This window comes from Bufo bufo, chromosome 1, assembly GCF_905171765.1.
Source record: "Bufo bufo chromosome 1, aBufBuf1.1, whole genome shotgun sequence".
NCBI classification, from domain to species: Eukaryota; Metazoa; Chordata; class Amphibia; order Anura; family Bufonidae; genus Bufo; species Bufo bufo.
This window is the reverse complement of record NC_053389.1, coordinates 233,490,043-233,634,221: the sequence shown is the minus strand read 5'-3', so window position 1 is coordinate 233,634,221 and position 144,179 is coordinate 233,490,043. Positions and strand designations below refer to the sequence as shown.

Below are 144,179 nucleotides of genomic sequence, written 5' to 3'. Positions count from 1 at the left end.
AAAACCTCATGATATCAGGATGGGTATGTCTAATCCTAGACATCAATATAGAATGCCAAATACATTCCACCCCCCTCTAACCAACTACACATCACATGACTTCAGGCATGGGCAAATCCATCCAAGGATATAACTTAGAAGAGAACTGTATCCTTCCATCCCATCCTGGACTATTTTCACATATATAACTTTGGTAAGAATATTAAGACAAATAACAGGGATTTAGGATCTTAAATGGGAAGGACTTGAAACAAGTCTTTCCTGTGGGAATCCATCACTTAGCTTGGCGAAGAATGTTCTATCAATATATATACAGTACAGACCAAAAGTTTGGACACACCTTTTCATTCAAAGAGTTTTCTTTATTTTCATGACTATGAAAATTGTAGATTCACACTGAAGGCATCAAAACTATGAATTAACACATGTGGAATTATATACATAACAAACAAGTGTGAAACAACTGAAAATATGTCATATTCTAGGTTCTTCAAAGTAGCCACCTTTTGCTTTGATTACTGCTTTGCACACTCTTGGCATTCTCTTGATGAGCTTCAAGAGGTAGTCCCCTGAAATGGTTTTCACTTCAGAGGTGTGCCCTGTCAGGTTTAATGAGTGGGATTTCTTGCCTTATAAATGGGGTTGGGACCATCAGTTGCGTTGAGGAGAAGTCAGGTGTATACACAGCTGATAGTCCTACTGAATAGACTGTTAGAATTTGTATTATGGCAAGAAAAAAGTAGCTAAGTAAAGAAAAACGAGTGGCCATCATTACTTTAAGAAACAAAGGTCAGTCAGTCAGCCGAAAAATTGGGAAAACTTTGAAAGTAAGGGCTATTTGACCATGAAGGAGAGTGATGGGGTGCTGCGTCAGATGACCAGGCCTCCACAGTCACAGGACCTAAACCCAATCGAGATGGTTTGGGGTGAGCTGGACCGCAGAGTGAAGGCAAAAGGGCCAACAAGTGCTAAGCATCTCTGGGAACTCCTTCAAGACTGTTGGAAGACCATTTCAGGGGACTACCTCTTGAAGCTCATCAAGAGAATGCCAAGAGTGTGCAAAGCAGTAATCAAAGCAAAAGGTGGCTACTTTGAAGAACCTAGAATATGACATATTTTCAGTTGTTTCACACTTGTTTGTTATGTATATAATTCCACATGTGTTCATTCATAGTTTTGATGCCTTCATAGTCATGAAAATAAAGAAAACTCTTTGAATGAGAAGGTGTGTCCAAACTTTTGGTCTGTACTGTATATATATATAAAAGCAATCATTTAATGCTTTGCTAGATTATGAGTCTAGATTCTTCTGCAGGTAGAATGAAGCCTCACAATATCCTAAGACTACATCTCAATGTGGAGATGATCAATTAATTTAATCATTTATTTATTCGCCAATCTAGATGGTATAATTTCACCCACACTATCAAATTAGTCTTAATAAAATGAAATATCATTTCCTGTGTCTCTTACCAAGTCCTAGTAGGAATCTCACTTCTGCTCCTAGGAAAGTTGGGTGGTCCATCATAGCGCATCTCACCATGGCTTTCATCTTGATAGACCCCTCTAGAGAGCTCAACTTCTCTTCCTCCTCTCTCCTTTTTCTCCTCCTTCTACCTTCTGTGTATGGCTTATGATCACAAACTTATCAGTTAGACACACCTAGTTTGGAACTTTCCAATAATTGTCGGATGGGCGTGACCATTGATAAAAAATGTGACATCATAACCCTACCCAGAATGCACTTTTGCTACTGTTGTAATGTCACCTACTCATACCTAGGTGGCACTGCTGTATAAGCTATTTGCATCATAGTATAAAGGGTTAACTTATGTAAGTCTGCATATACATTTGACCTTAAAAGCTTTAATTCAAAGCCATAGGGATTAATTCTGACACTTGTAGCAATTAGAGACAGACCTCTAGGCGTCTCTCTGAATGTTTCTCACACTGTTGATTTATGGATCATAAATAACTTGAATGGCCTTGTTTTCTCACAGAGATATCAGTACCTCTTGTCATACCAAAGATGTGAATAATTGTTACAAAACACACATCTTCACAGACACTCTTTTAGAGACAAAGATTCTCCTAATGAGAAATATATATATATATACTGGATACATGTTTTCATAACATATAACAATATAATATAAAGTTTATATATATATATATATATATATATATATATATATATGTATATATATATATGTAAGAAATAGAAGTGGGGCACTCTCTTAAGCAAAAGGGATCTTTAATACATATTAAATACAATAAATTAACAATAAAACAGATATACGGTTTTTATATAATAGCAGCTGATTATAGTAAAGACGGAAATCCTAAAAGGTTGTTAAAAATACAAAAAATCTTTTAAAATTCATTAAATTACGGTCAGCATAAATATAGATCCCAAAAAGTACTCCAATTTTCAAATGTTCAATGTTATTCAAAACATATATTCACTCATATTCGTTTATACTTTTTCACATTTGAAATATTGAGGAGATAAGTGCTCAAAATAATTTCAGAATAAAACCAGTCTCTTAATATATATCAATAAATGAGTGATTCCAAAGTTCTCATATAGTGGATAATCGCAGGCTATGGGTTAATAGGCTTGCAATTTGTATCAAAAGCAGAAGTGTATGATAGCCAAAGTTCCAAAGAGATGTAACTTTCAATGATTCATATACACAGTAATGTAACTGCCTTATACTTTGTATCAAATGCGTCTCGTGGCAACAGTTCCAAGCCGATATAGCCTTCAATAGTCCATACAGACAGTATAGTAACTGCCGATGCGTGCAGCGGCGTCCCGCTGTAGTTAAGATAGAGCGATCGCTTGTATAGGATATATGCATTCTTACCCGGAGGTCTTTGAGCTGGACGGAGAGCCCTCGACTCGGCGAGTTGGGTTGATAGACTCCCGGTCTCAAGGGCTATGCTTCAGGTTTGAATTCTGGCGCCAAATGATTTGTTTGTTCCACGTGGTTTCAATATTACCAATAGCGTGGTCAGTCGGCTTAACGATTCCTTTATTCTTATAGCAATGTCCAAGCCTCACCGGAGTAACGGTATCCTTTCTTTCCTTAAGGGGGGAATTCGCACCAGACGCGTTTCGGGGATTTTAAAACATTGACCCCTTCCTCAGTGGTTAACATCCCCCCGATGTTGTTCCGCTTTTATAGTTGCTCGAGACTATATAAAAAACTGGTCTGGAATGGCAAATACTCAAGGATTGGGATCCACATATTACTTTCACTTATACTACTTTCAACTTGGAATTAAACCTGTTAAAAACATCATAATTACAATGTATAATATAGGCGAGCTTGCAGATAGTTAATCACCCACTCCTCTGGGATCAATTATCATAAAAAACGCACCGATATCGCATGCGGTCTTAATGCGGCCTCGGTGCGTTTTCTCCGAATAGTAAATATTTTCAGAGGATTCTTCCAAGGGATCAATTTGCTGGCTTCCTATAATAAATCTAAAGCATAAAAACCATAATAACATTAAGGATTTATAAAAACTTTAAATACGCTACATTCCTAACATCAATTTATTTGTATGAAGGAACCTTCACATATTTGATTAAAATATCTTTCAACATCATTATATTGTCAAAAACGCACCGGCATCGCAAGCGATTTTGGTGCGCTTCCAGTGCGTTTCATCTAGCAAATAGGTCTTTTCGGCATATTTCTCAAGGAGATCTATATTTCACCTAGTCAGAACAATTCCAAGGCATGAGAGTATTCGTGACTAGCCAAAACGTTGAGTGGAGGTTTCTTCTCTACTGTTATGTGGTAATGGGGTGGGGGCCAAATGTAGAGGAAAAACTGGACCAATTTTAAATATAGTCCAGTTAATCATCGACAGTTGGCGCCCATCCTATAAAAAGCCAAATAATTCAAAATCTGCGTTCAATACTGACGGTTGTAAAGTATTTAGTTCATAAATTCGTTTTGTTTCCAACCGTGACATCTTTTCCACATGGTTTCCACCTCTCCAATCTTTCTGTACCCTGTCGATCGCTGTAAATTTCAAACCTGAGGGGTCCTTATTATGTGTCGTTTTAAAGTGATATGATAGGGAGTGGGTTTCAAATCCCTTTTTAATATTGCTAATATGTTCTGCAATGCGTTTTTTCAACGTCCTCTTAGTCCTCCCTACATATTGGAGCCCACATGGGCATTCGATCACATAAATCACGTTTTCTGTTATATTATATTATGTTATATAAATCTGTTTTCTGGAATATTGATCAGCCAATTAGGAAGATGACAGCTACTAAATAGAATATAACTGTTGCACGCTGTTGGTTTAGCAAAAGTTGTACATTGTAATTTACCCTCCTGATTTGAAATTTTTAAATCCAAAAATTCCAATGAAGTTTTGCTAGTATTTCCAGTAAAAGTCAAATTCCACTCATTTTGATTAATATCACTTAAAAATTGTTTTCAAATATCCTCTTCTCCCTGCCATATAAAAAATACATCATCGATGTATCGTTGCCAGAGCACCAGGTTCGTCCCTAGTTTGGGCTGAATGTTTTCATATTCCCATTGTGCCATAATCAGCTGCTATTATATAAAAACCGTATATCTGTTTTATTGTTAATTTATTGTATTTAATATGTATTAAAGATCCCTTTTGCTTAAGAGAGTGCCCCACTTCTATTTCTTACATTTATTTTACTTTTCAGACTGGGTGTTGTCTGTTAGTGGGAGCACCTCTATTTTGGATCACCACCTCATCCGAGTGCGACATTATTTTATACTAAATTTTATCCCTCTTTTCACCCATTATGTCTGCACAGAATGAGGAAGTGACTAAAAGCATTTGGGATCATGTTGAAACAAAAAAACAAAAGGTAGACAACTTTTCCTTTATAAACTTTGAGTCTAAACATAGTAATGACACTATATCCATGAGAGATACCTTTAGGGAACTAGAAACACTCTTGGTTAGACAGCTTAAACAAAGATGGGAAGTCAAAACCCTAACCAGACATATAGAGTGTAATAGTATCCCTAAAGGTTTAACATTATCCAAAAATCCAGCACAAGATTTATGCAACCAATCTTTTACTAAAGAATGGGATGAGATGTTACACCAACATTCCCTCTCTCTTGTTAAATTAATTATCAAGAGAAGATTGGAAATCCTGACAGATACAACCAATAAAATAAATGAATTACGCCCAGTGGTAGATAAATTACCACAAAATTCAGAATTTCTGACTCTCCAATCCAGGTTGTGCATCAACCTGGACAGAATAGAACAAGAAATTATAGATAAAAAAAACAAAGAAGATGAGTTATGAGAGTAGAACTAGTAAAAGAAGGGCTGATATGTGGGAAACACAACGGGATATAGCAATTAGACCCAACTGTCATGGTCTTACCTTCTTGCTGTTCTCCTTCGTTTGACATGTGCTGGCGGCCATCTTGGTTTCTGGGTTTCTTGTAGCCTTCCACCCTGCGGCTCCTCCTTCCCACTGGGAGGAGCTGGATGCCTAGCTCATATATATAGGAGGTCTGTGGCTTCAGTTCCTTGCTTGGTCCTCTTGTTGTACGTCTGGTTCATGGTTCCGTGACATTAGGACCAAGCCATGAATTCTGACGGTACAGGGCCATCCTCGCTACCCACGCTGGTTGCCAGACTTGATCAGCAGGATCACCTGTTGGGTCGGTTCGCTGTGGCGTTGCAAACCCTGCTTGAACGCACGGCTCATTTCGCTCCCGTTGCCGATGGGTCGGTTGTCGCTCCTGGGCTCGCTCCTACTGCCGCTCCGGTTGTTGCGCCAGAGTCTACCCCGACACCTGTTGTTGCGCCTGCGGTGTTTCGGGGTATGACCGGTTCTGCCCCTCTTCCACAGCGCTTTGGGGGAGAGCCAACTCAGTGCCGAGGTTTCCTTAACCAGGTGGGCATTTATTTCGAGTTGCTGCCACATGCCTTTCCTACTGAGAGATCAAAGGTGGGCTTCTTGATCTCGCTGCTCTCGGACAAGGCCTTGGCCTGGGCCAGCCCTTTATGGGAGAACAACAATCCGGTGGTTGCCGAGTTTTCCGGTTTTGTTGCTTCTCTTCGGAAGGTATTCGATGTGCCGGCTCGTGCTGCCTCTGCTGCGAAGCTCCTTATGTCCATCAGACAGGGTTCACGATCCGTAGCTGAATACGCCATTGAGTTTCGTACCCTGGCAGCAGAGGTGGGCTGGAATAATGAGGCTCTGGTCGCTGCTTTCTCTCATGGTCTCTCGGATGCCTTGAAGGATGAGGTTGCAGCTAAGGACCTACCAGTTGAGCTCGAGTCTCTTATTTCATTCCTGATTTTGATTGACACCAGACTCAGGGAGAGACCTTCCTTTAAGGAGAACCTGCGGAGGTCTTCTAACAGATTGGTGCCTACGTTTGCTGTCCCACCCGTGCCTCCCTCTCCTCCCACGCCTCCTGGGGATGACTTGTCTGGGGGTGAACCCATGCAGCTGGGGTTTGCTCGCCTGTCCGAGGGGGAGAGGGCACTCCGGAGACGCGAGGGCCGATGCATGTACTGTGGTCTCGGTGGGCATTTTCGGTTGGCATGTCCGAACCGTCCGGGAAAACGCTCGTACCTGAGATCCTGTCGGGGGCAGATCTTGGGTGGAGTCTCCTCGTCCCCGGTTTCCCGTGTTGACAAACCACTGATCACTGTTGTCCTCTCCTGGGTCGGGGGCTCGGTGACGACCCAGGCGTTGGTGGACTCTGGTGCTGGTGGTTTGTTCATTGATAGTGTGTTCGCTGCCGCCAATTCCATTCCTCTGCAGGCTCGAGGTTCCCCACTGGCTCTTGAGGCGATAGACGGCAGACCCCTTCTGCCGCCACACGTGACTCATGAGACCCTTCCAGTGGGGATAGCCATTGGTGCCGTTCACAGAGAGTCGGTCTGTCTCCAGGTTATTTCGTCTCCACACTACTCGGTGGTCTTGGGGTACCCCTGGCTCCAGAAGCATAATCCGACTTTCGATTGGAGATCGGTCGAGATCCTCTCGTGGTCACCGCAGTGTGGGGCTAGTTGCATCCATGGGCCTGTCAAGTTGCTGTGTACTTCCTCGGACTCTCTGTTGCCTCCTGAATACGAGGAGTACCGGGATGTATTCGATAAGGTGCGCGCGGTTGCCCTACCTCCGCACCGCCCATACGATTGTGCCATAGAGTTACAATCTGGTGCCGTTCCTCCTCGTGGCAAAGTCTATCCACTGTCGGTAGCGGAGAATGAGGCCATGGAGGAGTACGTGAGGGAGGCGCTTTCACGCGGACACATTCGCAAATCTTCGTCCCCGGCAGGGGCTGGATTTTTCTTTGTGAAAAAGAAGGGCGGTGAGTTGAGGCCTTGCATCGATTACAGGGGTCTCAATCGCATCACGATCAAGAACGCTTACCCGATACCCTTGATTTCCGAGCTGTTCGATCGCCTTAAAGGGGCCACAGTCTTTACCAAACTCGACCTGAGGGCGGCATATAACCTGGTAAGGATCAAGGCGGGCGATGAGTGGAAGACCGCGTTTAACACCAGGACCGGTCATTATGAATCCTTGGTTATGCCCTTTGGGTTGTGCAATGCGCCCGCAGTCTTTCAGGAATTCATCAACGATGTTTTCCGTGACCTGTTGCAGCAGTGTGTGGTGGTCTATTTGGATGACATCTTGGTATATTCTGAATCCATGGAGGTCCACATTCTGGATGTCAGACGAGTGTTGCAACGGTTACGAGAGAACAAGCTGTTCGGTAAGCTTGAGAAATGCGAATTTCACCGATCCCAGGTAACCTTCTTAGGTTACATCATTTCCGCTGAGGGGTTCTCCATGGATCCTGAGAAGGTTTCGGCTGTCTTACAGTGGCCCCAGCCCAGTGGTCTTCGTTCCCTGCAGCGCTTTTTGGGCTTCGCCAATTATTATCGGAAGTTCATCAGGGACTTTTCCATGCTGGCCAAGCCTCTCACGGATCTGACCAGGAAGGGCAGTAATTCCCAGGTCTGGCCGCTCGAGGCCATCCGAGCTTTTGAGGCCCTAAAGTCCGCCTTTGTGTCGGCTCCGATTCTGTCGCATCCCAACCCTGGGTTGCCCTTTGTCCTCGAGGTGGACGCGTCTGAGACGGGAGTAGGCGCCCTTCTGTCTCAGCGTAGAACACCAGAGGGTCCTCTGCTTCCTTGTGGGTTTTACTCCCGGAAACTGTCTTCCGCGGAGTGCAACTATCAGATTGGTGACAGGGAGTTATTGGCCATCGTGCAGGCCCTTAAAGAATGGAGGCACTTGCTCGAGGGTTCGGTGGTTCCGGTTCTCATCCTGACGGACCACAAGAATCTGACCTACCTTTCTGAGGCCAAGAGATTGACACCACGTCAGGCCAGATGGGCTCTGTTCTTGTCACGTTTTAATTACGTGGTCTCCTACCTACCCGGTTCCAAGAACATCAGGGCGGATGCCTTATCACGGCAGTACTCCGAGCTGTCCAGGGAGGAGTCGATTCCGACCTCGGTCATACCTCCGAATCAGATCCTGGCCGCCATTCGCACCAGCCTGACCTCTCCCCTGGGTGAGCAGATTTTGGCGGCTCAATCTGGTGCTCCCTCTGGGAGACCCAACGGCAGATGTTTTGTGCCTGAGGAGTTGCGCACTCGGTTGTTGCGTACCTACCATAACTCCAAGACCGCGGGGCATCCTGGAAAGAATCAGCTGTCCTGGGCTGTTTCACGTCTGTTCTGGTGGCCTTCCCTACGTTCCGACATCGCCGCATATGTAGCGGCATGCTCCGTTTGTGCCCAGAGTAAGTCCCCTCGGCACCTTCCGTTGGGCCTTCTGCAACCCATAGCCACCGGGGAGCGCCCATGGTCACACCTGGGGATGGATTTCATTGTGGACCTCCCTGCATCCCGAGGCCATACGGTCATTCTCATGATTGTGGATCGGTTTTCCAAAATGTGCCACTGTGTTCCTCTCAAGAAGTTACCCTCTGCACAAGAATTGGCCACGATTTTTGCCAGGGAGGTCTTCCGGTTGCACGGTTTGCCCAAGGAGATTGTGTCGGATCGGGGGAGTCAGTTTGTGTCCAGGTTCTGGCGCGCCTTTTGCTCCCAGTTGGGGATTCATCTCTCCTTCTCCTCGGCCTACCACCCTCAGTCCAATGGGGCCGCAGAACGATCCAATCAGGCCTTGGAGCAATTCCTTCGTTGCTATGTCTCCGACCACCAAGACAATTGGGTTGACCTCCTGCCTTGGGCTGAGTTTGCCAGGAACACGGCGGTGAACTCTTCCTCTGGGACGTCTCCCTTCATGGCCAATTATGGGTTCCAACCTGCCGTGTTACCGGAGGTATTCTCTCCCCAGGATATTCCGGCTGTGGAGGATCACCTTTCCGTCCTACGTGCTTCTTGGGTACAGATCCAGAAGTCCCTTGAGGTCTCTGCGCAGCGCCAGAGACTCCAGGCTGATCGCAGACGAGCGCCTGCTCCTTCCTACCAGGTCGGAGACCGTGTATGGTTGTCCACCCGCAACCTCAACCTTCGAGTGCCCACTCCCAAGCTGGCGCCTCGCTTTGTTGGTCCCTTCCGAGTGCTTCGCAGGGTAAACCCGGTAGCCTATGCCCTTGCGCTTCCTCCTGGCATGCGGATCTCCAACGTGTTTCATGTCTCCCTGTTGAAGACACTGGTGTGTAATCGTTTCACTTCCTCGGTTCCTCGGCCTCGTCCGGTCCAAGTGGGCAATCGTGAGGAATATGAGGTGAGCAATATCCTGGACTCACGCCTGGTCCGCGGTCGGTTGCAGTTTTTGGTCCATTGGCGTGGTTATGGTCCAGAGGAGCGTTCCTGGGTTCCCTCCGCAGATGTCCATGCTCCTGCCTTGCTCCGAGCCTTCCACGCACGCTTCCCTCAGAAACCGTTTTGTGCTCCGCGGAGGAGGGGCCCTTGAGGGGGAGGTACTGTCATGGTCTTACCTTCTTGCTGTTCTCCTTCGTTTGACATGTGCTGGCGGCCATCTTGGTTTCTGGGTTTCTTGTAGCCTTCCACCCTGCGGCTCCTCCTTCCCACTGGGAGGAGCTGGATGCCTAGCTCATATATATAGGAGGTCTGTGGCTTCAGTTCCTTGCTTGGTCCTCTTGTTGTACGTCTGGTTCATGGTTCCGTGACACCAACACATCTAATTTAACACAAAATGAGGGCACACAAAATAGGGAAAGATTTGGGAATGATTTCTCTATACCTGTTCAAAACAGATTTGAGATCTTAGAGGAACGAGAACATTTTTTAGACAGGACCCCACCACATCACAGAACACGGACGAGACACGAATCACCACAAGAAACACGGGCACAGAACAAAGAATCGTTAATAGATCACCAGTACAACTTAAGACACAGACCACAAACCCCACACGAAATACACAAATTCCATCACTACAGGCCAGAAAGAATACAGTCACAGGAATATCACAGCAATCAGGAGCACCGAATGAGAACAAGGAATCACGGGGAAAGGGAAAGATACGTAGAGGAGGGAGAAAGAAGAGGGAGAAGACACAGATAACCAATATCACGATCACTAATGATTCTATTATTAATTTGAGCACAAAAATTTTAACCAATGCACAAGTCACTTTACTTAACAAAGGTCTTAAGTTTGCTCCTACTAATAAACTAAATAAGTTCGACACATTCATAGGTGTCGAAAAATTTATGAGACGTCTCTGTCTAAAAAAATATTTTATCAAGAACCCCATCAATCGGGAAATGATAAATAGCGAATTTATTCATACTGACCTCAAAAGACCATCAAAAAAATACCCTAGAAACGAAACAAGCCAAGAGATGGCCAGCTTCAAAGAATGTGTTGAACATGATATACGAAAATTAAAAGAAAAAATTAGATACAAACGTAATAACCTAACAAATACGGAAGTGAAAGCATTAAAAGAATTACAAAAAGAAGCAAACATTGTTATTCGCCCAGCAGACAAAGGGGGCGCAATAGTAGTACAGGATTTAGATAAATACAATTCTGAATGTCTACGTCAACTTTCAGACAGTAGTACATATAGGAAACTTCCAAATGACCCTACGGAAATATTTTTAACAGAATTAAATGAATTTTGCAGCAAAGGTAAAAATATCGGTATTTTAAATGAAGATGAATATAACTTTTTAATTAATAAATCTCAACGTACCCCTTTCTTTTATTGCCTGCCTAAGGTCCATAAAGATAAAATTAATCCACCCGGTCGCCCAATTATATCGGGAATCGGGTCTTTGACCTTGAATTTATCCAAATATGTGGATGTAACATTGCAATCCAGAGTAAAAAAGGTTCCCTCTTACGTGAAGGACACTACCCAAATCATAAAAATGATAGAATCGTTGGACTTTAGAGAAAATTGGATCATGGGTACTCTTGACGTACAATCGCTTTATACTGTAATTAAACATGAACAGGGTAAAAAATCAGTTAGATCTCAATTGGCACTTGAGGGCACTTTGAACCAAATACAAATTGAATATGTAGTGGATGCAATAGATTTTATCTTGACACACAATTATTTTAGTTATTTGGAGGATTTTTACATACAGATGCAGGGCACCGCCATGGGCACCAGGTTTGCCCCTAGTTATGCAAATTTATTTATGGCACAATGGGAATATGAAAACATTCAGCCCAAACTAGGGACGAACCTGGTGCTCTGGCAACGATACATCGATGATGTATTTTTTATATGGCAGGGAGAAGAGGATATTTGAAAACAATTTTTAAGTGATATTAATCAAAATGAGTGGAATTTGACTTTTACTGGAAATACTAGCAAAACTTCATTGGAATTTTTGGATTTAAAAATTTCAAATCAGGAGGGTAAATTACAATGTACAACTTTTGCTAAACCAACAGTGTGCAACAGTTATATTCTATTTAGTAGCTGTCATCTTCCTAATTGGCTGATCAATATTCCACAAGGACAAATGCGGAGAGCTAAACGCAATTGCACGCAGGAAGTGGAAGTTGAAAAAGAAGCCAAAATTATGACTGATCAATTTTTAGACAAAAAATACCCTATAGAAATTCTGGATGTAGCACTTAACAAAGTAAAAGACATGGATAGGAAAGAATTTTTTATTGAAAAAGTTAAGCAGGTTAAAACCACAGTGTCGGATTTACGTCTAATCTTACCCTTTAATGGAGACTTTGGAAAGGTCCGGGCCATTATCTATAAACATTGGCATCTGTTGAAAAAAGACAAAATATTAAATTCTATAATACCACCTAAACCAAAAATTGTATTTACCAAGGCTCCTAATCTAAATATCAAAATAGCCCCTACTGTTCGGAGGAAGAATGCATGTATCCCAACGGTTCACTCCTGGGCAAACATTATGGGTTTTTTCCGCTGCGGTGGATGTAATAACTGCAAGTTAACTTCGTTCCCTAAAAAAACAACTGAAGTTAGATCAATTACTAATAAACATTGTCATAAAATTAATGAATTTCTTACTTGTAGAACAGAAAACGTGATTTATGTGATCGAATGCCCATGTGGGCTCCAATATGTAGGGAGGACTAAGAGGACGTTGAAAAAACGCATTGCAGAACATATTAGCAATATTAAAAAGGGATTTGAAACCCACTCCCTATCATATCACTTTAAAACGACACATAATAAGGACCCCTCAGGTTTGAAATTTACAGCGATCGACAGGGTACAGAAAGATTGGAGAGGTGGAAACCATGTGGAAAAGATGTCACGGTTGGAAACAAAACGAATTTATGAACTAAATACTTTACAACCGTCAGTATTGAACGCAGATTTTGAATTATTTGGCTTTTTATAGGATGGGCGCCAACTGTCGATGATTAACTGGACTATATTTAAAATTGGTCCAGTTTTTCCTCTACATTTGGCCCCCACCCCATTACCACATAACAGTAGAGAAGAAACCTTCACTCAACGTTTTGGCTAGTCACGAATACTCTCATGCCTTGGAATTGTTCTGACTAGGTGAAATATAGATCTCCTTGAGAAATATGCCGAAAAGACCTATTTGCTAGATGAAACGCACTGGAAGCGCACCAAAATCGCTTGCGATGCCGGTGCGTTTTTGACAATATAATGATGTTGAAAGATATTTTAATCAAATATGTGAAGGTTCCTTCATACAAATAAATTGATGTTAGGAATGTAGCGTATTTAAAGTTTTTATAAATCCTTAATGTTATTATGGTTTTTATGCTTTAGATTTATTATAGGAAGCCAGCAAATTGATCCCTTGGAAGAATCCTCTGAAAATATTTACTATTCGGAGAAAACGCACCGAGGCCGCATTAAGACCGCATGCGATATCGGTGCGTTTTTTATGATAATTGATCCCAGAGGAGTGGGTGATTAACTATCTGCAAGCTCGCCTATATTATACATTGTAATTATGATGTTTTTAACAGGTTTAATTCCAAGTTGAAAGTAGTATATGTGAAAGTAATATGTGGATCCCAATCCTTGAGTATTTGCCATTCCAGACCAGTTTTTTATATAGTCTCGAGCAACTATAAAAGCGGAACAACATCGGGGGGATGTTAACCACTGAGGAAGGGGTCAATGTTTTAAAATCCCCGAAACGCGTCTGGTGCGAATTCCCCCCTTAAGGAAAGAAAGGATACCGTTACTCCGGTGAGGCTTGGACATTGCTATAAGAATAAAGGAATCGTTAAGCCGACTGACCACGCTATTGGTAATATTGAAACCACGTGGAACAAACAAATCATTTGGCGCCAGAATTCAAACCTGAAGCATAGCCCTTGAGACCGGGAGTCTATCAACCCAACTCGCCGAGTCGAGGGCTCTCCGTCCAGCTCAAAAACCTCCGGGTAAGAGTGCATATATCCTATACAAGCGATCGCTCTATCTTAACTACAGCGGGACGCCGCTGCACGCATCGGCAGTTACTATACTGTCTGTATGGACTATTGAAAGCTATATCGGCTTGGAACTGTTGCCACGAGACGCATTTGATACAAAGTATAAGGCAGTTACATTACTGTGTATATGAATCATTGAAAGTTACATCTCTTTGGAACTTTGGCTATCATACGCTTCTGCTTTTGATACAAATTGCAAGCCTATTAACCCATAGCCTGCGATTATCCACTATATGAGAACTTTGGAATCACTCATTTATTGATATATATTAAGAGACTGGTTTTATTCTGAAATTATTTTGAGCACTTATCTCCTCAATATTTCAAATGTGAAAAAGTATAAACGAATATGAGTGAATATATGTTTTGAATAACATTGAACATTTGAAAATTGGAGTACTTTTTGGGATCTATATTTATGCTGACCGTAATTTAATGAATTTTAAAAGATTTTTTGTATTTTTAACAACCTTTTAGGATTTCCGTCTTTACTATAATCAGCTGCTATTATATAAAAACCGTATATCTGTTTTATTGTTAATTTATTGTATTTAATATGTATTAAAGATCCCTTTTGCTTAAAGGGTTTCTGTCACCCTGCAAAACTCATTATTTTTTTTTTGGATAGTTAGATTCCTCATAGGGCGATATAGCAGAATATAATGCTCTTACTTACTTTCATGCGGCCGATTCTTTATAAAACGAACTTTTATAATATGTAAATGAGGGCTCTACCAGCAAGTAGGGCGTCTACTTGCTGGTAGCTGCTGCAGAAATCCGCCCCCTCGCCGTCTTGATTGACAGGGCCAGCCGTGATCTCCTCCTGCGGCCGGCCCTGTCAGTAATTCAAAAATCGCGCGCCTCGCGTCATTCGGCGCAGGCGCTCTGAGATGAGGAGGCTCGTATCCTCAGCACTCCCTCAGTGCGCCTGTGCCGATGACGTCTTCTTTTTCGGTGATGTCATCGGCGCAGGCGCACTGAGGGAGTGCTGAGGATACGAGCCTCCTCATCTCAGAGCGCCTGCGCCGAATGACGCGAGGCGCGCGATTTTTGAATTACTGACAGGGCCGGCCGGAGGAGGAGATCACGGCTGGCCCTGTCAATCAAGACGGCGAGGGGGCGGATTTCTGCAGCAGCTACCAGCAAGTAGACGCCCTACTTGCTGGTAGAGCCCTCATTTACATATTATAAAAGTTCGTTTTATAAAGAATCGGCCGCATGAAAGTAAGTAAGAGCATTATATTCTGCTATATCGCCCTATGAGGAATCTAACTATCCAAAAAAAAAAAAAATGAGTTTTGCAGGGTGACAGAAACCCTTTAAGAGAGTGCCCCACTTCTATTTCTTACATTTATTTCACTTTTCAGACTGGGTGTTGTCTGTTAGTGGGAGCACCTCTATTTTGGATCACCACCTCATCCGAGTGCGACATTATTTTATACTCATATATATATATATATATACACATACACACACATACATACATACATACATACATATACATACACTGCTCAAAAAAATAAAGGGAACACAAAAATAACAGATCCTAGATCTGAATTAATTAAATATTCTTCTGAAATACTTTGTTCTTTACATAGTTGAATGTGCTGGCAACAAAATCACACAAAAATAAAAAAATGGAAATCAAATTTTTCAACCCATGGAGGTCTGGATTTGGAGTCACACTCAAAATTAAAGTGGAAAAACACACTACAGGCTGATCCAACTTTGATGTAATGTCCTTAAAACAAGTCAAAATGAGGCTCAGTAGTGTGTGTGGCCTCCACGTGCCTGTATGACCTCCCTACAACGCCTGTGCATGCTCCTGATGAGGTGGCGGACGGTCTCCAGAGGGATCTCCTCCCAGATCTGGACTAAAGCATCTGCCAACTCCTGGACAGTCTGTGGTGCAACGTGACATTGGTGGATAGAGCGAGACATGATGTTCCAGATGTGCTCAATTGGATTCAGGTCTGGGGAACGGGCGGGCCAGTCCATAGCATTAATGCCTTCGTCTTGCAGGAACTGCTGACACATTCCAGCCACATGAGGTCTAGCATTGTCTTGCATTAGGAGGAACCCAGGGCCAACCGCACCAGCATATGGTCTCACAAGAGGTCTGAGGATCTCATCTCGGTACCTAATGGCAGTCAGGCTACCTCTGGCGAGCACATGGAGGGCTGTGCGGCCCTCCAAAGAAATGCCACCCCACGCCATTACTGACCCAATGCCAAACCGGTCATGCTGGAGGATGTTGCAGGCAGCAGAATGTTCTCCACGGCGTCTCCAGACTCTGTCACGTCTGTTACATCTGTCACATGTGCTCAGTGTGAACCTGCTTTCATCTGTGAAGAGCACAGGGCGCCAGTGGCGAATTTGCCAATCTTGGTGTTCTCTGGCAAATGCCAAACGTCCTGCACGGTGTTGGGCTGTAAGCCCAACCCCCACCTGTGGACGTCGGGCCCTCATATCACCCTCATGGAGTCTGTTTCTGACCGTTTGAGCAGACACATGCACATTTGTGGCCTGCTGGAGGTCATTTTGCAGGGCTCTGGCAGTGCTCCTCCTGTTCCTCCTTGCACAAAGGCGGAGGTAGCGGTCCTGCTGCTGGGTTGTTGCCCTCCTACGGCCTCCTCCACGTCTCCTGATGTACTGGCCTGTCTCCTGGTAGCGCCTCCATGCTCTGGACACTACGCTGACAGACACAGCAAACCTTCTTGCCACAGCTCGCATTGATGTGCCATCCTGGATAAGCTGCACTACCTGAGCCACTTGTGTGGGTTGTAGACTCCGTCTCATGCTACCACTAGAGTGAAAGCACCGCCAGCATTCAAAAGTGACCAAAAGATCAGCCAGGAAGCATAGGAACTGAGAAGTGGTCTGTGGTAACCACCTGCAGAACCACTCCTTTATTGGGGGTGTCTTGCTAATTGCCTATCAATTCCACCTGTTGTCTATCCCATTTGCACAACAGCATGTGAAATTAATTGTCACTCAGTGTTGCTTCCTAAGTGGACAGTTTGATTTCACAGAAGTGTGATTGACTTGGAGTTACATTGTGTTGTTTAAGTGTTCCCTTTATTTTTTTGAGCAGTGTATATATCCTACTGATTGTCTTATGCTAAGGACTAACTAAGGCTCATTAAATGAATACATGAATTATATATTTTGCTTCATTAATAAATATCTAATTGTATAGGTAATTATCACCAGCTGCATAGAGCTTATCTTTATCTCCCGTCATAAATTTAATAGTAGACAAGGAGGATTCTTCTCAGACTGGTACATTCATGAGAAGAATAACACTAAAAAGCAGAAACCTTTGTGTGACCTTACTTCGGCCTACTCAAGACATACAAAATTGCAACTATAGTCGAGCATGGCTCATAAAGGCAATGAACATCCATCTTGACTAGAATAAATTGGATATCAATGCATTCACCTATGAAAAGGCACAACAATTCGTAGTGCATCCAACATCACGGGAGTAGTAGTGGGCGGAGTGGAGCATAAAATTGGCTTATATGCCGATGACGTGCTTATTGCACTATCCAATCCTATGAGCTCCCTCCCGGCTGTTATGCTTAAGCTAAAATAATTTTGTGATATCTCTTACTACAAACTCAATGTCACCAAGTCAGTCATCCTTAATATGGGTTTATCACAGAATGAAACCTCAATGATAGCCTCTCAATTTTCATTTAAATGGGCGTCTGGTGGAATCTGTTATTTAGGGATCACTTTAACGTACCCCTCTAAGCATTTATATAGGCTGAATTATTTACCTATGCTCGATACGGTGGCGGAAGATATTAAACTGTATTCGCTACAAGAGACTTCATGGGTGGGGAAAATAGCTGTAGCAAAGATGATGATATTGCCGAAAGTCCTTTATGTATTTAGAAATGTACCAATTCCCGTATCTAAAAGGTTTCTCACTAAACTACAGATGCTTCTTACGAAATTTATGTGTAAAAATGCTAGACACAGGGTAGCTGTATCTACTTTATTCAAACCTATTCCACAGGGTGGCTTTAGCTTTCCTAATTTACTGTTATATTACTATGCCTCTTTATTGAACCAAATGAGGCATTGGTTCTCCAACCAAGACCCACCTCTTTGGGTCTCTATGGAGACTAGCACAATGGGAATGGGGGAGGTCAGGGAGACTCTTCAATGCCCTTTTTATAACCCGCTAAGTTGCAAGCCCAAGTTTGCACCGGTAGCAGCTAGCCTTAAGGTGTGGAAATCAGTAATTTTAGCTAAAAACCTAATAAAAATGAAGTGTTCCCAAGTTCCGCTGTCCGCGGTGGAACTACTGATTCCAGACATCTCTTTCAATACATGGATTCAGAAAAGAATAACTTCTGTGAATGTAATATGGGGGAAAGGGGTTTACTACCATTTTCTGATATTGCACAGAAGTTCAAGCTCTCTAATAGGGAATTTTTTAAATATCTGAGACTGAGATCCTTGATATCTGCGCTGCCTGACAATATAGAGGGAACTAAGTCTCCATATTTTTTTTGGGGTGGGGTCAATCTAAGGGCATTTCTACATTATATAAATTGTTGTTGGAAATTTGTATCATAGATGTACCTTCTGGATTGGATAAATGGTCAAAGGACCTGAAGTTGTCGGCAGATCAGATATCCTGGCAGGAAATTTTCTCTGCCCCTCAGAAATATTCTAAATGTTCTTCTCATTTAGAAGCCTCAAGGAAGATGATATACAGATGGTATATGACTCCGGAAAGGCTGTCAAAGATATACCCAGAGGTCCCTAATGTTTGCTGGAGATGTGAGAAATCCACTGGTGATATGTTGCATATATTTTGGGATTTCCCAAATATTCGGGGTCTATGGAGGGAGGTGTATGACCTCTTATTGGATATTTCTCCTATTGGAGTGTCATATTCTCCTATGTTTCTTTTGTTCAATGGCCTAGACACAATTCCGGTAGGATATCGTACAGTTACCTTCCACATCTTAACAGCTGCTAAAATTCTTATTGCAAAGCACTGGAGATCTACTGTGGTCCCATCCTTGTCCGATATTATAAGAGTGGGTTACCATTGTGAAATGGAGGGCACCATGGCATCTTGTGCATGTACTTTTACTAGCTACCTCAAGAAATGGGGAATTTGGCAATCTAAGTTCCCAGTATAGCTTACGATATCAAGACAGAGTAGTTTTACATGTCTTGATATACATCACTTCATTGGGGTTTGGTGTAAAACTTTCTGGTAAAGGACATAATTGCTCACTATGAAATTACATTTACATTCTCTCAGAGTTACAGTAGATGTCGTTATTACTATCAGCTATCATTGCTATTGTAGCATTAGACTTCTCGCTGCACTAATCTGGGATCATTTACGCATCACGGCTTTGTTATTGTTGCTGTTTCTATTGTTGTTTTACTTTGCTCCCTATGTCCCTCCCGTCTCACTTCCCTACATCCTACAACCCTCTCCTATTCTATTTTGTGCATGAGTACAATGCAAAGAACTATGCACCGTATGCGGATCAATGGATGGACATTTTATAGCTCCGCGAATGTCAACATCTCTGTTTATTAATGTATATTGTACTCCATGTGCTATATGCCTTTGAAACTTCTTTCAATAAAAATATTGTGAAATAAAGTCAATTTGACAAAATGTGAGATATTAGATCTGTCACCTTTACAATCCTTACACAAACGCCAGCTTCAAAACACGCAAGTCACCATAGCTCCAAAGTATATCAAATATTTAGGGATATAAATAGGGAAAACACCAGAATCGCTATATACCTTAAATTATCCCCCATTATTTGCGAAAATAATAACTGAACCCAAATCTTGGTCAGACTTACCTATTTCATTCATGGGCAGATGTCACCTAGTGAAAATGATGAGCTTTGGCAGAATACTATATCCCATGCAAACCCTCCCTATATTACTGAAGCATTACGCTCTTTTATATGGAGATCCAAGAGAAGCAGAATTGCACTACATACATTAACCAGACATAAAAATGAAGGTGGTGTCGGGTTCCCAGATATCAGAAAATATAATGTGGCAAGTCTGGTAAGACATTGCCTAGACTGGATAAATAGGTCTTCATACTATTCAGTGACACCAATTGAAGAAGAATTAGCTAGACCATGGAGCTTAAATGCTGTACTGCACACTACTCACACCTACCTCATACAATTAAACATAGTGTACTACTTCGGCCCTCAAAGGGCCCTTTCGACAATTTTGTGAAACCCACATGTGTTAAGCACAACTTAGCGTCCATATATATGGTCATGAGGGATGTAGATGCTAAAAAAGGAGATCGATCTCTATTCAAAGCATGGCTTAGGGATTTCCCTGATTTAGATCTTCCAGAAAAACTATTAAAGGGGTGGAATATCGTGCGGAAAGGTGTGAGTAGTGAAATATGGAGAGAGCCACAATTTAAGATAATCCACAGGGCCATATATGGTTTCCGACATCCCCCAAATCAGGCAGACATTAAGGGAGATAGAATCATGCAGTGTCCCAAATGGAAAACGCCAAACACCGATATCACACACGGCTTTTAGTCTTGTCAGAGGGTACAAATATTCTGGCACTCTCTCATTACCGAGATAGATAAACGCAGCAAATTCAAAGTTCCAATGGATCTGGAGATCTTACTCTTTCACATGAATAGATCCACGGATGCCGGCAAGATCCCGGAAGCATTTCATGTCATGATCTTGGCAGCAAAAAGATGCCTCCTAACTTATTGGCTTCAGACAGATCTGCCTACAATCATGAATGTTGTACCGCAAACATCCAAGTGTATGAAAATGGAATGTCTAGAAACAGAAAAACACCGTTCTAAATTAATAGCAAAGTTTTTTGGGAAATGGAAAACTTACATGTTGGCCTTTTTTTAATGAGGTGGAAATATCGGAAACCATTAGACCCTTCATACTGTATATACTGAATGGTACAATAAACTAGATATGTCAGACCCATGGTATAAACTACATACAAAATATTAACATGTAATAAGAATGCAAACAAAACAAATAGATACAAGCTTGATGATGAAATTGCTTTATTTCAACTGTATAGTTTAACAAAATCAAGAAATGTTATTTCTGAGATTAAGTTTTGGGATGGGGGGGAAGTTCAAACAATTTGCAAATCCAATATAATGATCATATTGCTTGGTTATTTGGAAAATGTTGTTATACATTTCTCTTTGTAACTAGTACATTTTCGTATTATTTCTATCATGGAAATGACAAAAAAAAAAATCAATGGTTTAAAAAAAAAATTAAAAAATCAATAACGGAATGCCTCTAAAGGCATTCCATTATGCATTCAGTCTTAGAATTGCATTATGGTCCGTAACGCAATTCTGCTTTTACCAGCAAACGAAGCGTGAACGAATTTCATAACATGAAATTTACTCATCTCTAATTGTAATCATATGAGATGGAAAAATCTCTTTAAAAAGGGAATATAATCACACATCTTATTTTTTATTCTTTATTTAAGAATACACATTTTCCATAGCAAATAAAGATAAAGATGTCATGTTCATTGTCATTACAATTAAACATCATGCGTAGACATCTAGTACATAATCCATACATGAAATACCCTCCTTTCCCCCCCTCCCCCCTCCCTATCCCCAACTTTACCCAGTGTGACTCCAAAGATTCTCATAAATTCCCTTTTCTTTTTTTTTTTGTAGGGACCCACCCTCAGCTAGAGTAACTTCTATGACACTTACTTTATTAGTATAGATTCAAATAACCCCTGTAAAGAGAGAAGACCATGGATCTGTTTCCCTCAACTTCAGAAACCATTCAGTATGTTGAAAGGGTTTCACAACTCTCTTAGTTTCCTCCCTTGTCAAGAAAGCTTCCATATATGGCATCCATTTTTTGAAAAAAGAGCTCGTCAACTTGGATTTATTTAATTCCGTTTCCATCCGTTCCAATTGTAGGCATCCCAGTGTTAACTGAAAAGGGACCTGTATTGGAGGGACTTCTGAACACAGCCAGTGGCTGAGCAGACTTCTTTTAGCCGCAAGTATTAACAAATGTATTGCTTTTGGTATTTTGGGCCTCCTTTGGCGAATGGAACAAGAGAGATCCTTAGGTAATTAAAATTTTCTTTTAGATTGTACTTCATCTAGAAATTTTCCCGAGAAGGTCTGTACATCAGGACAGAGCCACAGACCATGGGTTATATCCGTATTGTGTGCCAGGCATTTAGGACAATGTGGTATTTTCCCTTTCACATTGTGTGAGTGATCTCTCGAAGAATGGAAGCCATATATCGCCCTATGCATGATCTTAAACTGCGACTCTCTCCAGAGTTCACTACTGGCTACCCTCCTAACTAAATTCCAGCCGTCTAGAAGACATTCCGGATCTGTCAAGGAGGGAAAAACCTTACGCCACGATTTAAATAAGTTGAGATCCCCTTTCCTGGAAACTACGTCCCTAAGGGGATCGTATATAGTAGATAATGAGTTGCCTCCCCTCAAGAGAGGATCAAACTAATTTGCCTGGAAATCAGCCGAAATGTCTCTAACCCGAGATTTTAAGAATGCCAGGATTTGCTGGAATGCCAAGAAATGACCAGATGGTATTTGATAGGTTTGCTGAAGTTCCTGGAAAGAGTAGAATCTTCTTTCCAAAGCATTCCACATGTGGGAGACCCTAACTATACCCTTCTGAGCCCATAATAGGAACTGTTTGTTAATTGAAGTGGAGTGGAACTCTGGATGATCCCACAAAAGGCATTTTTTATAGAGATGGACATCGGAAGATTATATAACTTCCTGAATGCCTTCCAGGTAGCTATCGTGTCTCGCATTAGCAGACGGTTTTTTATGGACCTAGGAAGTCCTGAGTATTTTGTGTGGAGTAGAGCCCCAAGGCCTGACGGCTTGGCCAGTTCCCTTTCAATATACAGTCCTGAGTGGTACGAGGTATCCTGCAGCCAGTCCAAGCAATGCCACATCAGGCATGATAAATTGTAGTGTCTGATATTTGGAAAGCTCAAACCCCCCTCTAGATTTGTGATGGGTTAAAATATTCAGAGATATCCTAGGGCGTTTGGATTGCCAGATAAAAGACCGGAAAGCTTTTGTCAAGTCTTGGACACCAGCATGTCTCAATAACAGTGGCAGGGTTTGCGTAGGGCATAATTAACTGAAACTCATCATCTTGATCAGATGACATCTGCCCAGGAAAGATAGTGACAGCTTGCACCAAGAATCCAGCTCCGATAAAAAAAAAAAAAAATAATGAATAAAACCCCCCTGGTGTGTAGATATAAGTTTTGGAAAGAATTGGGACAGTCTATCTACCAATATTTTGAACAGAAATTTAAGGTCATTGTCTATTAGTGAAATCGGCCGATATGAAGATGGGTCTGTGGGATCTTTGGTAAAACTTTAATATAGGCCGTGTTCATATCTTGGGGTATCACTTGTCCCTGCATAATTTGGTTATACAATTTAGTGAGAGTTGGAAAGATTTTTGGCCCAAGTACCTTATAAAACTCATTAGTAAAACCGTCCGGACCTGGGGCTTTCCCATTCCTAGACTGACTGATGACCCTCTGAGTTTCTTCTAATGAAATGGGTTGGTTCAAGGCTGTCATATCTTCGGGCGATATCTGCGGTAAAGGCAAAGAATCAATCCAAGATTTGTTACCCGACGATTCCCGCTTCTCCTCAGTATATAGGGAGCTGTAAAAATGTCTTATTATGTCTTTTGGGTGGGAACATACAACCCCCTGGGTGTTCCTCAGCTTGGGAATCATTGTGAGATTCCTCTGGCCCCGTGCCAGAGATGCCAGCATCTTTCCAGACTTATTCCCAAACTTGAAGAATTTGGCTTCCCTTTTCGCCCCATAATATTCTTCTTTTTGTTTGCACCATTTATCATAATCCGATTTAGCATCTAACCAAGTTTGCCTATTAGAGTCCGTTGGAGCTGATTTATAACTCAAGTAAGAATTTCTAAGGACAGTAGTGAGCTTCTGGATTTGGGATGATATCTTTTGTTTCAGGGACCTGGTATAAGCCAAAATTTTACCCCTCAAGACTGCCTTCTGCCTTGCCAGCTCTCCATATTAACTGAATATCGCTACCACCGGAGTTAGTATCCCAGTATTCCACCCACCAATGGTTCAAAAGTTCCGTAAAGGATTAGTTTTGTGATAAGTCAGAGGGGAATCTCCACAGAAAGTCAGTCCCCTTTGGGATAGCATTGACAATTTCCAACGATACCGGGGAGTGGTCCGAAATGACTAAATCTTCAATAACTACCGGGTAGTTTTTTTGAAGTATCCGATCTGACACCAAAAAATAATCAAGCCGGGACCAGGAGTCGTGTAACATAGTACATAAACATAGTAACATAGTACATAAGGTACTAGTACATAAGGTGCTGAAAAATAAACATAGTACATAAGGTGCTGAAAAATGTGTGAACTCCCTCCCCAAAGGATGGAAGTGACGCCATGCGTCATGTAAGCCCAGTCCTTGCATAGCTCTCCCTAACGTTTTATCTCTAAATGTCAAGGTATAGCTTTTATATAAAATATTAATATTTTATATAAGAAAATAAAATGTCAAAATATGGCAGTCAGGAAATCCACTAGGCGGACATAAAACGCCTTTTCTTTTATCTTGAGACTCTAAATTTAATTTATGCAATTAATGAAAACAAAGGGGCAATCAATTATGCAAATTTATTTATAAATGAGTAAAAATCCAATATAAAACAGACATAAGATCAATGGATAGACAAATCGACGCAGTACCAACAAACCACCACTAGATGGTGGTGTAACCCACTATTGCTTTCTCACCAGCATCAAATTATCCGAAGCTTTATGAAATATATATCATACACAATTGAATATAAAAAGGATAAACACTGATTAATACTGGAAGCATAACTGATCCACTGTCTCCTTATGACCAATCAAAAATATATATATGATATTAATATGATATTATATCCCACTCGGCAATCATACTATGGAAATATAATTTCCCAAAGGTTTTTCCTCTTCTCAGATAATGTCCAATCTCCCATTAGCAATATGCATCTTTGCTAAGAGGACAACTAGCATTAGGGAGGTGTTTAACACTATATGTTCCCTCAGTATGGGAACTCTTGACTATATGCTGAGAGGAATATCTTAATACCACAAGCAATAAAAAATATACATTACCAAGTCAAGGATGAACAGGGTTTCGATGGTACCAGTTCTCAAAAACTCTTCCAGTAGACAAAAATTAATCCAAGTTTCTTTTTGTTGTTGAAGTAAATTGTTAGTTGCAGTTGTTTCAGTTGAAGAGTGTAGATCCCGTCTAACCTTTTACATGCATACTTTATACCCCCATGTTATCTAAGAATTCCTCCCCTTCTAGATTAGGGATTTACAATCAGACAAGATGGGTGTATTCGTATGCAGATACCAATGATGTCATTTTAACCCTTGGAATACTGGTGAAAATGACATACTATTATCCATCTACCTCTAGATGGCACTGTTGTACCACATGACAATTTCAACATTAATTCTAAATACCTAATAATATATTAACATGACCTTTTTAACCTATTCAGTATATATCAGTATTAAGGGTTTCTTCCTGACATTTTAATTACCCCTAATCTAGACATGTTGGAGTCACCATGTCCTACTGTCTTTTTAGGGACAATGGTTCCTTTTACTTGACATCCGGGTTCATTAACTTGCCCACATGGCTGGCTAATAATATTCTGCTCTCCTCATGAAACCCAATTAGTAGGAAGACAACTTCAATACTTTCTAGACATTTAACCCCTTAGGGACACATGACGTACAGGTACGGCATGTTTCCCGAGTCCTTAAGGACACATGACGTACCGGTACATCATGTGTTGTTCCGATCACCGGCGCCCGGTGATCGGAACCAGGTGCCTGCTCAAATCATTGAGCAGGCACCTAGGCTAAATGCACAGGGGGGGGGGTTCTTTGACCCCCCCCGTGTCGGCAATCGCCGCAAACCACAGGTCAATTCAGACCTACGGTTTGCGGCTTTCTATAATGCGGCGGCGGTGCCATCGGGTCCCCATGGGGCTGTGTGGGGGACCCGATGGCATGGAAGGCAGCACGATGCCTTCCTGAGGCATCTGCGCTGCCTTCCGGTGAAGAGCCTATGAGATCCAGCCCCCTGGATCTCAGAGGCCCCGGTAGCTGTATGAGTAATACACACAGTATTACTCATACAGCCAAGGCATTCCAATACAGAAGTATTGGAATGCATTGTAAAGGAATATACCCCCAAAAGTTCAAAGTCCCAAAGTGGGACAAAAAAAAAAAGTGAAAAAAAAAGTTGAAAAAATAAAGCGCCGCCCAGCTCATCAATATTCACTACACTGGGCATCAGACTCACTTTCAGCTTCTGCGCATGCGCCCGGCACCCTCACTCGCCGGGATCACATCGCGCCTGCGTCCCCTCTGCTTCTTTGAGGCCGCTTCAGCCTCTCCGTTCTGCGCCTGCGCCGGGCACAATTGGCCAGCACACAGAAGCCGCCCAGCGAAGTGAATATTGATGAGCTGGGCGGCGCTTCAAAACGGCGGTTGGGGCGCGGCTGGCTGGGCAGAAGTGAAGCTGAAACGCCACCCCTTGGGCAGAAAGAAGAGTGATTACTTCAGGTTATAAAACATCAGTTTGCTGTATTTATAAGGTGGACAGGGGTTATACTTATATGTTTTTAATACACATTAGAAGACCTGTGCATATATATATATAATATATATATAAATATATATATAGATAATTATGCTTATTGGGCCTGTCACTGTCCCTTTAAGGTGAAATAGGGCTGAGTCCTTAAGGGTTTAAAAAGGCTATATTCAATCAGTGAAATATACATGGCATAAAATATATATTCTAAATGATGATTATATATATCTCTCTATCTCGACACACTGTTATACATAGATGACATATTATATAAGTCATTGGTTAAGATATGTTGCAAATTTAAATATACCACACAGGAATATATAGAATATAATTATGAAGACATGATTCACACACCCAATGTTTCTATAAGTCCAACTTCCCTAATGACTTTGTAATGAAGTAAAGTAATACATTGCTATTCAAATGGTTCTCTCTCACAGACACATGTCTGTAGGACCCATTATAGCATTAACAGATATACCGCATCTGCTCATAAAAATTTTAAGAGACAATACACTCTATGTCCCTACAAACATTTTACCCAAACTGAACTCAGCATAATCTCATCTTGGCCTATTTCAATCCTACAGAGATTTTAGACTTTGGTTCAGTCTGTCTCTATACTTAAAAGGCAATGAGCATTGACATTTAAACTATAATTTTTTCAGATAAGACTGTACACTTATGAAAATGCACAACATACTTCTGCCTGGGATACCCACAGGGTTAATTTAATTGTGGTCCTGTGTATGGGATATCACCGTATTGAAATCCCCTGCTATTATCTGAGAGGGATGCGAGTTCTGGAGCAGCGTGGATCTCAGCTCCCCGAAGAATTCAATGTTAGGGCCATTCGGACCATATACAGTTGCAAGAAAAAGTATGTGAACCCTTTGGAATGATATGGATTTCTGCACAAATTGGTCATAAAATGTGATCTGATCTTCATCTAAGTCACATCAATAGATAATCACAGTCTGCTTAAACTAATAACACACAAATAATTAAATGTTACCATGTTTTTATTGAACACACCATGTAAACATTCACAGTGCAGGTGGAAAAAGTATGTGAACCCCTAGACTAATGACATCTCCAAGAGCTAATTGGAGTGAGGTGTCAGCCAACTGGAGTCCAATCAATGAAATGAGATTGGAGGTGTTGGTTACAGCTACCCTGCCCTATAAAAAACACACACCAGTTCTGGGTTTGCTTTACACAAGAAGCATTGTCTGATGTTAATGATGCCTCGCACAAAATAGCTCTCAGAAGACCAACGATTAAGAATTGTTGACTTGCATAAAGCTGGAAAGGGTTATAAAAGTATCTCCAAAAGCCTTGCTGTTCATCAGTCAACGGTAAGACAAATTGTCTATAAATGGAGAAAGTTCAGCACTGCTGCTACTCTCCCTAGGAGTGGCCGTCCTGTAAAGATGACTGCAAGAGCACAGCGCAGACTACTCAATGAGGTGCCGAAGAATCCTAGAGTGTCAGCTAAAGACTTACAAAAGTCTCTGGCATGTGCTAACATCCCTGTTAGCGAATCTACGATACGTAAAACACTAAACAAGAATGGATTTCATGGGAGAATACCACAGAGGAAGCCACTGCTGTCCAAAAAAAACATTGCTGCACGTTTACAGTTTGCACAAGAGCACCTGGATGTTCCACAGCAGTAGTGGCAAAATATTCTGTGGACAGATGAAACCAAAGTTGAGTTGTTTGGAAGAAACACACAACACTATGTGTGGAGAAAAAGAGGCACAGCACACCAACATCAAAACCTCATCCCAACTGTAAAGTATGGTGGAGGGGGCATCATGGTTTGGGGCTGCTTTGCTGCGTCAGGGCCTGGACAAAGTGCTATCATCGAAGGAAAAATGAATTCCCAAGTTTATCAAGACATTTTGCAGGAGAACTTAAGGCCATCTGTCCACCAGCTGAAGCTCAACAGAAGATGGGTGTTGCAACAGGACAACGATCCAAAGCATGGAAGTAAATCAACAACAGAATGGCTTAAACAGAATAAAATACGCCTTCTGGAGTGGCCCAGTCAGAGTCCTGACCTCAACCCGATTGAGATGCTGTGGCATGACCTCAAGAAAGTGATTCACACCAGACATCCCAAGAATATTGCTGAACAGAAACAGTTCTGTAAAGAGGAATGGTCAAGAATTACTCCTGACCGTTGTGCACGTCTGATCTGCAACTACAGGAAACGTTTGGTTGAAGTTATTGCTGCCAAAGGAGGTTCAACCAGTTATTAAATCCAAGGGTTCACATACTTTTTCCACCTGCACTGTGAATGTTTACATGGTGTGTGCAATAAAAACATGGTAACATTTAATTCTTTGTGTGTTATTAGTTTAAGCAGACTGTGATTGTCTATTGTTGTGACTTAGATGAAGATCAGATCACATTTTATGACCAATTTGTGCAGAAATCCATATCATTCCAAAGGGTTCACATACTTTTTCTTGCAACTGTATATTGGTTATACTAAAGGAATCCGATGGAGAGCTAAGAACCACCCGCACCCATCTCCCCTCCTGATCCTCCAAACACGAAATCGACCGAATGTACTAAATTCTTATGAAGCAATATCAAGACCACACCTTTATTCCCGTTAGAAGGGGAGCCGTAGACCGTACCCACCCACAGCCTCCTCATACGTTCAAAATCTCTTAGCAAGATGCGACTCCTGGAGGAGAGCAATATCGGCTTTTAGTCGTTTCAAGTGTCTCAGAACCAGGAGCGTAGCTATAGGGGGTGCAGAGGTAGCAGTCGCTACCGGGCCCAGGAGCCTGAGGGGCCCAAAGACCCTTGTGCCACATAAGACACTGGCATTATAGAAAGTGCATGCTGGTCAATTTACACCTCTGCCTGTAGGGAAGGGGTTAGGTCAAGAATTTGGCATCAGGGGGTGCCCTTTCAATGTTTGCCTCAGGCAGCAGGAAGGCTACATGCTCCCCTCCCCTGCCCCTTTTCAACAAGCACTGAGGGAAGGGGGGCCCAAGCTGAACTCTTGCACTAGGGCCCGTGAGCTTTTAGCTACGCCCCTGCTCAGAACCATCAATCTTTTGTGGGGCGATTTTAAACCCTTTACATTCCACGTAATGATTGTCATATTTTAAGATATGTGCGTGATACATATAGCTGAGTACATGAAAAGTGGGGCCCATAAGTTACCCTGGAGACAGACTAACTTTTCCCCATAACATAACGTATTAAACACGTAACTAGAGAAAGCACAAATAACATTCCGTACTTCTCTTCTTCCCAACATGTTTTCCCGCCTTCCCGACCACTCCCATAGCAAGTGACCCTTCATAACAACTCCTTAATAGAATCAGGTAAATGCAGAGAGTGACGTTGCAGAAAGTTTCTTGATTAAATGAAGTAAACCCCAAGGCGAATATCACCCCTAGAGAGAAACATATGTGGTAGTAATCCCCTACCCTGGTAGCAATACTGATGTGCCTAACAAATTTGGACAGTATAACATTAAATGAGAAAGTCAAATAGCTACACAAAGGGCAAAACCATTATACTCCACCCAAGACGATCGACCCGAGTTCATGTTTTGAGAAGATCTCTGGTCCTCTTGCGCTGTTCTTTTGGTGCTAGATCAGGATCTTGCTGTTTTCTGGAGACAGCTTGGGGGTTCACCTCCGCGGCATCACTTTTCCTTTTTTCCCACTGTGGTTTGCCTGGGCAGTTGACGATTCCTTCTTGTAATGTCTATTTGGCTTCTTGTGAGGATTGAAAGGTAGCACATGAGCCACCCGCTTTAAAGATTTTCAGAGTAGCTGGATACAATAGGGCGAATTTAACATGTGCGCGATAGAGTTCTGAGCACACGCTGGCAAACTCTTTTCTTTTCCTACCAACCTCTGCCGAGAAGTCTTCAAATATAAGGACTTTATAGTCCTTCACTTCCAAAGGTGCTCTCCCCCTTTTGTAGGCTCTCAGAATTGCATTATTTTCTGAAAAGTCCAGATATCTCGCTATCACCTGTCTGGACCTGTGTGAAGTTGGCACCCCATGTTCTTGAATTTCAAAAAGAAATACACCATTCGTTTGTGCTGAGTTTTTGCTGGTTTGTGCCGCAAAAATGAACGTTTGTGCCGGTTCGGTTCCTGAGATATTGCGCGTTAGATTTTTATGAAGCCCCGCCCACTTTCCACCCCATGTTTTTAAATGTCAAAAATAAATACACCATTCGTTTGGGCTGCGTTTGTGCTGTAAAAATGAACGTTTGCGCCGCTTTGGTTTCGGAGATATTGCGCACTTGATTTGCTGAAACCCTGCCCACTTTCCACCCCATGTTCTTAAATTTAAAAAAGAAATACACCATTCGTTTGGGCTGCGTTTGTGCTGTAAAAATGAACGTTTGCGCCGCTTTGGTTTCGGAGATATTGCGCACTTGATTTGCTGAAACCCTGCCCACTTTCCACCCCATGTTCTTAAATTTAAAAAAGAAATACACCATTCGTTTGTGCTGCGTTTGTGCTGCAAAAATTAACGTTTGGGCCGCTTTGGTTTCCGAGATATTGCACAATTGATTTGCTGAAACCCCGCCCACTTTCCACCCCATGTTTTTAACCCTGACCCTAGACCCCCCAGGTGTGCTGCAGCTTGCCCCCCTCCCGCCCCCCCTCCCAACTTTTCTTGGGGCACAAGCATATTATTATTGTTTTTTCTGCGTACGCGGAATGTGGCCGGGACTCTTAGCGTCCGGCCACTGTTAGCGCATCGCACACTCCACTGCTGATCAACTTCGGACGGTTAATCAGCGAGTTTGAATAAAAAATAAATAAAAAAAATTCAAATTTTTTGGCCTTTTTTTTTGTCTGTTAGGTTTAGGATAAGTTCGCGAACACCCGTCCCCCCACACACACCAAATAAAGTTTATCATGCGCACACACACACACACACACACACACACACACACTCCCCTATGGCCCGCCGGATGTTCTCGGCTGAGGAGGCATACGCCCAGCTTGCCTCCGACTCCGAGAGCCCCAGTGAGGACAAGGATGACCCCACTTTCCTTTAGTCATCCGCGTCCTCCTCATCATCTAGTGATGATGATGAGACCCCAAGGTGGCGGAGACACCGCCAGGCGGGAGCAAGGGGACCGTCATGCTAGGGACCCTGTGGCCCACACTAGTACGAGAAGCTCTTGGGCTCGTACTAGTTTTCCGGCCCACCAGTTAAGTCCACCGGAGCCCCCTACCGGTGAACTTGTCTGGTATACCCCAGAGCGTTTTGAGCCCGTAATTCCTGATTTTGTAGGCCAACCAGGAATCCAGATTTCCACAGTGGGCTTTACTGAATACGACTACTTTAGTCTTTTTTTTCAGTGACCACTTTGTTAACCACCTCAGCCCCCCTAGCTTAAACACCCTTAATGACCAGGCCACTTTTTACACTTCTGAACTACCCTACTTTCACCGTTTATTGCTCAGTCATGCAACTTACCACCCAAATGAATTTTACCTCCTTTTCTTCTCACTAATAGAGCTTTCATTTGGTGGTATTTCATTGCTGCTGACATTTTTACTTTTTTTGTTATTAATCGAAATTTAACGATTTTTTTGCAAAAAAATGACATTTTTCACTTTCAGTTGTAAAATTTTGCAAAAAAAACGACATCCATATATAAATTTTTCTCTAAATTTATTGTTCTACATGTCTTTGATAAAAAAAAAAATGTTCGGGTAAAAAAAAAAATGGTTTGGGTAAAAGTTATAGCGTTTACAAACTATGGTACAAAAATGTGAATTTCCGCTTTTTGAAGCAGCTCTGACTTTCTGAGCACCTGTCATGTTTCCTGAGGTTCTACAATGGCCAGACAGTAGAAAAACCCCACAAATGACCCCATTTCGGAAAGTAGACACCCTAAGGTATTCGCTGATGGGCATAGTGAGTTCATAGAACTTTTTATTTTTTGTCACAAGTTAGCGGAAAATGATGATTTTTTTTTTTTTCTTACAAAGTCTCATATTCCACTAACTTGTGACAAAAAATAAAAACTTCTATGAACTCACTATGCCCATCAGCGAATACCTTGGGGTGTCTTCTTTTCAAAATGGGGTCACTTGTGGGGTAGTTATACTGGCCTGGCATTTTAGGGGCCCATATGCGTGAGAAGTAGTTTGCAATCAAAATCTGTAAAAAATGACCGGTGAAATCCGAAAGGTGCTCTTTGGAATGTGGGCCCCTTTGCCCACCTAGGCTGCAAAAAAGTGTCACACATCTGGTATCGCCGTACTCAGGAGAAGTTGGGCAATGTGTTTTGGGGTGTCATTTTACATATACCCATGCTGGGTGAGATAAATATCTTGGTCAAATGCCAACTTTGTATAAAAAAAAAAATGGGAAAAGTTGTCTTTTGCCAAGATATTTCTCTCACCCAGCATGGGTATATGTAAAATGACACCCCAAAACACATTGCCCAACTTCTCCTGAGTACGGGGATACCAGATGTGTGACACTTTTTTTGCAGCCTAGGTGGGCAAAGGGGCCCACATTCCAAAGAGCACCTTTCGGATTTCACCGGCCATTTTTTGCAGATTTTGATTTCAAACCACTTCTCACGCATTCGGCCCCTAAAATGCCAGGGCAGTATAACTACCCCACAAGTGACCCCATTTTGGAAAGAAGACACCCCAAGGTATTTCGTGATGGGCATAGTGAGTTCATGGAAGTTTTTTATTTTTTGTCACAAGTTAGTGGAATATGAGACTTTGTAGTAAAAAGTAAAAGTAAAAACAGGCACTCACCAGCTGGCAGGTCTATAAGTAGTATCTTTATATGATAATAAAAATATATAAAATTGTACATAAAAATTACACATAAAATATTTATAAAATATAGAATGCACTGGGGACAATATATTAGTACATGCAAATCTGTTCCAATATATTCACTGTGATGACTATCTAAATGGATATACTGCTCTTTATCAATTCATAAGTTAGATGGATAACTGTGCAAATAAAACACTTGTGAATGAAGTCCCATAACCTGTGAATAAAAAACAAAACAAAATCCAATAACGCAGTTAGGGTCCTATATGAAGGAAATATCACAGTAGGTATCCTGTGAGAAATATATGATGTGCTGTGAAAAAGGAAAGTATATATAAATCCTGTGTGGTTGTGTTCTGTGAAAGAAGTCTTATGAAGACTTAATAACAATTCCTTGAATAAAAGTTGTAACTGTTTCCATCCGATAAAGCGCTTTTGTATCGATTCCTCTGTGCACACAATATGCAGTTAGGGTTAGGTAGAATATTGTCGGGTTTTAGAACTGGGGCGTCTCCCTTGTTTTTCAAACCCTCTTACCTTGCCCTTATGAGTGACTGTCCTTTGTGGGGGTGCCGCTCTGATGGTCGCTGGATCCTTTGTATCTCCCGGATTAACACGGGATCCGATACTTCAAAATTGCCGCTCACTGGTCTCGGTGTTCCACGTGGTTACTTCCTTGCGTGTCACCGACCAGGAAGTAATCTGCAGGGTTCGCGTAATCACGCGATAGCTTGAGCCAGCTTTACTTTCACTGGAATATTCCGAGCTGTATGAGGGCGGACCCTCGAAACGCGTCTGGCTGGTCCTGCGAGTGTTTAACTACCTACCCGAACATAGACCTACTAATCACAGTATTGGTCATCGGAAGATCTTCATACAGCTCGGAATATTCCAGTGAAAGTAAAGCTGGCTCAAGCTATCGCGTGATTACGCGAACCCTGCAGATTACTTCCTGGTCGGTGACACGCAAGGAAGTAACCACGTGGAACGCCGAGACCAGTGAGCGGCAATTTTGAAGTATCGGATCCCGTGTTAATCCGGGAGATACAAAGGATCCAGCGACCATCAAAGCGGCACCCCCACAAAGGACAGTCACTCATAAGGGCAAGGTAAGAGGGCTTGAAAAACAAGGGAGACGCCCCAGTTCTAAAACCCGACAATATTCTACCTAACCCTAACTGCATATTGTGTGCACAGAGGAATCGATACAAAAGCGCTTTATCGGATGGAAACAGTTACAACTTTTATTCAAGGAATTGTTATTAAGTCTTCATAAGACTTCTTTCACAGAACACAACCACACAGGATTTATATATACTTTCCTTTTTCACAGCACATCATATATTTCTCACAGGATACCTACTGTGATATTTCCTTCATATAGGACCCTAACTGCGTTATTGGATTTTGTTTTGTTTTTTATTCACAGGTTATGGGACTTTATTCACAAGTGTTTTATTTGCACAGTTATCCATCTAACTTATGAATTGATAAAGAGCAGTATATCCATTTAGATAGCTATTACAGTGAATATATTGGAACAGATTTGCATGTACTAATATTGTCCCCAGTGCATTCTATATTTTATAAATATTTTATGTGTAATTTTTATGTACAATTTGATATATTTTTATTATCATATAAAGATACTACTTATAGACCTGCCAGCTGGTGAGTGCCTGTTTTTACTTTTACTTTTTACTACATTTTGCCACACGGGATGTGTGCTGTCTTCACTATTGCATACTGTTTATTTGTGTGCCTTCAGCACCATCTAGTGACCTTTATCTGTAAGTGCATCTTTTGCCTTGTTAAGTTATGCATATTCATTAGGTCACCTGACTTCCTGCTCACAGTGCTTTCTGGGAAAGAGACAGGCTCCTGCTTCCTTTTCTCCTCACCTCATGGAAGGAGCAGCTGCACATTGTGTGTGTCCTACTAAGCATCGTCGGTAAGGGATTGATTCATGTTTTTGTATTAGTTTTGTGTACACTGAACTGTATACTCAGTTCTTGTATGTTCATTTTCCTATAGTTTACCTTATCTACTGCCGGTTAATAAAAACCACAGACTACAGAAACAAGTCTCATCTTATTAACTAGTAGAATGGTGATATCTGCCTGTTGAACTGCATACAGACCCCGGGGGTACATGTTGTGAGAACAGGACAGTAAACGACGACTTCTAGCGAGAGAGACACACCTGACTACACAGAAGTCTGTTACGGTCCACGCAATATCTGCAAACGGACACCACAGCGACTTCTATACAGTCCAGTGCTGCAAGGGGATAGCCGCTTCAAGCAATGTAGACACATTTGATTGCATACTGTGACCGCTCTCTAAGCACAGCGACCGGCATTCCACAGCACAGTAGTCGCCACGCAGTTAAGTGTCTTCACCAACACCATGTCGCGTAGCACAGTATCAAGCTACAAGACAAGATCAAGGAAGGATGGTTCCACTAAGTCGTCTTCCGTTAGCAATGCGGCTGCCATTGCCCGCGCAAAAGCAGAAGCCGCGAAGGTCAAAGCAGCCTTTGCCGAACAAGAAATGAAGATGAAAGAAGAAAAGGCACAGCTGGAAATGAAGATGAAAGAAGAAAAGGCAGAGCTAGAGGCTGAGAAAGCAAAGTTAGAGGCTGAGAAAGCAAAGCAACAGGCTTCAATAGACATGCAAAAGGTCCTCTTAGATGCAAAGCTAGAGAAACTCGCCGTAGAGAAAGAAACGGCAGCCGCCATAGCTGAAGCAGAGTTCTTGGAAGCAATGGAATACCCGAAAACCGGAAGTCACCGCAGTGTGCTTAGCCCAGAACTCGGCCAGCAAGATCCTGTACAACGCACTTCAGAGTACGTCCGTCAACACTCTAGACCAAACAGCAATGCTGATCCATTCCCAGGAACCGAAGACGTCACCTATGCCACAGAAGAATCATACCGTCCAAAAGAAAGAGTCACGCTCGGAACCCAGTCCTACAAACAAGAGAGCCCAGAGACACGTGACAAAACTCCAGCTAACTTCCCTGCACACCAAGGAAGCCAGCTTCCAGTCCAGCCTGCAGAGCCACCTTATCCCACAAGACGGTATGATATGGGCTGGCCTAAGTCAGAGACTCCATACAGGTATGATCGCCCACCACATTCGCACTGTGACTTTCCACCTCCAACCAACCTTAGTAGTAACCAGAGCACAATAGACTTTGCCAGGTTCTTTACTAAACGTGAGCTAGTTACAAAGGGACTGGTGAAGTTCAGTGATCGCCCTGAAAACTATAGAGCATGGCGGGCCTCCTTTTATAACATTACAAAAGACTTGGGTCTGTCACACAGTGAGGAGATAGACTTCCTTGTAGATCGGCTTGGAAAAGACTCTGTAGAACATGCCAAGAGAATCAGGGATATTAATATAAACTACCCAGAGATTGGCCTAAAAATGATCTGGGATAGACTTGAGGAATGTTATGGTTCTGCAGAGGTCATAGAGGATGCGTTGTTTAAAAGAATTGACGAATTCCCTAGAATATCTAGCAAAGGGTTCCAGAAACTTAGGGATTTAAGTGACCTACTGATGGAATTACAGGTTGCCAAAGCTGAAGGGGATTTACCAGGGCTTGCTTTCCTCGACACTGCCAGAGGTGTCAAGCCTATTGTATTAAAGCTTCCCCACAACCTGCAGGAGAAATGGGTCTCCCACGGGTCAAGGTACAAACATATCCACAATGTGCCATTCCCTCCCTTCAGTGTGTTTGTTGACTTTGTAAGGCTAGAGGCCAATATTCGTAATGACCCTAGCTTTGATCTATCACAGTCTTGTGCCACTCCCTATGACCACAGACCACACAAAGGATCAGTGGCAGTGCACAAAACTAACATTTTACCTGCAGATTCTTACAGGCATTACAGCTCCGCCAGCCACAAAACAGTCAAAGATCCTGGTAAGCAGTGCCCTCTACACAAGAAGCCACACCCTCTTCTGAAGTGCAGAGCCTTTAGAGAAATGTCCATAGGAGATCGCAAAGCCTTCCTCAAGGAGAACCGCATCTGCTACAAGTGCTGCTCATCAACATCACATATTGCCAAAGACTGTCAGGTTAGTGTAAAATGCACTGAATGCAACAACTCAGATCACAACACGGCCTTACATCCTGGGCCTTTCCCATGGACCTCATCACAGAGTAACGGTGCCAGAGAGCATGGCGGGGAGGAAAGTAACTCTGAAGCTAACCCACCAGCAGTTACTTCACAATGCACTGAAGTCTGTAAAGGACTCATAGGCGGCAGGTCCTGCTCAAAAATCGCCTAACAAAAGTATACCCAAAGGGCTGCAGAGACAAAGCCATCAATGTTTACGCTATCCTAGATGACCAAAGTAATGCGTCCCTAGCCAAATCTACTTTCTTTGATATTTTCAACATCAAAGGGCCTAACACTCCTTATTCTCTAAAGACTTGTGCGGGTACTGTAGAAACAGCGGGGAGGAGAGCTAGTGGCTACCTAATTGAATCCATAGATGGTAAAACGTGTCTTTCCTTACCAACTACAGGTCCTTTTCAAAAAATTAGCATATTGTGATAAAGTTCATTATTTTCTGTAATGTACTGATAAACATTAGACTTTCATATATTTTAGATTCATTACACACAACTGAAGTAGTTCAAGCCTTTTCTTGTTTTAATATTGATGATTTTGGCATACAGCTCATGAAAACCCAAAATTCCTATCTCAAAAAATTAGCATATTTCATCCGACCAATAAAAGAAAAGTGTTTTTAATACAAAAAAAGTCAACCTTCAAATAATTAAGTTCAGTTATGCACTCAATACTTGGTCGGGAATCCTTTTGCAGAAATGACTGCTTCAATGCGGCGTGGCATGGAGGCAATCAGCCTGTGGCACTGCTGAGGTGTTATGGAGGCCCAGGATGCTTCGATAGCGGCCTTAAGCTCATCCAGAGTGTTGGATCTTGCGTCTCTCAACTTTCTCTTCCCAATATCCCAGCACAGTAATACCATGGTCAGTAAACCATTTACCAGTGGTTTTGGCACTGTGAGCAGGTGCCAGGTCGTGCTGAAAAATAAAATCTTCATCTCCATAAAGCTTTCAGCAGATGGAAGCATGAAGTGCTCCAAATCTCCTGATAGCTAGCTGCATTGTCCCTGCCCTTGATAAACACAGTGGACCAACACCAGCAGCTGACATGGCACCTCAGACCATCACTGACTGTGGGTACTTGACAGTGGACTTCAGGCATTTTGGCATTTCCCTCTCCCCAGTCTTCCTCCAGACTCTGGCACCTTGATTTCCGAATGACGAGCAACAGTCCAGTGCTGCTTCTCTGTAGCCCAGGTCAGGCGCTTCTGCCGCTGTTTCTGGTTCAAAAGTGGCTTGACCTGGGGAATGCGGCACCTGTAGCCCATTTCCTGCACACGCCTGTACACGGTGGCTCTGAATGTTTCTACTCCAGACTCAGTCCACTGCTTCCGCAGGTCCCCCAAGGTCTGGAATCGGTCCTTCTCCACAATCTTCCTCAGGGTCCGGTCACCTCTTCTCGTTGTGCAGCGTTTTCTGCCACACTTTTTCCTTCCCACAGACTTCCCACTGAGGTGCCTTGATACAGCACTCTGGGAACAGCCTATCGTTCAGAAATTTCTTTCTGTGTCTTACCCTCTTGCTTGAGTGTCAATGATGGCCTTCTGGACAGCAGTCAGGTCGGCAGTCGTACCCATGGTTGCGGTTTTTTGAGTAATGAACCAGGCTGGGGAGTTTTTAAAAGCCTCAGGAATCTTTTGCAGGTGTTTAGAGTTAATTAGTTGAGTCAGATGATTAGGTTAATAGCTCGTTTAGAGAACCTTTTCATGATATGCTAATTTTTTGAGATAGGAATTTTGGGTTTTCATGAGCTGTATGCCAAAATCATCAATATTAAAAACAAGAAAAGGCTTGAACTACTTCAGTTGTGTGTAATGAATCTAAAATATATGAAAGTCTAATGTTTATCAGTACATTACAGAAAATAATGAACTTTATCACAATATGCTAATTTTTTGAAAAGGACCTGTATTACTGAATGTAACCCAAATCCCTGATAATAGACACGAGATCCCTACACCAGAGGTAGCCATACATCACCCCCATTTACAGCGTATAGCCCATCTCTTACCAAACTCGATCCTAACGCTCAGATAATCCTACTCCTAGGGAGAGATATCTTACAAGTTCATAAAACTAGAGAACAGATTAATGGCCCACATCATGCTCCTTATGCCCAAAGGCATGACCTAGGATGGGTCATAGTAGGAGATGTCTTGCTTAGGAAGCATACACAAACTAACCTCCATTAATAGCATGCTCACAAGCACATTAGATAATGGACGTCCCTCTATTTTCCAACCATGAAAAACAACTTCCCTCATAAAGGAACTGCCACATAGTACTCAACTACCTTGTTCTTTCATAGACTCTGTATACCACGACATAGCTTGTGACAGTGACAAGACCACTTAGGTTGCTCAGTGTTCCAAAGGACAAGGAGGACAAATCAGGTAGCAATGTCCCACGAAGACAGATTGTTTTTAGAACCATGCAAAAGGAAATCACTAAGGATGAAACAAATAGTTGGGTCGCACCCCTTCCCTTCAGGCCTCAAAGACAACGTTTGCCTAACAACAGAGAGCAAGTCTACAGACGTTTTGTCTCTCTAAGACGTAGCTTCCACAAGAAGCCAGAAATGAAAGATCACTTCTTTACTTTCTTGAGGAAAATATTTGAGAATGGTCATGCTGAGGTAGCTCCCACCCCTTAAAAAACTCAGAAGAATGTTGGATATTTACACATATTCGGGGTTTACCACCCAAAGAAACCAGGTCAAATTAGAGTAGTGTTTGACTCTAGTGCTAAAATATGAAGGCGTCTCCCTAAACGACGTCTGCTCTCAGGTCCAGATCTTAACAACAAGCTCCTAGGAGTACTGCTTCATTTTCGTAAAGGACTCTGTTGCCTTCATGGCGGACATTCAGCAGATGTTTCATTGCTTTCTCGTTAAAGAGGAACATAGAACTTCTTAAGATTTCTTTGGTTTATGATAATGACCCCACAAAAGATATCGCGGAGTACCGCATGCGGGTACATAACTTTGGTAACAGCCCTTCCTGCAGTTGCAACTTATGGTCTCAGACACTCTGCTCAGGAAGGCGAATAGAATATGGGTCAGACAATTCGTAGAAAGAGACTTTTATGTAGATGACTGTCTAAAATCACTACCCACTGTTGAGGGCGCAGTAAGTCTCCTTAAGAGAGCTCAAGAAATGCTTGCATGCTCAAACCTGAGACTCCACAAAATAGCCTCCAATAGTAAGCAGCTGATAGAAGCATTTCCCTCTCAAGACCACTCAAACGACCTACAGAGCTTAGACTTAGGGACTGACTCCCTTCCTATATAACGTAGCCTTGGTCTCCTCTGGTATCTAAAATCAGACACGTTTACCTTCCAAGTCAGCCAGGAAGAGAAGCCCTTTACCCGTAGAGGTGTCCTGTCTGCCATAAACAGTCTTTATGATCCCTTGGGATTCACGGCCCCCGTTACAATCCAGGGCAAATCACTACTTAGAGACTTAACTCAGGAGACATTGGATTGGGATCACCCACTTTCCCCTGAAAAAAGAAATATATGGATAGAGTGGAGAAACTCCCTAAAGACTTTATCTAACCTTCATGTTCCACGTTCTAACGCTCCTGTGCCATCCACAGAAGTAAAAACACAAAGACTTTATGTATTCTCTGACGCGTCCGTCAAAGCAATTGCCGCTGTAGCTTATCTTAAAACTATAGACAACAAAGGTCAGTGCCACACAGGGTTTGTCATGGGCAAAGCAAAACTCACACCACTTCTCGAACATACATACCCAGGCCTAGAAACTCTGTGCCGCTGTACTAGCTGTTGAACTAGCTGAATTAATTACGTCAGAGATAAACCTAGAGATTCGAGACGCCGAGTTTTATACAGACAGTAAAGTGGTCCTGGGCTACATTTACAACCAAACTAGACGTTTCTATGTTTACGTTAACAACCGAGTGTTAAGAATCAGGAGGTCTACTTTCCCAAAGCAATGGCACTTTGTACCTACTGACCATAACCCAGCAGACTTAGCAACCAGGTCAGTTGCTGCCAGTCACCTTAAGGACACAGTTTGGTTCAGGGGTCCTGCTTTTCTATACAACTCAGAACTTTCTTCTGCCTGTGACTCATATGAGTTGTTAGATGCAGATTCTGACAAAGAAATCCGCCCCCAGGTATCTGTGCTACTTACTGTAAATTCGTACAATCAGCTCGGTAGCCACCGTTTCATCAGGTTTTCCACCTGGAAGTCACTCGTGCGAGCTATCACCTGTTTAGCACACATAGCCGTTCCTTCAAGCATGCCCCATTTGTATGGAATGTAACTGCAAAGGTTGGCATCATTGTAAGAATGGATACTCAGTAAGTGAGCTAGAACAATCGAAAAATCTAATTATTTGTTCCATGCAACAAGAGACATTCGCCAAAGAACTCTACTGCATCAACAACAAAAAACCTGTGTCAAAAGACAGTGTGTTAGTGAAGCTCGATCCAGTCCTTGATGAGAATGGTCTGCTAAGAGTGGGAGGGCGGCTTAAAGAGGCCAAATTAGGGTTTAATGAGAAACATCCTATCATAATACCTGATGACATTGTTCTTGTTAAAGACTCTCAGGCCCAAAGAAATCATTGGCCTTTGGGCCTCATTACTAAAGTGTTTCCAAGTGAAGACGGACATGTCCGTAAAGTTTGAGGTCAAGATCTTCAAACAAATGAGACCAAACCGTTTATCCGACCTACTTCCGAACTAATCCTACTGTTATCTGTTGAGGACTCTAGTAGTGACATCGGCTGATGTCAAGCGGGGAGTGTGCTGTCTTCACTATTGCATACTGTTATTTGTGTGCCTTCAGCACCATCTAGTGACCCTTTATCTGTAAGTGCATCTTTTGCCTTGTAAGTATGCATATTCATTAGGTCACCTGACTTCCTGCTCACAGTGCTTTCTGGGAAAGAGAAAGGCTCCTGCTTCCTTTTCTCCTCACCTCATGGAAGGAGCAGCTGCACATGTGTGTCTTTACTAAGCATCGTCGGTAAGGATTAATTCATGTTTTTGTATTAGTTTTGTGTACACTGTACTGTATACTCAGTTCTTGTATGTTCATTTTCCTATAGTTTACCTTATCTACTGCCGGTTAATAAAAACCACAGACTACAGAAACAAGTCTCATCTTATTAACTAGTAGAATGGTGATATCTGCCTGTTGAACTGCATACAGACCCCGGGTACATGTTGTGTGAGAACAGGACAGGATGAATAGGTGAATCATCCAAAAAACAGAGCACCTTAACCATAGTAACAGATACGGGTGAGCCACGATAGAGATATATATATATATATCATTATGAATATGAGACTTTGTAAGAAAAATAAAAATAAAAATCATAATTTTTCCGCTAACTTGTGACAAAAAATAAAAAATTCTAGGAACTCGCCATGCCCTCACGGAATACCTTGGGGTGTCTTCTTTCCAAAATGGGGTCACTTGTGGGGTATTATACTGCCCTGGCATTCTAGGGGCCCTAATGTGTGGTAAGTAGGTAAATGACCTGTGAAATCCGAAAGGTGCTCTTTGGAATGTGGGCACCTTTGCCCACCTAGGCTGCAGAAAAGTGTCACACATCTGGTATCCCGTACTCAGGAGAAGTTGGGCAATGTGTTTTGGGGTGTCTTTTTACATATACCCATGCTGGGTGAGAGAAATATCTTGGCAAAAGACAACTTTTCCCATTTTTTATACAAAGTTGGCATTTGACCAAGATATTTATCTCACCCAGCATGGGTATATGTAAAATGACACCCCAAAACACATTGCCCAACTTCTCCTGAGTACGGCGATACCAGATGTGTGACACTTTTTTGCAGCCTAGATGCGCAAAGGGGCCCACATTCCTTTTATGAGGGCATTTTTAGACATTTGGATCCCAGACTTCTTCTCACGCTTTAGGGCCCCTAAAATGCCAGGGCAGTATAAATACCCCACATGTGACCCCATTTTGGAAAGAAGACACCCCAAGGTATTCAATGAGGGCATTGGCGAGTTCATAGAAATCTTTTTTTTTTGGCACAAGTTAGCAGAAATTGATTTTTTTTTTTTTTCTCACAAAGTCTCCCTTTCCGCTAACTTGGGACAAAAATTTCAATCTTTCATGGACTCAATATGCTCCTCAGCGAATACCTTGGGGTGTCTTCTTTCCAAAATTGGGTCACATGTGGGGTATTTATACTGCCCTGGCATTCTAGGGCCCTAAAGCGTGAGAAGATCTGGAATATGAATGTCTAAAAATTTTTACGCATTTGGATTCCGTGAGGGGTATGGTGAGTTCATGTGAGATTTTATTTTTTGACACAAGTTAGTGGAATATGAGACTTGTGAGAAAAAAATAAATAAATTTCCGCTAACTTGGGCCAAAAAAATGTCTGAATGGAGCCTTACAGGGGGGTGATCAATGACAGGGGGGTGATCAGGGAGTCTATATGGGGTGATCACCCCCCTGTTATTGATCACCCCCCTATAAGGCTCCATTCAGATGTCCGTATGTGTTTTGCGGATCCGATCCATGTATCCGTGGATCCGTAAAATTCATACGGACGTCTGAATGGAGCCTTACAGGGGGTGATCAATGACAGGGGGGTGATCAGGGAGTGTATATGAGGTGATCACCCCACTGTAAGGCTCCATTCAGATGTCCGTATGTGTTTTGCGGATCCGATCCATGTATCAGTGGATCCGTAAAAAATCATACGGACGTCCGAATGGAGCCTTACAGGGGGGTGATCAATGACAGGGGGGTGATCAATGACAGGGGGGTGATCAGGGAGTCTATATGGGGTGATCAGTGGTTCATAAGGGGTTAATAAGTGACAGGAGGGGGTGTAGTGTAGTGGTGTTTGGTGCTACTTACTGAGCTACCTGTGTCCTCTGGTGGTCGATCCAAACAAAAAGGACCACCAGAGGACCAGGTAGCAGGTATATTAGACGCTGTTATCAAAACAGTGTCTAATATACCTGTTAGGGGTTAAAAAAAATCGCATCTCCAGCCTGCCAGCGAACGATCGCCGCTGGCAGGCTGGAGATCCACTCTCTTACCTTCCGATCCTGTGAACGCGCGCCTGTGTGCGCGCGTTCACAGGAAATCTCTGCTCACGCGAGATGACGCGTATAGAGTCGCTGAGCGCAGGGCTGCCGCCTCCGGACCGCAATCCTGCGTTAGGCGGTTTAATCTGATGTTGGAGCAGACGAATCTGTTCGCCCAAGAGTTCATTGCTCAACACCCGGGCTCCTTTTTGGCTAGGCCCGTTGGCTGGACTCCGGTCTGTGCAGCCAAGATGAGGACGTTTTGGGACCTCGTGCTGCATATGGGCCTAGTCAAGAAACCCAGTGTCAGGAATTACTGGAGTGGGGACGTCCTCTACCAGACCCCACTTTACAGTACGCCATGACACGCTCCCGGTTTGAGGCCATCCGGAAATGCCTGCATTATGCAGATAATGCAGCATGTCCCCCCCAAGGTGATCCTGCCTATGACCGCCTGTACAAAATCAGGCCGGTCATCGATCACTTTGGGGCCAAATTTGTGCAGGCCTATGTACCTGAAAGGAAGGTCGCGGTTGATGAGTCTCTCATTGCTTTCAAGGGGAGACTCATTTTCCGCCAGTATGTTCCCTCTAAGCGGGCGAGGTATGGCGTGAAGCTGTACAAACTTTGCAAGAGTACCTCACGGTACACTTACAAGTTTTGTGTGTACGGGGGTGAGATTCCCGATTCAACCCCCAGAATGTCCCCCCACTCTGGGTGTTAGCGGAAACTTGTGTGGGACCTTATGCACCCACTGCTAGATAAGGTTACCACTTGTACGTGGATAACTTTTATATACCACATTCCCTTGTTCAGTCCCTTGCCGCCAGATCCACGTCCGCTTGTGGACCGTGTGGAAAAATCAACGCGGCCTCCCTGCCCACCCCCTCCAGGTACCTATCCCCAGGGGTGAGACCCGTGCCCTTACCACTGGAAACCTGTTGCTGGTCAGGTATAAGGACAAGAGGGATGTCCTTGTACTGTCCACAATCCACAGTAACGGCATCACCCCTGTCCCAGGTACTGCAGCAACGGTCCCTCAAGCCCGATTGTATCGTCGACTGCAATCGGTATATGGGAGGAGTTGATCTCTCTGATCAAGTCTCAAGCCATATAACGCCATGCGCAAAACGCGGGCATGGTACAAAAAAGTTGCGGTCTGCTTGGTACAGGTTGCCCTGTACAACTCTTTTGTGCTGTCTCGGAGCGCTGGCAACACCAGGGACATTCCTTCAGTTCTATGAGGCAGTCCTCAAAGCCCTGATCTTTTTCGGACCGAGAAAGAGCAGGCCGGAGTACCTCGGGAATTGGAGGCGCCCGGATCGTCCCTGGCCAACACTTTCCAGGTGTGGTCCCCCCATACTGGAAAGAAGGGACGGACCCCAAAAAAGGTGCAGAGTGTGTCACAGGAAGGGGATACGGAAGGACACCACCACTCAATGTCACACGTGCCCCTATCATCCGGGCCTCTGCATTATTGGTTGCTTCAGGGAGTAACACACTTCCATGGGGTACTAAATTTATGTTCCCCTTCCCCAATTTAGCCACTGACAATTGGATAAAAAAACTTTGGTTTTTAGACTTGAGACACTAAAACTAAAAAAAAAAAATTTTCAAAAATATTTCGTAAAACTAAAATAACTAAAAAAAAAGTAGGTCATGGGGTATTTTTTATTGCAGATTCTTACAGACACGGCGATACCCTATATGTCAACTTTTTTTTATTTATTTTAGTTTTACTAAATATTTTTGAATTTTTTTTTTTTTCGTTTTAAGTGTCTCAAGTCTGAGAACCATAGGTTTTTTTTATCCGATTGTCAGTGGCTAAATTGGGGAAGGGGAATATAAATTAGTACTCCATGGAAGTGTGGTACTCCCTGAAGCAACCAAAATGCAGAGGCCCAGATGATCAGGGCACGTGCACACTGAGTAGTCGTGTCCTTCAGTATCCCCCTCCTGCGACACACTCTGCACTTTTTTTGGGTTCGTCCATTCTTTCCAGTATGGGGGACGATCCGGGCGCCTCAAGTTCCCGAGGTACTCCAGCCTGCTCTTTCCCGGTCAGAAAAGATCAGGGCTTTGAGGAGCCTCATAGAACTGAAGTAATGTCCCTGTGTTGCCAGCGCTCGGGGACAGCACAAAAGAGTTGTACAAGGCAACCTGCACCAAGCAGACCGCAACTTTTTTGTACCATGCCCGGGTTTTGCGCATGGCGTTATATGGCTTGAGGACTTGATTAGAGAGATAAACTCCTCCCATATACTCAGGGCTGGCCTTAGGTGTTCATGCGCCCTGTGCGAGCTAATCTTTTGGCGCCCCCCCCCCCGCCACAAGATAATTTAAGTGCAAGTGCAAAACAAGTACAATCATACCCAGTGTCACACATAGCCAGTCTCCTGCCCCCCTTAATCATACCCTGTCACCTTTACCCAGGCCCCTGCCCCTTAATCATACCCAGTGTCACCCTTATCCAGTCCCCTGCCCCCTTAATCATACCCAGTGTCTGTCACCCTTATCCTTATCCAGTCCCCTGCCCCCTTAATCATACCCAGTGTCTGTCACACTTATCCTTATCCAGTCCCTGCCCCCACTTAATGAAAGATATTTGGTTAAAAAAAAAAAACAATGAACAGTTCAACAGGTACTCACTGTCTGTCTTCTGCTCCCTCCCCCTGTCTGCAGAGGTGCACCGCCGATCGGCCCCGCCCTCACACATTGAGCGGCGGATCCTTCCGCGGCTCTCTGGACTGTGAAGGCCGGCCGCAGCACTTGGACGCTGCGCCTGAGCCCCTAAGCTCCTCCTCCACGCTCCGGAACCAGCGGCTCAGTGCTTGCCACTCACCAGCCCAGCTCTACGCGGCCTCGCCGCCTCACCAGTGGTGTAGCGTGGGTTGCCAGCACCCGGGGCAATCCAAGTATTGGGCCCCCCCCAACCTGTGATCACGCCCCTTTTTTACAAATAATGCAGTAGATGTCATCTGCAGTCCTATGTAACACCACAGATAACACAGTGGATAATTCTCTGAGTTACAGATAATGTAGTAGATGGGTGTGAGAATTCAGAACACACACAGTGTGACCTGAAGTCTTGGGGCCCCGGGCTGAGGCAGGGTGGGGCCAATACTATATCCACCCCCCCAAACAGATATTTGGATGGATATAACATACATTTGCTATGAAATATACAGGAGAATACCGCACCATACCTGTTACAGGAGGTCCAGTGACCCTCTCCTGTGATGTTAGACTTTCCCTCAGCATCTTCATTCGGAGATAGGACCGCCATGATAACTTCTTCAGCCAGCGTCTCTTCTCTGTAGAGTTTCAGCAAATTTTTGGGGATTTCTCATCCTCAGATAACAGACCTCCCCTCCCCCATAGTGCCCATATAGTATAATGCCCTCTGTATAATTATAATATATACAGGCCCCTATATAATTTCCTCCTCTGTATATTATTATTAATATATAATGGCCCCCTCTGTAGTATTATAGTAATAATTATGCCCCCCCCTTCAGCATACAGTCCCATGTATGATACAACCTTCCCCTGCCTTCAGCCCCTCCAGCATACAGTCCCATGTAGACACATCACTCCCTGCCTTCAGCCCTCCAGCATACAGTCCAATGCAAAATACATCACTCCCTCTGCCTTCAGCTCCTCCAGCCAGTGGTGTATCTTGGTTTTGTGCTGCCCTAGGCGAGACTAACTCGGGCACCCCCCCTAATATAAATTTGACCCACCCCTTCCTGTCAAGGGCCAAACCCTTTCTCTCTACAACCCCACCCCTTCCTATGTGCCATCCCACAGATCCCCCTCCACTAAACAGGGCCATCCACAGATCCCCCTCCCCTAAACAGTGCATCCACAGATCCCCCTCCCGACGCTCACAGGAGTACATTATAAACTAATCAGTAACTAACTTTAATCATTGCTGATCTCTTTACTTGGATACCTTACCTCTGTCTTAGCTCTGGTAACAGCAGGCAGTGCGGGCGGCGCCTCACTCACTGACGTCACGCGCCTGCGCCGCTAGTGGGAGGAGCAGCGCGTGACGTCAGTGAGTGAGCGCCGCCCGCACTGCCTGCTGTTAGCGGAGCTAAGACAGAGTAAGATATCCAAGTAAAGAGATCAGCAATGATTAAAGTTAAAGTTACTGATTCGTTTATAAATGTACTCCTGTGAGCGGCGTGGCCCTGTATATTCTGAACCCCCCAGGCAAGCTTCCTCCCTGTCACCATGGGAACGCCTGGGGGGTTAGAATATACCATCGGATCTTCTGAGTATACCGGCAATATAAGACGGATGGGACAAGGGGCAAACAAGGCATTTGCCGCCCCATTGGCAAGTGCCGCCCTAGGCAAATGCCTTGTTTGCCTCGTATAGATACGCCACTGCCTCCAGCATACAGTCCCATGTAAGATACAACCCCCCCCCCTTCAGCACCTCCAGCATACAGTCCCATGTAAGACACATCACTTCCCTGCCTTAGCCCCTCCAACATACAGTCCTATGTAAATAATATCACACTCCCTCTCTTTGCCGTCTGCCTTCAGCCCCTCCAGCATACAGTCCCATGTAAGATACATCACACCCCTGCCTTCTAGCCCTTCTTGCACAGTCCCATGTAAAATGCACTCGTCCTGCCTTCAGCCCCTCCAGCATACAGTCCTATGTAAAATACATCACTCCCCCTGCCTTCAGCCCCTCCAGCATACAGTCCAATGCAAAATACATCACTCCCTCTGCCTTCAGTCCCTCCAGCATACAGTCCCATGTAAGATACAACCCCCCTCCCCGCCTTCAGCCCCTCCAGCATACAGTCCCATGTAAAATAATATCACCCCCCTGCCTTCAGCCTCTCCAGCATACAGTCCCATGTAAATAATATCACCCCCACTACCCTCTCTTCAGACCCCTCTAACATACAGTCTCCAGTACAAAGATGATTCCTTCTCCCTTCAGCCCCTGCAAAAAAAACACCCAAGTAAAAATAAGTCACTATTCTCTTCCACATACTTACCTGCAGACTCTGCTCCTGCTCTGTAGAATCTCCTGCACATCTTTAGGGCCCCGCCCCCTGGATGACGAGACTCCGCCTCTTCCCCGACATCATACTTCCCAGGATCAACTACATTCTAGACACTGCGCTCAGCGTCTACTGCCTCATATGCTTCAGGCCACTGAAGCCTATGAGGAAGAACGGAGGGGACGGAGCCATAGGCTCCCATGACCCTCATTGAAGTGTTTGCTGCCTGGCGCCACCTACTATTTTGCGCCCGAGGCACGCCCCCCCCTCCTATGGCCCCTGCCGCTCACACAATTCGGCTCGGGCTCGGCCGGCTGCTGTAGCCTGTATAGACCGACCTGTGAGCTGTTGTCGGCCACCGGGCGCCCCTGTTGCATCGCGCCCTGTGCGGCCGCACAGGCTCGCACACCCCAAAGGCCGGCCCTGCATATACTGATTGTAGTCGACATCAATCGGGCTTGAGACCGTTGCCGCAGTACCTCGCACAGGGACAGGGGTGATGCCGTTACCGTGAATTGTGGACAGCATAAGGACATCCCTCTTGTCCTTATACCTGACCAGCAACAGGTTTCCAGTGGTAAGGGCACGGGTCCCACCCCTGGGGGATAGGTACCAGGAGGGGGTGGGTAGGGAGGCTGCGTTGATTTTTCCGCACGGTCCCACAAGCGAATGTGGATCTGGCGGCAAGGGACCTGAACAAGGGAATGCTGGTATAAAAGTTATCCACGTACAAGTGGTAACCCTTATCCAGCAGTGCATGCATAAGGTCCCACACAAGTTTCCCGCTAACACCCAGAGTGGGGGGGACATTCTGGGGGTTGAATACGGGAATCTCGCCCCTCGTACACACAAAACTTGTAAGTGTACCGTGAGGTACTCTTGCAAAGTTTGTACAGCTTCACACCATACCTCGCCCGCTCGGAGGGAACATACTGGCGGAAAATGAGTCTCCCCTTGAAAGCAATGAGAGACTCATCAACCGCGACCTCCCTTCCAGGTACATAGGCCTGTACAAATTTGGGCCCCAAAGTGATCGATGACCGGCCTGATTTTGTACAGGCGGTCATAGGCAGGATCACCTTGGGGGGGACATGCTGCATTATCTGCATAATGCAGGCATTTCCGGATGGCCTCAAACCGGGAGCGTGTCATGGCCGTACTGTAAAGTGGGGTCTGGTAGAGGACGTCCCCACTCCAGTAATTCCTGACACTAGGTTTCTTGACTAGGCCCATATGCACGAGGCCCCAAAACGTCCTCATCTTGGCTGCACAGACCAGAGTCCAGCCACCGGGCCTAGCCAAAAAGGAGCCCGGGTGTTGAGCAATGAACTGTTGGGCGTACAGGTTAGTCTGCTCCAACATCAGATTCACAAAGTGGTCACTGAAAAAAAGACTAAAAGTGGTCATATTCAGTGAAGCCCATTGTGGAAATCTAGATTCCTGGTTGGCCTACAAAATCAGGAATCACGGGCTCAAAATACTCTGGGGTACACCAGACAAGTTCACCGGTAGGGGGCTCCGGTGGACTTAACTGGTGGGCCGGAAAACCAGTACGAGCCCAAGAGCTTCTCGTACTAGTGTGGGCCACAGGGTCCCTAGCATGGCGGTTCACTTGCTCCGCCTGGCGGTGTCTCCGCCGCCTTGGGGGCTCATCATCATCGCTAGATGATGAGGAGGACGCGGATGACAAAAGGAAAGAGGGGTCATCGTCGTCCTCACTGGGGCTCTCGGACTCTGAGAACGTCCGGCGGGCCATAGGGGAGTGTGTGTCTGCGTGTATGTAAATCTTTATTTGGTGTGCATGTGTGTGGGGGCACGGGTGTTCGCGAACTTATCCTAAACCTAACAGACAAAAAAATAAAAATAAAATAAATGCCAAAAAATGTGAATTTAAAAAAAAAATAAATTCTAACTCGCTGATCAACCGTCTGCAATTGATCAGCGGTAGGGTGTGAGATGCGCTAACAGTGGCCGGACACTAAGAGTCCTGGCCACAGTCAGCTTACGCAGAAAAAAAAATATATATATGCTTGTGCCCCCAAAAAAGTTGTGGGGTGGCGGGAGGGGGGCAAGCTGCAGCACACCTGGGGGGGTCTAGGGTCAGGGTTAAAAACATGGGGTGGAAAGTGGGCGGGGTTTCAGCAAATCAAACGTGCAATATCTCAGAAACCAAAGCGGAGCAAACGTTCATTTTTGCGGCACAAACGAATGGTGTATTTATTTTTGAAATTTAAGAACATGGGGTGGAAAGTGAGAGGGGTTTCAGCAAATCAAGCGCGCAATATCTCGAAACCAAAGCGGCGCAAACGTTCATTTTTGCGGCACAAACGCAGCACAAACGAATGGTGTATTTATTTTTGACATTTAAAAACATGGGGTGGAAAGTGGGCGGGGCTTCATAAAAATCTAACGCGCAATATCTCAGGAACCGAATCGGCACAAACGTTCATTTTTGCGGCACAAACCAGCACAAACGAATAGTGTATTTATTTTTGAAATTTAAGAACATGGGGTGCCAACTTCACACAGGTCCTGTCTGGGGCGCTGGCTCAAGGCTGGATGCTTCTGCTCATCTTGTGAGGCCCGGTGTAGGCCTGCTGCAGGGGTGCCAATCCTGTGCGCCCTTTCCACTTTGCAGAAACCAGGGAGATTTAACGCTTTTGGGATATCTTGCTCGCATATAGCTAGGAGATCCTGTGGTGACAGAGACTTGGGTAAGCCGACGAACCTTTAAATTGTTCCGTCGGGAACGGTTCTCGAGGTCATCCAATATATCGCTGATGCGCCGATTTTCACAAATGAGCGCCTTGATAGTGCTGCGTAGCTCTGTGCCTTCTTCCTCTAGGGTGCTCACTTTTTCTTCCATCTTGCTTATGTGGCGATGATCAGCCAACTCTTGGTGTAGGTTGGAGAGGGATGCCGCCACAGTAGACGAGAGTGAGTCCTGCAAGTCGGGTAGAATTCTAGCAGCTACTTCTAATGCTAGCTGTTTATAGTCCACTTTTATCTCCTCCACGCCATCTCGTTCGATAGTTCCTCTGGAGGGAGTGATGGGGAGCTTTCAGGTATAGCTGATTGCGCGGGATCCACCATCTTGGAGGTAGGGTGCTGGCTGCTTCGCCGTCTTCTGCTGAGATTTTTGTCTCATTCTGCTCCCCGATCGTATAATAAAACAGTCCATAAATGGTAGGACCGGTCCAATGGATATGTAGACCCTGCACTAGCCAGAAGACACTGCTGGTCAGGCAGGGAGCAGATGATTAGCGGAGCCTATGGAGCGGAGCTCTAGCAGGAGCAGCCGACCATGCTGGTGCCGGAACCGGAAGTCCATCACACATTCTTTTTTAAACCAGAGAGTGAAAGAAATATTTCTAATTTGTAGATATTTTTTATTCCGTTTCCCGAATAGGGCTTTGGGGGCAGCCATTTTGCCTGAGCTTGAAAGGGGTTATCTGATCTTATCGTTACTAAGGCAAGATGAGACAAAGTCCCGACCACTAGCTGGCTGGGAAATAACATAGCTTGCTGTGCTACACTGTATCTGAAGCTCATGTGCACTGTAGTCGGAGATATGGAAACAGCGAGCTCAAGAGCATTCTGCTTTTTCCCCGGTCGGCTGGTGGTTGGGACTGTGTCTCATCTTGCCTTACGGTGAGATGAGACAATCCCTTTAACAGTATCTAAAGATATTGTTTTCAGCAGCCACTTGGGGCCCCAGAGACAGTAGTCTGGAGGAGATCTCTGACTTCTGTGGGAGAGTTTTCTAGTTATGCTGTCACCTGTGCAGAGGCCATTACACGGTGGTTCAGTGGTTAGCACTGGTGCCTTGCAACGCTGGGGCCATAAGTTTGAATCTGACCAAGGACAACATCTGCATGGAGTTTGTATGTTCTCCCCGTGTTTGCACGAGTTTCCTCCAGGTTCTCCGGTTTCCTCCCACACCTCATAGACATACTGATAGGGAATTGGACTGTGAACCCCATTGGGGACAGCATGATGCTAATGTCTGTAAAACACTGCGGAATATAGTAGCGCTATATAAGTGCATAAAATAAATACAAGGAAGAAATAAATAAGCTGTGATATCACCTAATGTGAATGGTGGATCCTGTGTTATCGATATATAGATGGGATGTTATTGTAATCCTGCCTGTAATGATAATGGGATGACTGCTGAAAAGTAATCTGTACTGAGCTATTTTTAGGCTTAGACTTGTAACCAGCCAAGGGATTTTCATCAATTCTTCTTTGTAAAAGTCTTCCAGTTCTGAAATTCCTGGGCTGTCTTGCATGCACTGCTGTTTTGAGGTCTATCCAATATTTTCAATGATATTCAGATCAGGGGACTGTGAGGGTCATGGTAAAACTTTCAGCTTGCACCTTTTGAGGTGGTCTATTGTGGATTTGTGTGTTTAGGATCATTATCCATTTGTAGAAGTGTCAAGGATAAAAAAGGTAATGCTTTATATAAAAGAAAGTATCAACGGAAAAATTTCCAAGGGAATTGATCCTAGAGGTGGACATATAAAAACACCTCAAAAAGAGTTAGTCGTTAATTTAATTATATTGTGCAATCAGTAAAACAAAGTACAAGCGTCTATGCAAAAATAGAAATGATTTATTATACAATAACTTAAAATACAAAGCTTAATCAATATAAAACTCAATGGTATGCAATACTACACAGCGATATGCAGTGCCCTAAATTTGCCACTAGATGGCTCTAACAAATACCAGCGTTCCATATTACCTCTGAAACATAAAATGTAATACACCATCTCGACCACAATTATAAGATATAGGCCTCATGCACACGACCGTTTTATTCAGTGTCCGTTTTTCGTGATTTTCTGCGGACCCATTGACTTTCAATGGGTCAGTTGAAAACTCGGCTAATGCACCTGTTTGTCATCCGTGTCCGTGATCCGTGGTTCCAGTCAGTCCAAAAATTGTCATCCGCGTCCGTTTTTTTCCTATCATTTGCATGGCAAACTTGACTTAGACTTTTTTTTACTTTCCTTCATGTCTGGTGATCGTCCAAAAATAAAGAAAGACACACGGAAACAAAAACGGAAACTGATCACGGAACAACGGAACGGAACACAACGGTCGTGTGCATGAAGCCATACTATCAGTTGACACAGTAAACTCAATAGTGATTAGGGTAGATACGAACGCTTGCTCTGGCCAAACTATGACCACTCTCGGATATCGGGTAGTATTGCTACACAACTTATAAATTGAAAAGACGAAAACATGCAATGCGACAATTCACTGCAATATAAAGTACAAAATTGCATAAAAATTACAAGCGCTACACTATAAGTGAGAGATACTTGGCAAATCGTTTTGTACAAAATAATCTGAGCCCGTCTGCCGAACGTCAAGGCAATCTCTATTAGACGGGTTCCTACGCTAAATTCTACCTGTTAGGCGCCATGATGGCTACCATACACTTCAGGGAGTGTAGGTTACACAGCAGGCACACTCCACAACATCACCGCCGCCAATGGATACCAAGGGTTGCAGTGAGAGTCCACAAACTATCTCACTCCTGGTGCAATGGCTTCAGTGAGTGAAGGGGAGCAGGCCTGACTATGTACTGACACTAATTAAAATCAGCCTGTAAGGCAGACAGGGTGGTCAGGAGTGCATGACTGGGGAGGCAGCCACACCTCCAGTACAAATTGCAAAGAAAAACCAAAAAAGGGGGTCATTCAGCACACCAAACCGCAGGAGCACATTGCTATGGCAAGGAACAACATGAAAAGACGAAAACATGCAATGCGACAATTCGCTGCAATATAAAGTACAAAATTGCATAAAAATTACAAGTGCTACACTATAAGTGAGAGATACTTGGCAAATCGTTTTGTACAAAATAATCTGAGCCCGTCTGCCGAACGTCAAGGCAATCTCTATTAGACGGGTTCCTACGCTAAATACTATTAATTATCAGGCCTGAGATTGACTATGGAATGTGAATATTCCAATCAGAGAGCTTCTCCGATATCAATATTAGATATTTTATTCAGTAATATGCACCTTTACTGAATAGTGATAATATTGATTTAGCACTTTTAACATTATACATCCTACTAAAGCGGAGAGTTACTAAATATCAGGCAAATTAATTCAATCAATACTACACATAATAAAGTTATACGTTACCCGAGAATGCAGATAATATGTAGAGTCTAAGGGAAGTCAGCTCTAAAGTCTGTTCTGATCATTGGGATTTTTCTCCTGGGGTGGCCCTCCTTTCTTTCCTCTTTCTACCCTTTGCTCTCCTTTATGTGGTTTATTATCCAAAAACTTATCAGTTAGACACACCTTCCCAACTTGGGAGTTTTCCCAATCATTGTTGGTTAGGCGTGTACATATGATAATGACTGTAATGTCGCTGCATCACCCAGAATGCATTTCTGCTGTTGGTGTAATGTTTCTTATTTATACCTAGGTGGCACTATTGCATAAGCTATTAGCATCATTACTAGTAAGGGTTAAATGTCCAGGTCTGACTTCATCTTACATTCCATACACATAACATATGGAATCCTAAATCAGAGCTACAGGGATTAACTGACACATGTACCAATTAAAGTATAGACATTAGGTACCAGTTTAGACATCTCCCAACTATCAAATTTATGGTATTGATAAGAATATAATAGACCTTGTACTCTCAGACATGTGTGCCTCCTCTATCGCTTCAACGGGTGATTGATTGTTAGTTAAAAAAACACTGCCTTCCCTGAAGGGAGACTCATTAACAAAGTCTATACTTAAAATTCTTCTCATCATATTTTAGGAGTACATGCGTTCCTAGTGAGAAATATATAAGATAATAGATGCATTGACGTCCTTCATAATATTTATCAGTACAAAACAATACATATGTCCTATTGATTATCTTATACAAAAAAAAAAAAAAAAACTAAGGTTCATTATATATGTATACAGACACCACAGATTTTCTGCTTCAACAATAGACATCAACTGTAGGGGAAATTAGTACCAGATACGTCTAGAGAATATCCTTATCTCAGTAATAAATCTATAAGGAGACAAGAATGACTCTTCTCAGACTGGTACATCTATTGAGAAGAAACCTTATGAACAGTGTCCTTTCCATGACACTCTCTTTGCCGACTTTAAAATACATACAAAAATGGTGAATATATCACAATATGGCCTCATATATAATCAAGTCCACTATAAGTAGGATATTTAGATATAAATGTTATACACCTATGAACAAGCACAACAGAAGCCTTCCTCTTTTCAACTTCAGCTATTTTATAGTTGGTGTTATGCTTGCTTCCAGAATTGGCTGGAATTTAATTGAACCCATTCTTCTCTCTACACGTGAAATGTTCACCATGCCTGTGGCTGCACCACAACCCCAAAGCATGATTGATCCACCACCATGCTTAATGATTGGAGAGGTGTTCTTTTCATTACATTTTGTGCCCTTTTTTTTCTCCAAACATATCTTTGCTCATTGTGGCCAAAGAATTCGGTTTTAACCTCATGGGTCCATAGGCCTTGTTTCCAAAATGCAACAGGGTTGTTTAGATGTTCTTTTGCAAACTTCTGACGCTGGATTTTGTGGTTTGGACGCAGGAGAGGTCTTCTGATGACTCTTCCATGAAAGCCATATAGTTCCTTGAAAAGTATTCGTACCCATTGAGCTTTTCCACATTACACCCATAAACTTAAATGTATATGTTTGGGATTTTATGTGATAGGCCAACTCAAAGTAGCAAGTATATGTGAAGTGAAAAGAAAATGATTCATGGTTTTCAAAATTTTTAACAAAAATCTGAAAATTGCTGCGTGCATTTGTATTCAGCTCCCTATACTCAGATACACCTAAATAGAATCCAGTGTGACCAATTGCCTTCAGAAGTCACCTAATTAGTAAATAGAGTCCACCTGTAATTTATTCTCATTATAACTGCAGCTGTTCTGTGAAGGCCTCAGGAGGTTTGTTAGAGAGCATTAGTGATCAAACTGCATTATGAAAAGCTAGGAACACACCAGACAGGTCAGGGATAAAGTTGAGGAGAAGTGTAAAGCAGAGTTAGGGTATAAAAAACATCCCAAACTCTGAGCATCTCACGGAGCACTGTTCAATCCATCATTTGAAAATGGGAGTATGGCACAACTGCAAACCTACCATGACATGGCCGTCCACTTGTTGTGTACTCCACAAATCCATTTTTGAAAGCAAGCCATAAGAAGTCCCATTTGTAGTTTGCCACAAGCCATGTTGGGGGACACAGAAATATGCAGAAGGAGGTGCTCAGATGACACCAAAGTTAAACTTTCTATATTAAATGCAAAATGCTATATGTCAGCTGACCCCACCGAAATGTGCTTTTCTTCAGCAGGGACAGGGAAGCTGAGCAGAGTTTATAAGAAGATGGATGGAGCTAAATACAGAGCAATCCTGGAGGAAAACCTGGTAGAGCCCGCAAAAGATGAGCCCAGGGTGGAGTTTCCCCTTCAAGCAGGACAACCACCCTAAACATACAGCAGGAGCTACAATGGAATGGTTTAGATCAAAGTAGGGCTGCACGATATATCGCAAAAATAATCGAATCGTGATAATCGGCAAATGCGATATGGCGATTTGGCCGACCCGAAAATGCCGCGATTATATATGAAGGGGCCCCGCGCACATAACTGGCTTTGTGTGTAAAGTATTTGACTACTCTGTGTGAAACAAGCTCTCTCCTATTGATAACATGGCAGCCTCTGTACTCACTTTCACGATGAATACACTGCAGCGAGCGGCCCGGCCGGCGCGTGACTGACTTCCTGAGGTGGGAGGAGCGTTACTAAGTGACGTCAGTCACGCGCCGGCCGGCCAGCTCGCTGCAGTGCGTTCATAGTGACAGTGAGTACAGAGGCTGGCCAGGTTATCAATATGAGAGAGATTGTTTTACACAGTAGTAAAATACTTTACACACAAAGCCAGTTATGTGCGCAGTTTAGGACACATAGGGCCATGAGGGGGACCAGCATAAGATGCTATATGTCTTATGCTGGCCCCCCTCATGGCCCTATGTGTCATAGCACACATCCCCCATAACAGCGCATCATCCACAGATCCCCCATAACAGCGCATCATCCACAGATCCCCCATAACAGCGCATCATCCACAGATCCCCCATAACAGCGCATCATCCACAGATCCCCCATAACAGCGCATCATCCACAGATCCCCCATAACAGCGCATCATCCACAGATCCCCCATAACAGCGCATCATCCACAGATCCTCCATAACAGCGCATCATCCACAGATCCCCCATAACTATGTCATACCCAGCAGCGTCAGCGGTTCATATGGGAAAATCCAAGCAAATAGACCTCTAGCACAATTCCCTTAAAATATTGCTTCGCATATCGTTATTGCAATTTTTAGGGCCCTAATCGCAATCGCACAAAATTCCCATATCGTGCAGCCCTAGATCAAAGCATATTCATGTTTTAGAATGGCCCAGTCAAAGTCCAGACCTAAATCCCATTAAGAATCTGTGGCAAGACTTGAAAATTGATTGCAAAAGGTGAACAGATGGCTCACTCTGGATAACCACAACTGGTGCTCAGGTTCAAAGAAACACCCCTAGTTCTTGAATGTGAAATAGTTAAGAAGTTGAACCGGCACTCAGAACAATTGGAGATCACGTGGAATAGTATAAAATGAATTTATTATTGTCATAAAATATATCTCTACGTCAAACATGTATACATTAAATAAAATAAAATAAAATTCACCAGAGATTATAAAAATATATAAAAAAGGGAGTATGGATATATTCTGTAATCAAAATGATGCATCTTGATTACAGAATATACATAGACATTGTCTGTGACCTCATGTTGTGTGATGCCCGGTCACAGCACAGTGCAGCAGGAATATATCTCTTACTGCCCGTCTTAGACGGTTAAAAACAAAAATAATAAAGTTTTATTCAAAAACAAAATATAGGTAGAAATAATCATTTCACCCCTGGCTCAATGTGTCAACATGTAGATGGGACCTATGGCCATAGAGATATCTGAAGAAGAGCGTTCTGTGTCTGTTTCTAATGCACTTGCTTTATTGACTCCAAATTCTAGAATTTCAGGTGAGTTTTATAGGGCGAAAAATACTGTATATCTTAGACCCGTTTCACGCTTGCATTGTGGCATTCCGGTTTTGAGATGCCACAAATTATCTCAAAACTGGGCCAAAACTGATCCATTTTGTCCCCATTCATTGTCAATGGGGACAAAACTGATCAGGATGCAAATCGTAATGCATTCTGTTCCATTTTGTAGCGTTTTTTGACCGTACACAAAACTGCTGCAAGCTGCGTTTTTTTGTGTCCGGTCTGTGAAATGGAACAAACCGGATACAGTATGAAGATCAATGTAAAGCCTCATGCACACGTCCGTGGAACATGGACCGTGAGATACCGGCCTGGATTCCTGCTGAGTGCAGGAGCGCACAGCGTCGTTGGTTGCTATGACGCCGTGCGCTTCGTGCCGCCGCTGCTGTACAGTAATACACTCGTATAGATAATACAAGTGTATTACTGTACAGTAGCGGGTGCACGGCGTCATAGCAACCAATGACACCGTGCGCTCCTGCACTCAGCAGGAATCCAGGCCGGTATCTCACGGTCAATGTTCCACGGACGTGTGCATGATGCTTAAGTCAGCGGTGCCAGATGTTTTCTTTCTTGGCGAAAAAAACTGATCCGGTACCCATTGACTAAAAAGGATTTTCATACCAGTTTGTTCAGTTTTGATTTAATACAATCGGTTCCTGACAAAAATGATGCATCCGGATGTATTAAATGGCACGGATACGTTTGATTCACTTTCTGCTGGATCCCCTTCTGGCTTTGGCATCTAAAACAGCAGTGGCCTTGGAAGATCTGTCCACTCTCTTGACATTTCTGATACACACATATTTTATATATATATATATATATATATATATATATTTTATATATATATATATATATATATATATATATATATATATATATATATATATATATATATATATATATATATATATATATATATATATATACATATATACATATATACATACACACACACACACAGTGGAGGAAATAATTATTTGACCCCTCACTGATTTTGTAAGTTTGTCCAATGACAAAGAAATGAAAAGTCTCAGAACAGTATCATTTCAATGGTAGGTTTATTGTAACAGTGGCAGATAGCACATCAAAAGGAAAATCGAAAAAATAACTTTAAATAAAAGATAGCAACTGATTTGCATTTCATTGAGTGAAATAAGTATTTGAACCCTCTAACAAAAAAAGACTTAATACTTGGTGGAAAAACCCTTGTTTGCAAGCACAGAGGTCAAACGTTTCTTGTAATTGATGACCAAGTTTGCGCACATTTTAGGAGGAATGTTGGTCCACTCCTCTTTGCAGATCATCTCTAAATCCCTAAGGTTTCGAGGCTGTCTCTGTGCAACTCTGAGCTTGAGCTCCCTCCATAGGTTTTCGATTGGATTAAGGTCCGGAGACTGACTAGGCCACTCCATGACCTTAATGTGCTTCTTCTTGAGCCACTCCTTTGTTGCCTTTGCTGTATGTTTTGGGTCATTGTCGTGCTGGAACACCCATCCACGACCCATTTTCAGTTTCCTGGCAGAGGGAAGGAGGTTGTCGCTCAGGATTTCACGATACATGGCTCCGTCCATTTTCCCGTTTATGCGAATAAGTTGTCCTGTGCCCTTAGCAGAAAAACACCCCCAAAGCAAAATGTTTCCACCCCCATGCTTGACGGTGGGGACGGTGTTTTGGGGGTCATAGGCAGCATTTTTCTTCCTCCAAACACAGCGAGTTGAGTTAATGCCAAAGAGCTCTATTTTGGTCTCATCAGACCACAGCACCTTCTCCCAGTCACTCTCTGAATCATTCAGGTGTTCATTGGCAAACTTCAGACGGGCCTGCACATGTGCCTTCCTGAGCAGGGGGACCTTGCGAGCCCTGCAGGATTTTAATCCATTGCGGTGTAATGTGTTTCCAATGGTTTTCTTGGTGACTGTGGTCCCTGATAATTTGAGGTCATTAACTAACTCCTCCCGTGTAGTTCTAGGATGCTTTTTCACCTTTCTCAGAACCATTGACACCCCACGAGGTGAGCTCTTGCGTGGAGCCCCAGAGCGAGGTCGATTGATGGTCATTTTGTGCTCCTTCCATTTTCGAACAATCGCACCAACAGTTGTCACCTTCTCTCCCAGCTTCTTGCTAATGGTTTTGTAGCCCATTCCAGCCTTGTGCAGGTCTACAATTTTGTCTCTGACATCCTTGGACAGCTCTTTGGTCTTTCCCATGTTGGAGAGTTTGGAGTCTGCTTGATTGATTGATTCTGTGGACAGGTGTCTTTTATACAGGTGACTAGTTAAGACAGGTGTCCTTAATGAGGGTGACTAATTGAGTAGAAGTGTCTAACCACTCTGTGGGAGCCAGAACTCTTAATGGTTGGTAGGGGTTCAAATACTTATTTCACTCAATGAAATGCAAATCAGTTGCTATCTTTTATTTAAAGTTATTTTTTCGATTTTCCTTTTGATGTGCTATCTGCCACTGTTACAATAAACCTACCATTGAAATGATACTGTTCTGAGACTTTTCATTTCTTTGTCATTGGACAAACTTACAAAATCAGTGAGGGGTCAAATAATTATTTCCTCCACTGTGTGTGTGTGTGTATATATATATATATATATATATATATATATATATATATATATAGTGTGTATGTAATAAATATATATATATATATTTCCTGGAAATGTATGACTAGAGTGGCATTATAGGGATATAACGTACCTGTTTCAATAGGCAGTGTCTCTATTCACTCTGACAACAATTAGTAGATACATGCCCAGTTGGCAGAATGGCTGTAATTCTATCCATACATTTCCAGGAGGAATGAGAGGAAAAGCAAGGTGCCATTTTTGAACATATGATGCCTAAAAAGGCTGTCCAGGATTAGCAAAAACATGCTTGCTTCCTTCCAAAAGCAGCACCACATCTGCCCATGGGTAAATGCATGGTATAGCAGCTCTGATTAAAAATTGATATGGTGGTGGCCAAAATCAGTGTAATTTGAGGGAAAACCTAGGTATTAAAATTTCCCTGCAGTGCCCCCACAGAGAAGATGAAGAATTACACCCATTGCCCATTCAAACTTATGTGCTGTTTGTGCAGACAGGGCAGGTCGTCCAGAGAAAAAGATGCTCTTTCCAAGTTTCCTACACTGGCCAAGAGAGGAAGAACCCAAACAGTGGAGCCCCCTGTAGATTTTCTTAAGAAGAAATTAGTTTTCTGTGCAGGACATTATATGGAAAAACCACACCATAAATCATAGTAATCAAATAAACCTAAAGTGTTTATTCTAATAATGCATTTTGTACAAAATTAACTCATATGTGAACTCATCTTCTCCGTCCTTCTCTCTTCATGGCATTAAGAAAAAAAGAAAAGAAAAAAATGATCAATTGTCTCTAACAATACCACTTCTCTCATTTGGAGCTGCTGCTGAGGTAACTGGAGGTTGTGTGGCTGAAATCGATACAACAAAAGATCCATATATACACCAATGTAATACAAAATATTACAAAAAAATAAATACAATTCACATTCTGTGGGACAGTCTGGAGAATACTGTCAGACAAAGGGGGCAGAGTATAACTAAAAAAAAAAACAAAAAAAACAAAAACAAACATACATCGGGCAGCCATTATGGTATGGAAGAAACTTGAAGACAGATCAGATACCAGGAGGACAATTATTCATAATTATAAAGTTGTAACAAACTTTGGTCACAGAGCTAACAGATTTGTGCTAGGAGCAACTTCACAATAGCTGGGCTTTAAGGGCACGCCAGAAGTTGTAGTTATGCAACAGTTAGGGTCAGAGCATGCTTACGGTTGTAGTTTTGGAACAGTTGGGGAGCCAAAGGTTGGACAAACTGAGCAATGCAAATCTGGAAAAGGCATATATTTATTTTTTTTCTTTTAACTGATGACAAAGATCACATCTAAAAACCATCCTGCATCATTCGGGTCAAAGTTATAATTTAAAAAGATAGTAAATCCAGTAAACATGCAAAGCTAAAGTCCAACCCTCTTGATCAGGTCCATTTTACTATATTGATAATCCATTTTAATTCATGTATAAATCCATAAATACATCTGTCGTAGATCACCACCTGGTGGTTAGCAACAGTTTCTGCAAGTGACCTTTGCATCACGTTCTAAAGGCCCAAATCACTGTATATATAAAAAAAAAAGTGTCTAAAAATGGATGTTGGGAGCGATGCTTTTCATCTGCCTCACGTAGTGTTTCTCCGCTTCTAACTATACTTTATTATACTTGTTTGTTAGATCCCCCAATGTAGAACCCAAAAAATGTATTAAAAAATTCAGTTGGAAAAAAAAAAAAAGTTATTGGGAGAGTTAAAGGCAACAATCAGCAGTGTGTAAACAGAGAATCAGGTGCCCACAGGCACCGCGTGCATTCCTGAGAAAATAGTGACCATAAACCTCATTTGGAGGCATTACGGTATAATCTGACCAGTTTCTGGTGGACATTGAGGATAAAGGAGGCTGCAGGAGCTTCCACAGGACATAGGAAACACAGATGTGTGACCCCAGAAGGCATGGATCCATGGAGGGCAGCGTTCATGGTGCTGAAATGGAGGAGGCGTCCTGAATGTCGCTCACATTAGGTCTGTGGAAAGAGTAAGATGAATTACTGTATCCCAGACAGCACCGAACAGATACATGATCTTCTCCTAAAATGATCCTTACTAACAAATTTAACTCCATCCCAGTCACTGAAAAGCCCTTGTAAATGCCTACCACCCCAATTACAGTTAGCTCCAATAATCTGGCAACACCAGTATCTCAAATGTGACAAATACACAGTAAGAAGGAAATCACCTGATACTCTGACACTTCAAGAGAACCTGTTGCCACAAAATGCAGTGTAATCTGCAGGCAGCATGTTATAGAGCAGGAAGAGCTGAGCAGATTGATATATAGTTATGTGGGGAAAGATTCAGCAAAACTTTTGCGGATTGAATGTTGTCCCGTTCATTTCAACAGGGCCGCAAAAAAATGCTATGCATCATGTGTATGCATCTCTATGTCCATTCCATTTCTGACTCAGTCGTACACAGATGTTATCAGTGATTGATAGCATTCACTCTGTAAGTGTGTATACAAAGATAGGTGTCAGTCACAGAGTTGGTAGGGCTATATTAAGTATAGAAAGATCAAATTAAAAAAACACTACTCACGAAAAGTTAGGGATATTTGGCTTTCGGGTGAAATTTATAGAAAACGTAAAAAGTTCACGCTACAGTGATATATCATGAAAGTAGGCCATTTAAGTAGAAGCATGCAATGGTGATTTCCTCATCTCAAACAATGTATTGAAACAAAAGCCAACACCAGTGGTGGGTATACCCCCACAAAAAGCTCAATGTCTCAATAACTAGTCATGTGGCCTTGAGCACCAATTACAGCTTAACAACGACGTCTCATGCTGTTCACAAGTGGCCTTATTGTCTGCTGAGGCATTGCATCCCACTCTTCTAGAAGGGCGGCCTTCAGGACATTGAGGTTCTGGAGTACACAGTTATGAGCCTCTACATAGCAACTCAACTGATCCCATAGGTTTTCAATGGGATTCAGGTCCTGAGAAAGTGCAGCCACTCCATTTGAGGTACCCCAGTCTCCAGCAGCCGTTCCCTAATGATGTGACCTCTATGAGGTGGAGCACTGTTATCCATGAAGATGAAAACCGTAATTAGACTTACCGGTAATTTTGTTTCCTTGAATCCATGACGGCTATCATGGAGAGATGACCCTTGACCTCTATAGGGGCAGAAACACAGAGTTTAAAAGGCCACCACCCACTCTCACCCTCAGTGTTTACAGATTACCAAAGTGGGTGCAGCCTAATGAATATTATAATAGCATATTCAACCACCAGTGACACCATTTTTTTTTTTTTTTTTTTAAAAAAGAGTTTTACTTCATACTCTCTGATAAAGTTTACTTAGGGTGGGAATATCTGAGCCGTCATGGTGGATTCAAGGAAACAAAATTACCGCTAAGTCTAATTACGGTTTTCCTTATCATCCACCAGGACTGCTACCATGGAGAACTACCAGATTACTAGGTAGGGGATGGGGGGGAATGCTTCCTGCAGAATCTTGCGACCGAAGGTCAGGTCTGCACTGGCTGAAACATCCAGACGATAGAGTTTTATAAAAGGTATTTATATTAGACCAAGTGGCCGCTTTGCATATAGTATCTCCAGTGAAATACCGGCCTTCTCTGCCCAGGAAGATGCCATAGCCCTAGTGGGATGGGCTCTAATGTTAGCTGGGCTATTCAGGCCCTCCATGGAGTAGCAGCATGCGATGGTAGATTTAATCCATCTACCAATGGAGGCCTTTGACACTTTTTTCCCTTTGTTCTGACCGGCAAACTGGACTAAGAGGTTATTGTCTTTCCTAAATTCTTTAGTAGTGGCCAAGTATAACACGATGGTGTCTCGTACATCAAGGAGATGGAATTGAGATTCTTCCGGCTGAAGGAAATCTACAGGAAAGGATTGTAAAATAATTTCTTGATCCCTGTGGAAGTTTCATACGACCTTGGGGAGAAACCCGGGATCTAATTTTAGAACTATCCTATCTGGAAAAACTGAGAGGTAAGGTTCTTTACATGAGAGGGCCTGGATTTCCCCTAGGCGTCTGGCTGATGTTATGGCGATCAGAAAAGCCACTTTGTATGATAGATGTTTTAATGAGATGTCTGAAGAAGGAGTGAACGGGGGTTTTGTTAGTCCTCTTAATACCAGATTTAAGTCCCATTGGGGTACTTTATTCGTAAGGGATGGTCTTATTCTGGAACCCGCTCTCATGAATCGTTTAATCCACCTGTGGTTTGATATGTCGGAATCATAGAATGCTGCTAGGGCCAATATTTGCACCTTTAATGTGTTCGGTTTAAGCCCCATGTCTAGGCCCTTTTGGAGAAAATCTAGAATTTTCTGGATGCAGGGTGGTGATTTGTTAGGGCAGTTATCCCCTAGCCAGGAACAGTACCTTTTCCATATTTTCGTATATATGGCCGTGGTTACTTTTTTACGGCTCAATTTTAGGGTATTGATGACTTTCCCTGAGAGACCTTTACTTTTCAGCATTTCGCCCTCAGGATCCAGGCTGATAGACGGAACAGGTTGGGGTTTCGATGATTGATTGGGCCCTGTGACAGCAGGTTCGGATGGTATGGGATTTCCCAAGGTTCCTCTAAGGCTAGGTCTTTCAGGATGGAGAACCAGCTTCTTTTTGGCCAGAATGGGACCACCAGTATTACTGTTGTTGGATCCCTCTCGATTTTTTTAAGTACCCTGGGGATTATGGACCAGGGAGGAAAAGCGTATGCCAGGTTCCATGTCCACCTGGTTGAGAACACATCTATTGCCCACAGTCGGTCTCTGGGATTCAAGGAGCAGAAGCGTTTGACCTTTGCGTTTTCTTTTGACGCGAACAAATCTATCTGCGGAGTTCCCCACTTTTTGCAACTTTTTAGGAAAGCATCCTGGCACAGGGACCACTCTCCCTGATCTATAGTTTTCCTGCTCAGGTAGTCTGCTTCTAGGTTTTCTGAGCCCTTTAAGTGGACTGCCGTTATTGATAGGACATGTTCTTCTGCCCACTGGAAAATTAGTTCTGCCAATCGGATTAAACCTTGGGATTTTGTGCCGCCCTGGTGTTTTACGTAGGCTACTGTTGTCGTATTGTCCGAAAATACTTTTAGGTGTTTCTTTAGAAGTTGGCTCTGGGCTACTTTTAAGGTTTCCCACACTGCACGCAGTTCTCTGTAATTTGAAGTTTTCATACTTACTGCGTCTGACCATTTGCCTTGCCAGTTTGAGGAGTCTACTTTGGCACCCCACCCCTGACTGCTTGCGTCCGTTATGATTTGGACCTCTGGGGTTGTTTCCCAGGCTACGTGATTTAACAAGTTTTTACTTACATTCCACCAGTTTAGATCTAATTTTACGTGGTGTGGAATTAATATTCTCCTGTCCAGTCCCAATTTCTTAAGATCCAAGCTTGCATTGTTCTGGAGTGGGCTTGGGCCCAAGCCACCGTAGTGATACAGGATGTCATGGATCCTAGAATGCTCATGGCTTCTCTTATCGAGCACTTTTTCTGAGCCTGAAATTTCTGTACTCTCTCCCTGAAATCCACCAGCTTTTCTATGGGGAGGGATGATGACTGGGTCACAGTACTCCAAAAAGTACTCCTAGAAATTTTATTTGGGTATTTGGAGTTAAACATGATTTTTTCATGTTTATTATCCAGCCCAGTTTTGACATTTCTTGTAAGACATAGTCGGTTATATTGTGTGTTTTTGTTGAGGAGTCTCCTATTATGAGAAAGTCGTCTAGGTAGGGAACATTTTTTACTTTTAGTCTGAGAAAAGAGGTCATTTCTACTACAATTTTCGTAAATACCCTGGGGGCGGAGGAGATGCCGAAGGGTAAAGCTGTAAACTGAAAGTGATTTATTACGCCTTTTTCGTCTTGCAGGGCGAATCTTAAGTAGGCCTGAGACTGTTGATGTATGGGGACGTGATAATACGAGTCTTTTAGGTCTATGGACGTCAATGTATGAACCTTTTTTGATTAGTGGAATGATTGAGGAAATGGACTCCATTTTGAATTTCCGGTACAATATGTGTTGATTTAATCCTTTTAGATTTATTATAGTATGGGAGGATCCGTCTGGTTTTTGGACCAGAAATAAACTGGAGTAAAAACCCCTCCCTCTTTCTGGGGCGGGGACCTCCGTTATTACGCCTGCTGATTTCAAATCTAGGACTCCTTGCCATTTTTTTTTGCAATGTTTTGGGGTTGTGTGAAGTTAGTTGAAACCTTCTTGGGGGGGGGGGGGATTGAGGAAAGTTCTATACGATATCCGTTCTGGATTAAGTTTATGATCCAAGGATTCTGGGTTACTTCCTGCCAGGGTAACAGAAAATTCCTCAATCTGCCCCCTACTTTGGCGTCATTGTTTGTCGGTTTGTTTATTCTGTGGATTGAGGAGAAAACCTCTGACCCTGCCCCCTTGGGATAACTCCACCGACCCGTTTTACCTTTGCCTCTATATGATTTAGACTGCGAGGAAAAGGGACGAAAGGGTTTTTTCTTTTTCTCTTCAGGAAAACCCTTTTTTGTGTCTGCTGCCTTTTCCAGTATTGTGTCCAACACAAGACCAAACACATACTCGCCGGAGAAGGCAATAGAGCAAAGTTTTGCTTTAGATGTTCTGTCTCCTCCCCAGGATTTAACCCATAAGGCGCGACGTGCGGCGTTAGATAGAGCTGCATCCTTGGCAGTAAAACGTATGGATTCTGCGGAGGCGTCCGCTAAAAAGGCAGTGGCAGACCTCAGTAAGGGAATTGAACCTAAAATTTCCTCCCTAGGGGTTTCATTTTTTATGTGGTTCTCGAGCTCATTTAGCCAGATATACATGGTTCTGGCCACAGATGTGGCGGTGATGTTGGTCTTGATACCATACATAGAAGCCTCCCAACATTTGCGTAGCAGGGCATCGGCTTTCCTTTCCATAGAATCGGGCAATTGAGAAGAGTCCTCGAATGGCAAGGAAGTCTTTTACCACCTTAGCGACTTGTAAGTCAATCTTAGGTGTGTCGTTAAATATTTTTGTTTCTGTTGGGTCAAACAGTAATCTTTGCTTAAATTCCCTGGAGACTCCTAGTCTCTTCTCAGGATCACTCCATTCGTCTAAGATCATATCTCTAATGTTCTCATTCACATGGAAAAATTTTGATCTTTTTGTTCTGAGCCCACCGAACATTTCATCCTGAACCGATTTAGGTTTCTGGACGTACTCTATGCCCATAGTAGACCGTACAGCTGTCAATAGGTCTTCAATTTCCGCGGATGAGAAGAAATATTTTCTATCATCCTCAATAATTTCACCTTCTGACAGACTTTCCCCTCAATTGGTCTAGGTTCGGAAGGGCCCAAATCCATGTCCTCTGGATCAGAGGAGGATGGAATTGAAATTTTTGGCGGATGTACGGAAACAGGTTTAAGAGAGGCTAGCGAGGATTTGATTATGTATCATCGATTTAACCTCCATTAGGATGGACGGCTGTTCCTCTTTCATTAGGGCATAAATACATGGCTGGCAGAGTTTTTTAGTGTAACCTTCTTGCAGCCTTTTAGCACAAGTAGCACATCTTGTGTTTCCGGCTTTGATCTTTGCCTCTGCTCCCTATAAAAGAGGAGCAGCTAGACATTAGCCCACATATAAAGGAAGGATACATTTTGTTTCATGTCCCCCACAGGGTAGCTCACAGTTGGAGTGGCCGAGGGGGGTTCCGCCTGATCCATGGTGCTTGCTGGGGTGTCCGGAGTAGACATGTTTGTCCAACAAGGAGGACTCACAGTGGAGGCTGTGTGATTTGAAAGTGCCGCTTTTTAAGCCAAGTGGCGTCTGACGTCATCACAGCGCGCCCGGCGTCATGCGCTCCACCGACGTCTAACTCCGCCCCCACCCGGAAGTATCCAAGCGCGTGGTCAGCGGCAATGGTAAAGCCGGCGTGCAGCGCTGGATTTGCGGTCAGCTTCCCCGTATGGAAGGGAAGGAAGACCCCGGGTTCTTTGTGGAGGGAAAGCAGGCCCCCAAGCTGAGGACGAGTTCCCTCCCGTTGCTCCACCTCTGCCCAGCATTGGAATGAACCGCAGGAGGGCAGAGGGAGTTCAGGATAAAATCTTCAGGTGTACCCAGGTACCCCTAACAATACCTCCTTCCGGAGGTGCTCTGTGTAGGTGCTCCATAGGGGCAGGAAAAACTCTGAGGGCGAGAGTGGGTGGTGGCCTTTTAAACTCTGTGTTCCTGCCCCTATAGAGGTCAAGGGTCATCTCTCCATGGTAGCCGTCATGGTGGATGATAAGGAAATTAGGCCTGTGTTGTTCATGCAGAGGCACAATGACTGGCTTACTGATGTTATTCAAGTAGTATGGGCCTGTACCATTCACAAAGTGTAGGGCAGTTCTGTATTGACTAGACACACATACCCACATGAACACCAAAGGCTGGCCTGGTGACAACAGTGGCTGATGCATAGCGATCTCCTTGATGTCTCCAACATCGTTGGTGGCCATAATTTCTGCTCAATATGAATCCACTTTCACCAGTGAACAGCAATGAGATCCACTGGTCCCTCATCCAGCGTAGATGTTCCCTGGCCCATGCAATATGACGTCTGTGCCTGGTGGTGTGGTCAGGTATCCTTGCAGGTCGTCTAGCACGCAAACCACGCTGATGTAAACGGTTTCTAATAATCTGACATGACACTTGGGTGGTGCCTCTCACCTCTCTTAAATGTGCCTGGAGTTGTGTGGGATGTGGCTAAAGGACGTCCACTTCTATGCCTTTCTGTGACTCTTCCAGTCTCACTGTATCTCTGTTGCAACCTGCTGATGACCCTCTGTGAAACTCTAAGCTCAGTGGCAACTTCGGTCTGAGAACATCCTGCTTGAAGACTCGCAATGGCGAGGTAATGTTGATCAATTGTTAGGTGTCGTCTTGGTCTCATGATTTCAGAATGTGAACAGCATGATGAGGAGGACTGTTTAAATACCAATTCTAATTGAACCACAAAATTTATTGGGCAATTCATGGATCAAACACCTGTTGTGAATTTTGCCGTTAAGCTCCTTGTTAGAGGATAAAGGGTGGGATGGGTGGGAGGTATAGACACGCCCACAGGAAGAAGCTTGAGGGAAACGTGCGTTGTGGTTGGTGTGTCCCGTGGTACTCCTGCTATGTATGACATTACAGCTATTGCTTTTATGATGGATATATATGGTTGTTCTATTGGGTGGGTTATATTGGATCATTGATTGTTCAGGATGTTAGTTCCTTGTTATACTTTATCCATGACAGCATCCTCCCTAGTATTGTGTAATAGCTGTATTAGGACATTGGTTTGTTCAAAAGATAGTGGTTTTGGCACCAGTCTTTTACCATATTTAGTGTCCTTTTCTTTTGTGTCATTTTTCTGACCAAGTGGGTCCGAGGTGCACATCCTGTGCATCAGCACCTCCAACATTGCTGCTAGTTTAATGTAATATTTAATTTATTTGTAATAAAATTTGCTAATACATTATGTGTGTGTCTTGGTTTTGGTATTTATTTATGTTGTGCTGCACACATTCAATCTTGATAGGTTGTTCAATTGTATCGGTTTTGCTCCTTGTTAGAGAACAGCAAGTTGTGCAAAAACTACTGAAACATTGAAAAGCTGGACATTAAGAAAATAACATTAAGTTCACATGTAAAGGTTAGAGTGCATTTTAGGTTTATCCTGCAATTTCACCCAGAAGCCAAATACCCCTAACTTTTTGTGAGTAGCATAAATGTATGTTACAAGTTTTACTGAATCTTTTCCCACTAAAGTATATATCAGTCTGCTCAGCTCCTCCTGCTCTAACATGCAGCCTGCAGACAGGTTCCCTTCAACTTTTGGATGACTTTAGAATGTGTAATTACCACACGTCATGAATATACTGTAAATTGCATCATGGACTCAAACGTACCTGATCTATTGGTAAGATGGGAGGTTGTTCCATCATCTCCCCTTGCATTGGAGCTCTGCCTTTGGGGAAAGGTGATAGCTGCACTTGAAGATGCATCCTAAAAGGCAAAGTGTTAATATTAGTATCATGCATTATAAGATGATCACATATCTTGACTTCTAGACATGACTACTAGAAAAGATTGAAAAATCAGAGGCCTCTGACAAAGATGGGTGGTCACATGGAAGGACCCCTGTGAGCTAAATAAGACTCTTATTGGTAAGGCCCTACACGAAAAGGTAGAGTGCAGATGGTGGGATGTTCTTGTGAACCACCATACATTTACACAATTATTTGCGGGTGCCAACTGTATAATAAATAAGGCAGATCTACCGACCAAAATCGGAGTTTACTCAGAACCTGGCCATTTAAGGACTGTCATACACATAACCTGTGAGAATCGCAGGTTCAGTCGACAGTCTAATGTCCCGTGACAGATGATGTCTGGGTAGAGAAGAATTAAGAGAAGTGAATATTTGAATGATCCTTTTGTTCTCCCGGGAAATAAGCCGCCTTCGCCTCTCTGTTCAAATACACATACACGTTCACCCGAAACAAACATAGATGTGTATGGGAGAGTCGGGAGGCAGTTGAGAGAGAAAGCTATCAGATATTGAATGTGAATGGCAGCCTTAGATTTGCAGGGGTACCGGACGAGTACATGTCCCCATTTTTTTTTTCACCCCTGCAGATATAACATAGTAACATATCCTTGTCCGAAAAACAGACACGAATAGGACAAGTTCTATTTTTTTTGCGGGGCTGCGGAACAGACTTATGGATGCGGACATCACACAGGTGTGCCGCATCTTTTGTGGCCCCAATGAAATGAATAGGTCCATGTGCATGAGTGCTAATTCTGTAATTCTGTACATAGTGCTCACTGAGCGCTAACCAGTGAAAAGAGGAAGCAGCTATGTTTTGGGCAGGGAAGAACTGCAGGGTGTTAGCAGACCCTGATCAGCTCAGCCTGTGTACAATGCCCCCACACAGGACTCTTTTAGATGCCCCAGTTACAGTAGAAATTTGCAAAAAAAAATTAAGTCTTAATGACCGCAACAGTTACTATAGTCAGCCATACAAAACTATACATATATCAAAATGACATATCACAAAATAGGGAACCCATTCTAATTTATTTTGGTGTCAGTTTGCAGGTTTCAATATTATAAACCTATACTTTGAAATCAAAATTACTCTAATTTCAATTTTCCCCCAAATAAAACAAACCTTATTAACCGTTTGCCGCACATGTAACGCCGTAAGGCGTCATCGCGGCGGCTCTCCCAGGCTACGCTAACGCCGATTGGCGTCATCTCGCGTGAGCCGAGATTTCCTGTGAACGCGTGCACACAGGCGCGCGCGTTCACAGGATCGGAAGGTAAGCGAGTGGATCTCCAGCCTGCCAGCGGCGATCGTTCGCTGGCAGGCTGGAGATGTGATTTTTTTTAACCCCTAACAGGTATATTAGACGCTGTTTTGATAAGTGTCTAATATACCTGCTACCTGGTCCTCTGGTGGTCCCTTTTGTTTGGATCGACCACCAGAGGACACAGGTAGCTCAGCAATATGTAGCACCAAGCACCACACTACACTACACCCCCCCCCTGTCACTTATTAACCCCTTATTAGCCCCTGATCACCCCATATAGACTCCCTGATCACCCCCCTGTCATTGATCCCCCCCCTGTAAAGCTCCATTCAGACGTCCGCATGATTTTTACGGATCCACTGATAGATGGATCGGATCCGCAAAACGTATACGGACGTCTGAATGGAGCCTTACAGGGGCGTGATCAATGACGGGGGTGATCACCCCATATAGACTCCCTGATCACCCCCCTGTCATTGATCACCCCCCTGTAAGGCTGCATTCAGATGTCCGTATGTTTTTTACGGATCCATGGATCGGATCCGCAAAACACATACAGACGTCTGAATGGAGCCTTACAGGGGGGTGATCACCCCATATAGACTCCCTGATCACCCCCCTGTCATTGATCACCCCCTTGTAAGGCTCCATTCAGACATCCGTATGATTTTTACGGATCCAATGATACATGGATCGGATCCGCAAAACACATACGGACGTCTGAATGGAGCCTTACAGGGGGGTGATCAATGACAGGGGGTGATCACCCCATATAGACTCCCTGATCACCCCCCTTTCATTGATCACTCCCATGTCATTGATCACCCCCCTGTAAGGCTGCATTCAGATGTCCGTATGTTTTTTACGGATCCACGGATACATGGATCGGATCCGCAAAACACATACGGACATCTGAATGGAGCCTGACAGGGGGGTGATCACCCCATATAGACTCCCTGATCACCCCCCTGTCATTGATCACCCCCCTGTAAGGCTGCATTCAGATGTCCGTATGTTTTTTACGGATCCACGGATACATGGTCTCATATTCCACTAACTTGTGTCAAAAAATAAAATCTCACATGAACTCACCATACCCCTCACGGAATCCAAATGCGTAAAATATTTTAGACATTTATATTAGACTTCTTCTCACGCTTTAGGGCCCCTAGAATGCCAGGGCAGTATAAATACCCCACATGTGACCCCATTTCGGAAAGAAGACACCCCAAGGTATTCGCTGAGGGGCATATCGAGTCCATGAAATATTGAAATTTTTGTCCCAAGTTAGCGGAAAGGGAGACTTTGTGAGGGAAATTTTTTTTTTTAAAAAAATCAATTTCCGCTAACTTGTGCCAAAAAAAAAATATTTCTATGAACTCGCCATGCCCCTCATTGAATACCTTGGGGTGTCTTCTTTCCAAAATGGGGTCACATGTGGGGTATTTATTATACTGCCCTGGCATTTTAGGGGCCCTAAAGCGTGAGAAGAAGTCTGGGATCCAAATGTCTAAAAATGCCCTCATAAAAGGAATGTGGGCCCCTTTGCGCATCTAGGCTGCAAAAAAGTGTCACACATCTGGTATCGCCGTACTCAGGAGAAGTTGGGCAATGTGTTTTGGGGTGTCATTTTACATATACCCATGCTGGGTGAGATAAATATCTTGGTCAAATGCCAACTTTGTATAAAAAAAAAAAAAATGGGAAAAGTTGTCTTTTGCCAAGATATTTATCTCACCCAGAATGGGTATATGTAAAAAGACACCCCAAAACACATTGCCCAACTTCTCCTGAATACGGAGATACCAGATGTGTGACACTTTTTTGCAGCCTAGGTGGGCAAAGGGGCCCACATTCCAAAGAACACCTTTCGGATTTCACAGGTCATTTACCTACTTACCACACATTAGGGCCCCTAGAATGCCAGGGCAGTATAACTACCCCACAAGTGACCCCATTTTGGAAAGAAGACACCCCAAGGTATTCCGTGAGGGGCATGGCAAGTTCCTAGAATTTTTTATTTTTTGGTCACAAGTTAGCGGAAAATGATGATATTTATTTTATTTTTATTTTTTTTCTTACAAAGTCTCATATTCCACTAACTTGTGACAAAAAATAAAAAACTTCCATGAACTCACTATGCCCATCACGAAATACCTGGGGGTGTCTTCTTTCCAAAATGGGGTCACTTGTGGGGTAGTTATACTGCCCTGGCATTTTAGGGGCCGAATGCGTGAGAAGTGGTTTGAAATCAAAATCTGTAAAAAATGGCCGGTGAAATCTGAAAGGTGCTCTTTGGAATGTGGGCCCCTTTGCCCACCTAGGCTGCAAAAAAGTGTCACACATGTGGTATCTCCGTACTCAGGAGAAGTTGGGCAATGTGTTTTGGGGTGTCATTTTACATATACCCATGCTGGGTGAGAGAAATATCTTGGCAAAAGACAACTTTTCCTATTTTTTTTTTATACAAAGTTGGCATTTGACCAAGATATTTCTCTCACCCAGCATGGGTATATGTAAAATAACACCCCAAAACACATTGCCCAACTTCTCCTGAGTACGGAGATACCAGATGTGTGACACTTTTTTGCAGCCTAGGTGGGCAAAGGGGCCCACATTCCAAAGAGCACCTTTCGGATTTCACCGGCCATTTTTTACAGATTTTGATTTCAAACTACTTACCACACATTCGGGCCCCTAGAATGCCAGGGCAGTATAACTACCCCACAAGTGACCCCATTTTGGAAAGAAGACACCCCAAGGTATTCGCTGATGGGCATAGTGAGTTCATGGAAGTTTTTATTTTTTGTCACAAGTTAGTGGAATATGAGACTTTGTAAGAAAAAAAGAAAAGAAAAAAAAATCATCATTTTCCGCTAACTTGTGACAAAAAATAAAAAGTTCTATGAACTCACTATGCCCATCAGCGAATACCTTAGGGTGTCTACTTTCCAAAATGGGGTCATTTGTGGGGTGTTTGTACTGTCTGGCCATTGTAGAACCTCAGGAAACATGACAGGTGCTCAGAAAGTCAGAGCTGCTTCAAAAAGCGGAAATTCACATTTTTGTACCATAGTTTGTAAACGCTATAACTTTTACCCAAACCATTTTTTTTTTTATCAAAGACATGTAGAACAATAAATTTAGAGAAAAATGTATATATGGATGTCGTTTTTTTTGCTAAATTTTACAACTGAAAGTGAAAAATGTCATTTTTTTTGCAAAAAAATCGTTAAATTTCGATTAATAACAAAAAAAGTAAAAATGTCAGCAATGAAATACCACCAAATGAAAGCTCTATTAGTGAGAAGAAAAGGAGGTAAAATTCATTTGGGTGGTAAGTTGCATGACCGAGCAATAAACCGCTAAAGTTGTGGAGTGCCGATTTGTAAAAAAGGACCTGGTCACTAGGGGGGTATAAACTTGTGGTCCTTAAGTGGTTAATAAAAATAAATAAATAAAATAAAAACAACACCCTAGCTGTCATGTAAAAAAATGTTAGAAAAAATAAAAATAAAATTGGTAGTCCAACAAATAAAGTTAGGACCATTAGACCACCATGCACGCTAGAAAAGTATCTGGTCATTAAGACCTTTTCAGGCCTGGGCATTAAAAGGTTAGAAGGTACAGAAAGGCATTTCTACATGGGGTGATACTAAGAAGGAAGCTGGAGAATCAGGGCTACACAGAGTAGCTTAGGCCTGCCTTTGGTGCACTTAAAGTGGCTCTCTGGGAATGATTTAAAATGGCCAACAGTATTCTGTCCTAGAATGTGGGGAGGACTGGGTGCCATCATGTGAATAGGGGAGCGAGGGGGCAGAGCCTCACTACACTCTACAACAGATGGAAATGCCCACCATATGCCACCATGGCTGAGCAGCCTGAAAGAAAGACTCACCAATAGCCCCAGCTACATTACTCTGCAAGTGGAGGCTCACATTCTGGGACAAGCTGCTGGCGGCCATTTTAAATAATTCCCGGAGAAACCCTTTAAATCCTTATGCAAATGAGCAGTTAAAGTACTTTTTCTCCAGAATGAAGCAATGGATTGATTAGTGAGAGGTGTCATACTTTATGCTGAGCTATCTATACAAGGCATAGTGCACGGTTTAAATGGTGAATTTCCTAGTGACAGGCTCCCTTTAAGGGCTCATTCACACACAAAAAATTGCCATTTTCTGAACCAATGAAAGTCTATTAAACCATCAGATATTGGCTTTTTTTGCTTTGGAAATAATTACCTGCGAATTGTGGGGCTTAGCTTCGAGGGAATAGAGGTTGGGGTGTTCCTTACCACACCTTGCCGTGTATGTTTATGTTAATTGTTTGACTGTTTTGTTACTGTATGGCAACTGTAAATGGAAAATGGATACTAGTGGGTTAGTAAAAATAAAATAAAAATGGGGCTTTTTTTTTTTTTAAATGGCCAGTGATTAGCAGATTAACAAAACAATTGATTAACAAAAAATAGAATGTCCTTTCAAGGCTAGACTGACCGCCTTGAGATCAATTTTAAGGGCCGTTTAAGGTAGTTTCACACTAATGTTAGCAGTCTTGGGCAGCAGCTCTCTGGATAATGAAATGCCCGCCGGCCTGATGGACTATAATGGGATTTGGCGGAAATCTGCACGCATCGGTTTTTATCTGGCTGAAGCCCGGCATATTTGCTTGATAGCAGCCGGATCTTCTCCGGATCCCATTTATACTGAATGGGGCCAGCAGGCATTGAGGTAACATCTGGCTACACAGGAACCAGACAGCGCCGGCAGGCTATCTGCTGGAACAGCCTGTCAGAGAACAATAACGTAGATGTGAAAGAGGCATTTGACAGGATTATGTACATTATGGAAAACCTGACATGATGTGGTGTCTGGGAGCATCAGGTCCTGGTGGTCCAATGTGGGGCACTGAGGAGGCCATACTTTATATTGTGGTGGTGGGCACTATGGGGCCCTCTGGGTGTTCAGAGGCATCATGTATACTAAGGGCACTTCAGAGGTCGGGACTAAAAATAAATAAATTCATCTGATTTTAATGGTCCTTTTTATTTCTGCTAAAAAAAAAAGGATGCAAAAATGGCCATTAAAGCAGATCAACAGCCAAAAATGGATGCACACACTGGTACAAAATGGCCATGAAAAACTGACAGTTTCAGTTTCTAATGGCTTTTTTTCCCTCTACCCTAAATCTCACAGGCAAACAACCGTAGTTTCACACAATATGAGTTCTGTTCCTTGGCCACACAAAAAAGTAAAAAAACAAAAAACAAAAATAATAATGTCCTATTCTTGTCAGTTTTACGGACAAGAACAGGCATTTGGTACGTTCTGCGCGACCTGCGGAAGAGAAAATGCGGGATGCACACGGCCGGTATCTGTGTTTTGCGGATCCACGATTTGCGGACTGTGAAAACTGAAACAGCCGTGTGCATGAGGACTAAGGCTACATCCACATGACAGTGAAAAACAGATGTGTGATGGCCATTTTTAATGGCCATCAAACTACAGTTTTAATAATACTTCAAACAAAAGATAGTCAACATCAGGGAAAGCTTCACTACACAGTCCCCACAGACACTCTACACAACTGCTCGGTCCTCTTCTCCCAAAACCTGCTTCTCCACCATTACAGAAGAAAAACTCTCCACTCTACTCTCCAAATCTCATCTGACCACCTGTGCACTTGACCCAATCCCATCCCACCTCATCCCTAACCTCACCACAGTGTTTATCCCAACCCTAACTCATCTCTTCAACCTATCACTCAACACTGGTGTCTTCCCCTCTGCTTTTAAACATGCTACCATTACACCCATCCTCAAAAAGCCTTCACTTGACCCATCTTCCTTGTCCAGTTATCGCCCCATATCACTTCTTCCGTATGCCTCAAAGCTACTTGAGCAACATGTCCATTCAGAACTGTCCTCCCACCTCTCCTCCTGCTCCCTCTTTGACTGCCTACAATCTGGCTTCCGACCCCACCACTCGACCGAGACTGCCCTTACCAAAGTCACCAATGACCTGCTGACAGCCAAAACCAAGAAACAATACTCTGTCTTCCTTCTCCTTGACCTGTCCTCTGCCTTTGACACTGTTGACCACTCCATTCTGTTGCAAACTCTCTCATCTCTTGGCATCACCGACCTGGCCCTCTTCTGGATCACATCATACCTCACAGACCGGACGTTTAGCGTCTCCCACTCTCGCACCACCTCCTCGTCTCATTCCCTCTCTGTTGGTGTCCCGCAAGGCTCTGTCCTAGGACCCCTGCTCTTCTCTATCTACACTTTTGGCCTGGGACAGCTTATAGAGTCCCATGGCTTTCAGTATCACTCCTACGCTGACGACACACAAATCTACCTCTCTGGTCCAGACATCACCACCTTACTATCACGAATCCCGGAATGTCTATCTTCTATATCATCCTTCTTCGCCTCTCGCTTTCTAAAACTTAACATGGATAAGACAGAATTTATAATCTTTCCCCCATCTTGTTCAACACCCTCAGCAGACCTATCTATCATGATCAATGGCTGCACACTCTCCCCGGTCAACAAAGTCCGCTGCCTTGGAGTGACCTTTGATTCTGCACTTTCCTTCCGACCACAAATCCAAGCTCTTTCCACCACCTGCCGCCTCCAACTCAAAAACATCTCCCGCATCCGTGCTTTCCTTAACTTTGACTCTGCGAAAATTCTTGTACATGCCCTCATTATCTCCCGCCTAGACTACTGCAACATTCTCCTCTGTGGCCTTCCATCTAGCACTCTCGCAGCCCTCCAATCTATCCTCAACTCTGCTGCCCGACTAATCCACCTCTCACCCTATTACTCCTCTGCCTCTCCCCTCTGCCAATCCCTTCACTGGCTCCCCATTGCCCAGCGAATTCACTTCAAAGTACTAACAAATACATACAAGGCCGTCCATAACCTGTCCCCTCCCTACATCTCGGAGCTACTTTCCCGATACATCCCCACACGCACTCTCCGATCCTCACAAGACCTCCTTCTCTCCTCTCCTCTTATCGCCTCTTCCCACAATCGACTCCAAGATTTCTCCCGTGCATCCCCCATACTCTGGAACTCGCTACCCCAACATATCAGACTCTCACCTACATTGGAATCCTTCAAAAGAAACCTGAAAACCCACCTCTTCAAACAAGCCTACAACCAGTGACCCTGCTGCCTCTATACCGCCATGACCAACTTAACTCGCACCTACTGTGTCCTTCTCCCATACCATGTAGATTGTGGGCCCTCTCTCCTTTTGTACCAGTTTGTAACTTGTCTTGTTTATGATTAGTGCAATTGTCTGTATTATGTATGTGCACCGCTTATCACATGTACAGCGCTATGGAATGAATGGCGCTTTAATAATAAATAATAATAATAATAACAATAATAATAATAACAATAATAACAACAATGGTAGTCTATGGGGTTATTCATACGGCTATTTTTTTTGACAGCCAGTGACTAACGGGGACCGTTTTTTAATGTCAGTTTCTCAAAAAAGCACCAGTGAATAAAACGCTCGTTATTCTATTTTTACAGACTTTTTTCCACCGTTTGTGAATGTAGCCCAAGGGCTTCTTAGGAACCTAATATAAATAGGTAGCTGAACTGGCTGACATCTAGTGGTGCTTCTTTGTCACTGCATCTATACCAGACATTACATTGAAATGTTTCCTACTATTCTCAAACTGTACGCTGAAGATCACACAAACGTTTTTTTTTTTATCTAAAAGAAAAATAAAAAGAAACTGAAAATCTTTGTGCAATATTGTACATACCCTTGCGGTCGGTACATGTCAGTAAACTGATGCACGCTGCCTTCCAACGTTGCAGCATGGAGGTGTCCCCTACTGTCAATATGTGGATAACCAGGGCCCACCTGGGGATGGCCATTGGTCTGTCTGGGGACAGGGTGACGATGCTGTTGTAAAGGCTGGTGCGGGTATCCTCGAGGGTCGTACTGGTGTTGGGGAGGGTAGGGTGACTGAGGCATCATATTGGATGGGAGTTGGAAATTTGGATTTGCCCAGCCGTGTTGCCGTCCAAAAGCATATGAGCCACTCTGTCTCTTATGACTGTCTAAATCCAAGAACTGTTTGGGGCTCTCCGGACGGTTGGAGGGATCATCACTCTTTTCTGCCTTTTCCTCCGGACACTCAATGCTTTCTCCTGGCACAGCTCGTGGCTCTCCTTCTAGCAGAGGAGACATGAGAAGACTTCGTAACTCTCCCATATTGTGTGTGTTGAGAGCCCTATCTGGTTGGTGGTAACCCCCTAAGTTCTGCGGGGCTTGAGGTCTATTGTGGTGCCAACGTTGGTACTCCTGAGGATAATAAGGAGGCCTCTGATAAGGCTGGTATGGAGGTTGCGTTTGTTGTGGCTGTGGATATGAGTAAGCTTCACCCTGATGAAGGTACCTGGGATAATGGCCCAGGTGAGGGCGTAGGTGTCCATTTCCAAAATGTTGGATAGGGTGATGAGGTTTTGGAGGCTGACTAATGACTGGTGTGTGGCCAGCAGTTGGCATTACAGAGGCAAATTCATGTCTATGCCCTGGGTCAGCCATGTCTACTTGGGGTAATGGTTGAGGAACCACCTGGTGAATGACTGGCTGAGGTTCTGGCAGCTTGGAGACCTCTAGTGCATTTTCTGGTGTGCCCAATCCATTCTGAGGGCTCACACAATGATTTTGGCTGTTTCCAAGGCAAATGCCAGTAACTAAAGTCTGTGACTTATCCTCATTTGGAGCATCATTGGGTACGAGATTGCTCGGACTCTCAGGGTTGACTTCAGTGGGAGGAGCTGGACTAGGACCTGAATTTGTTGGTGGCACAGGTAAATCCAGGGGAGTTTGCTCCTGTGATGACACTGGTGGTACAGGAGATGCAGAAATTTCTAAAATGATAGAACAGATGTTAGATGGATGAGACATGTCTATCCCCACAAAAATATAGTACACTCACACTACAGGGGAAATAACGTGTTAAAGGGAACCTGTCACCAGGATTTTGGGTATAGAGCTGAGGACATGGGTTGCTGGATGGCCGCTAGCACATCCGCAATACCCAGTCCCCATAGCTCTGTGTGCTTTTATTGTGTAAAAAAACGATTTGATACAGATGCAAATTAACTTGAGATGAGTCAGAGCTTGAAAATATGACTCTTCTCTGGTCACACCAGTAAGATATGACTTACGTTAATTTGCATACGTATTAAATCGTTTTTTTTTACACAATAAAAGCACACAGAGCTATGGGGACTGGGTATTGCGGATGTGCTAGTGTCCATCTAGCAACCCATGTCCTCAGCTCTATACCCAAAATCCCGGTGACAGGTTCCCTTTAATGTATAATTCCATCCTACTGTATTCATATATAGTAGAACCTAAAAAATTTAAAGCTGTATGACCTACTTTCTACTGATCCAGAGTGTCACAACTGCATTTAATATTCTGCTGGTACAGTCACTGTGTACATACAGTGCCTTGCAAAAATATTCACCCCCTTGACTATTTTCATGTTTCGTTACATTACAGCCTTAAGTTCAATGTTTCGTTAATCTGAATTTTATGTGATGGATCAGAACACAATAGTCTAAGTCGGTGAAGTGAAATGAGAAAAATATATAAAACTATTGTTTAGAAATAGAAAACTGAAAATTGGCATGTGCGTATATATTCACCCCCTTTGTTAGGAAGCCCATAAAAAGCTCTGGTGCAACCAATTACCTTCAGAAGTCACATAATTTGTGAAATGATGTCCACCTATGTGCAATCTAAGTGTCACATGATCTGTCATTACATATACACACCTTTTTTGAAAGGCCCCAGAGGCTGCAACACCTAAGCAAGAGGCATCACTAACCAAACACTGCCATGAAGACCAAGGAACTCTCCAAACAAGTAAGGGACAATGTTGTTGAGAAGTACAAGTCAGGGTTAGGTTATTAAAAAAATATCTAAATCTTTGATGATCCCCAGGAGCACCATCAAATCTATCATAACCAAAATGGAAAGAACATGGCTCAACAGCAAACCTGCCAAGAGACAGACGCCCACAAAACTCACGGACCGGGCAAGGAGGACATTAAATCACAGAGGCAGCACAGAGACCTAAGGTAACCCTGGAGGAGCTGCAGAGTTCCACAGCCGAGACTGGAGTATCTGTACATAGGACGACAATAAGCCGTACACTCCATAGAGTTGGGCTTTATGGCAGAGTGGCCAGAAGAAAGACATTACTTTCAGCAAAAAACAAAAAGGCATGTTGCGAGTTTGTGAAAAGGCATGTGGGAGATTCCCAAAATTTATGGAGGAAGGTGCTCTGGTCTGATGAGACTAAAATTTTACTTTTCAGCCAAAGAAAACGCTATGTCTGGCGCAAACCCAACACATCACCCAAAGAACACCATCCCCGCAGTGAATCATGGTGGCAGCATCATGCTGTGGGGATGGGACGGGGAAACTGGTCAGAGTTGAGGGAAAGATGGATGGTGCTAATTACAATATTCTTGAGCAAAACCTGTCCCACTCTTTCCGTGATCTGAGGCTAGGACGGAGGTTCACCTTCCAGCAGGACAATGACCCCAAACACATTGCTAAAGCAACACCTGAGTGGTTTGAGGGGAAACATGTAAATGTGTGGGAATGGCCTAGTCAAAGCCCAGATCTCAATCCAATAGAAAATCTGTGGTCAGACTTAAAGATTGCTGTTCACAAGCGCAAACCATCCAACTTGAAGGAGCTGGAGCAGTTTTGCTAGGAGGAATGGGCAAAAATCCCAGTGGTAAGATGTGGCAAGCTCATAGAGACTTATCCAAAGCGACTTGGAGCGGTGATTGCCGCAAAAGGTGGCTCTACAAAGTACTGACTTTAGGGGGGTGAATAGTTATGCACATTGACTTTTTCTGTTATTTTCTCTTATTTGTTATTTGCTTCACAATAAAAACAAAAACATCTTCAGAGTTGTCGGCATGTTCTGTAAATTAAATGATGGGGGGGGGGGGGGGGGAAAGAGATACTTTTGCAAGGCATTATATATTACTTATCCTGTATGGATCCTGAGTTACATCCTTTATTATACTCCAGAGCTGTACTCACTATTCTGCTGGTGGGATCACTTTGTACATACAGACAGGTGAAGTCCTAAGTTTTCATACACCCAAGCCACATTCATTAAAACTCAATTTTCACAATTCCTGAATGTAATCCTAGTGCACATTTCCTCCCTTAGGTCATCACTATTTCATGAATGTTCAGAAGAATACTGGAGACAATGAATTATTTCAGCTTTTATTTCTTTCATCACGTTCCCAGTGACTCAGAAGTTTACATACACATGGTTAGTACTGTATTTGGTAGCATCTATAAACGGTCTAACTTGGGTCAAACATTTTGGTCGATCTTCACAATATGTTGCTGGAACTTTGGCCCATTCCTCCTGACAGAACTGGTGAACTGAGTCATGTATGTAGGACTCCTTGCTCACACATGCTTTTCCAGTTCTGTCTATACATATTCTATGGGACTGAGGTCAGGGCTTTGTGAGGGCCATTCCATTATCTTCACTTTGTTGGCCTTAAAGGGCATCTGTCAGCAGATCTGTACCTATGACACTGGCTGACCCGTTTCATGTGCGCTTGGCAGCTGAAGGCATCTGTGCTGGTCCCATGTTCATATGTGCCTTCCTTGCTGAGAAAAATAAAATTTGTATATATGCAAATTAACCTCTAGGATCAATGGGGGCGTTACTGTTACACCTAGAGACTCTGCTCTCACTGCAACTGCAGTGCCCTGCACTTTGACCGGACAGGCGGTGAAAACATCATGATGCTTGGTCCTGTCAATTGAAGTGTAGAGGGCACGACAGTTGCACAGAAGACTGAGCCTCTAAGTGTAAGAGCAATGCTCATTTTCACATATTAAAACAATTATTCTCATCAACGCAGGCACATATGAATATGGGACCAACACAGATGCCTTCAGCTGCCAAGTGCACATGTAACAGGTAAGCCAGTGTCATATGTACAAATCTGTTGACAGATGCCCTGTAAGCCATTGTGCCACACTTCTAAAAGTACGGTTGGGGTCGTTGTCCATTTGGAAGATCCATTTGCACCCAAGGTTTAAAGTGTACCCGATTTCATTCCAAATGGCATTTGCTAAACATTGGCCAAGCCATTCTAACTTGAAGTTTCCATTTCCCATGTTCTAATCCAGGTTGGGCGCCATTTCTGTCAGCATGAACAGTAGCTATCCTGTTGCCCTCAATTCAACTGTATCCTCATTTCCTGCCTCGGGAGTGCCCGTGTTCTTCTACTACATGATGATGTGCCCACATTTATGATTGAGTGTGCCACAAGAGTAATGATGCTGTGGGCAGAGTGACTTTGGGACTGTACGGGAAATGCAAAAGCAGGTGGACTGAATTTTGGCAGAATCAAGGAGCACACATGCAACAGGCAGAAGCGATATGCGGATTTCTCCTGACAACACATACAGGTAGTATTCTGTATGGCTGCCGCACAGGAAAGGTCAGTTTACTACTTTATAGGAAAAGTTAAATGTATTAGGAAAAAGATGATTTACAGGGAAAAGTGGTTATAAGGCCTGATTAAGAAAGGATAGTTACCCTTTCATTTCCTGGCTTATGCTTTGAGATGTTGCTTCAATATCTCCAAGCAATTTTCCTTTCTCATAATGTCATCTACTTTGTGAAGTGCACCAGTCCCTCCTGCAGCAAAGCACCCCCACAACATGATGCTTATGCTTCACAGTTGGGATGGTGCTCTTTGGGTTGCAAACCTCCCACACAAGGTTGGTCATTATAGCCAAACAGTTCAATGTTTTGTTTTATTGGACCAGAGAACATTTCTCCAAAAAGTAAGAGCTTTGGCCCCCTGTACAGTTGCAAACTGGTGGTTTTGGAGCAGTCGCTTCTTCATTGCTGAACGGCCTTTCAGGACAATATAGGGCACATTTTACCATGGTTATAGAAACATGTGTACTGGTTTCCTCCAGCATCTTCACAAGATCATTTGCTGTTGTTTTTAAATAGATTTGTATTAATTGCACCCAAAAACTTTAATCTCTAGGAGACATAACGTGTCTCCTTCTTGAACGGTTCCATGGTGGTTAAGCTTAAATATTATTCGAACAGATGAATGTGGTACCTTCAGGTGTTTGGAAATTTCTTCCAAGGATGTACCAGACTTATGGAGGTCCACTCAGGTCTTGGCTAATATTCCTTTTGATTTTCCCATGGATGTCAAGAAAAGAGGCAGGTAGGCCTTAAAATGCTGCCACAGGTACACCTCCAATTAACTCAAAGGATGTCAGTTATCCTATCAGAAGCTTCTATGGTCATGACATTGTTTTCTGGAATTTTCCAAACTATTTAAAGGCACAGTCAACTTGTATGTAAACTTCTGAGCCACTGGGAATGTGATTAAAGAAATAAAAGCTGAAATAAATAATTGTCTCCAGTATTATTCTGGCATTTCACATTTTTGAAATATAGCAGTGATCCTAACTGAAATGAGAGGGAACGTGCACTAGAACTAAATCATTAGCAATTGGAAATACAGAGTTTTAATAAATGCAACAAAGGAGCACATAAATCTTTGACTTTAAATTGTGCATTACTTATCCTGTATTCCTCCCAAGTTACATCCTGTATTATACTCCAGAGCTGCACTCAATATTCTGCTTGTGGAATCACTGTGTACATACAGTACAGACCAAAAGTTTGGACACACCTTCTCATTCAATGAGTTTTCTTTATTTTCATGACTATGAAGGCATCAAAACTATGAATTAACACATGTGGAATTATATACATAACAAACAAGTGTGAAACAACTGAAAATATGTCATATTCTAGGTTCTTCAAAGTAGCCACCTTTTGCTTTGATTACTGCTTTGCACACTCTTGGCATTCTCTTGATGAGCTTCAAGAGGTAGTCCCCTGAAATGGTCTTCCAACAGTCTTGAAGGAGTTCCCAGAGATGCCTAGCACTTGTTGGCCCTTTTGCCTTCACTCTGTGGTCCAGCTCACCCCAAACCATCTCGATTGGGTTCAGGTCCGGTGACTGTGGAGGCCAGGTCATCTGGCGCAGCACCCCATCATTCTCCTTCATGGTCAAATAGCCCTTCCTTTAAAGTTTTCCCAATTTTTCGGCTGACTGACCTTCATTTCTTAAAGTAATGATGGCCACTCATTTTTCTTTACTTAGCTGCTTTTTTCTTGCCATAATACAAATTCTAACAGTCTATTCAGTAGGACTATCAGCTGTGTATCCACCTGACTTCTCCTCAATGCAACTGATGGTCTCAACCCCATTTATAAGGCAAGAAATCCCACTTATTAAACCTGACAGGGCACACCTGTGAAGTGAAAACCATTTCAGGGGACTACCTCTTGAAGCTCATCAAGAGAATGCCAAGAGTGTGCAAAGCAGTAATCAAAGCAAAAGATGGCTACTTTGAAGAACCTAGAATATGACATTTTCAGTTGTTTCACACTTGTTTGTTATGTATATAATTCCACATGTGTTAATTCATAGTTTTGATGCCTTCAGTGTGAATCTACAATTTTCATAGTCATGAAAATAAAGAAAACTCTTTGAATTAGGTGCGCCCAAACTTTTGGTTTGTACTGTACATTACTTATCCTGTACTGATCCTGAGTTACATCCTGTATTCTACTCGAGAGCTGTACTCACTATTCTGCTGGTGGAATCACTGTGTACATACATTACTTATACTGTACTGAGCCCGATATACTGTAAATATGACCATCCCCAGTATGCAGATCACCAAGACAAGCCCTATGGAGGCCCTGCACAAACAGAGACTGCTGGAAAATGTCATCTCTGGATTATAATACAGGATCCATGCAGGAAAAGTAATTTAATGTATGTACACAGTGAGTGACTTCACCAGCAGAATAGTGAGAGCAGCTCTGAAGAATAATAATTTTAATAGCTATATGTAAACTTTAGTCTCCACTGTATCACCGGCTGATTTCCTAATATAATGAAGTTTAAATGGTACAGATACAATTTCTAAGAAACAATATCCTAATATTGCACACACACACACACATATATATATATATATATATATATATATATATATATATACACACACACACACACACACACACACACACTGGTTAGTCAAGATACAATGGCCTCAGGATACAATATTTTCAACTTAGAATGGTCTTTCCTGGGGCACAGCAAATTGAAACTATACTCCACATACAATGACTCGGATCCAACCAATCAAAATTGCCTTTTTTTTTTTTTAAACACTTGTATTGGTTGTCTAGTAGATTCTCTTTACAGTACAGAGCAGTACTACATGGTCTGTGCTAGGATGTACTGCTCAATTGAGGTCAGGGAAGGGCAGCTCCATTTAATTTTTCTGGTACGTGTGTACTATGGAGGACCCTGAAGAAGCTTCTGTAAGAGATTTACAGCTTACAGCATCAAGAACTCGTTTTATCTGTCTTCGTTATCTTAGTTTCTTAAATCCTCATTTTCTCTTATCATAGGATGACATTTGGGGACTTTGGACCCAATTACTAGTTTTCCATAGCGTTATGGACTCAAGTTACAATAGTTTCTTATTATACAATTATTGTCCTGGTACCACTAATAGATAGGATAGTTCATTACCTTTAGCATCTGTTGCTTGGTCAGTTAGTCTGTCAGGATTAGGGGAAACATCTGTTCCATCATTTCCATCGAGTACTTCACTGTGCTGCACTGGAGAGGGAGATGGCTGAGATGGCTCAGGAATAGGAGAAACTTGGGATGGGTAAGGTGTCGAAGATGGTTGATCAGTGTATGGATTTGAGGGTGGCTGGGAAGGGTAAGGAGCTGCGAGTGGTTGAGATGTGTAACCTGATGAAGGTAGACAGATAAAGGACGACAGCCTCTGCATTTCAATCATCTCAGGACTGTCCATCATGGAATTCCCAGAAGAACCAAGAGAATTCCTAACATTGGAGTCGTGTCCTGGGGCTCTTAATCGAGGGTCAAATAGCTGGGAATAATGTGGAGGCCCTCCTATTGGACCTTTGTTCTGGTGGCCATTTGCATTCCACATAGCTGGTTTAAGTCCATATCTATAAGGTGGATGAGTGAGGTCAGAGGATGGCACTCTTCCATCAGGTGCAGAGGGTATCATGGGTGGAATATACGCAGTAGGACAGTTAATTTGTGGATGCTTGGCCCCTTCTTGAACAGATGCCTTCACTGAACACACAGGTTCAGAACCACTGGGTGCTCGTTGAGCTCTGCAATCCGTAGGTTTATTATCACGCATTTCAGGAGTGTGGGGAACGGCCTACAACAGAAGGAGAAGTTAAACGGTGGACACTGGAGGACATCACGCTAATTATACACATCTATTATGTACCTGAGCCTCGTGATTCTGAACAACATGAATAGGACCACCTGGGAGCGGTTCTGGAAATCCCAAGGGTCCATAGCCAAGGCTGGTGTTTGAACCCCTAAGAAGAGCATGCATTCCTAGTGCAGAGAGCTGAATAAAAACACAAACATGCAGAGTATAGGAATTATATCACAAGAACCACTCCAGCCAAACATGGAGATTTTAATTTATCACTGGTGTGCACACATCACAAAACTAGAGTATTATAATAAACGTTTCTGCCCATAGGAGACAATTACCAGATCTGCTCCTGTGGACAAAAACGTAACCCCTATAACACTTGTAGAATTCTCCACAGGGATTATTATAGAGAATATATTTTTGGGAAATAGGGTAAATATTATCATAGTTAAAGTCTTGGACACAGGGGCATATACAAAAAAAAAGGGCCCACAGAAAAATTCTGAATGGGCCCTGCAAACATGTCTGCAAATGGAGCATAGTTGGACCTGACACTGGTTTTCTGTCACTTTTCTTAGGCTCTCTTTACGCATAGAAATTTTTTATGGCTTATTTTTTGGGGCCACGGGCCAAAATGGCGCACCTAAAGAGTAAAAAGTACCTCAGCAATGCTTTGGTTGTAGGGCATTTTAGATTTCCCAATTAACTTTAAGGTAACATCTGGCAGCAGCTGTATTTGAAAAAAACTACATATTGAAAAAAAATGTGCTGCAAAAATTAGCCTTTTTCTTAAAAAAAAAGTTATGTGGTAAACCACTGTTATAATGAACAGCTATTGTTAACACTCTGTGTCACAGTCATGTCAGAAAAAGTATGGTATTTTTCTACGTATTTATGCTATAAAGCGGTCATGAATACACTGAGTACACCTAGTCGCAGCTGCAGGTAATTTACTTGCCAGTCATTAAAAGGGTCTCTGCTTTTGCTACATTTATGACCTACCCTCAGGATAAGTTATCAATATCAGACTGGCGGAGGGCCGACTGCCAGCTCCCTCCTATTTAAGTGAATGGGACAAAGATGCTGTAACTACACCTGCTCGCTGCTGCTGCAGTATCATACGAGCGCTGCATTCTTTTCAAACAGCTGATTGTCGGGGGTGCCCAGAGTCGGGCCGCCTCATCTCATATTGATGACCAACCCCGAGGAGAAGTCATCAATAAAGCAAAAGTGGACAACTCCTTTAGGCCTCAAGCACACGGCCGTGGCCATATTGCGTCCGCAATATGCGGCCACCGGCCGTGTGCTCCCCGCATCACGGATGTTGACCCATTGGGTCCGCAATCCGGAGCTGCAGTGCGGAAAGGAGGCACGGAACCCCACGGAATGTTTTATTTTTTTTGCGGTGCAGACGGGTCACATACCCAATTAAATTGAATGGGTCTCGATCCGTCCCGGCCGCTGCACGGATGTTGCTCGTGCATGGAGGACTGCAAATTCCGGTCCCCAATGCACGGAACAGCCGCACAACGGCCGTGTGCATGAGGGCCGTAAGCAGTGAAAGCAGCTCAGTGCCGGGACGCCCTTCCACCATAAGCCCTGTTGCAGTTGCATGGTTTGGCCATCAATGCTTGTACATAGGAGGCAGTATTATAGTAGTTATATTCTTGTGCATAGGAGCAGTATTGTAGTAGTTATATTCTTGTACATAGGGGACAGTATTATAGTAGTTATATTCTTGTACATAGGAGACAGTATTATAGTAGTTATATTCTTGTACATAGGAGGCAGTATTATAGTAGTTATATTCTTGTACATTTAGTAATTATATTCTTGTACATAGGGGATAGTATTATAGTAGTTATATTCTTGTACATAGGAGACAGTATTATAGTAGTTATATTCTTGTACATAGGAGACAGTATTATAGTAGTTATATTCTTGTATGTAGGGCCAGTAATATACTAGTTATATTCTTGTACAAGGGAGACAGTGTTATAGTAAAGTCTTGCACATAGATGGAAGTATTATAGTAGTTATATTCTTGTACATAGGGGATAGTATTATACTAGTTATATTCTTGTACAAGGGAGACAGTGTTATAGTAACAGTGTAAGGTGCATAAATTAGTGTGAAATTCTCTTACCCTTTCCCCTGGGTGGAAGTTGTTCCTAGGCATGCTTCCAAACTGAAGTGGCTGGGTGCATGGTTGTCCTTTGGGCACTCTATTCACAGCCGGGTGGAGTCTATCTTCTCCATCCTCACTGGGCGATGACTGGTGAATCATACTGCTCTCTGAACTCTGCCGCTTTCTGCCCCCCTCCTCTTTACTTTTTCTCCAGCCCCCAGCCCTGGAGCGTCTCCCTTGGCTCCGCCTCTTCAGGGGCTTCTCTTTGTCATCTGAGCAGATCCAGGTCTCTCCATCAGAATCTGCATCATCATCTGGGAGATGCTTGAGTAAAGCCTTTTTAAAGCAGCGCTCCAAACTCTCAGCCATCTCTGTGTATTCTGCAATGAGCATGTAAAGCACCAGTATCAGAAATAATACTAATAATACTAATACGAATAATAATAATAATAATGATGATGATTATAAGTATGATATAAAAAATAAAATAAAAATGATGAGTAAAATGTAAAAAATTTGCCTATTGCTTCCATAGTAGGGGATATTTCAAATAGCTGGTTACATAAACTGCAATAAATAAAATAAAATAAAATACCGGTACTACTAGTATTTCAACTCACCACTATCTGGTCCATTGTACTTGACACAGTTTTTAAAAATGGTTTTCATGTCCTTGACGAACTGGTCCTTCGTAAGGTAATACCCAGAACAGAGCCGCTGCTCCACTTTGGAAATATCCATAGGACACTGGAGAATAAAACAGGCAAGTTCAAGTAATGCAGGGTTTCCCTCAAATCATGGTTTGTGGATGGGGTATAGGAGGTTTTATGTAAAGGCTCTAGATGGGGAACCTACAATAGGTCATTAACCTGCTGTCATGATTACTAATGAAGGAACGGACTATAACGGATATCCGAATAAAAGCTGTCTAGAACAAGAATGCGCTGGTGACTTACGGTGATTATATCATAATAATTGGGAGCATAGGACTCATCCACCGGCTCCAGAAAGGGCCAGGAATCCTTATGAGCCTTCACTGCATCAAGAACTGGAGGAAGAAAAGAGGTGTTAGAGAGATGTTCTAGACTAGAGCATAATGTAAAAAATACCAGTTATAAATCAAGGGAACCAGACCAGGTTCACATATCCTGTATTTCTCAGATTTTTGGGTTGAAATTCACATAGCAATTCTGCACAAAATTACAGCACACTGCAAGTGAATGGAGCTTTGTTTACACTGTGTACATGTTGCAGATTTTTTTTAAATTAACTCAATGGAGTTTGAAAATCTGCATCTAAAGCAGCAGAATGACTATAGATTTTCTTGTTGATCTGAGAGGAACACATAATTGCATCTAGGGTTGTCACGATACCCAAATTTTTATTTGATTTCAATACCATAAAAGAAGTATTGCGATACTCGATACCACGCGGAAAAAAATAAATAAAAAAGTTGCATGCATTCCGCATTTTATAGAATGTCCGGTCCATAATAGAATAGTCCTATCCTATTTTTTGGGGGGGGACAAGGTAACAAAAAAATGGCAAATCATGGAAGACTTCAGTAGCGTCCTGGCTGCCATGGTAACTGATCTGAGCCCCGCGCTTTCACTGCTGGGGCTCCGATCGGAAGGTGTCACTGCACCACCAATGAAGGGGGAAGGGGACCCTGGGGCCACTGCCACCAAGCACTTTAATACTGCGGGATTTTTTTTGGGGGGGGGGGGGAGCACTGCTTCACCAACATCATTAACCCATTAATTTAAGCGTAGGCAGCGGGTGCCAGCGGTGGTATCACATACCTGGCCTCTATGACAGGGCGCTGCGATCCCAGTCAATTAACCGCTCAGGTGCCCCGTTATTGAGGCGGGGTGCCGGGTATGCGATACCGCAGCCTACACTTGCTTGAATTAATGTGTTAATTACATTCATTGGTGGTGCAGTGGCCACATCCCCTCCCCTCCTCCTCAGTACTATGTTCCCATTGGTGGCAGCACAATGGGAAGGTAGGAACTGCCTCCTTCTCAATTGTGCTACTGAATAGAACAAGGCGCGCTGAGAGCGGCGCGTGCCGCAGTAGTGCAGCCTAGTATCGTTAAATAGTAAAACCCAGTATCAGATCAATCCGGGTCTAAAAGTATTGATTGGGTATCGATACTTCGATACCCGGTGCAACTCTAATTGCATCACTGTGTGACAGGAGCAGAAAATTCCTCTATTTTTTGACTTGTGCCTCACCAAGCAAGATAATCAAATCTATGACACCATGGAAAATGTACAGGTGAGACTCCAAAAAATTTAATATCGTGGAAAAGTCCATTTATTTCAGTAATGCAAATGAATTGCATTAATGCAGCTTAAAATTAGAATTTTGTGAAAAGGTTCAATATTCTAGACTCAAAGTGTCACACTCTAGTCAGCTAATTAATCCATACCCCCTGAGCAAAGGGCACCTCAAAATTGTGACTTTGGGGTTTCATAAACTGTAAGCCATAATCATCCAAATTATAACAAATAAAGGCTTGAAATATCTCACTTTGCATGTAATGAGTCTATCTCATATGTTAGTTTCACCTTTAAAGTGGCATTACTGAAATAAATGAACTTTGCACGATATTCTAATTTTTAGAGTTTCACCTGTATATTGTACACTAGAGTCTGTGTGTACCACAAAAAGACCCCCAATCAGGATTTTTTTCCCCAGCAGATTACATCAAGGGGATATTAACTTAGAACCCATACTGAAAATTCGTAATGGAATCCACAGCTATGGTAGATATCTAGTGTAATTTGCGACACCTCCCGCCCACCTTTTACATTAGTGGTGAGGGTGGAGAATGGGAAAAAGTTGGACAATTTATTGCAAAACAGGATTTACGTCACAAATTAAGAGACATTTCTTTTTCAGAAAAAACTGTCCCGTTTGTCTCTTAGGGAAAGCTCACCTTTGTACATCGCTGTGTAGTGATCGTCCAAGTCAATACCGAGCCTGAAAGAAAGGGAAAGGGAGAAAAGGTTAAGTGGACTGTTTTTGAGAATAATTACAGATCATACATTGAATACTACACACTAAATTCCTCCCTTATACACTGTACAGGCCTCTATAAAAAAGAACACAAATAGAGGAACACTCACAAATCTGGCACTCGATAGTCTCCGTGGATGGGTGAGGAGGGTTCTAGATGGCATAATTCTGGGGGTAACTCTTTACCCTGCGACAACAGCCAGGCACGCTCCTCTCTCAGCTTTCTCCTCCGCGCACGATCTGTAGTCATCAGAGAAACATTGCTGAGAACACATCGCCTCCATTCCGTAATAAGAGGAGTTTTTTCATCTATTACTTAGTATTCATTTCCAGTGCAGGCTGAAATATCAATGCTACAACCCCACTGGCATCATAGACAACTTGTTAGGTTTTCTACATTACCTTCAACTGATCGAACTTTCTCCGCCTGCGCCTTTTTCCTCTCCTCCTTCAGCAATAGCTCCTGCTCCTTTCTCTGCATCATCAACAGCAGCTGCTTCTCATCCTCTTCCTCCTGGACTCTGGAGGGATTGGAATCCTATAGGGCACAGAATAGAACATCCCAAATGGCCATTATACCATCATGTTGTCTGTTTATATACAGTAATGTGCAAAAGTTTTAATGGGGGGGGGGGGAATAAGTATACTTTCAAAACGGGTGGGCTTTAGCGCTGCCCTAGCCGTTTTACAGACTAGGGCAGCACTAAAGCCGTCCATTGGTGTCAGTGACAGAAGCTTCCGCCTAGCAGAGACCCGGTACGTCACCGAATCCAACGAAAAAGCCATTGCCCTTCGCGATACAGCGCAGAGCAAGTGACGCATCGGAGCCTGAAATGCTCCAATACTCATCTCAGAGGGGCTGCCTGGATGAAGAAGGGGATATGTCCTGGTTCAGGTCTGAACCCCCTTTAATAGTTTAATATTTTTATCAACATTGGATAAATGGGCAAAAATTCCCACAGACACACTCCAAAATCTTGTAAAAAGTCTTCCCATAAAAGTGGAAGAGGTTTTAGCTACAAAGGGGGGGGGGGAACCACTCCATATTAATGTCCATGGATTTTGAGTAAGATGTCATAAAAGCTCCTGTAGGTGTCCGAATAATTCTGTCCATATCGTGTTTATGGCTGGATGAAGTGTTGGAGGAAGGTAATTAGCAATAATTTAAAGTAGTTACCTACTTCTACCAGCAGAGGGCGCCCCCAAGCCACCAAAAACTAGATCCAATACATCCGAGAACAAAGATCAACAAGTTCTGGCAGCTGACATTAACCCCTTAGGGACACAGCCTTAATTCACCTTAAGGACCAGGCCATTTTTTGCAAATCTGACCAGTGTCACTTTAAGTGGTGATAACTTTAAAACGCTTTGACTTATCCAGGCCATTCTGAGATTGTTTTTTCGTCACATATTGTACTTCATGACACTGGTAAAATGAAGTCAAAAAAATTATTATTTTTTGCATAAAATACCTCATTTACCAAAAATTTGGAAAAATTTGCAAATTTCAAAGTTTCAGTTTCTCTACTTCTGTAATACATAGTAATACCCCTAAAAATTGTGATGACTTTACATTCCCCATATGTCTACTTCATGTTTGAATTATTTTGGGAATGATATTTTATTTTTTGGGGATGTTATAAGGCTTAGAGGTTTAGAAGCAAATCTTGAAATTTTTCAGAAATTTACAAAAACACAATTTTTAGGGACCACTACAGGTCTGAAGTCACTTTGCGAGGCTTACATAATAGAAACCACCCAAAAATTACCCCATTCCATAAACTACACCCCTCAAGGTATTCAAAACTGATTTTACAAACTTTGTTAACCCTTTAGGTGTTGCACAAGATTTTATGGAAAATAGAGATACAATTTCAAAATTTCACTTTTTTGGCAGATTTTCCATTTTAATATTTTTTTTCCAGTTACAAAGCAAGGGTTAACAGCCAAACAAAACTCATTTATGGCCCTGATTCTGTAGTTTACAGATACACCCCATATGTGGTCGTAAACTGCTGTACGGGCACACAGCAGGGCGCAGAAGGAAAGGAATGCCATACGGTTTTGGAAGGCAGATTTTGCTGGACTGTTTTTTTTGACACCATGTCCCATTTGAAGCCCCCCTGATGCACCCCTAGAGTAGAAACTCCAAAAAAGTGACCCCATTTTAGAAACTACAGGATAGGGTGGCAGTTTTGTTGGTACTAGTTTAGGGTACATATGATTTTTGGTTGCTCTATATTACACTTTTTGTGTGGCAAGGTAACAAGAAATAGCTTTTTTGGCACCGTTTTTTTTTGTCATTTACAACATTCATCTGACAGGTTAGATCATGTGGTAATTTTATAGAGAAGGTTGTCACGGACGCGGCGATACCCAATATGTATACAATTTTTTTTATTTCTGTAAGTTTTACACAATGATTTCATTTTTAAAACAAAAAAAAGGTTTTAGTGTCTCCATAGTCTAAGAGCCATAGTTTTTTCAGTTTTTGGGCGATTATCTTAAGTAGGGTCTCATTTTTTGCGGGATGAGATGACGGTTTTATTGGCACTATTTTGGGGTGCATATGACTTTTTGATCGCTTGCTATTCCATTTTTTGTGACGCAAGATGACAAAAAAATGGCTTTTTTTTACACCGTTTTTATTTTTATTTTTTTTACGGTGGTCACCTGAGGGGTTAGGTCATGTGATATTTTTATAGAGCCGGTCGATACGGACGCGGCGATACCGAATATGTATACTTTTTTTTTTATTTATGTAAGTTTTACACAATGATTTCATTTTTGAAACAAAAAAAGTGTCTAAGAGCCATAGTTTTTTCAGTTTTTGGGCGATTATCTTGGGTAGTGTATGATTTTTGCGGGATGAGATGACGATTTGATTGTTACAATTTTGGCGTACATGCGACTTTTTTGATCACTTTTATTACCTTTTTTGGGAAGTAAGGTGGGCAAAATTTCAATTTCATCATAGTTTATTTTTTATTTTTATGGCGTTCACCGTTCGGGTAAAGTAACATGACCGTTTTATAGATCAGGTCGTTACGGACGCGGCGATACCAAACATGTGTAGGGAATTTAATTTTTTTTATTTTTAAATCAGTGATAAATGTGTTTTTTGACTTTTACTTTTTTTTCACTTTTTTTTTGACCCAGACCCACTTGGTTCTTGAAGATCCAGTGGGTCTGATGTCTGTATAATACAGTACAATATATAGTGTACTGTACTGTATTTTACTTACACTTTGTCTGAACAGATCTATGCCTTTAGCACAGATCTGTTCAGCACCATGGACAGCAGGATGCCTGAGAAGGCGTCCAGTTGCCATGGGAACCGTCCCAGTCTGCTCAGTAGTGGCCAGAACTGCGCAGACGGGGAAGGGTAAGGAGGGGGGCTGTCTGGGGGCTCTCTCCCTCTCCATCAGGGGGCTGCAAAGGAGCAGCAGCCCCCCGATGGGAGAGGGAGGGAGCTCCCTGAGCTGTTAACCTTTTCCATACAGCGGTCCGTACGGACCGCGGTATGGAAAGGGTTAAACGGCTGACATCGCATCACAGATGTCAGCCGTTTATACCAGGGTGTCAGCAATGTGCCGACACCCTGGTATACCCACTGTACACCAACGATTATTCAAGGGGAGGCTTGCCTCCCGCAAGCCTCCCCCTGCACCTCCCGCCGCCATAAAATCATTCGGGGGTGCAGGGGGGGTTGAATAAAACTATATTTTAGGCATATAAAGTTTCCCCCCCGCGCATTTAGCAGGGGTGCCTGCTCAATGATTTGAGCAGGCACCTTGTTCCGATCACAGCCGGCCGGGCGGCAGTGATCGGAACAACACATGACGTACCGGTACGTCATGTGTCCTTAAGTACCAGGACATTATGACGTACCAGTACGTCATGTGTCCTGAAGAGGTTAACCGGGCTAAAAAAAAAATATTGTTCATTTAGGGTAAGACCACACGTTCGGGTTATTTTCACTCAGTTTTTAAAGCCAAAATCATAGGCAAATTTATAAAAAGTAGAGAAGGTATTAAGGACAAATGCTACCCCCTCTTTTTGGCTTCAAAAACCTGAACATGTAGCCGTACCCTTACCCAATTAAGAGCTGCCATTTTACAAAAAAACGTTCTCTCTGTTCTGTGCAAGTCTTGCAGGGTTCCATACTTCTTTGTGCCAGATCTAAATTTTCTAGATTACTGGATTCTGGGTTAAAGGAATCAGAGGAAATTACAAAATTAAGTGCTGCTGGCTAAGGCAACCAGACACTTGCTTATTATCGGTGACATCTCATAGGTCGCTGCTGCTAATATTTCTTTTTATTGTATTATTCACATTTCCCCGATTGTTCCCTGTTTAGTGCTCACCTCCTGCTGGAAAGATCTGAACCCAGAATGGCTGGATAGTCTTTTGGAGGTAAACCGCGTCTGCTCATCCTGTATTTTGGTCTCCTAAAAAAAAAAAAAATAATGTAAAGAATTTTGTAAAATGTGCCCTATGATGACCTGCACAAGTTCTGCTCATCAGCAGCCGAAATAAGGGTCTGTTCACAGTATGGGCAATGTATGCCTCTATATGCATATACGTCAGGAAATAAGAGGTCTCCATTGGGTGGAGTATTCTGCTCTGTATGTTGCGCTCACCTTCTGAGAGATCATATTGCAGATTTCAGGCAGGAATTCTTCACTCAGTATTTTATAAAGATGGCGATCCTTATACGAAGTCTTGTCACGGATGCTCTCTGTCACCTCTCGCCATTCCTGCTCCGTCTGGCAAAGGAGACCCCAAGATCCCTCCCCAGGAGAACTAGCTAAGGAAACAGACCAGGGGACGACCAAGAAACAATGCAAAATTCGTTATAGCTCATGATGCAGCACCACCTTCATGACCATAAGAATACCGAACCCCCCCTCCCTCCCCCACCCTTAGAGGAGATTCACATGATTGTATGTATTTTGCGGGTCTGCAAAACCTGGATGATATCCATGTTGCATACAATTTTTCTAAGGACCCATGTCTTCAGTGGGTCTGTGAACCGGATTTTGCAGCCAAGTATAGGACATGGTCTATCTTTTGCGGAACGGACACGGAAAGCACAAGGATGTCTTTAATATGCTTTCCGCATTTATATGTCCGTTCTGTGAAAGCTAGACCATGTCCTATTCTTGGCATCAAATGCAGACCACGAAGCCATTGAAGTCAATGGGTCCGCATAGAAAAATAAATAAATAAAAAATTTTTCAACACAGACGTGATCTGTATTTTGCAGATTGCCAAACACATCCGGACATGTGAATGTACCCTTATAGGGGAACTCAACCAAAACTGCCAACTCTATTAAGTGGCTCTAAATCTTCAATTCATCCCTCTAACCCATCCTGCCCTAATACTTCTCACACTGGGCTCTATACAATATTCCTAAACTGATGTGTCTATGTAAAAACACCAACTGCAGCGCTCACCTGTGAGCTCTCTGAGAGGCACGGAAAGAAGTCCCAGACACGACCATGTGAGTATTTCAAAAATAAAAAGTAGAATCCAGCTTCCCATAAGACAAAAAGCTTAATTTCCTTGTATAAAAATATCCAGACATCATATACAAAAACTTTGTCTACGCGTTTCAGACCTTAGAAATAGCGGTCCTTTATCATGACATAAATAAAGCTTTTTCTTTTATGGGAAGCTGGATTCTACTTTTTCTAAACTGATGTGTCTGTACTTCAGACTGGTACATTGTAGCAAAGTATCAAGGACATAAAAGGACAGAGGTTTGTAGCAAACCCTCAGCTGAGAAGAGAAGTATTAGGGTCCCGCTACACTGGTCACACGATGTGTCCCACCTAGGTTAGCAGAGTAGTGGTGATCCCACAGAAATTAATGGGATCACCACTACTCTGCTATCCTGGCTGCGACACGTCATGTGCGAACAGTGTCGCCACGTATCTTAAAATTTGTAGAGTTACCAGATTAACGGACGTCTCTAGTATTAACACAAGACATGCCTTATGTCTCTTACCGTTCTCATTCTTCAATCCTTCAACTGTTGGTAGCTTTAATTCTAATTTCTCACTGTCAAAAAAAAAAAAAAGGATTAAAAAAATCCCCCCACTGATATATACTGTACGTGCTGCAGACAAATAGGCATCAGCCACTGCACAATTTTTTATTTTTTTTAGGGAGTCATTTGTTTGCCCCATGGGTCACACACACCTGATAACAGTTTCCTCCAGCAATTTCTTCTTCTTTGGAGGTCGTCCTCTCTTTCTCACTGGCTTTTCTGGCTCTGCAGCTGCTCTGATATCAGAAGAAAAATTTAATTAAAGGGAACCCGTCACCATGAAAATGGAGTGTTATCTGCATGCGGCATATAGAGCAGGAGCAGCTGGGCAGATTAATATACAGTTGTATTGGAAAAGATTCAGTATAACTTGTATTTTATTCATCTAAATTCCTGCTCATTCTTGGCTTTGAAGTAAGGCTCCATTCAGACGTCCGTATGAATGGTCCGGATCTGTTCCGCAATTATTCATTTCCAATGGGGCCAGAAAAGATGCGGACAGCATACAGTGTGCTGTCCGCATCGGCACTTCCAGTCCGCGGCTCCGCAAAAAAATAGAACTTGTCCTATTCTTGTCTGCAATAGCGGACAAGAATAGGCATTTTTTATTATAGTGCCAGCCATGTGCACATGGCCGGCGTCAGTGTTTTGCGGATCCGCAAAACACTTACGGACGTGTGAATGGACCCTAAAGGAGGCGGTCCTATCAGGGATTGACAGCTATCTGTATTTGCAGTTTTATAGAGAGAGGACTGCCTCCCTGACTTCAAAGCCAAGAATGAGCATAGATATAAGAGGATTAATTACAAATTTTACCGAATCTTTTCCCACAAAAATATACATAAATTTGCTTATCTTCTCCTGTTCTACAACTCAGACACCATGTTCAACGTGACAGGCTCAATTAACCACCTCAGCCCCCAGTGCTTAAACACCCTGAAAGACCAGGCCACTTTTTACACTTCTGACCTACACTACTTTCACCGTTTATTGCTCGGTCATGCAACTTACCACCCAAATGAATTTTACCTCCTTTTCTTCTCACTAATAGAGCTTTCATTTGGTGGTGAAATCCGAAAGGTGCTCTTTGGAATATGGGCCCCTTTGCCCACCTAGGCTGCAAAAAAGTGTCACACATCTGGTATCTCCGTACTCAGGAGAAGTTGGGGAATGTGTTTTGGGGTGTCATTTTACATATATCCAAAACACATTACCCAACTTCTCCTGAGTACGGCGATACCAGATGTGTGACACTTTTTTGCAGCCTAGATGCGCAAAGGTGCCCAAATTCCTTTTAGGAGGGCATTTTTAGACATTTGGATACCAGACTTCTTCTCACGCTTTGGGGCCCCTAGAATGCCAGGGCAGTATAAATACCCCACATGTGACCCCATTTTGGAAAGAAGACACCCCAAGGTATTCAATGAGGGGCATGGCGAGTTCATAGAAATTTTTTTTTTTTGGCACAAGTTAGCGGAAATTGATATTTTTTATTTTTTTCTCACAAAGTCTCCTGTTCCGCTAACTTGGGACAAAAATTTCAATCTTTCATGGACTCAATATGCCCCTCACGGAATACCTGGGGGTGTCTTCTTTCCGAAATGGGGTCACATGTGGGGTATTTATACTGCCCTGGCATTCTAGGGGCCCTAAAGCGTGAGAAGAAGTCTGGAATATAAATGTCTAAAAAATTTTACGCATTTGGATTCCGTGAGGGGTATGGTGAGTTCATGTGAGATTTAATTTTTTGACACAAGTTAGTGGAATATGAGACTTTGTAAGAAAAAAAAAAATAATAATTCCGCTAACTTGGGCCAAAAAAATGTCTGAATGGAGCCTTACAGAGGGTGATCAATGACAGGGGGGTGATCAATGACAGGGGGGGTGATCAATGACAGGGGGGGTGATCAATGACAGGGGGGGTGATCAATGACAGGGGGGGTGATCAATGACAGGGGGGGGTGATCAGAGAGTCTATATGGGGTGATCACCCCCCTGTCATTGATCACCCCCCCTGTAAGGCTCCATTCAGATGTCCGTATGTGTTTTGCGGATCCGATCCATGTATCCGTGGATCCGTAAAAATCATACGGACATCTGAATGCAGCATGACAGGGGGGGGGGGGGGGATCAATGACAGGGGGGTGATCAGGGAGTCTATATGGGGTGATCACCACCCCCTGGAAGGCTCCAGGGAGACGCCTGTATGTGTTTTGCGGATCCGATCCATCTATCAGTGGATCCGTAAAAATCATGCGGACATCTGAATGGAGCTTTACAGGGGGATGATCAATGACAGGGGTGAAATCAATGACACGGGGGTGATCAGGGAGTCTATATGGGGTGATCAGGGGCTAATAAGTGACGGGGGGGGGGGGGGGGGTAGTGTAGTGTAGTGGTGCTTGGTGCTACTTTACTGAGCTACCTGTGTCCTCTGGTGGTCGATCCAAACAAAGGGGACTACCAGAGGACCAGGTAGCAGGTATATTAGACGCTGTTATCAAAACAGCGTCTAATATACCTGTTAGGGGTTAAAAAAAACACATCTCCAGCCTGCCAGCGAACGATCGCCGCTGGCAGGCTGTACATCCACTCTCTTACCTTCCGTTCCTGTGAGCGCGCGCGCCGTGTGCGCGCGTTCACAGGAAATCTCGCGTCTCGCGAGATGACGCGTATATGCGTGACTGTGCGCAGCGCTGCCACCTCCGGAACGCGATCCTGCGTTAGGCGGTCCGGAGGTGGTTAAAAAAAACAAAAAAAAAAAAACACTTTTTTAAAAAGCTATCAAATTACTACACTGCTCAAAAAAATAAAGGGAACACAAAAATAACATCCTAGATCTGAATTAATTAAATATTCTTCTGAAATACTTTGTTCTTTACGTGGTTGAATGTGCTGACAACAAAATCACACAAATTAAAAAATGGAAATCAAATTTTTCAACCCATGGAGGTCTGGATTTGGAGTCACACTCAAAATTAAAGTGGAAAAACACACTACAGGCTGATCCAACTTTGATGTAATGTCCTTAAAACAAGTCAAAATGAGGCTCAGTAGTGTGTGTGTGGCCTCCACGTGCCTGTATGACCTCCCTACAATGCCTGTGCATGCTCCTGATGAGGTGGCAGACGGTCTCCTGAGGGATCTCCTCCCAGACCTGGACTAAAGCATCTGCCAACTCCTGGACAGTCTGTGGTGAAACGTGACGTTGGTGGATAGAGCGAGACATGATGTCCCAGATGTGCTCAATTGGATTCAGGTCTGGGGAACGGGCGGGCCAGTCCATAGCATCAATGCTTTCGTCTTGCAGGAACTGCTGACACACTCCAGCCACATGAGTTCTAGCATTGTCTTGCATTAGGAGGAACCCAGGGCCAACCGCACCAGCATATGGTCTCACAAGGGGTCTGAGGATCTTTGGAGGGCTGTGCGGCCCTCCAAAGAAATGCAACCCCACACCATTACTGACCCAATGCCAAACCGGTCATGCTGGAGGATGTTGCAGGCAGCAGAACGTTCTCCACGGCGTCTCAAGACTCTGTCACATGTGCTCAGTGTGAACCTGCTTTCATCTGTGAAGAGCACAGGGCGCAAGTGGCGAATTTGCCAATCTTGGTGTTCTCTGGCAAATGCCAAATGTCCTGCACGGTGTTGGGCTGTAAGCACAACCCCCACCTGTGGACGTCGGGCCCTCATATCACCCTCATGGAGTCTATTTTTGACCGTTTGAGCAGACATATGCACATTTGTGGCCTGCTGGAGGTAGCGGGCCTGCTGCTGGGTTGTTGCCCTCCTACGGCCTCATCCACGTCTCCTGATGTACTGGCCTGTCTCCTGGTAGCGCCTCCATGCTCTGGACACTACGCTGACAGACACAGCAAACCTTCTTGCCACAGCTCGCATTGATGTACCATCCTGGATAAGCTGCACTACCTGAGCCACTTGTGTGGGTTGTAGACTCCGTCTCATGCTACCACTAGAGTGAAAGCACCGCCAGCATTCAAAAGTGACCAAAACATCAGCCAGGAAGCATAGGAACTGAAAAGTGGTCTGTGGTCACCACCCGCAGAACCACTCCTTTATTGGGGGTGTCTTGCTAATTGCCTATAATTTCCACCTGTTGTCTATCCTATTTGCACAACAGCATGTGAAATTGATTGTCACTCAGTGTTGCTTCCTAAGTGGGCAGTTTGATTTCACAGAAGTGTGATTGACTTGGAGTTACATTGTGTTGTTTAAGTGTTCCCTTTATTTTTTTGAGCAGTGTATAATGTTCCACCTGGGGAAACAGTCAGCAAACTTGTAGAAAGACATTCCTATATTCTATAATTCAGTGGGCAGTTAGTTTTTAACTATATGACTGTATTGTAAAACAAATCTCCAGTGCAAGCCGGGAATGCTTGAAGACTTCAGCTCTGAAGCCTGAAGAACAGTATGTGTAGTTCTGGAGTATAGTACATGATGTAACTCAGTATCAGTACACAGTAAGTAATGTATATATACACACACACACACACACACACATTACTCCACCAGCAAAATAGTGAATGCAGCTCTGGAGTATAATACAGGATGTAACTCAGGATCAGTACAGGATAAGTAATGTATATACACAGTGACTCCACCAGCAGAATTGTGAGTGCAGCCCTGGAGTATAATACAGGATGAAAAGCTGGACTTACATGGGCCAAGAGAGTGGCCAATTGTTGGGAAGCACAAGGGATCGCTACTGCGAGAATCATGGTTTCTGAGCAGCAGATCGCTTTTTAGACCACACAATCTGCTGCCCAAAAACTATGATCGGTGGTGCCTGCATAAACGAAAGGATCAGTGGCACATTTACATGGCCAGATTGTTGGGAAAAAACATTCGCAATTCGCAGGAACGGTCGTTCCCGATAATCTGCGTGATTTTAGGGCCATGTAAATGCACCTCAATTCAGGATCAGTACAGGATAAGTAATATAATGTATGTACACAGTGACTCCACCAGCAGAATAGTGAGTGCAGCTCTGGAGTATAATACAGGATGTAACTCGGGATTAGTACAGGGTAAGGCTGGGTTCACACCTGAGCGTACTCTGTATGCGCTTTTTACAGGCGTTTTTAATCGGGCGTTTACATACGCATGAGGAAACAAGCAAACGCCCATTGTCGCGCGTTCCCGCAAAGTCTATGTGCGGGAACGCGCGACAATACGCCCCAAAGAAGCTCCTGTACTTTTTGGGGCATAGGGCGTTTTACAGCGCGTTCATGCGGTGAGAACCATGCCCATAGGGAATCATTGGTTTTTGCCTGTTGAGCGTTTTACAGCGCGTAGGAACGCGCTGTAAAACGCTCAGGTGTGAACCCAGCCTAAGGCTAGTTTCACACTTGCGGCAGGACGGATCCGACATGCTGTTCACCATGTCGGATCCGTCCTGCGGCTGTTTCGCCGTGCCCCCGGGCCGCCGCTCCGTCCCCATTGACTATAATGGGGATGGGGGTAGAGCTCCGGCGCAGCACGGCGGTGCACGGAGAAAGCCGCCGGACTAAAAAACCTGACATGCAGTAATTTTAGTCCGGCGGCCTTAAGCCGTGCCCCGCCGTGCTGCGCCGGAGCTCCGCCCCCGTCCCCATTATAGTCAATGGGGACGGAGCGGCGGCTTGGGGGCACGGCGAAACAGCCGCAGGACGGATCCGACATGGTGAACAGCATGTCGGATCCGTCCTGCCGCAAGTGTGAAAGTACCCTAAGTAATGTATGTACACAGTGACTATTTAGATAGTACATTGTAAAATTGGATTAAAATGTGAACACAAGAGAATTGAGCTGTGTAAAGAGGATCTATAATGCCTGTAGTCCTTACTCTTCCAGTGCCCGCTGTCTCTTCTCCCAGGATGGTTCTTCTTTGTAGAGCCTGGTCCCATAGAAATACCAGTACAAGTTCCCCAAGGAGTCTTCTCCTAGCGGCTCCACGCGCAGGCTGTCCCCATCCAGACCCTGATAATAAGATACTAATTATGGTGGTTTTGTACAGTTTAGATTATGAGCTGAAGGGGGATAAAAGGATTCAAACCTTAAGGAGGTCAAAGACGTCATCTGCATCGAGCCTGTAGTCGCACAGACGGTGCAGGATTTCCAGCCTTGTGCAGAGTGGCAGCTGGTGGTAACTGGCCCCCTTGAGTGGGTTGGGCTTCCCTTCTTCAAGTTCCCAACGGTAGCTAATGATATCCTCCAGGTATATGTGGAAGGTCTGAGGCCTGGCAGAGTGACAGAAGAAGTCATGAGGATGAGGAGCAAGTATGAAAAGAAACAAGCACCCAGAGGAGTGAGAAAGAAGGGAACATTGTGTCACGTTAAAAAAAAAGTCTGTCGGTCGATTCCCCACTGCACTTACGTGATGTCATGTCGCTGATAGCAGCCCTGCAAGAGACAGGCCAGGAGCTCGCTGAGGAACTCCACATCATCTCGATACAATGCATCTTCCAATTCCTGCAGAAACAAAGAAAGAAAGAAAAAGAAAAAATAAAAAAAAAGTTACCGGACCGTCAGCGCTACATAAGCGCCCTCCTTTATCAGCCACCAATCCTATCTCACAATCTAATCCATTGCTCTGCTTAAGTTTGATCTATTCATGGACCATAAAGATCAAGATGAGCAGAGATATCTAACCTACACCCCCAGACCAGGTAGGAAAACATGGGATTGTGAGAGACCACCAACAAAATTGCAACCAATTTATTTATTTTTTACATCGCTGCTTGCTGTCAGTGAAATGGAACCCATGAGCTAAAAACTCAAAGACCAAATACTCTTCACTGCTGAGGGTTTGTTACCATTGTATCCCATCCAGACAATCCTCTGTGAGGTAAAGACATAAAATTTGTTAGAATGTACCAGTGCAGATGAAATTTATCGGTCTGGGCTGTTTAGCACATAGAGGATTTTTTTTGGACTGGATACAACTGTAGTGAACCCTGAGCTGGGAGACTTCCCATTCACTGACAGCAAGCATCAATCTAAAACATGCTAAACTTTTCATAAGACGGTGAATAAACCGTATTTATGGAAGGCTGCTAAATAAATTTGATCAAAAGAAAAACTCGTCTGCAGCCTTGTATGCACTGGATATGAGCAAAGTATTCAAAAACTTGATTTGGCTGCTTTGCCGAATTTTACAAAAGAAAAATTCTCTTTATGACGAATTACTTAGTCACGAAGCGCATATCTTTGTAAGTAGTGGGTACAATGACAGGGAGCGGCAATTGCTCCGCCCACCATAATTGTACCCCTCAGATGCCGCATTCATAGCTGATCGTGGCATCATACATACCTCCTCAGTTTGTTCGCAAAGAGACGACCATCACCATCTTGATTGAAGATCTAGCGCGAAATCTCACGCGCCCCGTGGTGACGTCATACATTACAGTGCACAGGATTTCGTACGAGATCTTCAATCAAGATGCCGGTGTGCTCTTTGCGCTCAAACAGAGGAGACGTTTATTTGTTTTTTTTGTACCGTCATTCTTGGAAAATCGCTACCACAAAGCACAGTGAAATTCGCCTTTGCTGCGAATCGATTTTTCCCTAAAATTCACTCAACACTACCAATCAGCTGCTGCACTGGATCAGACTGTACCTAGAACTGCGGGCACAATAGGCTTGAGATGAGCACAGGGCTCTGTAGCATTTAAGGGGTTAAAAGTCCCAGCTGTCACTGCAACTACACAGAGTCCTCTTACTTCTGCTGTTGTGACTTTAGACAGACAGGCTGGCAGCAGGGGAGGGGTGGGGGACATTTGATGGACCCCCGCCCTACCATTATGCATGCACATGCAGAAGCCCCTCACGCAGCAGAATTAAACAAACACGCAATGAAAAGAAAGAGCTGATAGAAGAAAAGGCCATTAAGAGCAGCCCTGGGCCCTGCCGAGCACTGGAGCCGTACAGAGTCTTCCTGGGGTGAGGCAGACAATGGACAAGAGACAGGAGAGAAGGGGATCTCACTCCAACACCAACGTCAGACGTTGACACAACAGGTCATTAGTGACATCGCTCAAGACTGTAAGCCCCTGCCCCTTAAATCAGTCCGCTCTGCAGCACAGAGGCACAAGTGTCTGCCCATCTGTCACCAAATCCTACAGCCAGGCCGGAGAATTAGGGGGTGCAACGATCGAGGCGCCTGCAAACTTCACGCACAGACTAAAAGGCGAATATATGGATAAAGAGAGGAGAATACTTGAAGGAGTAGGACCTGGCTGGGGTAGCAGCAGAATATATTAGAGAACTGCAAACATGCGCCCAAAAAGAAGAAAAATGTATCACACCTCAGCGTAAGGCCTCTTTCACACGAACGTGTGTCCCCCGTGGCCATGCTGCAAACCGCAAATTGCGGTCTGCAATGCACGGGCATCGACTGTGGGCCAGCCGCATGTGGATTGCGAGACCATTCACTTGAATGGGTTCCGCGATCCCTCTGTTCCGCAAAAAGATAGAATAAGTTCTATCTTTTTGCGGAACGGAACCCCACAGAAGCACTCCGTAGTGCTTCCGTTCTGCATCTCCGGATTTGCGGACCCATTCAAGTGAATGGGTCTGCATCCGTGATGCGGAATGCACACGACTGGTGCCCTGTTTCTTCTGTGGACCCACTATATGCGGGCCACAATATGGCCACGGGGGACACATGGTCAAGTGAAAGAGGCCTTAGTCTAGAGTAGGGGGACTGGACCACGCTGTCCTCACTATGAAATAGCACCATCAGTGAGGGTAGCTATATACACATGACGTGGCAGCGCTCCACCTGACTGTACCTTCAAGGGAGACCTCCAGAAGAGCCACGACTGCCTGCTGCTTATCAGAGAAGCAGGACCAACTAGTGTAAGGCCAGCAGGTATGCAATTACCCCCGAATAGTGCAAGGCCAGTTTCACACGAGTGTGTTCAGTCCAGGAAACACACTCTGTATAATGGCTGCATTTCCTGGACTGACAGCTAGTGTTGAGCGAAGCGAGCTTTGGATGCTACATCCGAGGTCGCTTAATTCAAAACGTCGGATTAATGCTGTACGGAGATCTCCGTGCAGCATTAAGATGTACGGGCACTGATGAGCTGAAGTCAGTTTTTCGCAAAGTCGTGCGAGACTTCGTTGAATAACTTCGGTAGTTGTTCTTTAAAGTGGAAAACAAACTTAAAATTTGGAACCGAACTCAGCTTCAGCTCAGAGGTACCAGTTGGAACCAAAGCCGGGTTCAGTTCCAAGTTTTAAAGTGGTTTTCCACTTTGTTGAATAACTTTGTTAGTTGATCTTTAAAGTCTCACGCCTTCGCGAATACGGACTTTGGCTCATTGGAGGCTGTGCATTTTAATACTGTACGGAGACATATCCGAAGTTTTGAACAAAGCGACTTCGGATGCAACATTGGAAGCTCGTTTCACTCAACACTACTGACAACTGCTCCTCTGACCCAAACTCACAGCATCATAATGACTTCAGGTACTATTACACTAGCAGATGTCCTACAGATAACGATAAATGATCGAAGATGTAGCGACAAAACTTTAGCTTCATTATACGTATCGATAATTGTCCGTACCTGCGATTGTCCCTCATTCGCTTTTTAATAGTTAATTTTTATTACATGTAAAGATGGTGGACAGATACTTGGTCAAGAGGTTGGTCTTCAGGTAGAATAAAAGGTTTGACAATGGATGAAGTCATGGTGATGGGTGTACACCACTTGATAACCACCTACTGTACGTTGCATTCCCCATCCGGTAACGTATTTCCATTTCAAGATGGGGGGAGAAGTAAATTTCAAAGACACACCTATTGCCACTGCCCCAAGCCATGCAGTGGATTGTTCGCGACTAGACGACTACATACTATACGACAGGCGATAATTGTATAGCATGCAGAAAGATCACGATGGACGAGAAAGAAGCGATTTATCGCTCAGCTTTCAATCGTTCATACTTATTACATCACACGATTCTCGGCCATTTTCACGAGAATCGGTACAATAGTCGCTCCATGTAATAGTACCTTTAAAGGGGTTATCCAATATCATACCTTTAAGATACTGTGAGCTCCTGCCTGAGCCCAGGTTTACTGTACTGTACTCAGGGTATTATCTTAGCACAGTACAGAAGACCTGCGGTCAGGCAGGAACTAACAGCATCATAAACTATTACAATGCAGAGAGCTCGGGTCAGAGGAGCAGCGTGCCTTAGATTTGACTCGAGAGTTTAATCCCACATCATTTTCCTACAATATTGAGCAAATTAGAGCAAGAAATGCAATGGCCTAAATTTACTATTCCTATAGATGGGGTAAGCTTAGACAGACGGTCTAGACCTGCAGCAGATTTATCACAGGGGCTCAGGCTGGATGATGGACACTCTGGAATGAATGGGGTCGCAGAGCAGCTTGCAGGTTTGCTGCAATCACAACATGCGAATTGCAAAAAAAATTTAAATCCAGCAGTGTTGGATTTTTGTGATTTGAGTGGCACAGTCACAGCAAACATGCGAGTCGCACTGCTGCCCCATTCATTCCTATGTCAGCCGCTCACACTGCGATACTTGGGAGCAAAATCGCTGTGTAGCTGTACCATTAGGCTACACCCTTTGCTAGGGTAGTTGCAGATAATGGGGGTCATTTACATACAATGCCAGTCTTTGATTCCCCCCTGCGCTGCCAAAGGATGCGCATCATTTATAATAAGGCCTTGGTCTCATCCTCAATTAGGCGCATCTACAGCGGTCCATGCGCCTGGAGTAATTATATATTAAAATACTCCACTCCCTAAGTAGAGTAGTTTTTCACCAACATTTACAAGTTTTTCCAGTAATTAGTAAATTTGCAGGGGCCAATATTCCAGCCCCCATGGCAAGGACGGCGTAAAAAGTCACAAAACCTTTTTATGACAAAAACTGGCATAGGAATATGGCACAGTTTGGTCCAATTTATTTAGGTGCGCTCACATGTGACTGCAACATATGATCTCACCCTCATAGGGCAAAAGCTCATTTACAGATGTATCCAGGAATGAAAGCCTGCAGAGATCCTAACAGTGGTGAGGAATGAAATGTAATTAAATGTGAAGGGCTAATTCACATCTCACGGTTTACAAGTTTTGTTTGGGGTTTTTTTACTGGAGGAAAAAACAAAAACTAAAATGTTTGGATTTTGCACAACAGTGGTGTTCCTTTTCTTTTTTTCTTCCTGAAAATTGCAGCTAAAAGATGCAACAAAATCACAAAATGTGAATCGGAAGGTAAATGGGCACCAGGCGGCCAGACTGCACTGCCGTGGAGTTGGCTGGACAATAGCCTATGGCTCTCACTGACACCGTGATTTGTGCTGGTGTTGACCACTATTCTGGTGAACTGGAGGGGGGTGTTTAGCATGTAGACTGTCCTGTATGGGAATTTACGTCACATTTTTCCATTCACCCTCCACATCCCCCTTTCCACACTGATGTCCTGCTGAACTTTTCACCTGGCCAAAGCCTGCTTCCCAGAAACCCTCCAGCCTTTCAGATGCTTGATTCAAAGCCTCTCCATATATACAAGTAGTGCTGTGATCCCTATACCTTAGAGCTCATGCACACGACCGTAGTTTTTGTCCGCATCCGATCTGCATTTTTTGCGGATCACACATGGGCCCATTCACCTCAATGGGGCCGCAAAAGATGTGGATGGCACACGCAAGTCCGTTCCGCGGCCCTGCAAAAATAATAGAACATGACTGCAAGCTCTTGTCCATTATCCGTGTTTTGTGGAACGCAAAACCGGCTACGACCCTGTGCATGAGCCCTTATACAGCCTCACACAACATCAGGGCCCTTACTGATCATTTGTGACATATTTTTATGTTATAGAGGAGCCTTTGGATGTGCCCATTCTCTCTGCAGCCTCTATGGCTAAGCCCCTGCACTCATCAAATTGAATCCTCTTGATGAAAGCCCATTTACACCGCCTGAGGATCGGGTCAATCAGGAATGAATGTTCAGCCAACCACTTGTTCCCAATAATGGGCTCATGCACACGACTGTATGTTTGGCCCACATCCGATCCGCATTTTTTGCAGGTCGAATGCGAATCCATTCAAGTTCCGCGTCCCCACAAAAAAAAAAGATAAAAAATGTTCTATTCTTGGCCGTTTGAGGACAAGGATAGGACATGTCTACATAAGCTAAAATAAATAAATAAATAAATAAATAAATAAATAAATAAATAAATGGGAGGCATGAACTTGGCCGGGATCCACAATTTGAGGACTGCAAAACACCTAAAAGGGTTTTGCCATCACATACAATGGGGGCATTTTGCTAGGATATGCCCCCATTGTCTGATAGAGCGAAGCAGGGGAAATGAATGTAGGGCGCACTGCGCATGCGCAACCACCCTCCATCGATTTCGATGGGGACACCGCTATTTCCGTCTGCTCCATAGAAATGAATGGGAGCTGGGGCTGCACATGCGCTCCCATTCACTTGTATAGGAGCAACTGGGAGTATCGCTTGGTGGTGGACGGACCCTGGGAAACCCGGGGTCCTCCAGCCATAGCCCTCCCTGCTCCATTCTCCTTGTAGGTGCGGGTCGCAGAGGTGGGACCAGCACCTATCAGGCAATGGGGGCATATCCTAGCGATATGCCCCCATTGTATGTGATGGGAATACCCCTTTAAAGGCCCTATGCATGAGTCTTTATTCTGACTGCTAGATTTGGAGTCGGGAAGGACTTTCTTTTCCCCCAAGACCTCTTTCACACGTTCGATATGGATTGTTTCAGGATCTGTTCAGGGAAAAACAGATGGTTTTGCACTCGAGTTTAATCAGTTTTGGCTGCGATTGCGTTCTGTGTGGTTTTTTTCCCCCTGTCCAGATTGCATACGTTTTTCATGTGCATAAAAAAAAAAAAATAATAATAATAAAAAAATAAAAAAATAATAATAACCATCTACATCTTCAAGCTACCATCAGTGAAGAATGCATCGCATCCAGATAGATTCCGGTTTTCACATAAGCCCCGTTCACATCTACGGGGCCAGAGATGAAAAACGCACAATATAGAACATGCTGCGTTTTATCCTGAACACAGAGATGAAACATAAAAAATGTCGCTCGTGTCCACAGAACCACTGAAATGAATGGGTCAGGATTCAGTCCGGATGCTATGCGCTTGCTACACGTATTACATCCAGACGGAAAACTCGCTCGTGTGAGAGCCCTAAGGCCTCTTTCACACGAGCGTGTCCGGAGAAGGTACCCAATTGCAGTCAGTTTTGACTGCGATTGCGTCCCGTTGTTCAGTTTTGATCGCGCGGGTGCAATGCGTTTTGCATGCACGTGATAAAAAACTGAATGTGGTACCCAGACCCGAACTTCTTCACAGAAGTTCAGGTTTGGGTTCAAGGTTGTGTAGATTGTATTATTTTCCCTTATAATATGGTTATAAGGGAGAATAATATCATTCTGAATATAGAATGCTTAGTACAATAGGGCTGGAGAGGTTAAAAAATAAAATTAAAATAATTTAACTCCCCTTAATCCACTTGTTCGCGCAGCCGGCATCTCTTCTGTCTTCTTTGAGGAATAGGACCTTTGATGACGTCACTGCGCTCATCACATGGTCCATCACATGATATTTTACCATGGTGATGGATCATGTGACAGACCATGTGATGAACGTAGTGACGTCATCAAAGGTCCTATTCCTCACAGAACAAGGACAGAAGAGATGCTGGCTGCGCGAACAAGTGGATTAAGGCGAGTTAAATTATTATTTCTTTATTTTTTTTAACCCCTCCAGCCCTATTGTACTATGCATTCTGTATTCAGAATGCTATTATTTTCCCTTATAACCATGTTATAAGGGAAAATAATAAAGATCGGGTCCCCCATCCCAATCGTCTCCTAGCAACTGTGCGTGAAAATCGCACCGCATCCGCACTTGCTTGCGATTTTCACGCAGCCCCATTTACTTCTATGGGGCCTGCGTTGCGTGAAAAACGCATAAAATAGAGCTTGCTGAGATTTTCACGCAACGCACAAGTGATGCGTGAAACTCACCACTCATGTGCACAGCCCCATAGAAATGAATGGGTCCGGATTCAGTGCGGGTGCAATGCGTTCAACTCACGCATTGCACCCGCGTGGAAAATTCGCCCGTGTGAAAGGAGCCTAAGGGTTTTTGTCCTTCCTCTGAATCAACCTTGCCAATAAACTGAACTGGAAGTAAGTCTCTCTGCTTGTTTGTCGGGTGTTCGCTTCCTTCATGCAGCACCTAAAATAGTCAATTATTACTCAAATCACTGCAAAAAATGCACCATAATGATACGCAACTGACAATACTAGCTAATTCCTCAGCCCGATGTTAAAAGCTGAGAATTTTGCCAATAACTTCCAGTCAGGAACATAGTGGAGCCCTTCATGCACCACGGGCAGTTGAGTGGTAGGACCCCATGCGTGCTGAGACACTGTGACGTGGTGAATGAGGGGCTCCGCATCCGCATTTCCAGTGCGTGCCGCCGATCTTCCGGTCCGCGGCTCCTGAAAACAAATAGAACATGTCCTATTCTTGTCCGCAATTGCGGACAAGAATAGGCAGTTCTTTGGGGGTGCCGGCAGGGTGTATTCCGGATCCGCAATGCACTACGGACGTGTGAATGGACCCTAATATGACAGCGGTAATGCAGTGAAATTAACCCCTTGAAAAGTCAACAAACACCCTCACAACCTAGTGCAACCCACCTTCAGATATTGCACACTACGGCAATACTGGTTTTTCAAGGGATATACACAGAATATCTGCAATAACTGGAATGATTTTCCCACATAAAAACCATTAAAAGAAAAAAAATATAATAATAATAATAATAATAATATAGAACTTTCCATTCCCAAAACCAATCATTTTAGTAATGTACAGAACCAACACAAATATGGATTTAATGTGTAATAATTGGCATGATCACACAATTATTAAATAAATAAAATCATTTTATTAGCAATTACAGTATAAACATGATTGGCACAACACAATTAAGTTAAAAACATTTAAAATTCATAAGGTTGGTTGGTGGTCCAGGAGTGGAAAAATCCAATAAAGTGCAAGTGCATGGACAGGTCGGAAATTGCTAGTTACCAAAGATCCAATGGAAATGCATGTGATATAGAAAGTATATGAATAGTAATGACCTTGATAGTAAATTAAGATTAAAGAAAAAAATAAGTCTACCAAAATCAATACAAAGATGTTGTGAACAAAAATAATAATGTATAGGGTACACAGCATACTGACCAATAGTAAGACCCACAACAGCAAAATTAAGACCACCAACCCACTTAATTTTGGTCTTAATTTTGCTGTTGTGGGACTTGCTAAATTACCGGTATTATTTTTGTTCACATCTTGTATTGATCTTGGTAGACCTATTTTTTCACACTTGCTGTGATTTTCTTTAATCTTAATTTACTATCAAGGTCATTACTTGTACTTTTCATATACTTTCTATATCTCACATGCATTTCCATTGGATCTTTGGTAACTAGCAATTTCCGACCTGTCCATGCACTTGCACTTTATTGGATTTTTCCACTCCACCAACCTCATGAATTTTAAATGTTTTTAACTTAATTGTGTTGTGCCAATCATGTTTATACTGTAATTACTAATAAAATGATACATTAATTATGAATTGCGTGTGATCATTCCAATTATTCTACATTAAATCCATTTTTTTTTTGGTTCTATGTTTTGTCATGTATTAATTATTATTATTATAATATGGGGAAGTATTTTTGGCGTTTCATTTTAGTAATATACCCCATAATAACCTGTGAGGATCAGCCATTAGGAGGTCAGCATTGCCCCTAGTATGTGGAGAGGCACCATACAGCATTCAGGACGGTTGTCACTTTATGGCAGGCTGCAGTAGTCACCTGCGATGTGACCGGCTTTGATTTTGGTGTAGATGCAGGGTGTAACTGTACACCTCCGATCACTATACCCATACGCTACACGTTCCCCCAGAGTACATCACACAACCATGCGTTATTTCTTCGTAGTTTTGGTCTCTTGAGGAAAGAACAGGTTAAACTCGACACATGCTCCATGAAAGAATGTATTTGACATATCAAAAGCAAATGGCCTTGGGGGCTGGGGTGTTTACAACAGTCACACCACCCCCTGCTGGGCACCCTCCCCCATGACTGCCCCCAAAACAAAGCTCAGCACCATGACAGGGAGATGTGAGGCCCGACCACCTCCCTGCAAATGTTCTTATGAAACTAGAATCACACTGAATATGCCGCTTCTGGTACCCGGGCAGCTTGGAAAGTATGTGACCCCAGGACAGGCCCCCATTTAGATTTACCTCTGCTCAGATCTGCAAAGAAGTGATACAGACCACAAATATGAGCCCTCATGCACACAACTGTAGTTTCGGTCCGCATCCGATCCGCTTTTTTGCGGATGAGATGCAGACCCATTCATATCAATGGGACCATAAAAGATGCGGACAGCACACCGTGTGCTGTCCGCATCCGTATGTCCGTTCCGCTGCCCCTCAGAAAAGATAGAACATGTCTGACTTTTGTCTGTTTTATGGATCTACGGACCACAAAAAACGGATACGGTCATCTGCATGAGCCCATAATAGAAATCTCTTAGGCTGGGCTTACACCGGGGGATGGATGGTCGTGTGGTTGTTTTCTGTAGATTTTCTTGCATGGCTCCTCCAGGACCCGTGTGACAGGACTGCTGATGAGAGAATGCAGGGTCTGGGGCTACTTTACAGGTCCCATCTCACCCCTATAATCAGCCCTGCAGCTGCTGCGCTGCACCTGGGATCTCCCAGTTGGCCTTGTGGTAACGAGCGCACAGTACAAAACAGGGCGAGGAGTTTACACGAGCGGAAGGGAGGGCGGGTAACATGATGATGGAATAAGATAGCAATACTATGGGTGGTGCAGAGGGTTACAGCCTCGTAGGACATATCTGCGACATAGGTTGGGGCACCAACCTGATTCTGTTTGACCAGCCAACGGCAGTCGTCATCCAGCCAGCACCTAGGACTCAAATCTAGTTTATAAATTAGGCTACTTTCACACTCGCGTTTTGGGCGGATCCATGGATCTGCAAAAACGCTTCCGTTACAATAATATAAATGCATGCATCCGTTATGAACGGATCCATTTGTATTATCTGTAACATAGCCAAGACGGATCAGTCATGAACTCCATTGTGTCAAAGAAAACGGATCCGTCCCTATTGACTTACATTGTGTGTCAGGACGGATCCGTTTGGCTCCGCTTCGTCAGGCGAACAGAAAAACAGCGTTTTGGTGTCAGCCTCCAGAGCAGAATGGAGACAGAACGGAGGCAAACTGATGCATTCTGAGCGGATCCTTTTCCATTCAGAATGCATTAGGGCAAAACTGATCCGTTTTGGATCGCTTGTGAGAGCCCTGAACGGATCTCACAAACGGAAAGCCAAAACGCCAGTGTGAAAGTAGCCTTATATGTCAGCTATTTTCACACTAGCGTTAGTGTGATCCGGCAGGCAGTTCCGTCGTCGGAGCTACCTGCCGGATCCGCCGATCAGTGTGACAACTGACAGCATTTGTAGACGGATCCGGGTGTGGATCAGTCTACAAATGCATTGCAAGAACGGATCTGTCTCTCCGCTTGTCATGTGGATGGACGGATCCGTCTTGCAGTCTTTTTCACAGTTTTCCCGGTCTGCGCATGCGCAGACCGGAAAGACGGATCCGGCACTAATGCAAGTCAATAGGAATTCATGCCGGATCTGGCATTCCGGCGACTGATCAGGCATTTTGGACGGACATAATACCGCAGCATGCTGCGGTATTATGTCCGGCCAAAACGCCTGACAGTGACTGAACGGAAGGCATACTGATGCAAACTGAACGGATTACTCTCCATTCAGAATGCATGGGGATATGCCTGATCAGTTCCTTTCCGGCATAGAGCCCTTTTGATGGAACTCTATGCCGGAAAAGAATAACGCTAGTGTGAAAGTACCCTAAGAGATATTGGAGTTACTGGATTTAAGCACCAACACAACAAGCTACAGTCAAGTAGAAAATATACATACCCCAAACATCACACTATTCTTGAAAAAGAGTTAAGCGCTATTAGAAAGCAACAATGTTCGCAAAAATGAGGAAGATTGAAAATATTCGTAAAAGGGAACAAAACATACAACAGGTAACGGCATTAATTGGATCTGGCAGCAAAAGAACAGCTCCCCTAGTGGTCAGTTAAAAAGCAATTACAGCATTGTGTGGAAATATTTATAAAAAGGTATCTATCATTTCAGAAAACTTTTCCCAATGGGAAATCGAGCTAGTACTTTGCTCACATTGATTAAAATGGTGACAGGTCCTCTTTAAAGGGTTTCTCGGCTGATCACAGGGTGTACCTGTGCCTAGACCTCCTGTGATCAGCTGTCGACTGTGTGGGAACCTGGCAGCAAGTGTTCAATTTCTCTACAGCGCCTCCACAGGGGAAATGAAGAATTACAGTTGTCTGTCCATGTAATGGTAATGCACAGTCCCCCAAAGCGAGAGATGATTAACTGGCTCTTAAAAGAGGGAACATTTCCTCCTAAAATTTCTCAATTGAAATTCAGCTTGTTCAAAATACACTACTCACAAAAAGTTATAGGAATATTTGGCTTGTGGGTGAAATTTCAGGTTGAACCTAAAATGCACTCTAACCTTTACAGGTGAACTTAGTGTGACCTTCTCTAAACTTTTGAATGCACATGTACAACTGTTCAATGTTTCAGTACTTTTTGCACAACTTACAGTTCTCTAACAAGAAGCTTAACAGTCCTCCTCATCATGCTGTTCACATTTTATCATGAGACCAAGATGACACCTAACAATTGATCAACAGTACCTCGCCATTGTGGAACTTCAGGCAGGATGTTCTCAGACGGAAGAGGCCACTGAGCTTAGAGTGTCACAGAGAGTATCTCCAGCAGGTTGTAACAGAGATAGGGCCACGGCCGTTGAACGGGTCCACCATTCGGGAGATGCGGTGCGGAACGGAGGGCATACACTACTTTTTAGCGGTATGGACAGTCGGATGCGGATCACGGACCCAATTCAAGTGAACGAGGCCGCAATCTGCATGCGGCGGCCCCACGGTCGGTGCCCGTGCATTGTGGACCGCAATTTGTGGTCCGCAGAACGGGCCCGGCCGGCACACGGTCGTGTGCATGAGCACATACAGAGAGACTGGAAGAGTCACAGAAAGGCATAAAAGTGGACGTCCTTTGGTCACATCCCACACTGATGACTGCTTTATTGTGAGCAATGCCCTGCAGAACCGGATGATGAATGCCACACAACTCCAGGCACGTTTAAAAGAGGCACCCAACTGTCACATCAGACCATTTACATCAGTGTGGTCTGCGTGCTAAACTACCTGCAAGGTCCATACATTTCACCCGAAAGCCAAATATCCCAAACTTTTGTGAGTAGTGTATTTCTAAGGGCACATAACCACGTCTAAGTGTTTTGCAGTCCACAAATAGCGGATCTGTAAAACACGGATGACGGCTGAGGGCATCCAGCTATTTTTTATTTATTTTTTTACTCCTGCAGAAATGTCAATTTTTTCGCCCGGGCCGCAGAACTGACTTATGGAGATGAATGGGTCAGAGTCTGATTCGCAAAAAATGCAGATTGGATGGGGACCAAAACTATAGCCGTGTGCATGAGCCCTAAGACTAGATATCAAGCAATATGGCTGCCATTACAGCTCAGCAGGGGTTGTCACCTAGCTATTGCCAATTCTGTGAAATTATGCACTAGTTAGGGTAATTGTTGGGCACATTATCAGGAACGAATATTATTATGAACAATGGACAATAATCTGCCCATGTAAATGTGCTGCCAAATACCCGATTTAATATGAATCCATCATAGTAAATCAATGTTTCTGGGCAGAAGATTGTGCTGTGTGAAAAGCCATCTCCTGCCGAGAAACAACAGATCTGTTTAAGGGCTCATGCACACGACTATAGCATGTTTTGGGGTCTGCAAAACACGGATACCGGCCGTGTGCATTCTGCATTTTGTGGAACAGAATGTCCGGCCCATAATAAAATAAAGCTATTATTTTCCGTAATGATGACAGGAATAGGACATGTTCTATATTTTTGGGGGTGCAACTAAACAAACGTGAATGGTTCCACATCCGACCCCCAAAAAAATGCGGATCAGATAAGTCCAAAAAATATGTTCATGTGCATGAGCAATAGCAGTAACCATCACCCGTCTCCACACAGCGGGTCTGCAATTTGCGGGCAACGGCTGTGTGCACCCCGCATCACGGATGCAAACCCGTTCTCTTAAATGCGTCCGCAATCTACACCGCAAAAAATAATATGTTCTATTTTGTTTGTGGTGCGGAAGGATCACCGACCCATTCAAGTTGAATAGGTCTGGATCCGTCTGTGGAATCCGCACGGATGTTGCCCGTGCATTGGGGATCACAAATTGCATGAGATTTATTTGCAACTGAGGCTCCAAATAAGGCCTCATGCACACGGCCGTTGTTTGGGTCCGATTCCGAGCTGCCGTTTTTGCGGCTCGGATGCGGACCCATTCACTTCAATGGGGCTGCAAAAGATGCGGACAGCACTCCGTGTGCTGTCCGCATCCGTTGCTTCATTCCGTGGCCCAGCAAAAAATAACTAAAAAATAGCATGTCCTATTCTTGTCCGTTTTGCAGACAAGAATAGGCATTTCTACAATGGGCCGCCCGTTCCGCAAATTGCGGAAGGCACACAGGCGGCTTCTGTTTTTTGCGGATCCGCAGTTTGCAGACCGCAAAAAAAAACGGAACGGTCATGTGCATGTAGCCTAAGGCCCCCTGCACACGAATGTGAATGCGGGCCGCAATGCACAAACACAGTCCGTGGGGCAGCCACAGCGGATTGCGGACCCATTCACTTGAATGGGTCCGTGATCCGGCCGTTCCGCAAAAAGATAGAACATGTCCTATCTTTTTGCGGAACGGAAGTACGGGACAAAACCCCACGGAAGCACTCCGTAGGGTTCCGTTCCGTGCTTCCGTTCCGCATCTCCGGATTTGCGGACCCATTCAAGTGAATGGGTCCGCATCTGTGATGCGGAATGCCCACGGAACGGCACCCGTGTATGGCGGATAAGCAAATGCGGTCCGCAATACGGCAACGGGAAGCACACGTTCGTGTGCAGGGGGCCTAAACCTGATGCAGATATGGGCATAGCCTTATGGCTGTATTAGACCTGCAGATGAGCATTATGATAGTCAGGAAGGAAGCGTTTCTTCCAGACAACTGCCTGCTCTTCAGTGAAGGAGGCCCCTGCTATTACATGTAGTGATCTCCTCCACAGTATGGGAAGGAGTGATCGCTAATACCATCACTCATCCCCAAACAGAATCATTCTTTGCCGGCAGCAGACCACGATTAGACAGCACGATCTGCGGCCGGCAAACAATGATTTTTTTTTAGCCTGCATAAGAAAAAAAATTCAATTTGCTCGTTCATCGGGTTTTTGGCGGCACTTTTACACGGCAGATCATCACTGACGAGCGTTCCTATGAATAGCCAACCCTATGCAGGTCTAATACAGCCCTTACACTCATGGGATGTCCCAATACGATGGTCACTGAGGACCTTGTTTTTCTGTAGTTCTGCAGATTCAAGGAGTGTGAAAGGTCTCCAGTGACCACTTTGTTCCCTCCATGCCACAGTCAGTACAAGAAATTAAAGCTGCACTACAGTGAAAGGGCCCTACAAACAGCTCTCTAAAGCTCAGCTCCTGGATCAGAAGGCTGGGATACTGAGGCTTAGGCTCCTTTTACACTGGCGCTTTGGCTTTCCGTTTGCGAGATCCGTTCAGGGCTCTCACAAGCGGTCCAAAACGGATCAGTTTGCCCTAATGCATTCTGAATGGAAAAGGATCCGCTCAGTTTGCATCAGTTTGCCTCCGTTCCGCTTTGGAGACGGACACCAAAACGCTGCTTGCAGCATTTTGGTGTCCGTCTGATGAAACTGAGCCAAACGGATCCGTCCTGGCACACAATGTAAGTCAATGGGGACAGATCCGTTTTCACTGGCACAATAGAAAACGGGTCCGTCCTCCATTGACTTTCAATGGTGTTCAAGACGGATCCGTCTTGGCTATGTTAAAGATGATACAAAACGGATCCGTTCTGAACGGATGCAGACGGTTGTATTATCTGATTATTGTCATGGACGGATCCGCACAAAACGCGAGTGTGAAAGTAGCCTAAAGTCTAGTCACTGCACAATGCAAGTTTCTGCATAAATCCGGAGACATTCGCTGTGTGCTCTGTGGAGCAACTAGAACCTCAGTCCCTGGACTACGTCAGCAGAGGGAGGAGAGTGGGCGTCTCTGCTCTACAAGAAAGCGCTGGAGTCGCCCCCTCTTCTCTGCCATAACACAAAGCCACGTGCGTGCGCTCAGCACCAGCAGAGACCTGGGATATTAATGTACAGCTCGGAGGCACTGCATTACTGCCCAGTAAATATTCACATATATAACCACATAGTATCTCGGCTTTCACCAATTACTCAATGTGCTTTAATAGAGAGTCATTCGCAAGCTCCTGTGACTACTTAAAGGGCCATTTACCCTACAGTCTCGAGCTTATAAACAGTGCAGAAGTATTATAAAAGAAGTGGCTCATCTCATGACACCTGGCTAGAAATGCCTCTGGAGGTCCTCAGCACTGGAGACGTGTGACAAAGTAGTAATCATGGGGGGTAGGGAGGTTTCTATACATCCTGCCAGTCAGCCACTACCCAGCCTGCATATCTATGGCTGATTACAGGGAGCAATAGCGGTATTCACTTACAGCGTGAAATGGGTGATGACCAAGGACAACATCTTCATGGAATCTGTGTATGTTCTTGCCATGTTTGCGTAGGTTTCTGCCCACACTCCAAAGACATACTGATCGGGACCTTAGACTGTGAGCCCCATTGGGGACAGCTTGGTGCTAATGTCCGTAAAGCGATGCGGAACATAGTAGCGCCATATAAAAGTGGATAAAAGAAATAAATAACTGAACAGTAGCAGAAATTCCACAACTAGTGTTGAGCAAACTTGTGTTTTAAGTTCGGCGTCTAAAGTTCGGGTTATCGAAGAATCGCGTTATGGATTCCGCTACCACGGACCATAACTTATGGTCCGTGGTAGCGTAATCCATAACGCGATTCTTCAATAACCAGAACCCGAACTTTAGACGCCGAACTTAAAACACAAGTTCGCTCAACACTATCCCCAAACTGAATGCTTCTGCCATGCTTTATGTGACCTGAGCCCTGCCCAGCCAGCAGAGGCAAGACTGCAATAAGACCCGTATGCTCTGAAACGCCAAAATCCCGGCTGACGTAAGTTTGGCACAACTCAAAAGAACCATGGAACAGCTGCACTGCAACAAAGAGGACCCCGACAATCAGGTGACTTCCTCCGAAATAAACCTGAATGGTGCTGAACCCTAAGAGGTCAGGGTCAAAACAACCGAAGCTGGCATAAGGCGCAGAAAGTGACGGCAAGTGATGGGTTAATCGCGCCTCTCCTGTGTCACTTATCAGACCCCAAACTCCATTTACACTACAAACAGCTTCACATTATCCTGCAAAGTGTCGGGAGGGGGGACAAAGACTTCTGCAAGAGAGGGGAGGAGGTGAGACCTCCTGACAGGCTGGATATTCAATTAACCCCCTCAGGGACAGGGCACGTGGCCAGACAGGGGTGACAACCACGTAGATTTGATACAAGTTATTGTCTGTTGTCACACTGTTAAACTTCCATCCCACCGTTCATGTACATTGCTAGGAAAGATGGGTGACGACAACCAATATGGCCGTCATGGCAGCGCTTGTCAGACAGGGCTGGATGAGAAAACAGGCAGCAACTCGACAGTAAAGCAGAAAAAGGAACCCCGGAGAATAGAATGGGAGTCAGTTTTTACCCAGCTTTTCCTTGACAGGATAGGGGAAACCAGAGGTAGCAAAGCCCTGCAGGCCTGAATGAGTTAACTGAGACAGACGCCCGCAGCACAGCCCAAGATGCCATGCTGCCCCTGGAAGACACAAAGTCCAGAGAACAAAACAAACAGAGGGGTTTCCCCGGAGTGAGAGACCCCCGCCCGCCCCTCTCCAGGCGCAGAACAAAACCTCTCCATTATATCCAGCAGACTGCATCCCAAAAGACAGTACAGGGGGGGAGCAGCCACACCATCACCAGCTGAAGCCTGCACGTACTAAAATCATCCCCATAGATTGTCAGCTCTTGGGACAAGATACACATTCATTTTAAAGCTACCAGTAATAATAAGACTGCAAGTTTCCCCCATTACAGCATCCACATAGGGGGGCACTCAACTTTCCCATACCCCTGAATGGCATATGGTCTAATAATGAGGCCACCATCACTCATGTGAAGTCTGTGCCAGTAGTCCTGTTTATACCGTACAGCTTTCTGAACATCACCGGTGATAGGCAGATTAGTCATTCAGGAGTCTGGAAAAGCTGGGTGACACCCAGATGACAACCCGATAGATGGTTGTAGATTAGAATTAGAGCGGATCCCCGATCACCTCCGGCTAACATTAGATTCCAATAATGTGAAAAATCCAAAATTCTATTATAAAGTTGAACTGAAAATTATTCGGCGAAACCACGGATCAATCTGCTGGTGGTGGCGGATGACACTTGACCCATCCATAGCCAAGTCACTGTCAGCCATGCGCCAACATTTTGATTAACAGTAGTTAACGATAATTCACTATTAATTAGCGCCTTCAGTGACATCATGGAGATGACAAATATACCCGCGAATCCGTTTATTCTGATCAGATCACTCTACTGAATTCATCATGGCAGCCAATGGGTTAAAAAGAAGGGGGCAAATATCACACTTGCCTGGAAAAGTAGGTGGGCTTTACAGTTAATGGGTGGTCACTAAACCATTCAGAAGCCTCACCCAGATGTCACCCACAAACCTGGAAGCCAAGCAAATAGTGTACACCCACAAAACCAGAGCATGCCCAGCAATGGGCAGGCCAAAGACATGGGTGTGGGGCATGTACCAGGTGACACCGCAAACAATGGGGCAAATGTGAGGAGGTGGGTCTCCTGGAGTGACCCCTAACCCAAGACAGGGGGGAGTAGAATATTACAGAGAGAGGAAGTTTGGGGTCATGCTGGTCCCCAGCAAACTTCCCTGACAACCCCTCCCCCCAAATACTGCCCCCTGTATGACCCCAATATCTTTCTGCCTGCCACACAGGCCCCCCTCCCACTGTCATTAGTGACTCCTGAGCTTTGATCACCAAGCCCCAAATCCTGACAGCACTGCGACCCCCCATCATAAAACACTTTCCCAAACTAGTGCTCCAAGGTGAGAGGCGGTACAACAAACTACTCCCCACACCAGGACCCCCAATAATCAGGAACTACCTGCACCCCATTCTACTCCCAGCACTGGAAGGAAGGGCTCCGTGCACCCCAGGGGTGGGGGTCCTCAGGAGGTGCATCATCTCCACCCAGTATACAGGGACTGGGGAATCCACAGGACCGTTACTCCCATCATCTTCAGCTACATACGGTTATCCCCGGCGGTTACTCCCATTCAGCAAACAGTGGATTTTGGTTCCGAACTTTCCATCCATCCAGGATCCGGTGACCTATTTTCGGGCTCCCACCCAGGACTCACCTCAATCTCGAAGTCGGGCAGCCTGAAGGCGGTGCGGAACAAGGAGCAAAAGTGGGCGATAGCCGGGACCCGCCAGCACGAGCGGAGCTCACCCAGGGCACCGTCCGGGGGCATCCCGAGGGCAGCACCCTGTGCCCGGACACAGCGTGCGGGATCTTCAGCCACAATGTGAGCCCCGACCGGGAAGAACAGATGGGGGTTGGGGGAGGAGCAAGAGGCGTGGCACCGCCCACTGCGCGATAACTCAGCCCTCTGAAGGGACACGCCCACCCCACCCTAGTACCTCGGAGAAAATACTAACAATGCTTTAATAACAATCATCACAGTAATAATACTACTGATGATGAGCTCATATTATAGCCATAATAATACTAGTTACCAACCTACCTAACACTAACAATACCATGGCCAATAATACTACTGATAATAATCCCCTAACACTAATCAAATAACTGCTAACTACCTCCCTAATAATACTGCTGATAATCTGCCCAACACTAATACCATTCATTAATAATAATCCCCAAAAATAATAATATTACTGATAATGATCCCCTAATGCAATAATAATACTGACAAGAGGCAGTAAGGGCACTTTCACACTAGCGTTTTTCTTTTCCGGCAAAGAGTTCCGTCACAGGGGTTCTATACCGGAAAAGAACTGATCACTTAGGCTACTTTCACACTTGCGGCAGAGAGATCCGGCAAGCAGTTCCGTCGCCAAAACTGCCTGCCGGATCAGGCAAAATGTATGCCAACTGATGGCATTAGTAAGACTGATCAGGATCCTTATCAGTCTTAAAAATGCCTGATCAGTTGAAAAAATGCATTGAAATGCCGGATCCGTCTTTCCGGTGTCATCCGGCAAAACGGATCCGTCATTTATTTTTTTCACCTTTTTTTCAGTCTGCGCATGCGCAGACCGGAAGGACGGATCCGGCATTCCGGTATTCTGAATGCCGGATCCGGCACTAATATATTCCTATGGGAAAAAATGCCGGATCCGGCATTCAGGCAAGTCTTCAGTTTTTTTAGCCGGAGATAAAACCGTAGCATGCTGCGGTTTTCTCTTTTGCCTGATCAGTCAAAAAGACTTAACTGAAGACATCCTGATGCAAACTGAACGGATTACTCTCCATTCAGAATGCATGGGGATATGCCTGATCAGTTCTTTTCCGGTATAGAGCCCCTGTGACGGAACTCTATGCCGGAAAAGAAAAACGCTAGTGTGAAAGTGGTGACGTCACTCCGGTCATCACATGATCCATCACCATGGTAAAAGATCATGTGATGACCGGAGTGACATCACCACAGGTCCTTTTCCTGCAATCAGCAAAGAAGGAGACAGAAGAGAAGCCGGACTGCGCGAGCAAGTGGATTAACCCCTTAAGGACCGGGCTCATTTTCACCTTAAGGACCAGGCCATTTTTTGCAAATCTGACCAGTGTCACTTTAAGTGCTCATAACTTTAAAACGCTTTGACTTATCCAGGCCATTCTGAGATTGTTTTTTCGTCACATATTGTACTTCATGACACTGGTAAAATGAAGTCAAAAAAATTATTTTTTTTGCACAAAAAAATACCTAATTTACCAAAAATTTGAAAAAAATTTGCAAATTTCAAAGTTTCTGTTTCTCTACTTCTGTAATACATAGTAATACCCCAAAAAATTGTGATGACTTTACATTCCCCATATGTCTACTTCATGTTTGAATTGTTTTGGGAATGATATTTTATTTTTTGGGGATGTTATAAGGCTTAGAAGTTTAGAAGCAAATCTTGAAATTTTTCAGAAATTTACAAAAACTCAATTTTTAGCGACCAGTTCAGGTCTGAAGTCACTTTGCGAGGCTTACATAATAGAAACCACCCAAAAATGACCCCATCTAAGAAACTACACCCCTCAAGGTATTCAAAACTGATTTTGCATACATTGTTAACCCTTTAGGTGTTGCACAAGAGTTATTGGCAAATGGGGAGGAAATTTGAGAATTTCATTTTTTTGTCTAATTTTTCATTTTAACCCATTTTTCCCACTAACAAAGCAAGGGTTAACAGCCAAACAAGATTGTATCTTTATTGCCCTGACTCTGCCGTTTACAGAAACACCCAATATGTGGCCATAAACTACTGTACGGCCACACAGCGGGGCGTAGAGGGAAAGGTGCGCCGTTTGGTTTTTGGAAGGCTGATTTTTATGGACTGGTTTTTTGACACCATGTCCCATTTGAAGCCCCCTGATGCACCCCTAGAGGAGAAACTCCCTAAAAGTGACCCCATCTAAGAAACTACACCCCTCAAGGTATTCAAAACTGATTTTACATACGTCGTTAACCCTTTAGGTGTTGCACAAGAGTTATTGGCAAATGGGGATGAAATTTGAGAATTTCATTTTTTTGCCTAATTTTCAATTTTAACCCATTTTTTCCACTAACAAAGCAAGGGTTAACAGCCAAACAAGATTGTATCTTTATTGCCCTGACTCTGCCGTTTACAGAAACACCCCATATGTGGCCGTAAACTACTGTACGGGCACACAGTAGGGCGTAGAGTGAAAGGTGCGCGGTTTGGTTTTTGGAAGCCAGATTTTGCTGGACTGGTTTTTTGGCACCATGTCCCATTTGAAGCCCCCCTGATGCACCCCTAGATTAGAAATTCCATAAAAGTGACCCCATCTAAGAAACTACACCCCTCAAGCTATTCAAAACTGATTTTACAAACTTTGTTAACCCTTTAGGTGTTGCACAAGATTTAATGGAAAATAGAGACACAATTTCAAAATTTCACATTTTTGGCAGATTTTCCATTTTAATATTTTTTTTCCAGTTACAAAGCAAGGGTTAACAGCCAAACAAAACTCAATATTTATGGCCCTTATTCTGTAGTTTACAGAAACACCCCATATGTGGTCGTAAACCGCTGTATGGGCACACGGCAGGGCGCAGAAGGAAAGGAATGCCATACGGTTTTTGGAAGGCAGGTTTTGCTGGACTGTTTTTTTTTACACCATGTCCCATTTGAAGCCCCCCTGATGCACCCCTAGAGTAGAAACTCCAAAAAAGTGACTCCATTTTAGAAACTACGGGATAGGGTGGCAGTTTTGTTGGTACTAGTTTAGGGTACATATGATTTTTGGTTGCTCTATATTACACTTTTTGTGCAGCAAAGTAACAAGAAATAGCTTTTTTGGCACGTTTTTTTTTTTGTTATTTACAACATTCATCTGACAGGTTAGATCATGGGGTAATTTTATAGAGCAGGTTGTCACGGACTCGGCGATACCTAATATGTATACATTTTTTTTTATTTATGTAAGTTTTATACAATAACTTCATTTTTAAAACCAAAAAAATGTTTTAGTGTCTCCATATTCTAAGAGCCATAGTTTTTTCAGTTTTTGGGCGATTATCTTGAGTAGGGTCTCATTTTTTGCGGGATGAGATGACGGTTTGATTGGCACTATTTTGGGGTGCATATGACTTTTTGATCGCTTGCTATTACACTTTTTGTGACGTAAGATGGCAAAAAATGGCTTTTTTTACACTGTTTTTATTTTTATTTTTTTACGGTGGTCATCTGAGGGGTTAGGTCATGTGATATTTTTATAGAGCCGGTCGATACGGACGCGGCGATACCTAATATGTATACTTTTTTTTTATTTATGTAAGTTTTACAGAATGATTTCATTTAAAAAAAAAAAAAATCATGTTTTAGTGTCTCCATAGTCTAAGAGCCATAGTTTTTTCAGCTTTTGGGCGATTATCTTGAGTAGGGTCTCATTTTTTGCAGGATGAGATGACGGTTTGATTGGTACTATTTTGGCGTACATGCGACTTTTTTGATCACTTTTATTACCTTTTTTGGGAAGTAAGGTGGGCAAAATTTCAATTTTCTCATAGTTTTTATTTTTTTATTTTTATGGCGTTCACCGTGCGGGGAAAGTAACATGACCATTTTATAGATCAGGTCGTTACGGACGCGGCGATACCTAATATGTGTAGTTTATTTTATTTTTTTAATTTTTATTCAGTGATAAATGGTTTTTTTTTTATCTTAACTTTTTTCACTTTTTTTTACATTTTTGTGACCCAGACCCACTTGGTTCTTGAAGATCCAGTGGGTCTGGTGTCTGTATAATACAGTACAGAACAATATATATTGTTCTGTACTGTATTTTACTTACACTGAACAGATCTATGCTTTTAGCATAGATCTGTTCAGCACCATGGACAGCAGGACGCCTGAGCAGGCGTCCTGTTGCCATGGGAACCTTCCCCGTCTGCTCAGAACTTCGCAGACGGGGAAGGGTAAGCACGGGGCTGAGGGGGGCTCTCTGGGGGCTCTCTCCCTCTCCATCGGGGGGCTGCAAAGGCACAGCAGCCCCCCGATGGAGAGGGAGGGAGCTCCCTGACGATGACAGTTAACTTTTTCCATACAGCGGTCCGTACGGACCGCGGTATGGAAAGGGTTAAACGGCTGACATCTTCACAGATGTCAGCCGTTTATACCAGGGTGCCAGCAATGTGCTGGCACCCTGGTACAACCACTAGACACCAACGATCGTTCATGGGGAGGCGGGCGGGGGATCGCGATCCCGCCTGCCGCACCGCCCGCCTCCCGCAACGCCCCCACCGCCTGCGACACCCCCCCCCGCACCACCCGCCGGCATCAAATCATGCAGGGGTGCAGGGGGGGGTGAAAAATAATGATTTTAGGCACTCTAAAGTTTCTGATCCCCGCGGTCAGGGACCGCGGCGATCAGAAACTGCAAAAAGCGCAGCAAACCGCAGGTCTGAATTGACCTGCGGTTTGCTGCGATCGCCGATACGGGGGGGTCAAATGACCCCCCCCTGCATTGTTACGGGATGCCGGCTGAATGATTTCAGCCGAAATCCCGTTCCAATTAACCCCTGGGGCGCCGGAATACAGATTTTAAGTCAGGACGTACCGGTACGTCCTGGGTCCTTAAGGACTCGGGAAATAGGGCGTACCGGTACGTCCTAGGTCCTTAAGGGGTTAAGGTGAGTTAAATTTTATTTTTATTTTTTTAACCCCTCCAGCACTATTGTACTATGCATTCTGTATTCAGAATGCTGTTATTTTCCCTTATAACCATGTTATAAGGGAAAATAATACAATCTACACAACCCCGATCCCAAACCCGAACTTCTGTGAAGATGTTCGGGTTTGGGTACCAAACATGCCGATTTTTCTCACGCGCATGCAAAACGCATTACAATGTTTTGCACTCGCGCTGAAAAATTGTGCATGTTCCCGCAACGCACCCGCACCTTTTCCCGCAAAGCCTGTGTGAAACCAGCCTTACAGCATCTCCTATTCTTATCCAAGTCCCAGATGAGAAAAGCCTATGCTTTAGTGCAGTCTAATATTTCCTGTACTCAGCTCTGTGACAGGTCCAAAAAGATGAATGGAGCGGTATTGTACATGCTCAATCAAGCATTCAAATGGGGGACATGGATCCCCCATTCTGGTCAGTAGAGGTCCCAGCAGTTGGGCCCCCAACAATTTAACAGTTATCCCTTATCCAGTTGAAAGGTAATAACTTGTTCTAACCAGAATACCCCGTTAAAGGGGTTCTCCAGGATTTATAAAATGTTGATTTAACATCAACTTAGTAAGATCGGCTGTATGAAGAGGCTGTGGCCCTCTGTGAACGCTTTGGTTTCCTCCTAGGTCAGTGACATAATGTTCATTGGTCCCGTGGCTTAGGTGCAGCTCAATCCCATTCAAGTGAATGGGGCTGAGGTACAATACCAAGCACAGTCGCTATACAATGTAAGGCTACATGCACACGACCGTATGTGTTTTGCGGTCCGCAAATTGCGGATCCACAAAAAAAAAACGGATGACATGCGTATGCCCATCTGTTTTTTTTGCAGATCCATTGTAACAATGCCTAAAACGGACAAGAATAGGACATGTTATATCAGTTTTTATGTGGGTGGAGCTTAATGGAATGGGAGGGCCTTGTAAATCTGAACCAGTCTTTGTTTTTTTATTGCTACTTTTTGTCTTGAGACAAAGTCAGAGGTGGATCCAGCAGGAATGTATAGGTCTTTTCATTATATTTCCCATTAGTTTTGACTCTACCTTTGGTTTTGATTCAAAACACTGTGTGAAAAACTTTGATATTTGAAAAAAATTAAAATTGTGTGCGTCAAACCGCCCTAAAATTAGTACAGTGCTTCTAATACTCTAATACTGATACTACTGGTAACATCCCAATACTGAAAATACTATTGCCCCGGGTATACAAACATTTCTGAAAATAACAATTTATAGGGGTATTCCAGTTACATCAAGTTATCCCTTATTCACAGGATAGTGATAACTATTAGATCGGTGGGTTTCTGACCATTGGGACCACAATCATAAGGGGCCTGTAACCCACAGGGGTCCCCAAAATGAATGTAGTGGCAAGTTGAACATGCACACTGCCAGTCCATTTATTTACGGTATATGGACTGCAGGAGATAGTGGAGTTCAAGCACTTGGCTATGTCTGGCAGACCCATGAAAATGAATGGAGCAGCAAGCCGAACATACGCATTTTGAGATCCTCAAGGGGTTACGGGACCACCCTTTTTTGTGATCGGTGGGGTCCCAGTGGTTAGATCCCCACTGATCTAATAATAACTTCATATAACTGAAATACCCCTAGAACAAGCATATAGAACAAAAGAAATGGTACTGTACAGTGTCAATATACATAAAATAAGAGTAGATACTGAGAATTACACCCAATATACAGGACAGGAGAAGTGGTACTGTGCAGTGTGTATATATACAGAATAGGAGCAGATACTGAGAATTACACCCAGTATACAGGACAGGAGAAGTGATACTGTGCAGTGTCCATATATACAGAATAGGAGCAGATACTGAGAATTACACCCAATATACAGGACAGGAGAAGTGGTACTGTGCAGTGTCCATAGATACAGAATAAGAGCAGATACTGAGAATTACATCCAGTATACAGGACAGGAGAAGTGGTACTGTGCAGTGTGCATATATACAGAATAAGAGCAGATACTGAGAATTACACCCAGTATACAGGACAAGAGAAGTGGTACTGTGCAGTGTGCATATATACAGAATAAGAGCAGATACTGAGAATTACACCCAATATACAGGACAGGAGAAGTGGTACTGTGCAGTGTGCATATATACAGAATAAGAGCAGATACTGAGAATTACACCCAGTATACAGGACAAGAGAAGTGGTACTGTGCAGTGTCCATATATACAGAATAAGAGCAGATACTGAGAATTACACCCAGTATACAGGACAAGAGAAGTGGTACTGTGCAGTGTCCATATATACAGAATAAGAGCAGATACTGAAAATTACACCCAGTATACAGGACAGGAGAAGTGGTACTGTGCAGTGTCCATATATACAGAATAAGAGCAGATACTGAGAATTACACCCAGTATACAGGACAGGAGAAGTGGTACTGTGCAGTGTCCATATATACAGAATAAGAGCAGATACTGAGAATTACACCCAGTATACAGGACAAGAGAAGTGGTACTGTGCAGTGTCCATATATACAGAATAAGAGCAGATACTGAGAATTACACCCAGTATACAGGACAAGAGAAGTGGTACTGTGCAGTGTTCATATATACAGAATAAGAGCAGATACTGAGAATTACACCCAGTATACAGGACAAGAGAAGTGGTACTGTGCAGTGTCCATATATACAGAATAAGAGCAGATACTGAGAATTACACCCAGTATACAGGACAAGAGAAGTGGTACTGTGCAGTGTCCATATATACAGAATAAGAGCAGATACTGAGAATTACACCCAGTATACAGGACAGGAGAAGTGGTACTGTGCAGTGTCCATATATACAGAATAAGAGCAGATACTGAGAATTACACCCAGTATACAGGACAGGAGAAGTGGTACTGTGCAGTGTCCATATATACAGAATAGGAGCAGATACTGAGAATTACACCCAGTATACAGGACAAGAGAAGTGGTACTGTGCAGTGTCCATATATACAGAATAAGAGCAGATACTGAGAATTACACCCAGTATACAGGACAAGAGAAGTGGTACTGTGCAGTGTCCATATATACAGAATAAGAGCAGATACTGAGAATTACATCCAGTATACAGGACAGGAGAAGTAGTACTGTGCAGTGTCCATATATACAGAATAAGAGCAGATACTGAGAATTACATCCAGTATACAGGACAGGAGAAGTGGTACTGTGCAGTGTCTATATATACAGAATAAGAGCAGATACTGAGAATTACATCCAGTATACAGGACAGGAGAAGTAGTACTGTGCAGTGTCTATATACAGTATACACAGGGCCGTCTTTAACGCGGGGCAAAATGGGCAGCTGCCCCGGGCCCAGTTGCTCCTGGGGGGCCCAAGGCAGCTGCCTCTTGAGCCCCGCTGGCCACAGGTGACGTGGGGGGCGTCGGCAGGGCACAGGGAGATGAGCGCTTCCATTGTGGAAGCGTTCATCTCCATAGTCATCTGTATCGCCGTCCTCAGGACAGCGATACAGATGGAAGTGCTGCGGCAGGGGACGGAGAGGCGTCTCTGTTCCCCGTTCCTCTGATAGGCACTAGGCCTGCAGCCTATTAGGAGGCCGATGCAGGTGGCGTGATGACGTCATCGCGCCGCCTGAGCTGTAGAACGCGGGACACAGGCCAGAAGAGGCCTGCATCGCATCGCTGCCAGCCTGATGGAGGTAAGTATAATTTTATGGGGGCACTTGTTACTGACACATGATTGGGGAGCATCTATGGGGGCACGTGTTACTGGCACATGATTGGGGGGCATCTATGGGGGCACTTGTTACTGACACATGATTGGGGAGCATCTATGAGGGCACTTGTTCCTGGCACATTATTGGGGGGCATCTATGGGTGCACATCTTACTGGCACATTATTGGGGGGCACTGTGGGGGCATCTATGGGGGCACTTCTTACTGGCACATTATTGGTGGCACTTTTTACTGGCACATTATTGGGTGGCACTATGGGGGCACTTCTTACTGGCACATAATTGGGGGCACTATGGGGGCATCTACTGAGGCCACAAAGAAGGGGTATTTTATATGGGGCAAGGGGGAGAGGAACACTATGGGGGCTTCTACTGAGGACACAAATAAGGGGTATTTTATATGGGGGGTTCTGTATAGGGGTATTTTATACTGGGGAACATTATGGTGGGTACTATGGGGAAGGGGAGAGAGGAGTACTATGGGCTCATCTATGGGGGGCATTAAGAAGGGGTATTTTAAACTTGCAAATTATGGGGGACACTGAGGGCATCTACTGGGGCACTATATATGGGGCATTTTATACTGGTACATTATGGGGGGCACTAGGAAGAAGGGGGGAGAGGAGCACTATGGGGCATTTACTGGGGTCACTATATAGGGGTATTTTATACTGGCACATTATGGGGACATTAGCTCAACTGGGGGCATTAAAAAAGGGTATTTTTTGCACTGACACATTATAAGGAGAATTATTACTACTGGGGGGCATTATGATGGGCTTTATTACTACTGGGGGTCTATGGGGAACATGATTACTAGTATGGGCACTACGAGAGCATTATTACTTCTGGGGCACAGTGGGGACATGTTGGGGGCACTGTAGGAGCATTATTACTACCATGTGTGCTCTAGCAGAGAATTATTCCTATTGGTGGGACTTTTGGGAGCACTATTACTGTGGGGGCACCTTGGCACAGTATCAGCTTACCACAATTATTTTTGGGGGATGTTATGTTTACACTATTAATGTCAGGGGCACTATTTGCTGGGCTTAGTTATTCTAGGACACTGTATGCCAATAATTATTGAAGGGCACTATCTGCATGGTACTACTATTATCAGGGGGTTTATCTGTTTCTGCAGTATAGTATTGGGGAGCATAGCGGCACAGTATTCTGGGTGGTAGGATGATTTGTCCAGAAGATTGGAGGATGATGGAAAAGTAGTAAACTAAGATTTTGTTTGTCAAACTGTAGAGACGAGAAATGGCTGAAAAATGGTGGTCTGGTCTGAAGGTCTGAAAGGAAAAGATGAGGAAAGAGAACATCTACATCAAAGAGACGTCACTGGATGTAAGAGGTATGTGGCGCTGTATTACCCTGTATGTAGGGGTGGATGGAGGGGTTAGTAGTACAGTACTATCTGCACATTGAAAAAAAAAAAAAACTAAGCGGCAACATACTATATATTTGTGTCAGAAGTTGTGCTTTTTTAAGTTTTAGAATAATGATACATCCATTTTATTTGATACTTTTGTGCTGATTCTTTTTTTCCCCCTCTATATTAAAGGAAACCTGTCACCGGGATTTTGGGTATAGAGCTGAGGACATGGGTTGCTAGATGGCTGCTAGCACATCCGCAATACCCAGTCCCCATAGCTCTGTGTGCTTTTATTGTGTCAAAAAAGCGATTTTATCTATATGTAAATTAACCTGAGATGAGTCCTGTATGTGAGATGAGTCAGGGACAGGACTCATCTCAGGTTAATTTGCAGATGTATCAAATCATTTTTTTTACACAATAAAAGCACACAGAGCTATGGGGACTGGGTATTACGGATGTGCTAGCGGCTATCTAGCAACCCATGTCCTCAGCTCTATACCCAAAATCCCGGTGACAGGTTCCCTTTACAGGACACCATAGTCCCTTAGAACCACAAAAGCTAAACGTAGTAGTTCTGGTGTCTATAGCATGTCTCTGCAAGCTTTTTAAACTAAACACTGCCTTTTCAGAAAAAGGCATTACTGCCTAGGAACACCTCTAGTGGCCACTCATCATCATTAACGTTTACTACTCTATGAGGTGTGTGGATTTTTTGTGTGTGTTGTAGTGGAGGGTGTGATTGCATGCTAGGGTGTGGGAAGGCGGGATCCAGGGGGCCCAAGTAAATTCCTGCCTAGGGTCCAATCAATATTAAAGATGGCCCTGTATATACAGAATAAGAGCAGATACTGAGAATTACACCCAGTATACAGGACAGGAGAAGTGGTACTGTGTAGTGTCCATATATACAGAATAAGAACAGATACTGAGAATTACACCCAGTATACAGGACAGGAGAAGTGGTACTGTGCAGTGTCCATATATACAGAATAAGAGCAGGTACTGAGAATTACATCCAGTATACAGGACAAGAGAAGTAGTACTGTGCAGTGTCCATATATACAGAATAAGAGCAGATACTGAGAATTACACCCAGTATACAGGACAAGAGAAGTGGTACTGTGCAGTGTCCATATATACAGAATAAGAGCAGATACTGAGAATTACACCCAGTATACAGGACAGGAGAAGTGGTACTGTGCAGTGTCCATATATACAGAATAAGAGCAGATACTGAGAATTACACCCAGTATACAGGACAGGAGAAGTAGTACTGTGCAGTGTCCATAAATACAGAATAAGAGCAGATACTGAGAATTACACCCAGTATACAGGACAAGAGAAGTAGTACTGTGCAGTGTCCATATATACAGAATAAGAGCAGATACTGAGAATTACACCCAGTATACAGGACAGGAGAAGTGGTGGGAGGAGTTGCTGTTCCTTCCTGTTCCTGTTTCCTGTTGTTTGTGGGTGTGTGAGGTCCGGGAGGCTTACCAGCGCTTTGTTTGCTGGGGGAATTGCTACCCTTTCCCCAGGGGGTGGCGGTTTCTCCCGGTATGGATCCCCGGGCCTCCGGCTGCCGACGTTCATCACCACGTGTCGGCAGCCGTGGCGGAGATGCGCGAGTGGAGAGGAGGGCCTCCAGGACTGGAGACCTGGGCTTAGATACCTCGGCGCTACTGGAGGTGGACGACGACGCGGATGTGAAGACTCCGCAGCAAGCGGCCGCAAGGTCGCAGGTAATGGAGGGCAGCCCCGCAAGTGCCGCGGGCAGGAGGGGCCCTGCTACTAGGAGCGGCCGCGATCCCTGCAGTGAGCCCAATGGAGTGCCAGGTGAGGTCCGGAGGGGTCCCAGGAGAGCATCCAGCTTGGAATCCTCTCTGGACATTTTGAGTCAGCACCCAAGAAAACAGGATGCTGTGGAAAGGCCCGCTGCTGCACAAGCAGCGGGTGGAAACATGAAAAGTACAGTGGCTGGACAAGCTGCCGGACGGACCGTTGGACGGGATACAGGGAAGGCCGTGGAGAAGGTGACGAGGCCAGAGGCTGAGGTAGGTGATTCAGCATGTGGTGTGTCTGTGTCGGTGCCTCAGCCCGGCAACAAAGTTACTGTAAAGAAGCCTGGTGTCGGGGGTTCTTCCTGCCCAGCGGTTGAGAGACTGCATAATTGGGGTACTTTGGGCCCTAAGGAGTCTTCAAAAACCTTTTCCTCCCGGGTAGCATATTTCCTGAACATGCATGAGGAGGTCAAGAGGGAATTAAAAAGACTGAATGTGGAATATAAAAATGTACAAATGCAAGTTAGGCTACTTTCACACTAGCGTTCGGGGCTCCGCTTGTGAGTTCCGTTTGAAGGCTCTCACAAGCGGCCCCGAACGGATCCGTACTGCCCCAATGCATTCTGAGTGGATGCGGATCCGCTCAGAATGCATCAGTTTGGCACCGTTTGTCCTCCGCTTCGCTCAGCAGGCGGACACCCGAACGCAGCTTGCAGCGTTTTCGTGTCCGCCTGGCCGTGCGGAGCCAAACGGATCCGTCCAGACTTACAATGCAAGTCAATGGGGACGGATCCGTTTGACATTGACACAATATGGTGCAATTTCAAACGGATCCGTCCCCCATTGACTTTCAATGTAAAGTCAGGATTATACCATCAGATCGGAGTTTTCTCCAATCCGATGGTATATTTTAACTTGAAGCGTCCCCATCACCATGGGAACGCCTCTATGTTAGAATATACTATCGGATTTGAGTTACATCGTGAAACTCAAATCCGACAGTATATTCTAACACAGAGGCGTTCCCATGGTGATGGGGACGCTTCAAGTTAGAATATACTGAGAACTGTGTACATGACTGCCCCCTGCTGCCTGGCAGGTGCTGCCAGGCAGCAGGGGGCAGACCCCCCCCCCCTCCTGTATTTAACTTATTGGTGGCCAGTGCGGCCCCCCCTCCCTCCCCAGTATTAATTGTAACCAGTGCGGCCCCCCTCCCTCTATATTCATCGGTGGCCAGTGCGGATATTTAATACGACCAGTGCGGTCTCCCCCTCCCTCCCTCCCCAGTATTAAATATGAGCAGTGCGGTCTCCCCCCTCTCTCCCTCCCCAGTATTAAATATGAGCAGTGCGGCCTCCCCCTCCCTCTATTCATTGGTGGCCAGTGCGGATTCAAAGTATTGTGATCAGTGCGGCCTCTCCTCTCCTCCCCCCCCCCATCATTGGTGGCAGCGGAGAGTACCGATCGGAGTCCCAGTTTAAATCGCTGGGGCTCCGATCGGTTACCATGGCAGCCAAGACGCTATTGCAGTCTTGGCTGCCATGGTTACTTAGCAACAAATAGCAGCATTATACTTACCTGAAGAGCTGCGATCTATGTGACCGGCCGGGAGCTCCTCCTACTGGTAAGTGACAGGTCTATAGGCAATGCGCCGCACAGACCTGTCACTTTACCAGTAGGAGGAGCTCCAGGCCGGTAACAGACATCGCAGCTCTTCAGGTAAGTATAATGATTCTATTTGTTGCTAAGTAACCATGGCAGCCAAGACTGCAATAAGCGTCTTGGCTGCCATGGTAACCGATCGGAGCCCCAGCGATTTAAACTGGGACTCCGATCGGTACTAATGATGGGGGGGGGGGGGGGGGGGGGGGAGAGGCCGCACTGATCACAATACTTTGAATCCGCACTGGCCACCAATGAATAGAAGGAGGGGGAGGCCGCACTGCTCATATTTAATACTGGGGAGGGAGGGAGGGGGAGACCGCACTGCTCATATTTAATACTGGGGAGGGAGGGAGGGGGAGACCGCACTGGTCATATTTAATATCCGCACTGGCCACCGATGAATATAGAGGGAGGGGGGCCGCACTGGTTACAATTAATACTGGGGAGGGAGGGGGGCCGCACTGGCCACCAATAAGTTAAATACAGGAGAGGGGGGGGGGGTCTGCCCCCTGCTGCCTGGCAGCACCTGCCAGGCAGCAGGGGGCAGTCATGTACACAGTTCTCAGTATATTCTAACTTGAAGCGTCCCCATCACCATGGGAACGCTTCTGTGTTTAGAATATACTGTCGGATCTGAGTTTTCCGAAGTGAAAAATCAGATCTGAAATAAACTGTTATGCAAACGGATCCGTTCTGAACGGATGCAAGCGTTTGCATTATAGGAGCGGATCCGTCTGATGAAACATCAGACGGATCCGCTCCGAACGCTAGTGTGAAAGTAGCCTTAAAATGGTGCCTAAGACAAAGAAGGCAATCCTCTCCTCCCGACTGGTGAGGTTGGAGGAGATTATCGCGGTTTTTGAGGAGAAGAGGGCCGCCATTGTGGAAAATGGCGGCCCATTCTTGGAGAGATTCAGGAATGACTGCAGATTTGAGGGCATGTCTGGACTGTCCGGCACGCCTGGCCCCAGTCTGTCAGGGCAGCAGGCTGGAAGCCAGGGGAAGGTGGTACCTGGAACACAGGATTCGGAGGCGGACTCTCTGCCTTGTGGCCAGGGGGACCCCTCAGACCTGATTGCGGCCGCCTCCGGGGATGAAAGCGGGTCTGGGGGAAGGCTAATGCTGGAAGTCAGGCAGCTGGAGTCCCCGGTGGGCAGACTGGGTTTTGGGGATGAGGAGGTCCCTGAGGATGAGCTGGTGAAAATCAGAAAGGAGAAAAATAAAACTGTAATGGAAGAAGTGCTTCGATTTGTGCCTTTTGAATCCGCTGCTGTGCCCAGCCCGGTTCCTGTAGTGGAATCGGGTCAAACAGTGCAGGAGATTAATTCTAAGATGGTGACGGGAGGTGCCCCCCCCTTCCTGTAGTGGTAGGGTGGTCACAAGAAGCGCAGGGGGTAAAACCCCAAACAGTGTGGCGGACAAGGATGTGATGATTGTGGACAAGGTTCAAGGTGGTGGTGCTGAGAAAGAGGATGTAAAGACTTTGGAACCTGGGGAGAGCACTATGGTCGATTATCCCAGGACTGTGCGGGCCGTGGGGGGTGTGGGAGATGGGGAGTCCCCTGCAGGTTTTGCGGGGGGCTCCTCAGGGCCCGCCCCCAGTGTTTCTCCGGTCACTTTAGGGAACCCGACCAGTCCAGGGGGAGTGAAAGGTGATGCAAATATGGTTGTTAATGGGATTGTGGGTAATAATGTGCAGGTGGCTGTGGGGGTGAATGAGAACGTAGACGAGGTTATAAATGAGGATACAAATGAATTGGTGAATGGGATTGTGAATGAGGAAGAAATTGAGATGGTGGATGAGGAAGCTCTGATTGAGGAGTATATTGCGGATACGGAAGTGGATGAAGAGGAGGAAGTTATGCGGAAGGAAGCAATGAGGAAGGATGTGAGAGAGAGGATGGCAAAAACAAAGACGTATGCGGGTGTTGTTTCGGGTGACTTTTTGCCCAAGGTTTCGGGCGGGGGTGACTTGCAACGGCGCCTCCTGGAGGCCCTAAAAAAAGGACCGGGGACTTCCATACAGGTAGAGGGAGGGTCGGTTGACCTGGCTTTCTGGACAGAAAGGCATGGTTTTAGGGCCTTCCGAGAACAAAGGAGGGGTGAGATTGTATGGACTCACCCCACACGGGGGAGGGACCGTAGGAATGTGGCCCGTCTCTATTGGAGGAGTAAGGAAGCAGCAGTTCCTTCTAGGAAGACTGTTGTGGAACTTCTCCTGGGGGCAGGGTTTGTCGCGAATGACATCTTTGCGCTCATACATCCCTACGGCACCGCTATGTTCGACGTCAGCTTTGTTAGGCCGGAGGGTTTGGAGCTTTTCTGGTCTAAATATGAGCTGATGAAGAACACCCTGGAGTGGCGGGGTTTTGCCGTCGAGGCCATCACCCGCCAATCGACTGTGAAGACAGTGACCGTTTTGACCTGTAATGAATCACTGTCTAGTGTAGACATCATGACTTGGCTCAGTCGATATGGTAGGGTGGGGCAGTTCCCCGCCAAGGTGCTCGATGAGCATGGCATCTGGTCAGGTGCCTGGACCTTCAGCGTGGAGCTGTTTGATCGGGGAAATTCTGTTGCTCATATTCCCTCCTCTGCCTTCATAGGAAGGGATAGGATTATGGTGTTCTATAGGGGCCAGCCAAAGGTCTGTCACAAGTGCGGCAGTCCCACCCACTTCAGCGCACAATGCGATGTTCGCATGTGTGCGAAGTGTGGGGACACTGGTCATCTTGCCGCATCTTGTAGGCGGATCCGGTGCAACCTCTGTGGGGACCTAGGTCACCCGTTTAGTCGCTGTCCGCTTGCCTTCGCCAACAGGGTTCAGGGCCGGGCTCAAGATCAGGCAGGCACTAGCCGCGAGGCTGGGTCTGTGGTTGGGGAGGAGCCTGCTGCCAGGACTGAATCAGTTGGTGAGGGGACAAGCGCTGGAACTACTAGCGCTGGAAGAAGCAGGCAGGATCCGAAGAAGCAAAGGCCGTCCAAGATCAGGCGGCTAGAACAACGCCGCAAGGATAGGGAACAGGTATCTGCTGATCCTTCAGCTGGTCTTTCGGCTGGTCTGGCTGAGAATCCCGGTTGTAGTGACCCGGGGTACAGCGACGATGGGGAACCAGAGGCCCAACCTGTGGAGGCTAACCCATCCGCCAACCCTGTCTCCTCGTACGGCGAAAGCTTGGACGAGGGTGGCAGAGCGTGGTTGGAGGGTAGGAGGAACAAGCGGAGTAAGAAGAAGAAGAAAGGAGAGGGTCGTAAGCCCTCTCTGGAGTGGGACCCATCTGTCCCACTCATCCTTGACCAGAGGCCTAAGGAAGGATCAACTGGGTCCCCTCTGGTGGAAGTCTCTAATCGGTACCAGGCCCTTGACGAGGATCCCCCAACTGCTTC

The 144,179-nt window shown here is 44.1% G+C and overlaps 1 protein-coding gene across 1 annotated transcript; it reads right to left on the bottom strand.

Annotated features, from left to right (window-relative positions):
* Positions 1-69,905: 69,905 nt before the first annotated feature.
* LOC121001380 (cat eye syndrome critical region protein 2) lies at positions 69,906-127,294 on the bottom strand. Its single transcript, XM_040432455.1, has 19 exons — positions 127,181-127,294; positions 107,799-107,893; positions 107,478-107,661; positions 107,268-107,401; positions 101,572-101,655; positions 101,378-101,430; positions 100,005-100,171; positions 99,729-99,812; positions 95,764-95,899; positions 95,472-95,601; positions 95,282-95,325; positions 93,293-93,384; positions 92,957-93,083; positions 92,355-92,716; positions 90,272-90,397; positions 89,527-90,199; positions 81,624-82,740; positions 72,422-72,518; positions 69,906-70,091 (listed from the first exon to the last, which is right to left on the bottom strand). The coding sequence occupies exons 1-19, from the start codon at positions 127,292-127,294 to the stop codon at positions 69,906-69,908; spliced, it is 4,005 nt and encodes a 1,334-aa protein (XP_040288389.1).
* Positions 127,295-144,179: the final 16,885 nt, after the last annotated feature.

What these genes read in the sequence shown, in the direction of transcription:
- LOC121001380 (XM_040432455.1), bottom strand. Translation starts at nt 127,294, where the DNA reads ATGCCCCCGGACGGTGCCCTGGGTGAGCTCCGCTCGTGCTGGCGGGTC. An exon ending in TCAGATCTTTCCAGCAGGAG is followed by an intron (nt 95,900 to 99,728) that starts GTGAGCACTAAA and finishes TGTGCCCTATAG; the next exon opens with GATTCCAATCCCTCCAGAGT. An exon ending in CCATCTTACCAATAGATCAG is followed by an intron (nt 70,092 to 72,421) that starts GTACGTTTGAGT and finishes CCTCTTTTATAG; the next exon opens with GGAGCAGAGGCAAAGATCAA.